At 40.0% G+C, this 144,179-nt stretch overlaps 2 protein-coding genes and 1 pseudogene across 5 annotated transcripts; 2 read left to right on the top strand and 1 right to left on the bottom strand.

Moving 5' to 3' along the window:
* The first annotated feature begins 27,950 nt into the window (after positions 1-27,950).
* On the top strand, positions 27,951-37,668 carry LOC103988837 (calcium uptake protein, mitochondrial). Of its 2 annotated transcripts, none has more exons than XM_009407489.3 (8): positions 27,951-28,416; positions 30,618-30,685; positions 31,040-31,263; positions 31,430-31,513; positions 33,440-33,653; positions 36,321-36,497; positions 36,581-36,700; positions 37,300-37,668. In XM_009407489.3, the coding sequence occupies exons 1-8, from the start codon at positions 28,110-28,112 to the stop codon at positions 37,519-37,521; spliced, it is 1,416 nt and encodes a 471-aa protein (XP_009405764.1). In that variant the 5' UTR covers positions 27,951-28,109; the 3' UTR covers positions 37,522-37,668. The 2 variants fall into 2 exon arrangements, with proteins under 2 accessions (XP_009405764.1, XP_009405765.1); XM_009407490.3 differs by having other exon boundaries at positions 27,955-28,416; positions 36,357-36,497.
* Positions 37,669-38,361: 693 nt separating this feature from the next.
* Positions 38,362-61,715, top strand: LOC135676655 (protein TPR3-like). Of its 3 annotated transcripts, XM_065188069.1 has the most exons (27): positions 38,362-38,577; positions 39,017-39,124; positions 39,244-39,423; positions 39,511-39,624; positions 39,715-39,873; positions 46,578-46,755; positions 46,831-46,939; positions 47,023-47,132; positions 47,205-47,367; positions 47,489-47,598; positions 47,704-47,773; positions 47,891-47,964; positions 48,049-48,144; positions 48,225-48,320; positions 48,446-48,573; positions 48,669-48,903; positions 48,986-49,150; positions 49,229-49,321; positions 49,491-49,637; positions 59,203-59,313; positions 59,419-59,598; positions 59,675-59,803; positions 59,881-59,976; positions 60,135-60,323; positions 60,398-60,564; positions 61,107-61,386; positions 61,470-61,715. In XM_065188069.1, the coding sequence occupies exons 2-26, from the start codon at positions 39,045-39,047 to the stop codon at positions 61,318-61,320; spliced, it is 3,393 nt and encodes a 1,130-aa protein (XP_065044141.1). In that variant the 5' UTR covers positions 38,362-38,577; positions 39,017-39,044; the 3' UTR covers positions 61,321-61,386; positions 61,470-61,715. The 3 variants fall into 3 exon arrangements, with proteins under 3 accessions (XP_065044141.1, XP_065044139.1, XP_065044140.1); XM_065188067.1 differs by having other exon boundaries at positions 47,704-47,964; XM_065188068.1 differs by lacking the exon at positions 38,362-38,577 and having other exon boundaries at positions 39,254-39,423; positions 47,704-47,964.
* Positions 61,716-66,592: 4,877 nt separating this feature from the next.
* Positions 66,593-104,154, bottom strand: LOC103974997 (pyrophosphate-energized vacuolar membrane proton pump-like; annotated as a pseudogene).
* Between the last annotated feature and the right edge of the window lie 40,025 nt (positions 104,155-144,179).

The raw sequence follows: 144,179 nt of genomic DNA, 5'->3' as shown, positions 1-144,179 counted from the left end.
TCACAAAAGGCAAGGTTGATACTACATTATTTATCAAGAATTTTGAAAATAATTTTCTTATTGTTCAGATTTATGTTGATGATATTATCTTTGGCTCTACAAATGAATCTCTTTGTGAATCTTTTGCTAAAACTATGAGTCTTGAATTCGAAATGAGCTTAATGGGAGAATTAACATTCTTCTTAGGTTTACAAATCAAACAACTAAGCAATGGCATCTTTATTAGTCAAACTAAATATGCCATGAGTGTATTAAAAAGGTTCAGTATGAACAACTCAAAGGCTAGTAACACTCCTATGAGCACCTCCACTAAGTTAGAAATTGATGAAAGTGGAGAAAGCTTTGATCAAAAAACTTATAGGGGTATGATAGGAAGTTTACTTTACCTCACTGCAACCAGACCAGACATCATGTTCAGTGTAGGACTTTGTGCTAGATTTCAATCAAACCCTAAGATATCTCATCTCAAAGCAGTTAAAAGAATATTTAGATATCTTAATGGTACCACAAATCTAGGATTATGGTACCCAAAATCAGAGAATTTTGAGTTAATTGCTTATGCTGATGCAGACTTTGCTGGTTGTAGATTAGATAGAAAAAGCACATCAGGATCATGTCAATTCTTAGGACATGCCCTTGTTTCCTGGTCATCAAAGAAACAAAACTCGGTTGCACTATCAACAACCGAAGCTGAATATATTGCAGCAAGTGCATGCTGTGCACAAGTTGTATGGATGAAAAACATTTTAGAAGATTACAAAGTTAATCTTAAAGATATTCCCATTAAATGTGATAACACGAGTGCAATTTGCTTAACCAAGAATCCTATACAACATTCAAGAACAAAACATATTGATATTAGACATCACTTTATACGAGATCATGTCACTAATCATGACGTAACCTGTAACATCCCCCATTTTTAAAAATTTAGTAAAAGGTTTGTTTGTAAAAATAAGGATTATTTAATAATTATTTTATATTAAATGATATTATATTAAAGGTTTATGGCTAGGGACCTAAGAGTAAATATTAGAAGTTTGATATAATTTATGAAAGATTCAGATTTAAGTTAAAAAAAAAAAATATATATATATAGTGGACATGTGTCACTAACTAACAAAAGGTTGGTGCCACTTATCTTTGCTCTAAAAATGACACCTAGCCCCTTTCATGCATGCATGACACCTTGCAACTTTTGTATTAGCCAAAACCTAAATAATTAGATGAAAGGTTAAAGAAAACAAACCTGAAGAGTTGCAGCCAACGTGAGTTTGAGAGAAGAAGAAGAAGAAGAAGAAGAAGAAGAAGAGGAGCTTGAGGTTTTTCATCAATTTTCTCACATTTGGGATTCAAATAATTTTAAGGCAAGTGTTCTAACCCAATCCCACAGTAACCTTAATCTCTGTTTTCATTTTTATTCTGTAAAATTTGAAAGATTTCAACTGGGAACCAGACCTTCTTTCGTTTTGATATAAAGTTATGAATCTGTAATTTTTCGGTAATCTGACCTCTATGAAATGTTTCAGTCATAACATTTTGTAATAAACTCTGATTTAGACAAATCCTGTTCTATTTGAAAGTAGACAAGAAAATCTTTATTTTGATATAAAGATCGAATGATTTGGAGTTTAAATGCCTACTAAGACTTCTGTTTAAATTAACCCTACAGATTCTGCAAAACAGGGACCGAAATTTCTGACCTCTTGTTGCTTAACTAGTTATAACTTTCTGTTGTGAACTCAGATTCATACAAAGTATGTTTTATTCGAAGCTAGACTCAAAATTCTTTCTGTATATACCTGATTTGAAATTTTTGGAGTACAATTGCTAACTGAAACATCTGCTTTCATCGACCCTATGGATTCAGTAAAACAGAGCTAATATTTTCAGACCTTTCGCTGCGAAATTATCTGTAACTCCCGGTTGTAAATTCTAAATCTTGTAAAACTTGATTTGCATAAAACTAGATTGACAAAGCTTTCTAATGACACTTATTTTGTATAAATTGGAGCATAATTGGTTATCCAAATAGTTCATACAATGTTCCTATCAAATTCTGCCAGAATCGAGCTTTGGTCGATTTCGGCTTTCCTTGTTACTTTCCTTTGGAAATCGATTTTGGCAAAAACTCTTACTTCAGTTAAGCTTTACATTATTATCTTAAATTCCTGTATACTTTAGTCCTTTATTTATTTGTATATCTGCAGCTATCATCTAAAGTTCATGTTGCATCGTAATTCGGCACATGCATCCCATTGTTCCGCATTTGCTTTTGAAATGTGCCTCTTCCAGTTTCATTTCGTTGGCCATTGTATTCACCTAACTTTCTTATTTCAATTGAGCTATATGTGATTTCTTGAAATCCTTGTATGCTCTTGCTTTTGCTTCCTTTCAAATCTGAATATACTTGTGAAAGATTATTGCTTACTTCGGATTGACTCGTAAAGGCACATGTACGCTTTGTTGTTCCGCGTGTGCTTCCGATATATGCTGCTTATTGTTAAAACTGCCCTCTTGTACTCTGGTGTGTGGGATTGTCTGGACCCTTGCCAGAAATGGTAAAGGATATGCGCTTGTTGCCCGCTATGTGGGATCCCGCTATGTGGGATATGCGCTTGTTGCCCGCTATGTGGGTATGTGCTTAGAGCCTGCGATGCTTTGCCGGCCCCCTATGACTTCACTCAAACGTGGGTGGATGGAGCTCCCAGATGTGGGAGACTTATGTTTGTTGGTCATTCAGAAATGGATGGACCATATTATGTTATGATCCCACTTCACCTTCTATGTGTTTGATATGATATCCAAAGCTTTGGCTATGTTTCTATGCATGCTTTGGATAAGAATGAAATGAATGCATCGTTATGTGACATTTGAGCTTCTATTCATGTTTTGTTCTTTGATATATTTCCGAAATGTTATAAGACTTTGTTATACCTTGAAAGCTACCATATGTCATCGTATGCTCCTTATGCCAATGATATGCTCCAATTATCTTTCCTCGATTGTATAAACAAAACGTGCTTCGAACGAAATGACATCGTAATTCTGCATTCATGGTATCCAAAATGCTCCTTACGTCTTTGTTATGCCTTGAAATTACCATATGTCATCGATATGCTCCTTATGCCAATGATATGCTCCAATTACCTTTCCTTGATTATATGAATAAAACGTGCTTCGAACGATATGATATTGTAATTCTGCATTCAAACAAAACATGCTACTGTTTCATCTTGTATCTCTGCTTTGTATTTTGATACCTCATTTGTTTGAAAACTGTTCTCTTTGCTATGGATATGTTAGTCATTTGCTGAGCTTTATATGCTCACCCCGTTGCTATATAAATTTTTCAGGATAGCTTATCGCTCACTAAAATGTGTAAATTGGGTTGAGGCAGTGGAAGACTAGAAGATTTTGGGGCAAATATTTTGTACTTGATAGGTTGATGTTGTATAAGTTCTTTTTGGGTGTAATGAAATATCAATGACAAATCTAGATTGATGTATCTTGTAAATATTTGAAATGTATCTCTTACGTCAGGATTTTGGAAATGTTAAGTCTAAACTGTGTACTGATATAAACATGTAGTACATGTTGGCTTTGTGAGTGCATTAATTGCTGCGCTTATGGATTTATGATATAGTTATGGTTTAGTTAAGTTGAGTTTTGGATTTTAAGAATCATCTAGTGACATGATGTATGATTATAAACTGCACAGGTTTTGTGAATTGTGGATTGTAGAGGTGAATGACTTGAATGTTTTTCTTAGTGACCTCAAATGTGTGATTGGATCCTGGATTGTTTGTTGAATTAAATATTATCAATCTTGAATTAGGTTCATACCTCCTAAATGAGAATTAAATTCGGGAGGGGCGTGACATAACCATAGAATTCATTGACACTAAACATCAACTAGCTGACATTTTTACAAAACCTCTAAGTGAAGAACAATTTGATTTCATAAGAAGAGAATTAGGAATATTGATATGTCCGAATAGATAAACTTGCTAAAATTATTTTTCGGACTATATTGCATCACTTGATTGCCATGTTTCTATGTGAAAATCTGCAACAAAATCTTATCCGAATGCATCTTATTTATTCGAATGCTATAAAACAGATTTTCTCGTACACTTTAATGAATAAATTTGATGAAGTGATATGTATGTACTCCAAAATTCCTCTATAAGCTTTTAAAGCAATCTTTATAAAGGGGGAAGAAGTTTTTAAAGCAATCTACGTAAAATTCCTCTATAAGCTTGCTAATATTTATTTTCCTGGTATCATAATTACTATGCTTTTTGTTGATGACAAAGGGGGAGAAATATATGAATTGATAAACACTGCTATGATTATGCCATCCTTGCATCATCAAGAAATATATGAACATATGAACATGTGCTAAGTTTGCATTATGCCCTAAATTGATCATGTGAAGAAAATGCAAAACTTGCTAGAATACTTCAAATGTGTGCATCATGTAATAGTGTTTCACAGCTTTATATGATAATGTTTAAACTACATGATGAATAGTTACAAACACAATCATACAAACTTGTTGATGTATGTCAAGCCTTGACATCATCTTTGAAGAGATACATCATGATGAGTATCATGATGGGAGTATTGATAAGTTTAACTGATCTAACTTATCAATACGTCACTTGAATTCTTAGGTCTTGAATTCAAGATTGACTTATCTCAACTACGGCATATAGACAGGGGGAGTTAAGGATAACTCAATTATCAATTGATTGTCATCATCAAAAAGGGGGAGATTGTTGAATCTCGGATTTTGATGATGAAGTCAATTGTCATTTGTTGTCTAATCTATGTGTTGAGATAAGTGTGCAGGATTATCTACGATGAAAGTTAGACAAGCAGCAGGAGTTGCGCCAGAGTCAAGTTCATGATCACATTGGAAGTTCGAGAGTTCGACGGAAGTTCGGACGGTCGTCGGAGGTTCTGCGAGAACAGATCCGAGAAGTCCAGAAGCTTGCCAAGCGAAGCTCGTCGGAACTTGCCAAGTGGATCGTCGCAAAGTCCAGGAGTTTGCCGGAAGTCCGCAGGAGCATCACCGAGGGTTCATCGGATGATCGACGGAAGTTCGCCGGAAACTCGCCGGAAGAAGCGATTGACGCACCGAAGCAAAGCTGCAGAAATTGTCTTAGATTTAATCGTAATTAGCACGTTGATTAAGTTGGAAAACGGGAGGAGATCCCTTTGGCTTAATCTTGGGGCAATTGGGCCCCTGAAAGACTGAAATTGGGCCGAATGGAACTAACCATTCGGACCCTGATTGCACCAGGAGGTGCAACCGCCTAGGCCAGGAGGTGGCACCGCCTGGGCTAAGCCTCCCAGCGAGACTGGGCGGTGCAACCTCCCCAGCCGGGAGGTGGCACCGCCTGAGCTCAGTCTTCGAGCAAGACTGGGCGGTGCAACCTCCCTAACAGAGAGGTGGCACCGCCTGAGCTCAGTCTTCGAGCAAGACTGGGCGGTACAACCTCCCTGACAGAGAGGTGGCACCGCCTGAGCTCAGTCTTCGAGCAAGACTGGGCGGTGCAACCTCCCTGACAGAGAGGTGGCACCGCCTGAGCTCGGTCTTCGAGCTCTGCCAAGCGGTGCAACCTCTCCAGTCAAGAGGTGCAACCGCCTGATCCCGGAATTCCGGGATTTGATCGTTTTGAGCTCGAAATTTGAATTGGGTTGGGGCCTATAAATACCCCACCCATTCAGCACTGAAAAGATATAGACCTACACCGAAATCTTGATCTTTTCTGTGATTCTAAGAGCTCAAAAGTGTTGTAAAGCCTTTAAGTCTCCTCCTTCTGTTCTTCAAGTTCTTGAGTTGTAAAGTGAGGAGAGAAAGGTCTGTAAAGGTTGTCTCCTGAGCCTGTCAAAAGGAGAGAAACTGTAAAAGGGCAGTTGGCCTTCGCCTATTGAAGGAAGGCCTCTAGTTGACGTCGGTGACCTCGTCGGTGGAGGAAGCCAAAAGTGGAGTAGGTCAAGACTGACCGAACCACTCTAAATCTCTGGTTTGCGTTTATTTTGAGCACTTTATCATTACTGCAAACCTCCTTCATAACTACTGCTTTTTGCGCTTTTACGAACAAGTTCTAAGTGCTGTTCTTTCAGAATCTGCATTCAGACGTAAATCGGTGTTTTCATACATTACAGTTTACGTTTACGTTTTGATTCTGCAAAACTGTCTTCTGCGTCTTCACGAACAAGTTTCTAAGTGCTGATCTTTCCAAATCTGTTTTCAGACGTAAACCAGTGTTTTCGTGCGATATTTACATTGCAGTTTACGTTTACGCCTTGATTCTGCAAAACTGTCTTCTGCGCTTTTACGAACGAGTTTCTAAGTTCAGATCCCTTTGAAACTGCGTCTAGACGTAAAACTGTCCAAACTGTGTTTAGACGTTTTAGACGTAAACTGAGTTTAGACGTAAATCTGAGTTTAGACGTAAATCTGCGTTTAGACGTAAATCTGCGTTTAGACGTAAATCTGCGTTTAGACGTAAAACTGCGTTTTAGACGTAAACTGAGTTTGGATGTAAATCTGCGTTTAGACGTAAATCTGCGTTTAGACGTAAATTTGCGTTTAGACGTAAAACTGCGTTTAGACGCAAACTGCATTTAAACGTAAATTGTGTTTAGACGTAAACTACGTTTAGATGTAAACTTCACTTCATCATAAGTTATCTTAGAGTCGGCTTTTGCTTCAAAACTGATTTTTATCGAACGAACGCAGCTTTTGTTTTTAATCGCAAAAAGATTTCCGCTGCACTAATTCACCCCCCCCCCCCTCTTAGTGCTCTCGATCCTAACACGGATCTCCGGCTTCAAGCCCTCAATGAAGGTCCTCAATAGTTGTTTTTGAGACCAATCACGAGTTTGATTAGATAACCTTTCAAACCTGGTTTGGTACTCCTGAATGGTGGAGGTTTGTCATATCTTTGCTAGTTGCTCGTCAATATTCTCGTAATTGGTTGGTCTGAAGCGGATCAGCAGTCCTTCTTTGAATTGTCGCCATGAAAGGACTCCATAAGTATGTTCAAACCAGTCAAACCACTGTATAGCATCCCCTTCAAGATGTATAGCTGTAATTTTCACCATAGATGCATCCGCGATTTTATGGTACCGAAAATATCGCTCCGCGTGCAAGATCCAACCAATCGGGTCTCCTTCTTCCCATCTAGGGAAGTCCACTCTCATGCACGGATAGTTGGGGTCGGTCATAGAGCTTCCCCTCTCTTGGAAGTCATATCTTCAGGCTTGGTGCGATTGGGCAATGCTCTATCCTTGATGTGATTTCTTCGGGCTTAGTGGTCGGCCCAATCTAAGTTCGGTAAAGAGCGTCCGAATCTTATTCTCCATTCGCGCCTCGAAGGCTTCGAATTTAGCATTGATTACCTCCTCATATGCTATAGTATTTGCCACCAAATCTGTGATATTAAGATCTCTCTTTTGTTGTCGGGTTAAAGGCATGTATTGGTTGAGAGAGGTGATGGTCGAAAGGGTTGGGAGATTGGTGGATGTAGGTTGCGGTTTAGGCTTGTTTTGTGGCTATTTTGGGTGCAGTTTGAGGGTGTGGTTTGGTAGAGTTTTAGGGCTGTAGATGAAAGTTTTGGATCTATGGTAGATTGTAGCAAAGGTTTGATAGAAATAAGTGGAAGTTGCAGCAAGTATGTGCTGTCTTGTAAGAGTAGAATTATCGTCGAAAAAACAATGGTTTCTCGACATAATTTTCACCAAAAACTTCAGAGAATTGAGGAGGGAATTGATAACCAAATCACAGTTTATATGACAGCAAGGATATCTAATTTAATCAAAAAAATTTCGGCAGTATAATAGCAAGGAAATTGGTGCAAGTTGCGATTGCAGAATTCTCGTCGAAAAATTTCAGCGGTTTATGATGAAAATTTGCAACAACACAAAATCGTTTTTAGATATCAATTTCTTAATAGATCAATCTTAGATGGAACCCAAGATGATCTATGAAGTGTATAAGAAATTTCATTCAAAAAAGATTGCAAATAGATGGGTTAAGGCAACAATATGCGGCTGAAATTTTCTACAATACAGATTTTTAAGTATAACAGATTGGATGTAAAAGATTAGTATTTTATATTGAGAATGTTTTGATGAAACCAAAGGGAAATCTACTGTTAGGAAGTGTCAAAGCTATCATAAAAATTTTGTAGAGATTTGGATAGAAACAATGTAGTATCAAGATCAAACAAACAGTGCTATGCGGCTGAAATTTTACAGTGCAGATTTTCAAGTATAGTAGATTAGACGTAAAATTTTAATGGTTTATATTTAGAATTTTTTGACAAAACCAAAGGAAATCTGCTGTTAGAAAAAACACAGTAGCAAGATCAAACAGACGGTGCTATACGGTTGGAATTCTGCAATGTATCTTTCGTTGTAGAGATGAAAACTTTATGACGAAAAGTTTATGCAGCAATATAGGAATAATTTTTTTTGGATTTTCAAATAAGGATAACTAAATTGCAGCAGCAGTAAGGTAGAAAAGCAGAACCTGTTGCAATTCATGGGGAGATCAAAGGATGATCCGTGGTGGTGGAGATGACGGCGGAATTTGACAACGATCTCTTAAGCAATTGTGGGAATTGCTTTGGGTAGTTGTGGAGGGTTGATGGATGGCTGTGGAAGGGCAGCGAGATGCCAAGAATGCTGCTCTGATACTGTTGAATCTCGTATTTTGATGATGAAACTACTTGATATATGTTTATGATTTAATCTGCGTTTTGAGTGACGTAGGATGCTTCGATCAGGATGAGACAATTAAAGCAGGAAAATCATGTTGTGCCGGAGGAACATGTCAAAAAATTGGACGTCGGGCCGGTGGATCGGTCGATGTATCGACAGAAGGCTTCGGGCCAAGAAGAGCGGGTATTGTGCCAAGGATATCGGAGTTGCGGAGTCAACTGGCCGATTGGGCAAAAGGCTGCAGGAGAGGACGATGCGCCGAAGAATCGGACGAAGTGTCGAGGGACCAATGACATGTCGGACAACTTGGTTAATTGCTTAGGATTAATTGTCTCGATCGAAGTTTTGTTTTAAGTGTGCAAGATTAACTATGATGGAAGAAAGACATGCAACAGGAGTTGCGCCGGAGTCAAGACAATGATCACGTTGGGAGTTCGAGAGTTCCACGGAAGTTCGAACTGTCGTCAGAGGTTCTGAGGGAACAAATCCGAGAAGTCCATGAGCTTGCCAAAGAAGCTCATCGGAACTCGCCAAGTGGATCATCGTAAGTCCAGGAGTTTGCTGGAAGTCTGCAGGAGCATCACCGAGGGTTCATCGGATGATCGACGGAAGTTCACCGGAAGCTCGCTGGAAGAAGCGATTGACGCACCGGAGCAAGTTACAGTAAATGTCTTAGGAAAAATCGTAGTTAGCACAATGATTAAGTTGGAAATGGGAGGTGATCCCATTAACTTAATCTTGGGGCAATTGGGCCGAATGGATCAACCCATTCGGACCCTGATTGCTGTGGGAGGTGCAACCACCCAAGCCAGGAGGTAGCACCGCCTAGGCTAAGTCTTCGAGCGAGACTGGGTGGTGCAACCGCCCCAGTCAGGAGGTGCAACCGCCTGAGCTCAGTCTTCGAGCTCTGCTAGGCAGTGCAACCGCCCTAGTCAGGAGGTGCAATCGCCTAATCCCGGAATTCCGGGAATTGACAGTTTTGAGCTCCAAATTTGAACTGGGTTGGGGCCTATAAATACCCCACCCATTCAGCACTGAAAGAACAGACATGCACTCGAAATCTTGATCTTTTTCTGTGATTCTTAGAGCTCAAAATTGTTGTAAAGGCCAAAAGTTCTCCTCCCTCTGTTCTTCAAAGTTTTGAGTTGTAAAGAGAGGAGAGAAAATTTCTGTAAGGGTTGTCTCCTAAGCCCGTCAAAAGGAGTGAAACTGTAAATGGGTGGTTGGCCTTCGCCTATTGAAGGAAGGCCTCTAGTTGACATCGGTGACCTCGTCGGTGGAGGAAGCCAAAAGTGGAGTAGGTCAAGATTGACCGAATCACTCTAAATCTCGGTTTGCATTTACTTTGATCATTTTATCTTTACTACAAACCTCCTAAATAGCTACTGCCTTCTGCGCTTTTACGAACGAGTTTCTAAGTTCAGAGCTTTTCGAATCTGCGTTTAGACGTAAATCGACTTTTTCGTACGATCATTACATTTCAGTTTACGTTTACGTTTTGATTTCAATGATAACTGCAAACTGCCTTCTGCGCATTTATAAAACGTATCTCAAAGTTCAGTATCTTCAAAATCGGCATTTAGACGTAAACCGGTTTTATCGTACGAACATCGCATTTCAGTTTGCGCTTGCATTCTGATTTTCATCATAAACTACAAATTGCCTTCGTAGATTTACTTTAACGTCATCTCGCTTAATCTTAAGTTAAAGTAATCTTAGAATCGGCTTTTACATCGAAATCGTTTTTATCAAACGAACGCAGCTTTCGATTTTAATAGTAAAAGATTTCCGCTGCACTAATTCACCCCCCCCCCCCCTCTTAGTGCTCTTGATCCTAACAATTGGTATCAGAGCCCGGTCTTTCTCATTTCGGATTTACACCGGAGAGAAATGGCTCTTCATGGCTTTCAAGAGGGCTTATCGGTCTTTCGTCCACCGTTGTTTAACGAATTGGACTACACTTATTGGAAAACTTGAATGAGAGTTTTCTTGATTTCTATGAATTTGGATTTATGGAATATCATTGAAAATGGTTTTCAACTTCCCTCTAAACCGATGAACGGTCGGATTTGGAGAAGAAGTATTTTTCTTTAAACGCAAAGGCTATGAATGCCTTATTTTGCGCTTTGGACAAAAATGAGTTCAATCGGATTTCTACGTGCGAAACGGCTTTTAACATTTGGCGAACACTTGAAATCACGCACGAGGGAACTAGTAGAGTCAAAGACTCGAAAGTTAACATTTTATTGCATGATTTTGAGCTTTTTCAAATGCAACCAAGCGAGACTATAGGCGACATGTACACCCATTTCACGGATGTCATCAATAGTTTAAGAGCTCTTGGAAAATGTTTTTCGGATTTTGAACTCGTAAACAAGATTTTGTGTTCTCTTTCTAAGAAGTGGGATTCAAAAGTAACTGCAATACAAGAAGCTAAAAACCTAAGCAACTTACCACTTGAAGAACTAATTGGTTCATTGATGACATATGAAATGGTGCATAATGCACATGATGAACATGATGAACAAAATCACCTTCCAAAGAACAGGAAGGATTTGAAACTCCGGACAAATGAATACCACTTGAGCGATGACTCAAGTGATGAGGACAATGATGAACTTGAACTTCGAACACTAAATCTTAATAAGTTTATTAAACAAAAATCTAAAATAAACAATAAACTTGAACGAAGGAAGAGGCCAAAGAAGAAGAACACAAAGTGGGATGAATCGAGCTCCTCCGAAGACGAGGAGAAAATCAAGAAAGGCGAGGTGGCAAACTACGCCTTAATCGCTTTCAATGATGAGGTAATCGAAATCCCCCTAATTTATTTTGAAATTACTTGATGCTTTCATGATGTATTTTCTCTTTTAGTTTAGAATTAATTTTCTTAAAAATTACATGTTTAAAAAAAAAATTATGATCATGCTAAGTAATTTCGAAAATGATAATATTGCATATCTTATGATAAACAAATAAAATGATCTTGATTGAAAATATGAAATCATGGTTAAGAAGTAATAATGTGTATTACGTTGATTTCTATTGTTATTTCTCGATTTTGATTAAAAATCATGTTTGATTTGAAGAAATGCATAATGATGAAATTAAATATTTTGATTAACAATTTTATGCATGAGATTTTAAGCTGATGATAAGCATGTGTTATTTTCATGAGTGTATTTGAAAAACTATGGCAAAAATATGCTCGAATGCATGAACTTGTTAAGAATATTTTTCGGACTTTCTTGATTCAATGTTCAAATCACTTAATTGCCATGATGATTTTACACTATTACATGCCTTAATAACATGTTGGAAATTATATGTTTTGGATACATAAATTTTTATAATCATGAGCATGTTTTATCTTCATGATTGAACTTGAAAATCTATAGCAAAATCTTGTCCGAATGCATTAAAGTGTTAATTTCATTTTCGGATTCGCTTAACAATTGGTATCCTAACAATCGGATTTTCTCATACACTTATTATATGAAAAATATTTTTCTGAAATGGATTTGATAAAATGATTCCTGCTTATAAATTTCATCTTGAAATATGAATGATAGTGTTTTTGCTTGCAAAGATTTGTTTCACATACTTATCTCCTGTGATTCATGTGTAGAGAAAGAATTTATAAATCATAATATAATGATATTTCTTATGCAAAAATAAAATGCTTTTGTGATTCTTTGCTAAAGAAAATAATTATTAAAATCATGATCTTTATAATTATAACATGAAGCTCTTTATAAATCAAGATCGTTCATTATGTTCCCTACATTTATCAAAAAGGAATTCTTCAAATGAAATGTAACTTGTCTTTTGATTTCTCAGAATTCAATGAAGTGTCATATTGATATCTTAATACTTGGAATATTTTAAAATGTGATCTTGATAAGAATGTTTCAAGTTGCTCTTTGTACTATACCTTTTCAAAAGAATCATGAGCCTTGATATCATATATTTCATAATATAGAAATAACAAGATTTCTTTGCCTTGTATGTCTTGTGTGATGATTGTACATCAATTTGCTTTATTAAGAATTATATGAATCTTGATCGTGAACTTGTTAAGAAGAATTTTAATGAACCATGAATATCATATCTTTGGTATTCACGAATTGATCCTCATTGATATCTTTCATTGATATGATAAATTATCATCTCATGATATATCGCATAATTATATCATGCTTTGCGATTGAATCATGTGATCTTTGCTGAATTTTCACATTGATATTCTTCATGACATGATTTCTTTGCATTGTTGTCTTGTATGCTTCATGTGATAATATGAATACATGAAACACTTATGATATGATTTTTATGCAATTCCATGTATTCATGAAATGTTTATCTCATCACCTAATAATTCTTCTTGATATTCCTTATGTAATGAGAAGAATACATGATATATTCATTAATTTGTTTTGATGTATACAAATAAGAAGTTTCGATCATGTATGGTAGGATATAATTTGACAAATTTGGTACCATCATGTTACAAAATAAATGATGATTAGGAATCATGCATTAATGATGATTGTATATTTTATGATTTGGCAAGATGCATGCAATGATGAAATATTCATGAATTTGAAATGATGCATGCAATACTTATGACAATGATGTACATGATGTATTGCATATGATATGTATCATGAATGCTTTAAATGATGAATGTTTGGTATCATGATCAACATGTTGATAAATGCCTAAAAATTTTTAATGTTTGAGCATCATGTATGATATACCCATTAATGATGATTGATTTATTTTTCGGTATTGTGCATGAAAAATAAGACTTTTGAAATTGTGTATGTTTTAATTTGAATATATAATGATGCACAAATAAAATAGATACTTACCTTTGTCATAATCTGAAAATTGAAAAAAAAAGGGTCTTCCCTTCTTTTTGACAATGACAAAGGGGGAGCAAGAATTTCTAGTGTGGACATCATGAAAAGAGGCAAACTAGCTAGCTTACACAATTCAAGATGAAAGCAAAAATTACACTCCTCTAAAGAGAAGATGCAAATGTAACACTCGTCAAATTGTTTGATTGCCTCATGTAAAACATTATCTCTTGCTAGTTTGGCATTTTGCTAGCTTGCACTTTGCAAAGAAAGCAAAAATGACACTTCTCAAAAGAGAAGAAAGAGATTGTTATCTTGAACATCACAAGCTTGCCAAACAAAAATTGCAAAAGTGCTATCTTGCCTATCTCAAGAAGCAAAACTTGCATATCGAAAAAATTTGCTAGCTTGCAACTTGCATATTTCAAGAAGCAAGAGTTGCCTTCTTGAACATCTCTAAATTGCTAGCTTGCAAGTTCTAAAATGTTGTAACATTGCTAACTTGCATGTTCTAAAAGTGCTATCTTGTATGTTGTAAAACTTGCATATCTAAAACTTGATAGCTTGAATGTTCTAAGCATGATGTAACATTTGCTAAATTTTCTGGCTTCAAAACTGCATGATGATAAAACTTGATATTATGTTTTTCATGCAATGAGTTGAACCAATATCACAAACACTTGATTGTGGTACTTCTCTTTTTTGTTGATGACAAAGGGGGAGAAGTATGTTGATGACATGACATGTTATGCATAAGTTCATGATGACGTGTTGCAAGTATTCATGATGAATATTGCAATGACTTGAATTCAGTTTGAATTCAAGATTCTATCAATATGGCATATTGATAGGGGGAGTTTGTTTAAACTCCGGGAGTTAAGGTTAACTCCGTCATCAAGTAGTTGTCATCATCAAAAAGGGGGAGATTGTTGAATCTCGTATTTTGATGATGAAACTACTTGATATATGTTTATAATTTAATCTGCGTTTTGAGTGACGCAGGATGCTTCAATCAGGATGAGACAATTAAAGCAGGAAAATCATGTTGTGCCGGAGGAACATGTCAGAAGATTGGACGTCGGGCCGGTGGATCGGTCGATGTATCGACAGAAGGCTTCGAGCCAAGAAGAGCGGGTATTGTGCCAAGGATATCGGAGTTGCGGAGACAACTGGCCGATTGGGCAATAGGCTGCAGGAGAGGACGATGCGCCGAAGAATCGGACGAAGCGTCGAGGGACCAATGACATGTCGGACAACTTGGTTAATTGCTTAGGATTAATTGTCTCGATCGAAGTTTTGTTTTAAGTGTGCAAGATTAACTACGATGGAAGAAAGACATGCAACAGGAGTTGCGCCGGAGTCAAGACAATGATCACGTTGGGAGTTCGAGAGTTCGACGGAAGTTCGGACTGTCGTCGGAGGTTCTGAGGGAACAAATCCGAGAAGTCCATGAGCTTGCCAAAGAAGCTCGTCGGAACTCGCCAAGTGGATCATCGCAAGTCCAGGAGTTTGCCGGAAGTCTGCAGGAGCATCACCGAGGGTTCATCGGATGATCGACGGAAGTTCGCCGGAAGCTCGCTAGAAGAAGTGATTGACGCACCGGAGCAAGTTGCAGTAAATGTCTTAGGAAAAATTGTAGTTAGCACAATGATTAAGTTGGAAATGGGAGGTGATCCCATTAACTTAATCTTGGGGCAATTGGGCCCCTGAAAGACCCAAAATTGGGCCGAATGGATCAACCCATTCGGACCCTGATTGCTGTGGGAGGTGCAACCGCCCAAGCCAGGAGGTAGCACCGCCTAGGCTAAGTCTCTGAGCGAGACTGGGCGGTGCAACTGCCCCAGTCAGGAGGTGCAACCGCCTGAGCTCAGTCTTCGAGCTCTGGCAGAGAGGTGCAACCGCCCCTGACAGGAGGTGGCACCGCCCAGAGGCTCAGTCTTCGAGCTCTGCCAGGCGGTGCAACCACCCCAGTCAGGAAGTGCAACCGCCTGATCCCGGAATTCCGGGAATTGACAGTTTTGAGCTCCAAATTTGAACTGGGTTGGGGCCTATAAATACCCCACCCATTCAGCACTGAAAGAACAGACATACACTCGAAATCTTGATCTTTTTCTATGATTCTTAGAGCTCAAAATTGTTGTAAATGCCAAAAGTTCTCCTCCCTCTGTTCTTCAAAGTTTTGAGTTGTAAAGAGAGGAGAGAAAATTTCTGTAAGGGTTGTCTCCTACGCCCGTCAAAAGGAGTGAAACTGTAAAAGGGTGGTTGGCCTTCGCCTATTGAAGGAAGGCCTCTAGTTGACGTCGGTGACCTCGTCGGTGGAGGAAGCCAAAAGTGGAGTAGGTCAAGATTGACCGAACCACTCTAAATCTCGGTTTGCATTTACTTTGATCATTTTATCTTTACTGTAAACCTCCTAAATAGCTACTGCCTTCTGCGCTTTTACGAACGAGTTTCTAAGTTCAGAGCTTTCCGAATCTGCGTTTAGACGTAAATCGACTTTTTCGTACGATCATTACATTTCAGTTTACGTTTACGTTTTGATTTCAATGATAACTGCAAACTGCCTTCTGCGCATTTATAAAACGTATCTCAAAGTTCAGTATCTTCAAAATCGGCATTTAGACATAAACTGATTTTATCGTACGAACATCGCATTTCAGTTTGCGCTTGCATTCTGATTTTCATCATAAACTATAAACTGCCTTCATAGATTTACTTTAACATCATCTCGCTTAATCTTAAGTTAAAGTAATCTTAGAATCGGCTTTTACATCGAAATCGTTTTTATCAAACGAACGCAGCTTTCAATTTTAATAGTAAAAGATTTCCGCTGCACTAATTCACCCCCCCCCCCCCCCCCCTCTTAGTGCTCTTGATCCTAACAGATACTAGGTATTAGAACCCTTGCAGATTCTAAACTTGGGGTTGATCTCTTTAGGGGATCGGCCTCCTTAGAACTCTATAGGGGTTCCTCCCTCCAAGTTGCTGCTCAAAGGCTGCAGAAAAGATTCATCTATTGCTTATCAAAAGAAGAGGAATATATGACTATTTATAGGGTTTTTAAACCCTAACTCCTAATAGGACTCCTACTCAAGACTCCTACTTCTAACCAACTCCTAATAGGACTTCTACTCAAGACTCTTATTCCTTTACAACTCCTAATTCATCTCTAAGAAACAACCTCCTAACCCTAGACGGCCTCTTCACCTCTTTAATAGGGGTCAGCTTAGGTAGGTTTTACATGAATGTCTCTCTCAATTAGGACTCTCCTAGCTAGAGTCCTAACATCCAACTTCTTTATTGAAGATGTGTTATTGGTTGATAGCTTAAAGCATAATCTCTTAAGCATTAGTCAATTGTGTGATAAAGGATACATCATTAGATTTGAATCCAACACTTGCATTATTGAAAAACCACACAAAAATGCATCAATGATTGCCTTAAAATAAAATAATATATACACTATCGACATTAATGATCTATGTAATAAAATGTGATTTTTGGTTTTGAATGACGATGCTTGGCTTTGGTATAGGAGATTAGGTCATGCTAGCATAAAACTAATCTCTCAAATCTCATCTAAAGAACTTGTAAGAGGAATTTCGCACATTAAGTTTATTAAAGACAATGTGTGTGATGCATGTTAACTAGGAAAGTAAATAAAAAGTAGTTTCAAACCAAAGAACCAAATAAGCACCTCTAGGTCATTGCAATTAATTCATATGGACTTATTCATACCAATTACTACATCAAGCCAAGGAGGTAGCAAATACGCGTTTGACATCGTGGATGATTATAGTAGATACACATGGACTTACTTTTTGGCATACAAAAGTGATTGCTTTAGGCATTTCTCTAAGTTTTGTAAACTTGTTCAAAATGAAAAGGGTTTTATGATTTCATCAATTTGAAGTAATCACCGTGGTGAATTTCAAAACTGTGATTTTCAAGAATTTTATGAATCCAATGGATACAGCCATAATTTCTCTACTCCAAGAAATCCTCAACAAAATGGAGTAGTAGAAAGAAAAAATAGAAACTTACAATAAATAGCTAGAACAATGTTAAACGAACATAGCCTACCCAAATATTTTTAGGCCAAAGCTATAAATATGGCATGATATGTCATGAATAGAATTCTAGTAAGACCATTACTCGCCAAAACTCCTTATGAGTTATGGAACAACAAAAAACCCAAATGTTTCATATTTTAAAATTTTTTGGTGTAAGTGTTTTATCTTGAATGAAAAAGATGCCTTAGAAAAATTTGATGCAAAATCCGATGAAGGAATTTTTCTTAACTATTCTTCTATTTCTAAAGTATTTCAGATATTTAACAAAAGAACTTTGATTATAGAAGAGTTTATTCATATTGTTTTCAATGAAGTTTTCGAAGTCAAGAAAAATGATTTTGATGATGATGTTAATTTTGATGCTTTGAATTTAAATGAAACCCCTTCTCCATCTAGCAACTTAGATGCATCTTCTTCCGAAACATCCTTACCCAAGGAATGGAAGTATATAGATGCTCATCCTAATGAGCTAATCATAGGAGATACATCAAAAGGGGTTCAAACTCGTTCTTCTCTTAAGAATTTTTGTACCAACACTGCTTTTCTCTCCCAAATTGAACATAAATGCATTGATGAGGCCTTGAAAAATGATTCATGGGTCATCACAATGCAAGAAGAGTTGAATCAATTTGAGAGAAATGAGGTGTGGAAGCTTATTCCTAGACCAAATGATTATTTAGTTATTGGTACTAAATGGGTCTTTAGAAACAAGCAAGATGAATTTGGTATCATGGTTCAAAACAAGGCTAGATTAGTGGCCAAGGGTTTCGACTAAGAAGAAGGTATCGATTATGAAGAAACTTTCGCTCCTTTAGCACGATTAGAAGCCATAAGAATGCTCCTTACCTATGCTAGTAGTAACAATTTTAAGTTATTTCAAATGGATGTTAAAAGTACTTTTCTTAATGGCTTTATTTTCGAATAAGTTTATTGAACAACCTCCCAGATTTGAGAATGAGAATTTTTCTAATCATATGTTTAAATTGACTAAAGCTCTCTATGGATTGAAACAAGCCTCAATGGCTTAGTATGAGAAACTTAGCTTATTTCTTATCGAAAATAATTTCTTTAAAGGTAAGGTCGATACTATATTGTTTATCAAAAATTTAGAAAATAATTTTCTTATTATTCAAATTTATGTTGATGATATTATTTTTAGTTCTACGAATGAATCTCTATGTGAATCATTTGCTAAAAGTATGAGTCTTGAATTTGAAATGAGTTTGATGGGAGAATTAACTTTCCTTTTAGGCTTACAAATCAAACAACTAAGTAATGGTATTTTTTCTAGTCAAATAAAATATACTTTAGATTTGCTAAAAAGGTTTAATATTGATAGCTCCAAGGCTATCAATACTCCCATGAGTACCTCCACTAAGTTAGACATTGATGAAAGTGGAGAAAGCTTTGATCAAAAAGCTTATAGGGGTATGATAGGAAGTTTACTATACCTCACCGCAACTATACGGGATATCATATTTAGTGTAGGACTTTGCGCTAGGTTTCAATCTAATCCTAAGATATCTCATCTTAAAGCAGTTAAGAGAATTCTTAGATATCTTAAAGGTACCACTAATCTAGGATTATGGTATTTAAAATCCGAGAACTTTGAACTAATTGCTAATGCGAATTTTGCTAGATTTAGATTAGATAGAAAAAGCACATCCAGAACATGTCAATTTTTAGAACACACACTTATTTTTTGGTCTTCCAAGAAACAAAACTCGGTTGCACTATCTACAACTGAAGCTGAGTACATTGCAACTAGTGCATGTTGTGCACAAGTTGTGTGGATGAAAAATACTTTAGAGGATTATAAGATTCATCTTAAAAATATTCCCATAAAATATGACAACACAAGTGCAATATGTTTAATAAAAAATCTCATTCAACACTCTAGAACTAAATATATTGATATTAGGCATCACTTTATACGAGATCATATTAATAATCATGATGTAATCTTATAGTTTATTGATACGAAACATCAATTAGCCGATTTTTTTATAAAGCCTTTAAGTGAAGAACAATTTGATTTTATTAGAAGAGAATTAGGAATGTTAATTTGTCTAAATGCATGAATTTAATATATATCTTTTCTGGACTATCTTTCTCTTAATGTATTCCATGGGGGCTTTCATGACTCTTTCGTTTGTATCTTCCTTGGTATCAAGTTTACTTCATACTCTTACTCCATCACTTAATGATTTTTGATACACTTAATCACTTCATGGATTTCATTGATAAATACATCTTTCACGGATTTCACTCTTATGAATCTTTAATGAGAAATGGATGTGATGTAATGCTCCTCTCATTATAAAGATTTATTCATGGAATTTCTTTTATCTTTCATATGATGACTCTTTTACATGAATTCTTCCTTACTCTTCCCATGAAGGAAGAATTTTTATGAATTTTTAGTATAAGATGATAACTTGCAAGAGTGGGGATTTGATTTCACATGAATATCTTGATTCTTGAAAGATAAATTTCAGTACACGATAATCACTTGCAAGAATGGAGATTTGATTTCGTATGGATATCTTGATCCTTATTCATGAATCCCTTCTCTTTGTCAAAATGAAAGCATGTTTTAACGAAAACTTATTTATCATTTTTGACTTGATTCAAATCATTTCATAAATTTAATTCTTAATGGATTCCCTTCTTACCTTCCTTCATCTTCTTCATGCAAAGTTGTGATGACAAAGGGGGAGAAGTTGATGGAATCTGTTGCTTTAATGTTAATAACATTTAATGATGAGAACTTTTGAGTGTGAAACTTGCTTGAATTTTTTTTTACCACACTTGCATTGTTGAATTGTTCTCCTTTTTGTTGATGATAAAGGGGGAGAAATAATACCAAAATATGGTAAATTGATGACAAATATATGCAATGTATTTCATCATATATACTTGAAATGTTTGCTTGATCAATTTCTTTCATTATGATAAGATATCTAGAGCTTAACTTACTATTTTATAATTAATATCTTGCCATAGAATGATGAATTGCTATCTTTATCATCTTTCATATTTGAAATATTATACTTAAAAATAGATGTCATGCCTTGACATCATTTTGATAAATACTTTGCATCATATTTTGAGAATGTTAGATCATGATAGGAATCATGATGTGCATGTTAATAAGCTTAATGTACTTAACTTATCGGTTTAATTCTTGAATTCAAAGGCATTGAATTCAAGAATGTCTTTTCTCAAGTAAGGCATACAGATAGGGGGAGTTAAGGTTAACTCCGTCATCAATTGATTGTCATCATAAAAAATGGAAAGATTATTGAATCTCGGATTTTAATGATGAAGTCAATTATAAATTGTTTGATCTAATCTATATGTTGAGAAAAGTATGCAGGATTAACTACAATAGTAGTAAGACATAAAGCAAGTGTTGTGTTGGAGTTGAGATAGAGAACTCGTTAGGAGTTCAAGAGTTCGTCGGAAGTCTGAACGTTCGTCGGAAGTTTTGCTGAAACCAAGCGAGAAGTCTAGGAGCTTGCCAAAGAAGCTCATCGGAACTTGCCAAGAAGATTGTCGTAAAGTCTAGGAGCTTGCCGGGAGTCCGCCGGAACATTGCCGAGAGTTCGTCGGATGTTTGTCGGAAGTTCGTTGGAAGCTCGCCGGAAGAGCAATTGACGCACCGAAACAAGAAGTGCTATGATTATGTCTTAATTATTATACTTAGATCGTAAATTAAGTGAAGATTGGGAGATAATCTCACTAACTTAATTATGGGCCAATTGGGCCCTTAACAAGGTTGAATTGGGCCGAATTGAGCAACTCATTCAACACTTAAAATCTTGGCTAGCAGTGGCACCACCCGAGAGACCCATTCTCCTAGGTGGTCTGGGCGGTGGTATCGCCCAGACTGAGTGGTGGTACCGCCTAGTGTCAGACTACAGGTGGTAGCACTGTCCAGTAATTGCGGTGATACCACTAGTACCCTAGAAATCCGAGATGAGACACTTTTTGGCTCCATTTTTGAAGTCATTGGGGCCTATAAAAACCCCACCCTTTCCTGTATGAAAGGGCACGAAAGTGTTAAATCATTCTTGAATTGTTGGGGTGTTAAAGTATTGTAAAAGTGAGAAAAAGTCCTCCACTCCCTCTCTTAGCTTTGTAAACCTCCAAGAAAGAGGGGTGAGGCTTGTAAGGGTTATCTCCTAAACCCGGTAAAAGGAGAAAAAGCTGTAAAATGTGGTTGATTTTTGCCTATTGAAGGAAGGCCATTAGTGGACGCCGGTGACCTCGACGGAGAAGGAATCTGTAAGTCGATGTAGGTCACAAAGACCGAACCACTCTAAATTCTGATTTGCTTTTCAATTTGTGCAAATTACATTACTGCAAGCTACATTACCTTCTTATTGCCTTCTCTACACTCCCATATGCTTTTAAGTTGAATTCCTTACGAAACAATTTTCATCAGAATCGGTTTTAATCGAAACAAAGACTTTTGAAAGTTATAATTTTTCTACTACACTAATTCATCCCCCTCTTAGTGCCGCTCTTGATCCTAACAAAGTTATCATCATCATCATTACTTGAGTTTTATCTCAAGTGGTCTTCTTGAGTTCTAAGTGTCAAATCCTTCCTATTCTTTGGAAAGTTGTTCTTAAGTTCTTCATGTGCATTGCATGTCATTTTGCAGGTGATCAAAGACCCAATAAGTTTTTTGAGCAGAAAGTTGTTCAAGTCCTTAGCTTCTTGAATTACAGTTACTTTAAGATTACCTTATTAATAAGTTTAAAATTAGGATAACTTTTACCAAGTACTTTTAGACTATTAACGACATTTGTAAATCTGGTGTATATGTCTCCAATGGTCTCGCTTGGTTTTATGCGAAACATTTCATAACTATGAACCAAAATATTGATTTTTAACTCCTTAACCCTACTCTTGCCTTCGTATATGATTTCAAGTGTTTGCCAAATGTCATAAGTCACTTTGCAAATAGAAATTTGATTTAATTCATTTTTATCCAAAGCACAAAATAAAGTATTTATAGCTTTGGCATTTAAAGAGAAAGTCTTCTTCTCCAAATCATTACCATCGTTCGAGAAGACTTTTGAAATATGTTTTCAATGATATTCCATAACTTGAAATCCATAGAAATCAAGAAAATCTTCATTCTAGTTTTTCAATATGTGTAATTCATTCTATTAAACATGGGAGGACATGTGATAGAATGACCCTCATGATTATCGGCAAAAATCATCTCTCTTGGGTTTTAAACCAAATTGAGAGTAACATTACTCTGATACTAATTGTCAGTATCAATATGACACTAAGAGGGGGGGTGAATTAGTGCAGCTATAAAAATTACGGGTGCAATTCCAAATCTCTCCGAATTGATAAAAACATAATGAAGAAATCATATCGAGAAGATGTCAACTTGAAGTAAATGAACAATGCATAGTGCAGCTAAGTAATGAAAGTAAGTAGTAAGAAAAGAACACACCAGATTTATAATAGTTCGGTCGTTGTGACCTACATCTACTTTTGATTCCTCCTTCGTCGAGGTCACCGGTGTCTACTAATGGTCTTCCTTTAGTAGGCGAAGACCAACCACCTTACAACACTTTCTCCTTTTTCAAGTTTAGGAGGCAACCCTTACAAACCTCTCACACCTTACTTGAATGATCACAAGACTTAGAAAGGGAGGAGAAGGACACTTAGCACTTTCACAACACCCCAACACTTCAAGATTTTTTCATACTTTGTTGCTTTCTCATATAGAAAAGAGTGAGGTATTTATAGGTCCCAATGACTTCAAAATTAGAGTTAAAAAGTGTCTCATCTAGGGTTCCAAAGTACTAATGGTACCACTATTAGTACTGGGCGATACCACCGCCTGACACTTTGACACTAGGTGGTACCACCACCTAGTTCCAGGGTACTACTGCCTGACAGAGCCTCAGAGATTGGGCTTTGACGATACCACTACCTAATAGGGCAGTACTATCACTTGGTAGCATTAACTATCGACGGTACCACTGCCTAGACCACTTGGGAGGTTGAGTCTCAAGCGGTTCCATCACCAGCTCCAACGATGCCACCGCCTGACTGGGCTCCAGGTCATTGTTTGGGCCATCAATCCGGCCTAAACTAGCCTTGAATCAGGCCCAATTGACCCCTAACTAAGTTAGTGAGATTATCTCCTAATCCTAACTCAATCTAAGTTCTAACTACGATGATTAAGGCATTAACAAAGCAATCTTTGTCCGGTATGTCAATTGTTCTTCCGACGAAATCTCGACGAACTTCCGGTGAACTCTTAGTAAGCTTTTGGTGAACTCCCGATGAATTCTTGGTGAACTTCCGATGAACTCTCAGCGAACTCCCGACGAACTCTCGGCGAACTCTCAACAAACTCTCGGCGAACTCCCGACGAACTCTTGGCAAGCTTCCGGCACATCGTTCGAATCTTCGACGTATCATCCGATCTTTGACTCCAGCCTAATATCTATTTTATGTCTTATTTATTATCGTAGTTAATCCTTCAACACTCTTCTCATGGATTAGATCAATAATTTATCAATTGATTTCATCGAGATTCAACAATAGAATGATATAAAATTAAAAGACTTTATTGTATCTTTTAAGTGAAATATATTAAAATAAAATTTATACTCATGATTTACTATTTGTTCATGTAGATTTTGGTAACTTAAACAAATATTTCTTATGGCCTCAAAAATCTCATATAATGAACAAATGATCGTAAGCCTTAAATTATAATAATAATAAGAACTTCTGAGAATAAATACATGCTTTTTTTTTTGTTACAATCTAAATATACACCGGACCAATTTCTAATCATTTAAGTTTTAAGTTTTAGGAATATATATATAAATAAATATAAATGATGAGTATGATATTTGATCTATATTTTTTTAAAGAATAAACAGTGAAAGTGACATTAAGTTGAAGACAGAATTCGAGTGGTTTAGGAACTTGCAATAAATTATGGCAGTCTTCAGTAAACTTTTGAGATTAGTTAACTTAAAACTCGGAGGGAGTTATCGATCATCATATTGGCCAAACAATTATATGAGTATGATATTTCATTACACCTGCAACATCTGTTTTCTTCTTTAAATAAGAGAAAGAAAGTAAGAGAGCCACAGTACACTTGGTGGATTCATTCAACTTGGTCTCGAGTCTTGAAACATGGAGTCCTAGCTTATACCTTCAGCAACTCTATCCGAAGAGCTACACGACACAGTGCCATTACCATCAACCTCCCTCGCCTCGACTACACCAGCTCGCTCTTCCTCGTCGACGAGCTCCTTCTCCAACCCCCATCGCCACCACGCTGGGGCCTCGGGTGGCGACGACGGCTGAGCCATCGTGGCAGCCGGGGAAGGAGCTGCAGATCCTTTGCGGCGATGAACCCGGCCACGGGACGTGGGGCGCTCTTATCCTTGTTCCTGATGGCCTCCTTGAGTATCTCGAGCCTGTGCTTAAGCTACGGATACGCCCATGCTTCGGAGAAACTCGTGGTTGAAGCGGGTGATGTTGTCTACCCCGAGCTCGTTATCGGAGAAGAGGATGTTGGAAACTAGAGGAGACAAAAACCAATCACAAATGCAAGAATCAGATTAACTCAAAACATAAAAACTTCAGTAATGAAACTTTGATTATACTTTCCAACCCATCCATCTATTGCTCCCCCTTGATCTGACTTGTAAGTATCATGAATTAATTAAGCTCATGACACTTGAAAGAGATTTGGTTGGACTCATCATAAACTTATCTAAAATAAGTATCATAAATTAATTAAGCTCTTACCTTATATCTCCTAAACAAATAAAACTTATGTTAGCATTATCTTAACACTCCTCCCATAATGTTAATATATCTAATCACAAGATTATCCCTTCAAAATAATAAATTCTTTGATGGCCTAAAAATATTTATAGAGCGATCTCTTTTGTTATATCATCCGAGCTTGTCATATTTTGAACATCTATAGTGGATCGAGTTCTTAAGAGTAATAATTATAGGTTTACGAGAAAACTTTCTTTGCCTAAATTTGTTGCTTCAGTGTTAATTGGATTTATCAATACATCTCTTTGAAAACTTTGATATCTCTGAATCAATTTTGCGTCTTACCTTTTTTTAAAAAATATATAGGTATTATAACTTCAGCAAACTTACATCTTTCAAAAAGTTTCAAATAAATATTGCACCTTTCTTATTGTATATCTCTCTGAAAATCTAATTGAAATTTGAGACATCGATGAGCTACTATTCCCAATGCTACATATTGTCCATATTTAAATCTTACTCAACACTAGCATTAGATTTCAATTGAACATTAATTGTAAGAGGATTCAAGCATTGATTAATGATTACATCATACAACTCATTATCATCATCTAGTGCTATAATATCATCATTTTATCAATATAAGTTAGACTAATATCAACTAATTATCATCATCCAGTGAAAAAAAATAAGAAACTTATTTCTCAGTCTACTCGTATCTTGATCTTTGTATGCGTCTAAAGTATTAAAATAAAGTTTATCACCATATTTCACCTTGATCATAAAATAACATTTATTTGGTGCATCATTAATAGATTGGCAAGCAAAAAATAAATTTTCAGATTTATCATTTCTCCCTACAAAATCAGCTTGCTAATGTTGCCTTTTTTAAATAACAAAAATTTACACTATGACCCTACTTTTTTTAAATAGTATCACTGAATATTCCTTTTATAATAATCTTGATTGTTACCATCGATGTTTGTTTGATTGATCATCAGGTTTATTGTATGATTTATTTCTTGTACCATTATTTTTTTCTTTCTGAGAAATATTTAATTTACTTTGTAAGATATGCTCAATATTAGTATTTTAATATCTATTTAATCTATACTTATGTGATTGTAAAGAACCAAATAATTCACCAATATATAATTTATATAATTTTTTTGATTCTTTAGTAGTAGCAACTACATGATCATATATACATATATCTAAGAGACTTTTTAAAACTTTTTCAATAATTTTTTATCAGAAATTAATTCGGCACATCTTTTCATCTAATTTATTATCTCCATAACACTTTCATCCAGAAATAAATTCTTAAAATTTCTTTGAAAAATTTGGAGTTTAATGGTTAATACCTTAAGAGTTACCACGATACTACTGCTCCCAAATCTCCTAAGCCTCCTTAAAATTTGTTACAGTTGGAATCAACTGCTTATTGAAGGAAACAAAGAGTATGTAAATTTTTTCTTTGATCTTCCTTAGTGTCTCTGGCTACCCCATACTCTTTTTCGATAATCTCCCACACTATTAAGATTAACATTTTATCTCCTCTAAAAATTGGGACCGGCAATGATAAAAATAAATTTTTTTACTTCGTGTCAAATAATTATCTTCTCTAAAAATTAGTTAGGACCGACAATGATAAGAATCACATGGTAGCAACCATGTAACATTATTATTTATCATCTTAAATAAAAAATATTATGGCTATGATATTACTTGTTGAGAACCAAAAAACAGAGGAGATAAAAACTAAACACCAATTGAAGAATCAAAATAGCTCAAAACATAAAAAAACTTCATTAATGAAATCTGATTACAGCATCTTAACCAATAGTTTGCAGCTCATGTGCTGCTCCCCTCGAATCTAACTTGGTGCCCTATAAAAAAAAAAATTGTACTCCTATTTATTGTCTAGACTCATGACACTTAAATGTATTAGGACTCATAATAAATTTATCTAAGATAGATATTCTAAATCAATTAAATTCTTATCTTGATATATCTTAAACAAATATAATTTATATAAACATTAACTTAACAAAAGAGGGAGAAGTCCACGAACAATTATTATTTTATAATTTTAATTAAAAATTATAATTTAATTTTTTAATTATAAAATTGACTATTCGAACTAGAATTGTTTATTTCATTTTTCAAACCTAGAATCGGACGGTCGTCGTCGTGAACCATTGCAATCGGCAATAAGCAGTTTATAACGATTGCAATAGACGGTCGTGGTTGGTGTCGTGGCATAACACGCCATCCACATCTGGGATTTAATCATTCAAACAGTGCAGGGAACAATATACCATGCCATTGATAATATGCCACCACACCGATAATAAAGAAACGATACCAAGTGGGACGGACTATTTGCACCTCCACACGTCTTTGGAGAGCTCAAAATAAATCATGTGGGGCCATAAAACAAACACCTCGACTTATATATTATATATTATTTTTATGTAAATATATTCTAATAATAACTCGGTCTTCTCCGAATGAACCGTCCTTCTCGCTTGCGACTCCCTCTCCGTGTCTGTCGTCTCTCCCCCTCCGTTCCTCCGAGCCCTCGCCATCTCCGTTTCCATCTCCGTCTCCATCTCGTCCTCCATCAAGAGCTTCAATGTCTCTCTTCCTTGCATCTGCCCTCCGTAAGTCAGCAATCAGAAGCCGTGGGGGCGTCTCCGCGTGGTTCGGCAGCTTCGCGGCAGCCGAGAAGGAGCGTGACCTCGGCGCTCTCGGGAGAGCGGTCGCGGGGGTACTCGCCATCGGGGGATCGGCTATCGGCCTGTGGATGCTTACTTCGGTCTCGTCGTTCCCCGATTCCTCCCTCTCCTTCGCCGACTCCAACCTGGAGCGGAGCGAGCCCGAGCACCCGATAGCAACGGATGATGCGAAGATGGAAAAGAAGTCCAAATTTCTGTTCGCGGGTGCATTCTCGATCGTTTTTTCCTTTTATTCGTTTGGGTCATTTGAATTTTATTCTTTTCTTTTCATGTTGGAAATATGTCCTTTTTTCGTCACGTCGTCGCGAGACGTTTTTTACTGGAACCGATTGATCTTTTAGCCAAAATTAAAAATTTAGAGGGGAATTTTATAATTGGGATGTTAATTTGTGTTTCGGATTGTAAAAGGTGGCTTTAAATTGATGTTCGCTTTGATCATTTTCAAGATTTGAGAAGTAGTTGGTACAGTTACTTCGAGGATGTAGACAAGACAGATATAGCGAGATGTTGTTGGCTTTTGATTATTCAACATCTAATGCAGTGGTTAGACGTTACAACTTCTTGTTCCTTGAGTGAGAATATTAAATACTTATATCAGAGGAATAAATGGAGTTTGGCCATGTGAGTGCATGTGAATACTTTAGCTGGTCAATTTCCAATTGATTTCTTGTCTTTTTAATTGCTACTACAAGGAAAGGGCCTCCTTTTCTCATGGATGTCGCGAATGGCTTACCCTTACTCATATTTGAGATGATAAAATAAAGCTGTGGTTGTTGTTCTGAACAAGTACATTTTAGCTAGTCTGATTTGAATTTGTACAGTACAGTTAACAGATGTTGCATAAACTAGCTTAGGGCCAATGGACCTGTTATATTTGAATGTATTTTGCAAATATGGCTCAGATCATTAAAGGGCTGTATTTTGTGACATGATTGCCAAAAAAAAAAGTAAATACATTGCCATGGTATATGATAATGCTTCACACATGGACTTTATGTAAACGAAGTTTTCCTTGTCTAGAAGGGTGTAACAGCCTGAATTATGAATGATATAAGCTGTGTCTGGGTTGAAGCAGCTATGGGAAGTACAAAGTGATTTCTGTAACGATCAAAGAAGTCAGTTTTGTAAGAAGTGCCTGGTAGGCCTATTAATAGAGAACATGTTGCACAGATAAATGTGATCTAAAACAATTTGCTTGGCTTTTAATTTGTAGTAATTCATACCTAATCCTGACAAAACATTGTAAGCTTCTGCATAGAACTATCTTCCAATATGCATGTTAGCATGAAGATAGCTTGGTTGATGGGTCTTAGAAGCACTTGCAAAACAGTAGTAGTTCAGAAAATAAATTCAAGAAGCTATTACTTTAGGAAAGTGTGTCTGCTTGCATATCTAACCTTATTATTACAATGCACCTTTTCTTTTAATTTGACATTGCAAAATCTAGATAGAAATTAAATTTAAGCATGATGAGGTTCTAAAAATTTAGTTCATAATGGTTTCTTACAAAAAAAAAAGAAGATATTTGTGGACAAGAGATGGGAGATGTCTGGTTGAAGTGATCTTTATATCTCTTATATATTGACTGCCAAAAATGTACAGATAACTGTAGGAATGATATAGTAAAAAAGGACTTATAAAGTACAAAGTTGAACTTCATCATCATCATTATGAATGTCACATTTTGAAGTTAATGGATGGTTGGTGAAACAGATGTGAATAAGAAATTACAGATACTTTCTGGAATAGATTTAGTCCAATCAGAGAAGAGAGATCAGAAGTAAATAGTGGCTTTGTTCATTCAAACTAGATTTCTTCGCTTTAAGATTAAAGCTTGTATCTCTTGGTCCTGAGGATGGATGTACTTTCATTACAAGGACACATGCAAAGTTTTCATGGGCAAATGATTGACCAAGTTTGTTGGTGAAATTCCATATATGTGGGATATTGTTTTTATTAATACTCCAGTTCTACTTGGTGAAGAGTTAGACATCCAGTTCATGCATAGTATAGTTGCTAAAATCATATTTAGTACAAAGTACAGACAATTTTCTCTTGATGAGTACTGCATGGTAACTTCCACTCTAAATTGTTTGGGTTAACCTTAACTGACAGAGTCAAACAAATATAGTTGCAGAAAATGTCTTAGTTTTGAAGGAACTCATACATTCTGAATGCTATTTTATTGTTTGGGATCTTCATTTGCCTTGTTATTTTCAAGTGCTGCATGGATCAATATATGCAATTGCAACAACATGAATAAAAATGAATTAGCAGCAGTTCGATAACTTGTGTTGCTGCCTGGCACACACATACACACACAAAAAGGAGATAGGAAGCTGTTTGTGCATGATTTTTTTCAATATTTGATGGTAGACTGAGCACTTGTCAGTTAATTTGTGCAGATTCATACCGGAGAAGGGTGTTTTTTAAATATGAGAAACGGATAAGGTTGCGAAGTTCTCCTGAAAAGGTATTCTTTTTAAATGTATTCACAGTTGTACTAACTGGAACATATGTATACGTGTTTGCATGTGATGTTGGTCTCCATATACATACATGTACAAGTACATTTAAAATATCTACACTGTCTTTCATATAGGTATATGTGCTAAATATTTGGTGCTTGTTGATATGTTGATTTACTTAAATTATCCATGTCTAAATTTCTTCCTTCATATTTTGTTTTCTTCTGTTCTGAATTTATGGTATGGGTTTGTCTTTGTTGCTGTGTCCATGCCACATACTATTTTTCTGATATTTTGATCTAATACAATCCACTAGTATGGGATTAGCTGTTTAATTGTTACCTTTTTTTTTGTTGCAGATTTTTGAGTATTTTGCATCATCTAAGAACCCAGAAGGAGAAGTATGCATGACACCTGCAGATTTGATGAGAGCAGTTGTTCCTGTTTTTCCTCCATCAGATTCCGATATTGTTAGAGACGGATATTTGAGAGGGGAACATGATCCTGGAGAATTGCGTTGTGCTCCATCTACGTTCTTTATGCTTTTTGACACTAACAACGATGGACTCATATCCTTCCCAGAGTAAGTAAAAAATATTTGGTTCTTTAAAACAGCATTCTGGATTATTCCATCTTAAAACAACAATGGTGGACTCATATCCTATTATTCCATCTAAGACTTCCAACTTGTTTATAGCACAATAAAACAACATTTTGGATTCTCACCCTTCATTTTATCTTCTTGCCAGATATATATTCTTTGTGACCTTGCTTAGCATTCCTGAATCAAGCTTCAGTGTGGCCTTTAAAATGTTTGATCTTGACAACAACGGGTAGGTTTTATTCATCTTATATTATTTATTGTGCCTTTCTTTTGCACCAATATTTTTTGCCCTTTCTTTATACCATTTTATTTTTGTCATTAACCAACCTTTTCTCTGTGTTTTCAAGAAAGATAAAAGAAACAACCCTTTTTTGTTATTTCAAATGTAGTTGGTGTATCAAATGCCTCTTTTCATTGGTATAACATGCTTATACTCTTAGAGCAGCTTTTGAACAGCATGGCCACTCTGATGCATGCTACCTTGATTGCATCATACTGGCAGGATGGCATGACCATGTTTTGTGCTGTATTTTGGGGCTAAAATTGTGATGTCAGCAGACCTTGCTGTCCTAGGGCAAGCACATGGCAGAAATGTTGCATACCAATCCTTTTCTATAATGATTTCTTTTATTAAAAGGATGGATTCTCACAAAAAATATAGTTGTAACCAAGGTTCGCCGTACCGTACCGTACCGGCGTTTCGACTCGTGCTCGGTACGGTATGGTACGGGTGTACCGACCGGTACACCGAGGTGTACCGAGCACTATAGCACTACTACAGTGCGCTACAGTGTTACTGTAGCACTGCTACAGTGCGGACCGGTACAGGGCGGTCCGCGTACCGACAACTTGTCGGACCGGTACGTACCGCCCGTACCGGGCGGTACGGCTCGGTACGGCAAACCCTGGTTGTAACCAAGGTATGCAATTTCGAATAATACCGTCCGGTACGGGTGGTATGTACTGGTCCGTCAGCTGACTGGTACACGGACCGCCCGTTACCGGACGGAACGAAATATATATATATATATATATATATATATATATTAATATATATATTTATATATAAATATATATAATCTTATATATATATATAAACGAGGCAACGTCGCCCCGCGTGGGAGAAGGAAAAGGCGGCGTAGCCGAGGCGACGCGATGTCGCCTTTTATAAAATTATATATATATATATATCTACCGAGCGGTATACCGCTCGGTATATAATATCGTACCATACCGAGCGAACGTCGAAACTCCGGTACGGTACAATATTGCATACCTTGGTTGTAACTTTGTTTGTGTGTTTGTTTAACTAGTCGAAACTAAAAATTTCCTAACAGATTTTATCACGAAAAGATATTTCTGTTATTACATGGTAGCAAGAATGGGCTCATCTTGGAATTGGTTGTCTAATTCCTCTAAATAGAGTCTTCATAAAATTTAATTTAATCTATTGGTCTAAGCCTTCAAACAATTTCAGTCTGCTTCATATTGAGGCATCCTTGTTCTGAATCACTCAAAACTGTGCTGTACAATTTAGACTCTTTATTACAATATTCTCAATGCAAAATTTGCATTCCTAAGTGGTTAAATTTCATTCAGTAATTACTAATCTAACAAAGTTAATTTTAATGAACTGAGATTGATCTGAATTCTTAAATTATTTGGTAATTAATAACATATTTTACCTGACAAATTTCTTTGGTTCGTAAATCTAGTCAAAGGTCCATGGGAATTGATAGATCATTGTTTTAATAACTGTGACCTTTTTCATGTCATTCTACAAAGAGAGAAGGAAAATTTTTTTTTCTCTCTCTAGATAAATAGCTTGCAAACAGATCTAGTTTACTAAAATGCTATCATCTCTGCCTCAAAATTTATTTTTTTTGCTTAAGAAGTCATATTTTATAGCAGAAAATTCCATTTGCATTTTTTATACTGTGTCATGTATATAATCCCCCTAATCTGAACTTCATACTATGTTTAAATTTGGATCATTTACATGCAGTTAAATCTACTTGTTCCTCTAGATAGAGCCCCTTTTTATGAGCTATACAATCCTCACTAATAATTAGTTGATGAAGGGTATGGAAAAACTTAACCAAAAATCATGGTACTATTATCTAGAGTTCTAGACACTAATTGCATCTTTTTTCAGAGAGATAGAAAGAGAAGAGTTCAAGAAAGTGATGGGATTAATGCGTTCTTATAACAGACAAGGGGCTTCTCATAATAATGGACTACGCATTGGTCTAAAAGTTGGTGGCTCTATTGAGAATGGAGGTCTGGTTGAGTACTTTTTTGGCAAAGATGGGAAAGGATGTCTCCAACTTGATAAGTTTGTTCAATTTCTTAGGGACTTGCATGATGAGGTACCCCAATTTTTCTCTCATTGATTTAAAAATACAATAATTGACACTTTTGTGGTTATCTTTCCTGTTGAAAGTTCTTATACATTTAGTTATCAGAAATTAATATGTTCATTCCTGAATTTTTTCTGTCAATTGTTTATTGTTTTGTTGAGAAATCATTTAATTAACTACTTTTCAATGCATAACATCTGAATGATACAGTTTCTTAAACTAATGAGTGTGGTGGAATAATATTTCTGCCTGTGGTTAATATTTTGTTGCTCATATTTGTATTGCTATAAGTTGGAAATAAACATCAAAATGGTTGTATTGACTTTTCTTTCAGAAAATTAATTCGTTTTGTCTCTATCACATCTATAGTTGTAGGTCTAGTTCCCAAAGCTGATACATAGTATCATTTCATGGCATCACCTGATTGAAGTATAATTTTCTTTGTTACAGTTTAAGCAATATTTGCGTCTGTTGCCTGCAAAGCTTTTTGTGCAACTGCCATTATGCGCAAAAGGCTTTTGATTTGATATGTCTTCTTTTTTATATAACCTGCATTATGATTTGATCCAATTTCATGGTGTTTGCTTTGACATCACATCCCACAACCTACATAAAGCACCCAAAAGTTGAGCAATGGAGGTGGCAAAGAATTATAAAATGCCAATATTTTATAGTTAGCCTTTAGCAATTGTCCATGTTAATCTTTAACTTTTGAGTCTTTCATGATATGGAAAATAACTTCCATATGCCAAGCACTTACCACTATTAATGAGCTGCAAATAAAAATGTGCATAATTCATGCTAAACAGTTGAGAGTTGGGATCTGATTTAAGATAGCTACACCAGGGTCGTCTTAATTTAAACATTCTTCGAATCGACTTCTACAACAGATTATAGAGACACCATTAACTTAGTTTTATCTAGCTGAAGTTGGAGCGAAGTCTAGCTAATCATTGTTTGAAACATTTTGGTCTTGCTGAAGCCTTGTGTTGATCCCTGCCATCATAAATGTGTGTGTAACTGTAGATTAATGTGTGTCATTGTAATTATCTACTTGAATTTGCATAGCCAACACCTAGTCCTGGAACAATTACTTCTATGAATTTGGCACCCTTGTTTTTGTTGTAAGGTCCTGTACAATCATGGTTCAAGGGAAGCAGAACAGGGTTTGGTTTGGCACAAGAAATTGGGTTGGAACTAGGTTAAATGGCTGGATCAAGTATTGGCAAGATTGCTGTTCTGTTTCAGCATAACCTAGTTGGTCCCTGCCCCTGGCTTGTTCCAGCAAATTTTACCTGTTTTTTTTATTTCTCAAAGTTTCGGTTTCAGGATGTACTAGGTCCAAACTGAAGTCCTGATATGTTGAGTCATTGACATGCGTCTGAATTGGCTGAATGCTAAATCCATGATTCCAGAATGATTAACAATGTATTGAAATTTTACTCTTTTTTAAAGTCTGAATCTACATCACTTGAAGATAACAAAGAAATTTTTGGAGATGGTAATGGTTGTGCTGTATGTCACAGCAGGAAGTTGTGATTAATAGATGGAGCCTCAGGAGTTCTCTTTAGTTAATTCTCCTGCATCAATTATAATAGGCTACTTAAATCCAGTAGCTGAAACTGGGATTAAGTATGGTTTCCAGTTTGTTCCTTTTTTACCTTAAAGGTGTTAATGATTGTTGTTGCACTGACCATCGCACACTAAGGCTGGGAGTGATACCAGCATTTCTTTAATAGAAAACTCAGTATCCGCATCTTCTGTGAAGTGTTTCCATTTATATGATTGAAAATATTGCCAAATTTTATAAAGTAAGTTTAGTCAGTACTTTTGCAATATTTTCTTAGCTTATCTATGTTTTTCCCTCACTAGTTATTGTTAGAAGGCAAATACATCCATGCACATGGATAACAACAAAATGACTAGTTTCTGAAGGTTTCTCAGTCCAAAGCCTTCTAGTCTCCATTAAATGATGAACTGGTCTTCCAAAATGTTTCTTGAGAAATAATTATAGAGCATTTGATATTGTTAATAAAACAAATGTGGTAACTCTATTTGCAATGCCAATGAAAGTGGTGGGATGGTTGGAAATTTGAATGTCTAACATCTTGGAGGATTTTGATTCTGGAAATTTTTTTGGCTACCATTGATTAAGAGCTATGTGTGCAGATTGGCTTGAACTTGTTCGAACAGTTATATTAATTTAAAAATTGAGAATCTAATCTTCAGAGAAATAATTTATTTGACTTCATAACTACTAAAACCAGTAAAATTTGATTTCAGGTATTAACTGAAATAAATTAATTTTGTCTAGTATTTACTGTTTATGGCAAATCTGCTTGCAAGACTGCTTTGCACTATCAGTTCTTCTAATCCTTGGTCTATTATTCTAGTTTTTTAGCTTAAATAATCATTGCAATTCTAGGTACATTGTAGCATGATTTTGTTTATTCAGTAGGAAGGATGCATTTAGATGACTTGTGAAATGCTTTAAAATTATCTTGACATTTTTCCTTCTTTTTTATACATTATAACCTTTACCTTCAGGTACTATGCATATTTTTGTTGCTAACATATATGTTTAACTGATACTATTTCTTGATCAATGTTTTTTCTTCTTACAATTTGTTGTAGCAGTTAACTTCCATTGCTGTCTGTATCCTTTTGCTTAAATAGATTGTGCGCTTAGAGTTCTCTCATTATGATTTAAAGTCAAGAGGAACAATTTCTGCCAAGGATTTTGCTCTGTCAATGGTTGCTTCAGCAGACATGAATCATGTAGACAAGTTACTAGATCGAGTGGATGAATTGGACGATAGCCCTTCGCTTAGAGATTTGCACTTCACCTTTGAAGTAAGAGTCTTTTCTTCTACTTCTTTAGATAACGAACCTTTTTATCCTTAATTTAGATAACGAGTCTTTTCTGTAACTTCCAGGAATTCAAAGCTTTTGCAGAATTGCGTAGAAGATTGAGACCGTTGACTCTAGCTATCTTTAGTTATGGGAAAATGAATGGCTTGTTGACAAAGCAGGACTTTATACGAGCTGCATCTCATGTAAGATCAACTATTCTCTTTGTGTGCTTCGAAAATTTTTTGGCTGTTTAGGATTATGAGCAGGTCTGTCAACTAGTATGGACAAATTATGGATCTTTCTTCTCATCCCTCTTAAGTAACAACAATAATTTCCAGACTTAGGTACACAAGGTTATATATTCTGGTAGTTTTGGAAACATTCATATGACTGCTTGTATTAACAGTTTTTTGTTTTTTTAGCTTTTGTATTTCTTCTTATTAGAAATTCTAAAAAAGTTACACAAAAATATGTGTACTACTAGTATTAAAAATGTCTCCTGTAGCTAAACAAATTCTAATGCAACTGAAACATAAAATGTATTGTTCAGAGTTCAGACCAACCCTTGCTAGTAATAGATAGTGTCAGGACTGACTCAACCATTTGTCTTTTGTTGCCTCGATCATCTAAAGGTTTTCTTACAATCATTGCATATGGTCCGATCACTCTATTGACTTGTTTCCAAAAGATCAACAACTGCATAAGCATTGTTGCTGTCATATGATGCGCACCAATCTAATGTTTTATTTCCTTTTTTGTGCCGGACGAAAGTTGTCTAAATATGGATTTTACATCGACATAGGTCTGCGGCATATCTTTGACTGAAAACATGGTGGATGTCATCTTCCACGTCTTCGACACAAACCGCGATGGGAACTTGAGCTCAGAGGAGTTCCTGAGGGCCTTGCAACGACGAGAGAGCGATGCTTGCCAGCCCAGCGCGCCAGGCGGAGGCATCATGGGACTCTTGTCGTGCTGGTTGCAGTGCACAAAGAACTGCGCCAAGCCGCAGGTGTTCAGCTAGAGTGCCTGCAGGCGAGTGGATGTGGTGTTCGAAGTCGCCATGTTTTTTGTTGTCATTGGAAGTTTGCAATCTCTTGGACGATTCCTTGCTGTATTTTCAGCTGCATATCGTTGCATGATAAATTTCTTGATCCCCATTTGATGCTCATGTTGTAAAGTGTCTTTCTGAGATACTTCTTGTGAAAGATTCAGGAGCTCATGGAGAGGAGTCTTGACACTGGCAGCGGAAGGAGATGAACCGCCAGCGTCGCCCCAGAGCACGCAGCGCCGGAGAGCTCAGGGGGCGCGTGCGACCTCGGCCTGTCGTGGCGCGCTTCTGACGTTGAGCTCTCCGAGCGCCGCGAGAACCACCTAAGGGTGCCGCCCCCAACGCCGGATGGGATGGGCGGCGGGGGAGGGGGAGCAGCCGCTGAGGGGAGCTAGAAAACGGTGAGGCGGCGAAGTCCCGAGCACCGCGAGAACCGCATCGAGGGGGCCGTCCCCAACGCCGGAGGGGACGGGTGGCGGGGGGAGGAGGAGCAGCCGTTGGGCTGAGATAGAAAGCCGTGAGGCGGCAGAAGCGGTGCAGGGACCGGCCGGGTTGCTCGACGCCGCCACGGGTCTTCTCGTGACGATCACCGAGCTGGGCACCTCGTCGTGGTCGAAACGCGTCATTCTCTCATGTCTCGAAGAAATATTCTATTTGAAATATATTATCTGATCGGCTGATTGATCACAACCTCGCGAATTCCGCTGCGTTCAATATCGTCAGACTCGTCGTCGCCTCGAAGTGTGGGACCCTCTATGCATGGCCTATTTAGCCATATGCGTGTGAAACAGGTTCTCATTGATACGCCCACTTACTTATCCTAGAGAAGCCGTTCAACCTCTCCGATTTGTCTACGTTTGCCTATAAGTCGACCCATCCGTGTCGCAAACTGGGCCAATATTCTTCTTCTGTTTCTGTTCCGCTTTCCTTTTCGATTTCTGCAGGTTTCTACCTAAATTATTGGTCTCTGGTCTCGCTTCCTCCCTCCGATCGCTCGTCGTCGTCATCTCCCCCGTCTTCTTCTTGGAGGTGAGCTCGGACCGTTGCCCAGATCTCTCCCCTTTTCGTTGGAGGAGCCGTGCAAAAGACTTAGTTTTGGCCCTTTTCCCCCCTCGTCCGCCTTATTTTTCCCGTTGCTTCTCCTTTCTTTTCGATTTACGCTCTTTGGTGCTGTTCTTGCCTCGACGATCTGTCGAACCCTAAGCTTGTGGTTCTTTATTCCGTTGTTTCATCTAGATATCTTGTTCGAATCCATAGAAGGGATTTTGGCGGCTTTCATGCAGGCGTCTCGGGTTTTCTTTGCGTTTGGGAAAACTTTGGTTTCATCGATGGGCTCCATTTTGGATCCTTTTTTGTTTTTGTTTGTGAGATGTGCTCCAAGATTGGATCTTTTATTCAATTTCGTGATATCCACGGGAATATCTATTATTTTATTTGCTATCTGTTTCCCTTTTCTTTAATGATTTAGGGTTTCGAGGTGGAGACGGCGCAAGACGATGTCATCTCTCAGCAGAGAGCTGGTGTTTCTGATACTGCAGTTCCTCGATGAGGAGAAGTTTAAAGAAACAGTTCACAAGTTGGTTTCCTTGTTAAAACTTAATTTTTGGTTGATCACTGGCTTATTCTCTTATTTATCTTTTTCTCTTATCTATCTTGCGACTCTTTTGCACTTCTTTTTATGGGCTTTAAACTCAGGCTTGAGCAGGACTCTGGCTTCTATTTCAATATGAAGTATTTTGAGGATGAGGTGCATAATGGAAATTGGGATAACGTTGAGCGTTACCTCTCTGGCTTTACCAAGGTTGATGACAACCGGTACTCCATGAAGATATTTTTTGAAATCCGGAAGCAGAAGTATCTTGAAGCATTGGACAAGTAGGCTTCTGGTTTCTTTTTAATTTTTTTGCTTTGTTTGTTTTGGAGTGTAGGCTTTGAAAGCTGTTCCTTGTTTTTGGTTGCTAGACATGACCGAGCAAAAGCAGTTGAAATCCTTGTGAAGGATTTGAAGGTCTTTGCCTCGTTCAACGAGGAATTATTTAAGGAAATCACACAACTTTTAACTTTGGAGAATTTCAGGTTTGAGGTTTTAGCAATTTATATTCAGCTAGTGTTGCTCTTTTGTCATAGTTTGTTGCTTTTTCCATGCCTAATGTGCTTGATTTTCAGGGAAAATGAGCAACTTTCGAAGTATGGGGATACAAAATCAGCTCGGACAATAATGCTTGTTGAGCTTAAGAAGCTGATTGAAGCAAACCCACTATTCCGAGATAAACTGCAGTTGCCGAACCTAAAAAGTTCTAGATTGCGCACTTTAATTAACCAGAGGTATGATTATAAGAAGTTACTAATTTTTCTGTGCTGTTGATTGCACCGATTTCTATTGTTGGTGCTTATATTTTACTGAAGAGGGGGACGAAGGATCTGTTTATTGAAGCATCATTTAGTGAAGTTCAAAATTGTTTCAGCTAAATAAATCAAACAATCTATTCAGAAAAAAAGTAGGTTCATCATTTAATATCTAGAAAGAAATCTTTGTTTCTGTTCAGGAATCTCTCTTGACTAATTTGAGCAAAGAATACCATTTGTTTTTTTTCACACTTTATGTTGGATGACAGTTGTGTCTGCATATTCATTTTTACCACAGTTATGTCTGCAAGTTTTTTATCTGTCATATGTCATTTTTCATTTTGCATCTAGAACGAGCAAAATAAGCTTCGCCCTTGTAATTTTTGATTGTTGCTGTATCCAGAATAAAGAACAAGCACACTATAGACAGACTTGCTACTATAAATTGGTTAAGTTATGAATTGTCTCTGAGGTGACTCACGTACCTTGGGTCTAAATAAACTAGTGAAAGAAGGTCTGATGTATATGGCATGAAATACTAGGCAACAGATTAGTGCATGGAGAATAGGCTTGCTCGAGTAAATGTTACCTAAATTATCTTGTTGATTTGATAAAGTTGCTATAAACTTTGACACGAGAGTGTGTAATTTACTACAATCTGATCATATGAACCTTGATTATGATATGATATTTTTTTCAGCTAACAATGATGTATCATAATCTTTAACTCAGCCCACTCAAATATGACAGCTCATTAGCATATTCCCTGCACAAAGTTAAAGCTGTTTCAAGGTGCTTTTCTTCATGACAAAGGAATGCTTTAAAAGAGTTGGTTAGTAGCTGTGAATATGTCTTCATGACCAAGGAATGCATTAAATGAGTTGGTTAGCAGATGTAAACACTTAATTTCAAAATTCCCTATGTATGAAGGGTTGTTTCATGCACTAGTATTTATTTTAGTGTTTAGGACTTAGAAAGAATTTTAGAAACTGATAATATCTTGGCAGAAGCTCTCTTGGAGAACTCCCTTAAACTCTGTATCTCTTGGATGCGTCCTTGAGTGGTGAGTCTTTTGATTTCTATTCTGTATCCTCGTTTATAATCCTTGGGGTGGTGAATTTCTGTATCCCTTTGTGATTTTAACTTGGTGGTGAACTATTTTTCGATCTTCTTTAAGTTTTATCGTGAGTTAGTGTCTTTTCTATTCAAAACACTCATTCCAGCAAATACAATTGTACTGTGACTTTTCTTCAAGAGTTCGTTCTTTGTCTACTGTGACATTTTCTATCTGAGAAACTGTTGCATCGGCTTCCTTTCGAAATCCATTCTGCATTTTACCCTCCCCGGTATCAGTTTGGTATCAGAGCTAAAGGCTAGAGATCATGGCAAGGTGGAATGGAAAAGATATAGTTGATGAAGGTAGTGACCATGAAGATGATGCCGAGTCGTTGAGGCTGCAGCTACGAAGATTGTTGCGTAGTCTACAAGAAAAGAATGAAATAATCGAAGAACTTCAAAGTACACAAAACCAGCATGAAAATGATGTCCATGAATATACTTCTGATGAAGATACACCTCCTCTCCCAAAGGAGTCGCGAAGATGTCGGACAAAAAATAGAGTCCAAGACGAGTGGCAGAATAAATATAACCCCAGATTGGAGATTCCAGAGTTTGAAGGTAAAATAAATGTTGATGACTTTATCGATTGGCTTAATATAGTAGAAAGAATTTTCGATTTTCATGAACCACCAGAACAAAAGAAGGTCAAACTTATGGAACTAAAACTTAGACGGAATGCATCTTTTTGGTGAGAAAATATGAAGAAACAAAGAGAACGTGAGGGGAAGAGTAAGATCGGCAATTATCGGCAAGAGATCTTTCTCAAAATCCATGATTTTAAACAAAAAGATCTTAGTGTGGAAGAGTACATTGCAAAATTCGTAACCTAATGTTAAAAGGAAAGTTTGTGGAACCAGAAGAGCAAACCATTGCAAGATTCTTAGGAGGTCTGAAGTATGAGATTGCTAAAATTATTCAACTGTAGCCATATTGGTTTTTAAATGATATGAGCAAGCTAGCATTAAAAGTTGAAAAGCAACATAAGTTTGAAAAGAGTTCTCGGTACGACTCAAAAGAAGGCTATACAAAAGGAGGAAGTTCCAAGCCTGCTGTCCAAAGCAAGGTGATATCGAAGGTGCAAGAAAAGGGAAGAATCTGCTGGTAGTAAAAAAAATGCCTAATTCTTTTACCCTAAGTGGCCGAAAATGCTTTAAATGTCATGGTTTTGGGCATATTGCTTCAGTTTGTCCAAATAAGAGGATTGTAACTTTGGTTAAAGATCATAGTGATGCAGGAGAAGACAAAGCTGACGACGAACCAAAATATGATGAAGATGAGGAAGATGTTACTTATGCAGATCATGGTTTGTCTATTGTATTGCAACGTAGCTTGCAAGTGTCTTATGTAGGCGATGATAAAAGTTGGGTGCGAAAAAACGTGTTTCACACAAAATGCACTTCTCTTGGCAAGGTGTGCTTGGTGATCATCGACAGCGGTAGTTTTGAGAATGTGGTTTCTTTGGAGATGGTGCAGAAGCTGAAGTTGGACACAATCTCTCATCCACATCCATACCAATTATGTTGGTTGCAAAAAGGAAATGACATCAAGGTAACAAAAAGATGTTTAGTTTCATTTTCTATTGGCAAGTATTATAAAGACGAAGTGTGGTGTGATGTTGCTCCTATGGATGTTTGTCATTTGTTGTTGGGAAGACCTTGGCATTATGATAGAAGGGTGTTGTATGATGGTTATAAACATACTTATTGTTTTAAGGTGAATGAAAAAAAGATTATCTTAGCTCCATTACAACTTTCCGAAATCAGTGCACCAAAGAAGGAAGTTAGTGCTTTTATGTCTTATGGTGAATGCAAATGTGAATTAGATAAGGGTGGTCATGTTTTGGCCCTAATGGTAGTAGAGGAGAACGAACAACATAAGGAGACACCGGAAATCATGCAACCAATCCTAGAGGAATTTCAAGATGTTATACCGGAAGAGATTCCACGTGGCCTTCCACCTTTGAGAGACATTCAACATTACATTGATCTTATTCCGGGGGTTGTTCTACCTAATAAGGCAGTGTACAGAATGAGTCCTAAGGAGCATGAAGAACTTCAAAGGCAAGTTGATGAATTGGTGAAAAGGGGATTAATTCGGGAGAGCATGAGTCCTTGTGCAGTTCCCGCCTTGTTAGTGCCTAAGAAGGATGGTTCTTGGAGAATGTGCGTTGACAGCCGCACTATCAATAAAATCACAGTGGATTATCGTTTTCCTATTTCAAGGCTAGATGATTTACTTGATCAATTATGTGGTGCTTCTATTTTCTCTAAATTTGATTTGAGGAGTGGTTATCACCAAATAAGAATGAGGCCAGGAGATAAGTGGAAAACAACATTTAAAACTAGAGAAGACTTATATGAATGGTTGGTTATGCCATTTGGGCTATCTAATGCTCCTAACACTTTTATGAGATTTATGAATCACATACTTAAGCCATACATTGGAATATTTGTTGTAGTTTACTATGATGATATATTGGTGTATAACAAGAGCGAAGAGGAGCATATGAATCATTTGAAAGAAATCTTTCTTATTTTGAGGCAGCAAAAGCTTTATGCTAATCTAACGAAGTGTGATTTCTTTAAATCTAGTGTTGTGTTTTTGGGGTATGTTGTTTCAAAAGATGGAATCATGATGGATCAAAGTAAGGTAGAAGCTATTCTCAGTTGGCTAACACCCGCTTCATTGCATGATGTGAGGAGTTTCCATGGCTTAACTTCTTTTTACAGAAGATTCATCAAGAATTTCAGCTCTATTGTCGCGCCAATCATCGAATGTTTGAAATATGATAAATTCAAATGGACTAATAAGGCCAATGATGCTTTTGAGCTTTTAAAAAGAAAGGTGACCGAAGCTCCTATCTTAGTTCTACCAAATTTTGACAATGTGTTTGAGATTGAATGTGATGCATTTAATGTGGGAATTGGTGTTGTTTTGAGTCAAGACGGAAAGCCGATTGCATTTTTTAGTGAGAAGCTGAATGATACAAGAAGGAAATATTCTACCTATGATAAGGAGTTCTATGCCATATATCGAGTTTTATCTCATTGGAGTCAGTACTTTCTTGCCAAGCAATTTGTGCTATATTCAGATCATGAAGCATTAAAGTTCATAAATCACCAACACAAGCTAAATAAGAGGCATGCAGCTTGGGTAGAGTTTTTGCAATCTTATAACTTTACAATTAAGCACAAATCTGATGTTCAAAATGTGGTCGCTGACGCATTGAGCAGAAAACATTCTTTATTATCCGCAATGGAAGTCAAAGTTGTTGGATTTGAGACGTTCAAAGATCTCTATGAGAATGATGTAGATTTCGACTCAATATGGCAGAATTGCAAATCAGGTTCCTTTAAACAATTTTTTATCCTTGATGGTTTTCTTTTTCGAGCTAATGCTTTATGTGTTCCATCTTGTTCTTTGAGACAAGTAATTCTAGCTGAAGCTCATGATGGTGTTTTGGGTGGATATTTCGGTAGAGATAAGACTTTAGCTCTTATTCAATCAAACTTCTATTGGCCTAAGATGTTTAGAGATGTGGAAAGACATGTAAAGCAATGTCGAGTGTGTCATTTGGAAAAAACAAGAAGTTAAAATTTTGGATTGTACACTCCATTGCCTATGCCAAATGCTCTATGGGAGGAAGTGAGTCTTGATTTCGTTTTGGGATTGCCAAGAACTCAAAGGAACAAGGATTCTATCATGGTTGTTGTTGCTAGATTTTAAAAAATGTCTCACTTTGTTCCTTGCAATAAATCGAATGATGCATCTCATATTGCTGATTTGTATTTTAAGGAGATTGTTAAATTGCATGGTATTCCAAGAACTATGGTATCTGATCGAGATTCAAAATTTGTTAGTCATTTTTGGAGAACTCTTTGGAGGAAGCTGGGTACTTCTTTGAATTTCAGCAGCTTGCATCATCCACAAACCGATGGGCAAACTGAGGTAACGAACAGAAGCTTGAGAAATTTGCATAGAAGCTATGTTGGCAAGAATATTAAGCAATGGGATCTCATTCTTCCACAAATTGAGTTTGCCGACAATCGTTCTATCCATCATAGTATCGGTAAGAGTCCTTTTGAGGTTGTTTATGGTGCTAATCCTGCTAGTCTTTTGGATTTAATCATTCATTCTATAACAAAGCAATTTAGTGGAGATGCTGATGAAAGAGCTAAGCAGATAAAGAAGCTGCATGAGGGTGTGAAAGCAACCATTGAGAAGCAAAATGAGAGGTACATGCATGCTGCCAACAAACACAGAAAACATGTCAAGTTTAATGCAGGTGATTTGGTCTGGATTCATCTAAGGAATGAGAGGTTTCCAGCAGACAAATTTGGAAAACTAAAACCAAAGGCTGATGGTCCTTTCAAGGTGCTTAAGAGAATTGGCAAAAATGCTTATGAAATTGAGCTACCTGAAGATTACTGAGTATCCCCAACATTTAATGTGGCTGATTTAAGTCCTTTTGATAATCATGTTGATGAATCAAACAAGGACTTGAGAACAAGTCTTTTTCAACCGGGGGAGATTGACATGGGAGTGTCTAATTTACTACAATCTGATCATATGAACCTTGATTATGATATGGTATTTTTTTCAGCCAACAATGATGCCTCATAATCTTTAACTCAGCCCACTCAAATATGACAGCTCATCAATATATTTCCTGCACAAGGTTAAAGTTGTTTCAAGATGCTTTTCTTCATGACAAAGGAATGCATTAAACGAGTTGGTTAGCAGCTGTGAACATGTCTTCATAACCAAGGAATGCATTAAAGGAGTTGGTTAGCAAGTGTAAATACTTAATTTCGAAATTCCCTAAGCATGAAGGGTTGTTTTATGCACTAGTATTTATTTTTGTGTTTAGGACTTAGAAAGAACTTTAGAAACTGATAATATCTTGGCAGAAGCTCTCTTGGAGAACTCCCTTAAACTCTGTATCTCTTGGATGCATCCTTGAGTGGTGAGTCTTTTGATTTCTGTTCTGTATCCTCGTTTATAATCCTTGGGGTGGTGAATTTCTGTATCCTTTTGTGATTTTAACTTGGTGGTGAACTATTTTTCGATCTTCTTTAAGTTTTACTGTGAGTTTGTACCTTTTCTATTTAAAACACTCATTCCAGCAAATACAACTGTACTGCGACTTTTCTTCAAGAGTTCGTTCTTTGTCTACTATGACATTTTCTATCTGAGAAACTATTGCATCGGTTTCCTTTCGAAATTCATTCTGCATTTTACCCTCCCCGGTATCAAACTTTATATTCTTAATTTTTTCCATCAGCGAGAATAGGTCTTTAGCAAAGAGTAAGATGGCAGCGTTGTTTTCTCAGTATACTTAGAGGACAACAATGTTATTGAAATAGCCATAGGTGCATGTAGGAAGCTAATCCTAAAAATTTAGTGAATGACATGAACTTGGCATGATGCATATAGAAGCTTGTTTCCAATTTATATCTCAATTGATTTGTTCTTGAAAATTGGTTCAGTTGGCTTCAATTATCTTACTATATGGGGTTTGTTAATGAGTATTAAAGTTTTCTTATCATTCTATGATCTGGCAGTTTAAACTGGCAGCATCAGCTATGCAAAAACCCTAGGCCAAATCCAGACATTAAAACTTTATTTGTTGATCATTCATGTGGACAACCAAACGGTGCACTTGCACCATCACCAGCAAACAGTCCACTGCTTGGATCCATGCCGAAAGCAGGAGGTTTTCCTCCATTGGGTGCTCATGGGGTAATTTATCTAACTTTAATTTGCATGCATGTTTTTCATGAGATATCTCACGGTTGTTCAATAATTCCTCTTCAGCCTTTTCAACCTGCACCAGCACCAGTTCCTACGCCCCTTGCTGGCTGGATGTCTAATCCTCCAGCTGTTTCTGGTGGAGCTATTGGACTCAGTGCACCTACAAATCCTGGTAGTATGTGGATTATACTGGCTAGTGATAGAAGAAAATTGTGGAATGCCACTGTTTGTATAATTATTTTGCTCTGTTGATAGTTGCAATTTTGAAGCATCCGAGGACTCCTCCGACAGCCAACCCTTCTATCGAGTATGGAGATTCTGATCATGTGCCAAAACGAACAAGGCCTCTTGGAATATCTGATGAGGTCTGCTGGGCGTTTCTTCTATATCCTGCTTAATGATGCTTGGTGTTTCTCTTTAATAGTTACTTAATTCAGGTAAACCTGCCTGTGAATATGCTGCCAGTTTCCTATCCTCAAAATCATAACCAGGCTATGTACACCCTGGAGGACTTGCCAAAGATGGTTGCACGAACACTGAGTCAAGGCTCAAACCCCATGAGCATGGATTTTCATCCAATCCAGCAGACTATTCTTCTTGGTGTGCTTTTTAGGACCTTTTTTATGTTATCTTGTTCTCCTCAGGTATTAGCTTTTATTTATCTGCCATCACTTGCTGAGGCTGGTCTTTCTTGTGTTGTTGTCATGTTGTCGTTTTGTAGTTGGTACAAATGTGGGTGACATCGCATTATGGGATGTAGGCTCTAGGGAGAGGTTAATCCTTAAGAACTTTAAGGTTTGGGAAATTGGATCTTGCTCCATGTCCCTTCAGGTTTGGCTTTCCATTTACTGATGCAAAGCACTGCTATATGGTCCTCTGGTGCATTATTACTTTTGTGATGCAGAATGAATCTAAGTTTGGCTCTATGCTACTCAGGCTTCTTTGGTTAAGGATCCTGCTGTGTCAGTTAATCGCATCATATGGAGCCCAGATGGCTCCTTGTTTGGTAAGCTTGTAAAAACAAGTATTTTTTGTTTTGTATCTTATATACTAATTCCATGCACCAAGAAAATAGAAGACTATCAGGGACTTGTCACAGTAATCCTTCCTCAACATTGTGTAGGTGTTGCTTATTCAAGGCACATTGTCCAAATATTTTCTTTTCATGGTGCTGATGATATCAGACAGCACTTGGAGGTTATAAAGCAATCAATGCATCTTGAAATACACTTCTTGCTCTATTTATTTTTATTTATATTTCTTCCAACATTCATTTCACAGATTGATGCTCATACTGGCGGTGTCAATGATGTTGCATTTGCTCATCCTAATAAACAGCTTTCAATTATAACCTGTGGAGATGACAAAACAATTAAGGTTGGTATATGAAGAATTCTGACCTCTGAATTATATACACTTGTTGCTTGAAGCTTTTGTGTATTTGTGTGATACGTTAGGTGTGGGATGCAACTAGTGGCACAAAACATTACACCTTTGAGGGGCATGAATCACCTGTTTATTCTGTTTGCCCACATCACAAGGAGAACATTCAGGTAATTTACCTATTTAGGCTTTAATTTAAGTCAAATTGTCTTCACGGCATATTGATATTTTGTGGAAGTTTTTATTAATGAGTCGTTGAAAGCTTATTGATCTTTTTCTTTCTTTTATCATACAGTTCATCTTTTCAACAGCATTAGATGGAAAAATAAAAGCATGGTTGTATGACAATTTAGGATCGAGGGTGGATTATGATGCTCCTGGACATTGGTGTACCACAATGGCCTATAGTGCTGATGGTTCGAGGTATATTTCAGAGTTGGTGGCTTTTTAGCAAAATGAAGAATAAATATTTTAGGGATCTGTATTTCTCATTGAAAATTTCCTCTTGCTGTCTGTAGGCTCTTTTCATGTGGGACCAGTAAAGAAGGGGAAACGTTCATTGTGGAGTGGAATGAAAGTGAAGGAGCCGTGAAGAGGACATACCAAGGATTTCGAAAACGTTCCCTAGGTGTTGTGCAATTTGATACCACACGAAATCGGTTTTTGGCTGCTGGCGATGAATTTCTGATTAAGTTCTGGAATATGGATAATACTAGTCTATTAACAACGATTGATGCTGATGGTGGCCTACCAGTACGTTGTATTTTTGCTGGCATCATAAAGAAAACTCTCTTAGAATATGCTCTATTTATAAATCTTCAATTTCTAACCTTAGGCAAGTCCAAGGATACGGTTTAACAAGGAGGGAACACTATTGGCTGTCTCTACACATGATAATGGAATTAAAATTTTGGCAAATTCTGATGGGCTTCGTCTGTTGCGCACACTTGAAAATCATTCTTTTGATACTTCCAGAACTGTTTCAGAGACAGTAACAAAGGTAGCCCTTTCCTGTCAAACTACTTGTTCTTGACATAAAGCGCGAATGATATGATGCTATCTATGCTATCTGAAACAGCCTATAATAAGCCCATTGTCTGCTGCTGCTGTTGCAACGACTTCTGGAATAACTGATAGAACTGCTCTACCACCTATGGCGATAGCTGGAATGGTGTGTGAATTGTTCTTTAATATGCAATTTTCTTCTAAAAGCATCATTCTAATCTCATGAAGCCTTCTATGTTTTCACCCAGTTTAATCAGGAATTTATTTTATGTTATTTTTTTTAGTGAATTTATTATACATTATGACTGTGCTAACTTTGTATCTGATTTTGACAGAGCGGTGATTGCAGAAACTTGGTGGATGTAAAACCTAAAATTGCTGATGAATCGATGGACAAATCAAAGATCTGGATACTTTCTGAACTTAATGAACCAACTCAGTGTCGATCTTTAAGGCTTGTGGATAATCTTAGAACAAGCAAGGTTTTATCTCTATGTCAAAGTTTCTCTGGGAAAGTTCTTTTATATTTATTCATATTGTGACTACTGATGGAAATACTATATCTATTCAGGCAACTCTTGTGAATGGTTCAAAGTGCACTTAGTCCTTTTTGTTACCTGGCATGTTCTGCAGATTTTTGAATATTTCAATTGGTCATATATAAGGTTAAAAAATGCCTACCTGTTGGACAAATTTAAGATGACATATTTGGTAGTGTTTTTGATGGGCTATTTTGAGTATCACATGCTTTCAATAACAAGAGGATTTAATTTAAGAAGTGGATCAATCTATAATGCGCATGTTTTTAGCCTCTAAAGTTATCCTTGAAAATTGACTGCTTTGTTTGCTATGTGAGGCAATCAGTAAAATAATTTTTCATTTTATTGATGTTGCTATGTTTCCATCAATTTGTTTTTATTGATGGTGTGGATCTAGGCTTTAACTGCCACATGCTTTACTTGCATATATATGGTTGGAGTAGTCCTTTAAGATCTTATACATCTATTTAAGATGAAAACTTGTAGAAAGCAAACCATGGGCACAAGCTTTCTCCAGTCTTCATTGAAATTATAAGTAAAGCTGCCATCTCAAATTATTCTAACTGTGGTCAATGATCTTTTCAACATAAGTCCTCAGGCACTTACCATGAAATAATTCTTATGGGAAGGAAACATTTAATTCAGAGAAATTGACTATATGATACTCTTACAATCTTTTGTTCAAGGTGATCTGACAATAAATATATTACAACATACTCCTCCCACTTTATAGGTAGATTCTGCAACTTCCTTGCATTGGATACCCATTCTTCACTTTAAAAGGCAAACAAGGTAAATGCTTAGCGACATCCTTTTTATGTCATTCCATGAATCCTCCTAAAAATCTGATGTGCTAGTTTTTATTAGCTTTCAATTCCAAAATCCTTTCACAATCTATTTCTCTAGCAAAGTTCATGCTTACATTGTTCTTGATCATTCAGATCAGATAGCCAGCCATCTTGTAGAAGCCTTCAATAACTTCTAATATATCTAGGAAATCTCATGATATCTGAATTAGCAGGTCATCTAATTTACTTTGACTTCACCCTCTCCATTTTTATGTCTTCCAGGAACATGTAACAGTTACATAGTTTGAAAATATCATCTATTGTGAGCCATAATTTTTGCTTGCTTTGTGTATTATCTATTGCATGTGACTTCTCTTTTTGGCATAATTTTCAAAATGTTCCTGAGATGCTATTCATGTTGATCTGGCTCTTGTAAAACATTTTAGTATAAATAAGTTAATGACATAGTGATCAAGATGTCAACATATTCTTCTACTGTGACTGCTGTTTGTACTTTGATCAAGCTAATGACATCACTGAGAATTAATAATGGTCATACTTAATGATCCCAGCTCAGCGTGGACCGAATAATCCTATACTTTGTCCTGGCTAACTCTAGCGCAAGTTTACTCGAGTTGTCTATTATTAAATTCATGAGATTGGTAGTGCTCCTACACAGGCATTATGCAGGATTCAACATTACTCAGCTTGAAGCAACCTATATTAACTCCTGTTGGCCCATATGCACTCTAGTGCAGCCCAATATTGCTTAAAGAAGGCCGTTAGGATATGGATAACCTAGCTCTTGGGAGGATCCCTGGTTGTCTTTGTTGAATCTCGGATTTCGATGATAAAACCAATTGATAAGTGTTTATGATTTAATCTGCGTTTTGAGTAACGCAAGATGCTTCGATCAAAGAGAGACAATTAAAGCAGGAAGAATCATGTCGGGCCGGAGGAAAACGTGTCAGAAGATTGGACGTCGGGCCGAAGGATCGGTTGACGTATCGACAGAAGGCTTCGGGCCATGGATTCGGGCATCGGGCCAAGAATAGCGGATATTGCGCCAAGGATATCAGAGATGTGGAGTCAACTGACCGATTGGGCAATAGGTCGTAAGAGAGGACGATGCGCCGAAGAATCGAACGAAGCGTCGAGGGACCAATGACATGTCGGACAACATGATTAATACTTAGTATTAATTGTCTAGATCGAAGTGTATTTTTGCGTGTGCAGGATTAACTACGATAGTAAGGCATAAAGCAAAATGAAGTCCCGGAGTCAAGAATGCGATTTCGTTGGGAGTTCGAGAGTTCGTCGGAAGTCTGGACGTTCGTCGGAAGTTCTACCGGAACTAACCGAGAAGTCCAGGAGCTTGCCAAAGAAGCTCGTCGGAACTCGCCAAGAAGATCATCGTGAAGTCCAAGAGCTTGCCGGAAATCCGCCGGAACATTGCCGAGAGATCGTCGGAAGTTCGCCGGAAAGATCGCCGAAAGCTCACCGGAAGAAATCAGACTTCTCTTGCTTCGAATATGTCTTAGGAATCATAGTTAGCACATAATTAGAGTTGAGATTGGGAGGTAATCCCATCAACTCTGTTAGGGGCTAACTGGGCCCGAAGTTGGATTGGTTTAGGCCGGATTCAAGGCCCAACCAAAGTGCTGAAACCTGGGATGAGACCTTTTTAGGCTCTAAGTTTGAATCAACTTGAAGCCTATAAATACCTCTCTCATCCCTGGTTAACTTACACAAGCACAGAGAATTTAAAAGTGAGAAAACGCTACTGCAATCTCTTAAGAAATTCCCTCCTTCATTCTAAGTTTAGAATTCTATAATAGAGGAGTGAGTGCTTGTAAGGGTTGTCTCCTAAACCTGATAAAAGGAGAAGAGGGGTGTAAGAAGGAGGTTGACCTTCGCCTATTAAAGGAAGATCGATAGTGGATGCCAGTGACCTCGACGGAAGAGGAATCGGCGAAGTGGATGTAGGTCACAACGACCGAACCACTCTAAAATCTGGTTTGCATTTACTTCTTGTTATTTATCTTTATTGCAAACTGAATTCCTCCTTCACTACGTTTCCATACAATTTAAAGTTAACATCTTTACGAAACCGGTTTTAATCGTACGAAGGATTTTGAAGACGTGATTTTACCGTTGCACTAATTCACTCCCCCCTCTTAGTGCCGACTCGTTCCTAACAGTTGGTATCATAGCCTCGTTTTCTCATTTGGTTTAACACCCAAAGAGAAATGACTCTTTTCGGCTTTCAAGAGGGTCACTCTCTCATTCGTCCTCCCTTTTTGAATGGGATAGACTACACATATTGGAAAATTCGAATGAGAGTTTTTTTGCTTTCTTTGGATTTGAACTTATGGAACATTATTGAATCCGGTTTTAAAAGGTCTTCTCTTCCAATGAAAGATTGGAATGATTTGGAGAAGAAGACTTTTTCTTTAAATGTTAGAGCTATGAATGCTCTATTTTGTGCCTTAGATAAAACTAAGTTTAATCGGGTTTCTTTGTGCGAAACGACTTTCGATATTTGACACATTCTTGAAACCACACACGAAGGCACAAGTAGTGTTAAGGATTCTAAAGTTAATTTTTTGATGCATGATTTTGAATTGTTTCATATGAAATCAAGCGAAACCATTGATGACATGTACACCCGTTTTACGGATGTAGTCAATGGTTTAAAAGCACTTGGTAGAAGTTTTTCGGATTTTGAACTTGTAAACAAAATTTTACGTTCTCTTAATAAGAATTGGGATTCAAAAGTAACGACAATTCAATAATCAAAAAATTTGAACACCTTTCCGATTGAAGAACTAATAGGGTCTTTAATGACCTATGAAATGATGTGCATTAAAAAATTCAAGAACAACCTTCTAAAGGACAGGAAGGATTTCGGACTAAGAACAATCAAAGACCACTCGAGCATAAGACTTCTCATGAAATTTAAAAAATTCATGAAACAAAAATCAAAGAACAAAAAAAATGTAATTACTTGCTATGAACGCAAGAAGAAGGAAGCTCCGTGGGACGAATCGGGCTCCTCTGAAGACGAGGAGAAAATCAACAAAGGCAAGGTGGCAAACTACGTCTTAACGTCTTTTGACGACGAGGTAAACGAAACTCCCTTAATTTATTTCGAAATTACATGATACTTTCAATGAGTTATTTTTACTTTAGTTTAATTGTTTTTCTTGAAATTTGCATGTTTAATGATGTAATGAAAAATACACAAATAAAATAGGAATCATGCTTATCCTTCTAGTAATGATCATGAAAATTGTATATGTTATGACAAAGGAACAAAATGCTAGACTTAAATTCTGCTAGATGTTTTAAAGAAATAATGTGTATCTTGATGATTTTCGATTTTGATTGAAACCATGCTTGCTGTCTCAATGAAAATGTTAAGAGGTTTGATATCATGCTTAATATGAAATTGTGCATACCTTGAAAACTTAAAACCATGTTTCGATGTCATGCCCAAAGTAGTGATACATAATGATCATGCTTAATAAATTTATATTTCGAAATTATGCATGATGATTTTAGTGATTTATGGACTATCAATTTTTACCATAATGAAAGTGGCTTTTTCGATTTTAAAAATGATGCATGTTTTGATTTAGCATAAATGAAGAAAGGCATGCTTATATGAAATAATGTAAGTATCATGCTTGATGATTTTATATTTAAATTATGCATGATGATTTGAAGTAATGATGATTTTTGGGTAATTTATGGTTTATTGGTCTTGATGATTTCTATTATGAGATTTACTCTTTCGATTTTAAACCATGATGTATTGTTTTCATACGAAAAACTTGAGCATGCTTATATGAAACAAATCACATGAATTGAAACAACTAAAAAAAGAAAAGCATTTTTCTTGAAAATTTCTTTTTCTCTATCTTATCGATTTTTCACTAAGAGATTAATAAAGTTGGTTATGTCATTTTGAATCTCTTGAAAGTAATTTTGATGATTTGAATTTGAATGAGCTTTATCTTGATTTTTCAAAATTTATAACTTGAGATTTCTTATGCATGAATCAAGATATTATATCATTTGATCTCCTAAGAATTCTTTTCGTTATTTATGTAAGAGGAGATTTGTTAAAATGAATCATGGTGTCTCTTGATATTCATAATTTGTCTTCATTATTTATCACCAAAATTCTCTTGATATTTTTCATGTGATGATATGAAATTATGCATGAAAACACTCTTGATATTATTTTGATACAAACAAATGAGAAGTTATGATCATGCATGATAGGATGTAATATAATTTGACATTTAGATATCATCGTGATTTGAAATGCTATGATTTGTTGCCAAAATGATGTATTATGAATGCATGAATATCATGTATGATATGCCCATGGTGATTGATTTATTTATGTCATGCATGAAGTAAGGATACCATATGCAAAGTTTTGAAATTGTGCATGTCGTAAATTGAAACCATAATGATGCACAAACATATTGAAATAATGATTGAAACATTAATGTAATTATGAATGATGATTCGATATTATGCATGCAATACTTCAACTTATGATGATGATGCATGCAATGATAAAATATTCATGATGAAAAATTGTTTTGACATTCATAACTTGATTTTTTGATTATTCATCCTTTGTCATGATTTGAAAATTATTGTAAAGGGAAAAAGATATACAAAACTGTATTTTTCCCTTCTTTTTGACAATGACAAAGGGGGAGAAAAATTGCTAGCTCAAGATGTAAAATTTGGAAACTTGCACATTGCAAAAGAAGCAAACTTGCTAGCTTGCTCATATCAAAAGAGAAGCAAGAAGTGCTATCTTGCAAATCTCAAGACGCACAAATGCGAACTTGCAAAATTTATAATTTTGCACATCATTAAAATTTATGATGATTTGGTGATTATGCATGTTCTAAAATATTGTAAGATTCACTAGCTTGCATGATGTAGAACTTGCTATCTTGAATATCACCAAGAAGTGTTATCTTGCCTATCTCAAGAAGCAAAAAAAAAGTGAACTTGCACATCAAGCAAAACTTATATTTCAAGAAGCAAGAGTTGTTTTCTTGAACATCTCAAACTTGATAGCTAGCATGATGTAACACTTGCTAAATTTTCTAGTTTACAAATTGTATGATGATAAAACTTGATATTATGTTTTTCATGCAATGATTTGAACTTACATCTCAAACACTTGATAGTTGGAACTTCTCCTTTTTGTTGACGACAAAGGGGGAGAAGTATGATCATGCTATGCATGATGACGTGTAACAAATATTCATGATGAAATTTACAACGACTTGAATTCAAGGTTCTATCAATATGACATATTGATAGGGAGAGTTTGTTTAAACTCCGGGAGTTAAGGTTAACTCTGTCATCAATTGGTTGTCATCATCAAAAAGGGGGAGATTGTTGAATCTCGGATTTTGATTATGAAACCAATTGATAAGTGTTTATGATTTAATATCGTTTTGAGTGACGCAGGATGCTTCGATCAAGGAGAGACAATTAAAGCAGGAAGAATCATGTTGGGCCAGAGGAAACGTGTCAGAAGATTGGACGTTGGGTCGAAGGATCGGTCGACATATCGATAGAAGGCTTTGGGCCATGGATTCAGGCATCGGGCCAAAAATAGCGGATATTGCGCCAAAGATATCGGAGTTGCAGAGTCAACTGATTGATTGGGCAATAGGCCGCAAGAGAGGATGATGTGTCGAAGAATCGGACGAAGCGTCGAGGGACCAATGACATGCCAGACAATATGATTAATGCTTAGTATTAATTGTCTAGATTGAAGTGTATTTTTGTATGTGCAGGATTAACTACGATAGCAAGGCATAAAGCAAAATGAAGTCCCGGAGTCAAGAACACGATTTTATTGGGAGTTCGAGAGTTTGTCGGAAGTTCTGCCGGAACCAACCGAGAAGTTCAGGAGCTTGCCAAAGATGCTATCGGAACTCGCCAAGAAGCTTGTCGGAAGTCAGGGGCTTGCCGAGAGATCGTCGGAAGTTCGCTGGAAAGATCGTCGAAAGCTCGTCGGAAGAAATCGGACTTATCTTGCTTAAAATATGTCTTAGGAATCGTAGTTAGCATATAATTAGAGTTGAGATTGGGAGGTAATCCCAGAAACTCTATTAGGGGCTAACTGGGCCCGAAGTTGGACTGGTTTGGGCCGGATTCAAGGCCCAACAAGGGTGCTGAAACCCTGGCTGGTGGTGGCACCGCCTGGGGAACAGCACCCCAGGATTCCTAGGCGGTGGTACCACCCCTGTTCGATGGTGGTATCGCCCAGTACCAGATCCTGCGGCGGTAGTACCACCCAGGAACGACGGTGGTACCACCAATACCTAGGTAACCTGGGATGAGACCTTTTTATGCTCCAAGTTTGAATCAACTTGAAGCCTATAAATACCCCTCTCATCCCTGGTTAACTTACACAAGCACAGAGAATTTAAAAGTGAGAAAACGCTGCTGTAATCTCTTGAGAAATTCCCTCCTCCATTCTAAGTTTAGAATTCTGTAAGAGAGGAGTGAGTGCTTGTAAGGGTTGTCTCCTAAACCCGGTAAAAGGAGAAGAGGGGTGTAAGAAGGAGGTTGAACTTCGCCTATTAAAGGAAGATCGATAGTGGATGCCGGTGACCTCGACGGAAGAGGAATCGACGAAGTGGATGTAGGTCACGACGACCGAACCACTCTAAAATCTAGTTTGTATTTACTTTTTGCTATTTATCTTTATTGCAAATTAAATTCCTCCTTCAGTACGTTTCCGTACAATTTAAAGTTAACATCTTTACGAAACCGGTTTTAACCGTATGAAGGATTTTGAAGATGTGATTTTACCGCTGCACTAATTCACCCCCCCCTCTTAGTGCCGACTCATTCCTAACAGTCTTAGGAGGAGATGAAAGCTCTGTAGCTCAAGAAAGACAAACTCAGCACAATCCTGGTTGGAATAGGAATAAAAGCCCCATCTATGCCACTTCTAATCGAGATATAAGAGGGTGGAAATGTGAATTTCCTTATAGCAGGAACGGATACCAAAATCGGGGTTATTCTGCCCTTTCCAAGTCAAGTTTGGGTCTAGATAGCTCCTAAGTTGAGTCCTGTAGGGCTTATATCAGGATTCTCTATTTTTTTAATGTTTTTATGATGATTTTAATCCTTATTTTTAATTGTTATGGTAGAGATCTTTAGGTTGCTATTTTAGTCATATTGGTATCAGTGAGTTCTGTTATGAATACCATATGATTTAAGAGTGTTCTTCAGTGTTTATAGCTCATGTAGTAGAGTCCTATGTATCTCAAGGATTATTATACCAGTTGGACTAGTAAGATCTAAGAAGTACCCTCAAGGTCTAAAATCTTGGTCTAGCACTGATAGTGGTCGTCTTTGAATACTGCTGCAACTGTAGGATATTATGTTCTGTTTCAACTTTGTCTGGACTACCTTTGCTAGTTTTGAATTATCAACTGCCACAAATCTCATGGTTGTCACATCAAATGGAAGCTCTCTTTCAGTGAAATATACATAGTTCTAGGTGATCCTCAGAGATGTGACATTCTGGTTTGTTTAATGGTCTTATTAAAACTTTGATTATCTGTTGCTATAATGTGTTTATTCAGGTTATGCTGGGTGCTTTGTAGGTTTAGGTTTTATGACTTTTGTAAATGGAAACACATGTTTTCTCTTTTCAGATTTCCAATTCTTTTTGCTTTATCGATTAAGTCTATCTTTGCTTGGAGAATGTTGCTAAAGCTTTGTGGACTTTTCTGAACTTATGTGTTGTTAGTTACTTTTCAAGATCTGTCTTTTGTGTACTATTTTTTCTCCTTGAGGATCATGCCCATAGTCATAGCAAAGACTAATTCTAGAACCTATAATCAAGGACAAATCTACACCTATAATGAATGAGTTATATTTCTAGCATGGTTCGATGTTTTGGGTATTAGACCAATTGCAATTCCATTAATTCGGACCAGTATGGGTCCATTACATGCCAGCGTACCAACACATGCAGCAGATTTTTTTTAATATTTGGGCATTCATGCTATTGGGAGGCATGTGCCATGGTCCGTGCCTAACATGTCATCGAACTGGTACATACAGCCAAGGTTGTACTAGTCCAGTCAAAACATAGATCCATGATTTTTAGAAAACATTATTAAGAAGAGAACAGCCAAGTCATTTCAAATGTCTTTATGGTTTTCAGAGCATCATTTTTTATTTTTAGGAAGTGAAATATAAAAATACCTATCTCATAGAGTAGTTTCTGTAATTAGATCTATAAGCATCATATTTGTGGTGCCACATGGGAAATAAATCTGGGTAAGAAAGAGACTGGATGGTTATAGAAGAAGTGTCTTGGTAAACAAGTATTAAACAACAAATTGGTTGGCAGCCCTCTACTTTAGGGTAAAGGAAAATTCTTTCAACATCCACGTGCCCTCATGTCTGGAATTTCAGTGTCTGGTGAAAGAGGTGCTGACTTGATGTTGCATGTATTGAATAAGAATATAAGATTATATGGTAAAGAGGTTATGCAGCTCTTCATTTCTCAACAATTTTCAGACCACTCAAATAAACATGTTAGACTGATGACTTCTGTTAACTTTGGAGTTCACAATCGAAGTATTCTGCTAATCATGCTAGAAAAAATATTTGTTCAAGGTCCTGAATAGAATGTTGCATTTCAGATTTCAAGACTGATTTACACCAATTCTGGCTTTGCCATCTTGGCTTTAGCATCAAATGCAATTCATCTCCTCTGGAAGTGGCCTCGAAATGAACGCAATTCAAGTGGAAAGGTACTGGAAATGACAAATGTCTCCTTAAATTATCAGAACCTTTTAAACTAGTTGAAATACAAAATTCTGGTGTTAGTTTTGCTAAATGAATGCTTCATTGTACAGGCAACTGCAAGTGTTGCCCCTCAACTGTGGCAACCACCAAGTGGTATATTGATGACTAATGATATAACTGACACAAATCCTGAAGAACCAGTCCACTGCTTTGCATTGTCGAAGAATGATTCTTACGTCATGTCAGCTTCAGGAGGGAAAATATCCCTATTCAACATGATGACATTTAAGGTTAGACGTAAAGATTACATGATGTATAATAGCTTAGCTCACATTTTAAATTGACCAATATTGTTGTACAATGCAGACTATGACGACATTCATGCCCCCCCCACCTGCAGCAACTTTTCTTGCATTTCATCCTCAAGACAATAATATAATTGCTATAGGAATGGATGATTCTACAATTCAAACCTACAATGTCCGTGTTGATGAGGTACTTTGCTACTAAGGCAACATGTGATGCTGTCTGATGGAGAAAGCATGTTATTCATATAATTCATGCATTTGCAGGTTAAGAGTAAACTTAGAGGCCACTCAAAGAGAATTACTGGCCTTGCCTTCTCAAATGTTCTAAATGTGCTGGTTTCATCTGGAGCTGATGCTCAGGTTATTGGCTGATCCTTTCTTCATGATGCAGATAATTTGATGTCTAGTTTGTCAATTTTTAACTTGTCTTTGATGGGCTCTATTTATGGAGGTATGAGTTCACCTATGATTTTTCTATCACAGCCTAACCTCTTCAAATGTACCTTTTTATGTTGCAGCTTTGTGTGTGGGGAACTGACGGATGGGAGAAACAGAGAAGCAGATTTTTGCAAATTCCCTCTGGGTATACTCCATCAACGATCTCAGACACACGTGTGCAGTTCCATCAAGATCAAAAACACTTCCTAGTTGTGCATGAGACCCAGATTGCTATATTTGAGACAACTAAACTAGAATGCATGAAGCAGGTATTTATGTCAGGTTGTGAATATGGGAGAAAGTTTATGCTAACCTCCATAACAATTTTTGGTTTATCTTTCAGTGGGCTCCTCGTGATGGTTCTGCGCCCATATCTCATGCAACATTGTCTTGTGACAGTCAGTTGATATATGCTAGTTTCTTGGATGCCACTGTATGTATATTCAATGCCATGAACCTGAGGCTCAGATGTCGGATCCTTCCTGCTGCTTATCTCCCTCCCAGTGTCAGGTATGTGAAAAACTATTTTTTGTTAAAATTATTTTTTTCATTTGCTATAAGTTGATGTTTGGTGGATATGAATCTCTGCAGAAAAGCCACAAAGTGCACAATCTTAGGTATTCATCATTTGTAAATGTAGCCTGTTTATTGACTTGGTTATTTTCTCCTTAACAAGAATCACCACACACACATTTATGTATAAAGTGTGCTCCATGTTATATTTTGTTTGCCTTTGGCCATTTTTCCATCTATCTATTTCTGTAGTTTTTTTTTCTAAGGCTGTGTTCTCTCGGAAAGGCTTAAAAAAGATAAACTAATAAAGATGATCGAAAAAGTTGGTCCAGGTGTTGATGATTCTGACTTTGGATTCATTTTGAACTGCTAGCGATGATGAAGCATGCTCTGTTAACATGTGGCGAAGAAGTGTGATGCCTGCTCTTTTAAGCCATCTGCAGTTTTACCTGCATATGATTCTGCATCAGATTGAGGCTGAACTGTGTTGTGTTCCACATGATCCACTATTTCTGATAACTTCCTACTTGCTTTGACAGCACAACTGTGTACCCAGTCGTGATTGCCGCACATCCTTCAGAGCCAAACCAATTTGCCTTGGGTCTGACAGATGGCGGTGTACATGTATTAGAGCCACTGGAATCTGAAGGGAAATGGGGTGTCAGTCCACCTGCTGAGAATGGATCAGCGAGCAACATGTCGACACCGCCCCCTGCAGGAGCTGCCTCTAGTTCAGATCAACCACAGAGGTGATCGATAGTGTTGCAACCACAGTATCTAACCCCTTTGCTCCCTCTGTCATAATTCTTAATGGCCGAGGTATGCATCTGAATCATCATCTTTGTGAATTTTTTAATCATCCTTTCACATAAGGCTAACCAATTTTTTGCCTTCATTTGCAGTCAGGGCATGCAGTCTCAGATAGGTTTTGAAAGCTAGAACCTAAAAAATTAGCCAAGGGTTTTCTCCATTAGGGTTTATGTTGTTCTGCATGTTGGAATAGAATTACACCATGACAGCATTAGATTATATTCCTTGCTTGTTCGGAGAAGGCTGTCTTTTTCGTGGATCAATCAGAATGCAGAAATGTGAAGTTTGTTTGAACTGCAATTTATCAACATGAAATATTTGCCACTCTTGTTTTATTACAGATTTTTCTTTTACTTTATCTATGATTAGAACAAAATAGAATTCTGATGTACATTTTGCAGTGGTCTTCTTGCCTCATTGTAAGAACTGATGTTGTATACGGTGTTCTTCCATTGGTGTATGTTGTACAACAAAGATGAAACCATAGTCTTCCCAACTATTTGTGCTCTTTAAGATTTTTTTCTTTCCTTCCTCGCCACTCTGTTTAGGTCAAATTGGTTACCATCCATCCATCATCTCACAGTATGTTGCTAATAGTTTTCCTGTGGACAAACAATACTTTAAAAGCACTAAGTGTTCGCAGTACAGCATTTTGTCCTCCAAACTAAGGGCAACGAGTTCTAGATTGAAGCAAACAAAGCTGCAGATTCGACGTGCGACTTAAAAGGATGACCCCAAAGACTGAAGATGATTAAAGTACAAAGTTTATAGAGAAACTGATTTGTAATCTCAAATCCTGATCTCGCAGATAGCAGATAAAAATATGTTGTAGGTTACTCCAACTGCATCAACATGAGATCAATGCATTATGAATGTTACAAGACAAAATTCTCCAGCCAGCAGAAATATGTGGGTATTGTCGTCAACATCACTAATATCATCATCATCATCAACTACAATGACAACATCTTGCTTGGCCCTAATCCACAATGGGAAATATACCAATGCCAGACTACATGTTCCTGCAGCATCTTGCTTGGCCCTGATCTACAATAGGAAATACCAGTGCCAGACTACATGTTCCTGCAGCATCTTGCTTGGCCCTGATCCACAATAGGAAATACCAGTGCCAGACTACATGTTCCTGCAGCCTGAACTAAAAGTCAGAAAACCAGAGAAGTATCATCCAAAAAGACAAAACCACAAGCAAACTTGGGGAACAGAAATATGGAGCTTGTGGTGTGTTGTATTTCGGAAAAGCCAAAAGTTACACTACACTTGTTCTCCAACCCACCTTAGAAGATCTTGAAGAGCAAGCCATTATGATATCACAGACAAAATTGTAAATGTAGTGTTCGACGTAATGAAAATTGTAAATGTAGTGTTCGACGTAATGTTTATGTATGTCTGTGCCTTTTGAGTTGTTCATGCTTTGCACAACGTGTAAAGGGCTGGTAGTAGGCTTAGCAGTCATATTTTCTTTTGATCTGTAGTGGATCATTTTGGACCCTTTGTTGTGCAATCGTTCAGAGCTTGTACAGTCTGTTTGTAATTTGCATTGGCTATGAAGTGTTTTATGAAATGATTGCTTATGGATCCCGAGTGAGGTGTTTTCTCTAGCCCGTTTTTTTCTTTTGTAGGTCCTAAGGGACCATAGGAGGTTTCGGGGAGGCTGACCTTTATGGACGGACGTGCAAGGGTACCGCACGACTTAGGCAAAACCAGCTAAGTCTATGACAGATGGTATCAGAGTCTTACAATCACTCATATAAACACTTAGCATTCAAATGTGGGGGACCTAGCGGGGCTACATTGAGGGCAGCTAGCATGCGCGACCGTTTAGGGGAAAACGAGCATGGAGATGTAAGGAAAAGAAGTCGCTTAGAGGAGCAGGCATCTGAGATTGACATTAAGAGGAATGACCAATCCTTCGCGTAAGAGGCACCATGAGGACAAGCAAGCTTGGAAGAATACGTAACGCACAAAGGTTGAGATGGCTAAGTTCGAGCTACGACTCGACGTTGACAACCATATATGATGGTGCTCAAGACAAGCGAGGTGCTTGGTAAAGGATGAGACCATACAAGGTGGAATGGGCTGCTCAACGACCGAAAGAGTTGTGCAAAACTCACAGAGGTGAGGGGAATTGCTAACTCAAATAATTCGGTACTCATGCAAGGGCTTATATGCAGACGATAGAGTGTTCGTGGCCATCCCAAGGCGACTGAAACTTGGCGTTATGGAGCATTGAAACTTTCTCTTTGGCATGAGAAGGATACGTCCGTGGGAGATTGAAATGTGCAGCGAGTTCATCATGTTGCTAGGCCTTGAGTGGTGCAGCGAGGACTGTATTGACGTGGAGTCGCAATCTAGCAAGTGCGTTTGCGAGAGACAGAATAATGCACAATTTGTTCAACAAGGCGGAATAGTCCAAGGGGATGGTGGTCTCCGAAACTTTCAGAGAGAAGGAAGTGAAGAGAGAAGTTGCTCCAACGGGACAGATATCTAGGAGGGAAAAGTCCTGACTCTCTAGAGGGAGAACTATGTGTAACAGACCGCACATGTTGAGGAGGAGTACCTCAAAATAACTCTACAAAGCTCAACGGACCAAGCGAACGGTGAGGAGTCGTTGCATGATCTCGCTTGAGATAATGCATTGGGGGAATGCATTGCGAGATCAAGTGGGGGAGCGACCCAATACAACACAAATAAAGGCACACTTGGAGTCGATATGGAAATCAAACTCAATGGAGGGTTGACCCGTGGAATGGTGGGCGTGAGGGCCACCATCAACTCAATGCAAAATGAGGAGCGGAGCAACTTGGGTGTAACTTGGCGAAGTACCCAAGCCGCATGAAGGGAGTTGGCATAGAAGATGAAACATGGAGCGGAGGCACAGAGCTTTCCTTGGACACATATCAAGGATATGAACTCTTGTAGAGGCAAGAGCGGGATCGTGTCATTCCAACGGGTCCTTCATTCCGATGGAGCAGACTTAGCTTACATGGTGCCAAAGACGAAGGGAGCTTCTAGGCACATGCACCTTATCTCGGAGAAGCATTTGATGAAGTAACTAAGGCGACTCAACTTACGGAGGCAAAGTTGGGTTCAGAAGGCCTTGACACGGGGTAAGAGGACGAGGAGGCGGGTACTCTTGAAGAATATGTCATAGTGCTGCCATTCAAGTTACCATGAAGGAAGCGGTGCGCAGCAAAGATTGTGCTGGTAGGGCAAAGGCCTAGGATTCAGACAATGGTGCACTAATTTCAGCGAAGTCGATGGACTTAGGGAGCTACTAGGCGACGGAGTGTCGTAGAGTGGTGTTTCATCTAGGTGAGACCCGAGAGCGAGTGGACGAAGGTCGATTGCCGAAGGAGCGAACACAATCGAAGGTGGAAGAGGCCTTACGATGTGTTGGCAGAGGCTACATATGGATGGATCACAATCCGAGTTCATCCCACAAGGATCAGAATGCAATAGAGATGTCACCAAGAGGCGATAAGGTGCAGCGAATCGTGGTGGAACAGTTTGTGGCAATGCGATACACACGAATCTAGTCCCGTGAGGGATTATATCATATAGAGATATAATCGGGAGCTATTGGAAGCTCCACTTCAATGAATAATACGACAGCAAGAAGGGCTATGGATTCAAGGAGTGAAAGCCATGATACCGTAGAGGCGAGTCTTATGTGCGTGCATCGAATTTTACATCGGATGAAAGCCTTAGTCATAAGCATATGGGGGGTTGTGTACCACCGAGGGAAAAGTTCGAATGCAAGTATCAATGAGTCTTATGGGAGGACTTGATCATGCAGAGGTATGATCAAAGCAGTTGGAGAGTTGGACTACTTCAGAACTCATATTCTCTTAAGGGAGCTAAGCAAGTCAGAGGATAAGGTCAAATACGCGAACGTTGCTACCAAGGAAGTTAAGGAGAACATAATCGGTGTAAACCCTACAACATGATGGCAGAGGCCATACATGAGAGTTGTAGTCTGTCTTTTCATCGACCAAGGGGAACTACTAGGAGAACACAAAGGTGTTGAAGCAGGGGGTCGAAAGGGGCGAGGAAGCGATGACGAGTCCAGAGGGACTTAGCTACCCAAAACAAAGCATCAGTTAAAATGGAGGTGGACTCAAAAGAGTGCCATAGAGACATCTACCGATCGTGAAGAAGGGGATGCAAATATAAGACGACAGATAGTAGGGCCATGGGCATGGCAACGCCATGGTACCGCAGAGGCAGGACTTCCGTGAAGTCATTGATTCCTTGCTCTCATGGAGGGAGAGCGCTTGGTCATGAAAGGGGCTAAGAAGGTGGAGCATACGGAGACAAACTCCAAGTACCAAGACAAGGCTGAAAGGCAGAGGCCAAGGAATTTCGTAAGATCGGTGTCAACGAGCTTCTCATCAAGATAGTTGAAAGTGAAGGACTTCGGGTCGTACAATAGTGCATGACCAAAGAACGAAACAGGTAGTACGCGGTACTATACCTTTGCTACTCTATGGAGTAAACGACAAAGTTGATGGAGAAGACGGTACAATCCCAAAGGCAACCAAAACTATTAAAGACTTACTCTAAGTTGAGGTGAAAACTTCCTACATTCCAAAAGTTTGATGGCATTGAGAAGGTGAATCACAGTAGCTAACTCAACGCAAGGAGTGCAAACACTTCGAGTGCTTCAGAAGTGTAAGCAATGAGCAGACGAAGACTAGTAACTAGCTCGATGTATAGAGTACAACCCTCGAGGAGACGGACGAAGTCAAGTAACATTTGCCTTCTCAACTCTTAAAAGAATGAGCGAAACTGAGTACCACAATTCTCTTATCTATCTAGTAGAGGAGCTTTGCACATGTTCAAAAACCCTTCGAAGAAACTAAATAGAAGACAATAGTTATCAAATACTCACCAATGGTGATTAGTGCTATTGAGAGTAGATTATCCGCTTCATTTCCCAACAGAATGCCAATCGAAAGCGGAAGTGATGCGAATCTACTTGAAAGTGACAACTAAGTGAAAGAAAAGTCGATGGACAAATTTTGTGGAGGAAGAACCCAAAAACTTCAAAAGTATGCGAGGCGATGCTCGTTAAAACTCCAACAAGCATCCGCCCAATTCAAGCAGCATAAGACATTTGAGAGACTAACACATAGTAAGGATGGTCTTTTCTTTCATCTGAAGGATCTGCAGGAACCAACAGGGATCAACACAACTCAGCCAACCCCACACAAGAGTCAAAGTCATTAGCGAGTTGAAACAACATGACGGATCAAAAGTTCGACTACTCAATAACAACAACGGAGAGCAGTTGGGAACCAAGAGGCGCATTACAACTGGAACAAAAAATTGAAGACTCAACAAAGACGAAAAGTTGCAATGTCGACAAAGGCTTCGACGAGGACGTCGAAGGAATAAGTGGGGAAGAATGTTACGGACAAAATTGTAAATGAGATATTCGACGCAATACTTATGTATGTCCGTGTATTTGGTTTATTCAAACTTTGCACAACATGTAAAGGGCTGACAGTAGGCTTAGCAACCATATTTTCTTTCGATCTGTAGTGGACCATTTTAGATCATTTGTTGTGCAATCGTTTAGAGCTTATAAAGCCTATTTGTAATTTGCATTTGCTATGAAGTGTTTTCTAAAATGATTGCTTGTGGATCCCGAGTGAGACGTTTTCTTAAACCCGTTTTCACTTTTGTAGGTCCTAAGGGACTATAGGAGGTTTCGGGGAGGCTGACCTTTGTGGACGGACACATAAGGGTACCGCACGACTTAGGCAAAACCAACTAAGTCCGTAACAATGAGCCACAAAGAATAGCGACTCTACTGCCATCGGCTTGATGAGGATGTTGAGTGATGGCCTAGAGGTGTCCTTAAAAGGATCTCCGATGGTGTCGTCGATGAAAGCAGCCTTGTAGGCAGTTGATCCTTTGGGCCCAAGAGTCCTAGCATGCTCCAACGTACCAGCCTGAACAATACAACTTGACATTAGATACGGATGCTCAGGTCAGCAACAAGTTTAAACTCCACAACTTAAGCAACTTTTATCATTACTGAAAAATGGCTAAGTATATCCAATGTCATGCATCCATGTATCCTCCTACATACCACTATGAGCAAGGGATTCTAAGTATGATAGTGGACATCGATGCACAAAGATTAGACCTTAATGGCAGTATACTTACCTCAATATACTTCTTTGCTAATCCATGCAACACCAGTGTTTGATGCAGAGAGCAATCTGTTTGGCAAAAGGGAACGAACATACCTGAACTCCAGAAACAATATGAGATGCACAATATTCTCTAGGAAAGATAAGCTTGGCTACTTTTCACATACCTGAACTCCAGAAACAAGGGCACCTGCGAGAACGCAAGCTAGGGTTTCCACACCAAAGAAGGTTCCAACAATTAGAGGCGTGAGCAACACCAGGGCACCGGGAGGAATCATATCTTTGATTGAAGCATCTGTGGAAATCTTAACACAGGTGGCATAATTGGGCATTGCATTGCCCTCCATGAACCCAGGAATGCTGTTGAACTGTCTACAGACTTCCTCAACCATCTCCAAAGTTGCACTACCAACACTCTTCATGGTCATGGCTGAGAACCTGTAAGGCAGCATTGCACCAACAATCAACCCAATGAAGACTTTTGGTGTGCGAACATCCACAGTAGAGATTGCTGCTCTACTCACAAAAGCACCAAAGAGCGCAAGGGACACCAGGGCAGCAGAACCAAAGTCAAATCCCTAAAAAAGGCAAGTATTGTAAATGTAAATTCCATACTCATAAACTAGATGTTAGAAGAGTAATAAACATGTAAGAGCCATGATAAGTGTTCAAACTTTAAACCAAAGCAAAAAATGGAGAGATCAATAAAGGCATAAGAAAGTGGAAGGATCTAAAATTCCAGATGTTAGGTAAAACTCCACTAAACGCCTAAGAAATGATCGGATTTGGTTCTCAAAGAAGCCTCTTAATGCAACAATCCACAAAACTTCATCTGGAGATTGAAACCACCATGTTCAGTGTCCAACATTATCTAATGTAGAAGTCCACTGCTGAATGCATGGAAATTTCCTCATATAACACCATAAAATAAGTTTTTCATGCCACTGTTTAATAGATTAGTACATAGTAGACCTGCAGAAGATTTTGCATAAAGCTAATGGTACCTTTCCAATAGCTGCAGTAGTATTGCCGGCAGCATCCAGTGCATCAGTTCTCTCACGAATTCTATGGCTCATGCTGGCCATCTCAGCAATGCCTCCAGCATTATCACTGATGGGACCATAGGCATCAATAGCCAGCCCAGTTGCTATAGTGCTCAACATGCCAAGGGCAGCAACTGCATTGCCATACATGGCAGCAAAACTAAAACTAACAAAAATGCTGACAGCAGTAGCAAAAATTGGTATGATGACAGATTTATATCCCAAAGCAAGCCCAAAAATGACACTAGTGGCAGCACCAGTTTGACATGAGTCAGCAACATCTTGCACGGGGCTGCAAAAGGGGTACTGTAAGAAGAGAAGTGACACAATTCATGGAAGGAACAATTAAAGTTCTCTAATCTGTAAGCATTGCTTGTATAATACTCTGTGACAAACCCAATAACCAGACCAGCCCATAATCCTATTGCAACACAGAAGAACAGCTCAGTAGCAATAAAATCAGAGGAGGTCAGTTTTTTCTTAAGATCCTACTCTTTTAAGCAAGTGATAGTTTACTTTACCAGTTCTTCACTTGCTTATGCTCACCAAAATTAAAGATGGTAAAGGAAGATGGGAGAGCTATCCAACTAATAATTCCAATGCCAACAGTCATAAGAGTAGTGGAGACTGTGAGCTGTCTCTTAAGTGGAGGCTCAGTCAGTAGCAAAAAAGTGTAGTTATCAAGCAAATGATGATACCCATGGAGCTAACAAGTAGGGGGTAGCACATTGCAGTGAAATTATGGTTAATCCCGAAGGAAGAAATAGAGCCTACAACCAGGGTGGCACATAAGGACTCAACACGAGCCAAACAGATCAGATCCCATCCCAGCAATATCTCCAACATTGTCAAATATCACCTGTAAAATGTATCTAGAATATTAATTGCGACAAGAAAATGTTTCATGCCATATAAGTACTAGCATGAACCTGAATATGATGATATTCTAGACATCTTCTTATGATTCTGATATGACATTCTAGATATCAGTTAGATAATTTTGAGGGTCACGTAGAAACAAAGAAAGGCACAAAGTTAACATAGATCTAAAAGAAATAAATACTTTGCATGCTTCAGCAAATGACTGAACACTAGCAATGTAACATCGACAGAAATCTTTCCACCTAAGACACACAACTTACAGCTGGGTTCCGAAGGTCATCTTCAGGAATGTTCCTCTCAACCTTACCAACCAGATCAGCACCAACATCAGCTGTTTTAGTGTAGATACCTCCACCTACTCTTCCAAAGAGTGCCATGGAGGAACCACCAAGACCATAACCAGTAATCGCTTCAAAAAGGCCTTCCCAGTCATCACCGTAATACAATTTGAACAGGTTTATCGCAATGTAAAGCACCAAAAGGCCATTTGAAGCCAGCAAAAAACCCGTAACTGCACCAGATCTGAATGCAGTAATAAATGCTTTTCCAACACCCTTCCTTGCTTCTAGAGTTGTTCTTGCATTGGCATATGTTGCAATTTTCATCCCAAGAAAACCAGACACCACAGAGGTGACAGCACCGAGCAAGAACGATACCAGTACTAAAGACAGCATTTGCAAGTGCTGGTTTACAGTACTTGTCCTTGCTATAGATAGGTACATGGCTGGCTTTGTGTGCTAAAGCATTCAACAGAGCCAAGAAAGAGGAAGATTAGGGCTTGCAAAAACAGCCATGAAGACTCCAACATACTGGTATTCGGTGACGAGGAAAGAAGTTGCTCCTGTTGAATTAAACAAAGTTACCGAATATCTTTGCTTACTCTTAGCTTTTAAATTGAACAATATGGGCAAAAAAGGAATGATAAAATTAATAGAAAAATGAGGAATGTTAATCTTAGGTGGATTCGATATTTAAACACAATGGCCAAAGTCTTATGTTGAGGTCGTCATATTGATAAAGTCAAAGTTTACACAACTCCGCATCATTGACCAATTTAATCTATCTCTTATTTAAATAAATTTGATTAGTTTAGAGATATTTTGCATAAGTAATAAGTTGTCACATGACAACATCTACTCAATGAAAAGAAAAATGAAGCAAATGCAGAAAAAAATAAAACAAATCATGTTCATTCTTGATTGAAGATTTTCAATTGTGACTGAAGATTCATCTCTACAAAAATGAAAGTTTATCATCAAGAGGTAAAGATTATTTTTCATATTAAGTTGTTAGGATTCCTTAATTTTAGAAGTTCTTAATTTTAGGGATTTGATATTAATCATTATTTTCCTATTTAGTTTTCCTTAGTTATGGTAGGAGTTTTTGAGTTTTTCCTTGGCGTTCCCTCAATCTCCTCTTCAACACCGTCACAGGCCCCGATACCCGTGCTGCCAACGACGACTTCACCTTCAACACCAAGTAAGCAGTGCTCATGCCCTTGACTCGAAATCAAAAACAAAACTTAGGAATTGTAGATCTACACTCACACGTAATGACTACTAATAATTTTATGAAATCTCAATTTGAAGCCTTGTAAGCAAAAATTGAGAGCAGATTATAAGAAACTCTTAATGATTTAAAACAGAGTTTGCTTGAGAGTTTTAGCAAAAATCAACAAGATGGAAGTTCAGCTTCTACCAGTAAACAACTAAACTGATCTGACGTCACAGGGAGAGATTACCAAGAGCATGATACTGGCTACCCTCGTATAAAAGTCGAATTTCCTAGATGGGAATATGGAGATCTGATCGATTGAATTTCTAGAGCAAAGAAATTAAGCTGCTTTCATAGAACTCCAAATGATTCTAAAGTGGAAATAGCTTCAATCCAACTAGATGGGGATGCTATTCAATAGTATGATTGATATGAAACTTGTTGTGGAGTTCTCTCGAGCAATTTAAGAAAGGGCTTCTTGTTTATTTTGGACCATCCGAATATAAGAATGTTAACAGGCAACTTACCAAGATTCACTAAACTTCTACTATGTTATAGTATTAAAGTCGATTTGAACGACTATCAAATCGGGCTAAAGATTGATCTGAAAGGTAATTGGTGGGAACATTCATTAAAGGTCTTAATTCAGACATTCGTTGTGAAGTTAAGGCTCGCCAATCTCGCACTATGACAGTTGTGATTTCTTTTGCACGATTGCATGAAGAAAAACTGAATATGAAAAATCATTGAACCAAGAGCGTTAATAAATAGGTGACTAGCAAGTCAACTACTTCAACCATTCCTAATCGGAATTATAATACAAGAAGACTAACTCAAGAGGAACTCAAAAAACGATCAACAAAGGGTTTGTGCTGGCATTATGATGAAAAGTGGAGTAGGGAGCATCGATCCAAGTAAGGAAAACTTTTGATGATTAAACCAATTGAGGAGGAACTAGAGATTGAGGCTGTAGACTCTGATCATGAAGGTACTGATAATGATGAGATCATTAAACCTGTCATACATATTGTTCATGTATTGGCTGGCTATTCTAATCCTCAAACTATGAAAGTTGAAGGGCTTTTGAAACGTCAATTTGTTACTGTTTTGATTGATATGGTTAGTACCAACAATTTTATGGATAGTAAGGTTGTTGTGCGATTGACCTATCGTATTGAACGTTGTGATAAGTTCGAGGTAAAGGTTGCTGATGTGCGAATTTTAACTAATGATAGTAAGTGTTCCAAAGTGAAGCTTGTTATGAAGGGCCAAGAATTACTCGTGGATTTTTTCTTACTACCATTGGAGGACTATGAGGTTGTGCTTGGAATTTAGTGGCTATTAACTACTAGTCATAGGTGCCCAGCAAGCCAATCACGTGAGTGATGGCACGTGTGACTTGATACAGAATCTTTTTGCTTATTATATTTTGGCATATATCACTTTATAACTATTGCGTATATGCACATATATATTGTGATATCCTTGGATTTGTGCAATGAGAATCGGATCGTGATGAGATCACGAAAATGAGATCGATTCACCTTTAAACACATATCCTAAATAATCTCGGTTATAGGTTACTCGAGAGAGACATCGTGATAACCGGATAGACTGGTGTGCCGTATACCCGTCCATATGATGAATGCAGCTGGTCTCATAGCTGCTCGTGTAGGGACACTAGGGATATAGTACAGGTGCTCATTGGAGAATGAGTTCACTGATTGATCGGCTTACGGAATGCTGGATGGTTGATGATGCCTTATTGTCAGACAACGATTCTGTAGTCTTAGTGGTATATCTGGTCCTTAGACTTGAGACACTAAGGATGTACTATATGAGTGCTCCACTCTTTGATACCAGACTTATAGGTTTGGCTGTCCCAGATCTAGTACAGCCAGGTCATTAGGAGTGGTAGTCGACCTTACGAGAGCTATTGAGTATCGATAGAAGATCATCCACTCTCGGCGTCATGAGAGGAATATCCCATGTGTTCTTGCTCAGACAAATCCCTAGCCAGGGTCATTCGGGTTGAGAGAGAAAGAGTTCTCCGGGAGAATCCAATTAGAGCGAGACTCGAGTAGAAACCGTATGGGTCTGACAGCACCATGCTCGATATACGGTCTCTGGGATATTAGATGGATGAGGGACTATAGGTACACGGTAACTGAGGACAGACAGGTCTAATGGATTGGATTCCCCTATATCGTCTAGGGACTACGGCATAGTGGCCTAGTACGTCCGTAGTCGATGAGTCGAGTGAATTATTACAGAGATAATAATCTACTGAGTTAGAAGGAGTTCTGACAGGTATGACTCACGGCCAGCTCGATATTGGGCCTAGAGGGTCACACACATATGGTAGGCATTGCGATGAGTAGAGGTTCGGATATGAGATATCCGATGGAGCCATTGTCTTACTGGATATCCAGTAAACCCCTGAATTATTGGATCCCATGGACGAGATCCAATAAGAGCCTATGAGAGATTATTGGATAGAGATCCAGTAATCTAAAAGGCTTGGGTTATTGGATGCAGATCCGATACCCACTAGGGGAGGATCCATTAGGGTTTGACAGGGGACCTCTATAAATATGAGGGATTCAGAGCCTCATAGGCTGGAGCCTTTGCTTGCCTCTCCTATTCTCCTTCCTCTCTCCACCTCAGAGCAGGCCTGGAGTTTTGAGGAGCGTCGTCGCAGCCCTGCTGTGTGGATCACCGCTAGAGAGGAGAACACTTGACCTCCTTCACCCTCTCCTAAGGATCTGCAAGGAAATAGGGATATACGATCTCCCTAGGTAACACAATCTATTCTATAAACAGTTTTTCAGTTTCGCAGATTTTGCGCACCAATCTTCGCACGACGACGAACATCTCTTTGGGAATCAGGGATTTTGTTTTATTGTTCTTCCGCTGCGCATCTGATGTCGCCCCCAAGATTTCCCAACATTAACTTTGAGCGATGTCTCTTAAAATTTTTCTAAATTAATTATGAAATTTTTTATCAATGGAAAGCGAGTGATCCTAAAGGGAAAGCGTGGTAGTAAGGTCACAACTATTATTAGCCATAGAATGGAGAGGGTTCTTGAAGGCACACCATGGATTTTTGGTACAATTACGAAGCAATAAAGAGGAAGCTACAATACTTGAACAAGATGAAAATGTTCATTGATTACTCGGATAACTTATGGATGTATTTGCAGAACCACAATGACTTACACCTCTTCGATCATATGATCACTGAATTCCTCTACTGTTTGGGAGTGCACCAACTAATATTCGGCATAATCGATATCCACACTTTTAAAAGACAGAGATAGAGAAAATCGTTAAGGAGATGGTTAAGTAGGGGTCATAAGGGCTAGTGTTAGTCTATACTCCTCTCCAATCTTATTAGTAAGGAAAAAAGATAGTTCTTGGAGGATGTGTAGATTATCGAGCACTTAATAATATTACAGTGAAAGACAAGTATCTAATTCTAATAGTGGATGAGTTACTTAACGAAATTGGAGATGCACAAGTTTTCACTAAACTGTATTCACGGTCATGCTATCACCAAATTCGTGTACATGAAGATGACATTCAAAAAACTGCTTTTAGAATGCATTATGAATTTTTGGTAATGCCTTTTGGGCTAACCAATGTGCCATCTACTTTTTAGAGTTCAATGAATGATATCTTTCGAGTTCATCTTCATAAGTTTATTCTAATTTTCTTTGATGATATTATGATATATAAGCCCATCCTTAGAAAGTCATTTATTACATTTGTGGGTTATTTTTACCCTTCTTTGTGAATATTGTCCTTTTGTCAAGAAATCAAAATGCAGCTTTACGTAATTTGAGGTGGAATATCTTGGCCATGTTGTTTCCCGAGAGGGTGTTGCAGTTGATCCTTCCAAAATCCAAGCAATGAAAGATTGGCCAATTCCAAAATCAATTAAGGCTCTAAGGGGATTTTTAGGACTCGCTAGTTATCATCGGAAGTTTGTGAAGAATTATGGCAAAATCAATGCTCCTTTAACATAACTTTAGAAGAAAGATGCATTTAAGTGGACAGAAGAAGCTATTCAAACTTTTATTTATCTAAAGTATGCAATGACGACTACGCTAGTTCTCACTTTACCAGATTTAAACAAGTTATTTGTGATTGAATCTGATGCTTCAAGAGTGGGCATTGGAGTTGTACTAATGCAAGAAGGTCGTCCAATTGTTTATACTAGTAAGGCACTTTCCCCATCTCATTTGAGTTTATATGTTTAACAAGGAGATGTTAGCCATTGTTCATGTAGTCACTAAGTGGAGGCCTTACTTAATTGGTCAACGGTTTCAAATATGCACCGATCACAAAAACCTAAAATATTTTCTTGAGTAAAAGGTTTCTTCTTTAGAGCAGCAAAAATGAGTCACTAAGCCATTGGATATTGACAATGAGATTATTTATAAGAAGGGAGTTGAAAATTTAGTTGCAAATGCACTTTCTCGCCTTCCAGAGCAAGCTGAACTAGTGGCTATTTCTATTTCTACTTATAAAAAGCTAGAAAAAGATCTAACTTCTATTCCTAATTACAGTTGGAATCTCATAGATTTGCACTATAAGGGCATAATTGTCTTTGCACCAAATTCTTCTTGCTAAAATATAATTTTGAAGGAGTTTCACTCATCACCAACTACGAGTCATTCTGGATTGCTTCATACATACAAATGCATCTGTTAACTTTTTTATTGGAAGGGTACGAAGAAAACCATCAAGAAGTTTATTGCAAAATGTGATGTTTGCTAGCGCCATAAAGGTGAGATACCCCTAACTTGCTTTAGTCTCTTCCTATTCCTGATAATGCTTGGACTGACAAACTATGCTCATTTTTGTGCTATACGACATCTTTACACTGCTGTAAGTGTTGCTTGCCCTTTTGTTGAGAATATAGTGAAGTTGTATAGAATTTCACGTTCCATTGCTAGTGATCGAGATAAAGTTTTTTCTAGCACCTTCTGGAAGGATATGAATGCTACTTATCACTCGCAAATAGATGGCAGACTAAAGTGTATTGTCACGAACTTAGCCGGAATTGTCTAAGTCATGAGGCACCCTTGCGGCCAAGACGCGAACTTAGCTTAAGTTGCGTTAACTTCTCGGACTTAGTTGGGATTGCCTAAGTCTTGAGGCGTCCTTGCGACATATGCGTCCGCAAAGGTTCAGCCTAGTTGCAACCTCGTACAGGTCCCGAAGGACCTGTAAAACAGAAAGTTGATTAGATTGAAAACGAGCGACGAACAAATCCCGACGTCTCGCAAAGTGGGAAGCTTTACAAGCAATTTAGCAAGCACCTTGTGTGCACAGGAGAAAAGAGAGAGGAGGAGGAAAATAAGGACTTTAGAAGGTAGAACGAACAGTTGCAAGTCCACAAACAACTGCTCACTGGGTGCCGGGCGCGAAGGTAAGTTCTCGTTAAGAAAACGTGCGAACTTCTGAAGATTGTTCAACGCCCGACAATATATCGAAGCCCCATCCAGCCTTATGCCACCCGGGGGGGTTCTAGGGTGTTGAGATGGCTGACATTTCGCGCGCTGCAGAAAACAGCCCATGACACACGAAAATGGAGCCATTTTTGGGCTTTTTGGCCCGACGCGGTGAGCGGTCGCACTGTGCATTGTAACCCGTTCGAACATGTATTTTTACAAGAAAAAACACACAAAACTAAGGCAAAACAGGCTATCATGTCTCTGTTCAAGCATGCAAAAGCGATGAACGGTTCGTTGAACGAAGTTGTTGCGAGTGCACGACGACCGTTCGTGACATTCTCCCCCACTTAAACTGTCGACGCCCTCGTCGACGCTTGTTGGTAGTTGTTGATGATTGCTTCTTCATGTCGTAGGGCATCTTCGGGCTCCCAACTGGCTTCAGTTCGAGGAAGCTTTCGGCACTTCACCAAGTACTCGGTCTGCTCAGCTCCATTGGGTAGCTTTATCTTGCGATTGGCCAGAATGGTTTCAACTTGCCTCTCGTAGGAGACTTTGGTGGGGGGTAGCCGAGTTGGAACACTTCAGGAAGCATCTTATAGATCTGAGTGGTAGGCTTTCAAGTTGCTGGCGTGAAAAACATTGTGAATTTTGAGCCACGTCGGTAGCTGCAACCTGTAGGAGACGTTGCCCACCCTACTGATAATTGGGAAGGGCCCTTCATACTTGCACACCAATCCTTTGTGTACTTTGTTCCTAAAGAATTGGAGTGATGCTGGTTGGAGCTTCACCAACACCAAATCGTCGATTTTGAACTCTTGCGGTCGCCTTTCCAAGTCGGCCCACTTCTTCATATTTTTGGCCGCCTTTTCCAAGTAAGCCCGCGTAATATCTACATTTCGGTATCATTCTTTGGCAAAGTGATATGCTGACGGACTACTCCCAATGTATCCGATAGCCAGGGTGTGAGGAGTCGACGGTTGTTGCCCTGTAATGATCTCGAAGGCGCTCTTGTTGGACGCAGAGCTCCGCTGCAAGTTGTAGGAGAATTGGGCTATGTCCAACAGTTTCACACAATCTCGCTGGTTGGCCATATGTCTGTGGGTGGAGGCTTATGGAGAAGTATAACTTAGACCTCAATAATTTAAATAGCTCGGTCAAGAATCATCCCAGGAACCGAGCGTCTCGATCACTGATAATATTGTGCGGGACTCCCCAATACTTCACCACATTCTTCATCATCAACTTGGCCGCCTCCTTTGCTGAATAGTGTAGGGGCGCAAGAATGAAAGTTGCAAACTTTGAAAATCGATCGACCACTACGAGTATCGATCCCAGTCTCCATACTGTCGGCAAGCTTGATATGAAGTCCAAGGAAATGCTCTCCCATGGCCTTTCTGGTACGGGCAACGGCTCTAAAAGCCCCACCGGCTTCCGCTGCTCCACCTTGTCTTGTTGGCAAGTGAGGCACGTTCGAACATACTCCTCCACATCAGTCCCCATCTTCAGCCAAAAGAAGGCCCTTTCCACGAGAGCCAAGGTTCTATGAATGCTCGGATGTCCAGCCCAAAGGGAATCGTGACACTCTATCAAGAGTTCACGTTTCAAATTGTCCACTCGAGGAACATAAACCCTATTCCCTTTTGTATAAACGAGTCCCTCCTGGACCCAAAATCGTTGTGCCTTGCCTTCTTTGATGAGCTGTATTAGGGTTACTGCTTGGGGTTCACTATAAAGTCCATCCTTGATCCTAGAAAGGAAGTTGGAGTGTAACTGACTTGCTTGGGCTCTGCCCTCCAACTGTATGGCGTTCACTCGCTCCACCTTCCGACTCAATGCAACGGCCACGACGTTTGCTTTTCCGGGCTTGTACTCCATTGACATATCAAACTCAGCTAGGAAGTCCTACTGTCGTGCTTGCTTTGGGGAGAGTTTCTTCTGAGTTCAGAAATAGCTCAAAGCAATGTTATCTGTCCTCAGCACAAATCGTGATCCAAGAAGGTAGTGCCGCCAAACTCGTAGACAGTGGACCACCGCTGTCATCTCCTTCTTGTGCACCGGATACCGCCGCTCGGTCTCGTTGAGCTTGCGGTTCTCGTAGGCCACCGGATGACCCTCCTGCATAAGTACTCCCCCAATAGCAAAGTCTGAAGCATCTGTATGGATTTCGAAGGGCTCCTCATAGTCCGGCAATTTGAGAACCGGTTCTTCTAACACGGCAGCTTTCAGATCTAGGAATGCAGCTTCACATTTGTCAGACCACCTCCAAGGCTGCTCCTTCTTCAGTAACTCCGTCAATGGAGTTGCACGCTTCGAATACCCCGTTATGAAGCGTCAATAGTAGTTGACGAAACCAAGGAAGGATCTCAACTCTGGCACCTTCTTTGGAGTTCGTCATTCCGCAATAGCTTGCACCTTCGATTTGTCCAACCGAATGGAGCCATCACCGATTCGATGCTTCAAGAATAAGATCTCTGTTTGAGCAAAGTAGCACTTCTCCCTTTTACGAACAAAGTATTCTCCCTGAGAACCTTGAAAATTGTCCGAAGATGCTCGACATGCTCCTCGAGTGTTTGGCTGTAGACGACGATATCGTCCAAGTAGACGACCACGAACTTATCCAAATACTCTTTGAATAGTTGGTTCATAAGAGTGCAAAACGTGGTCGGAGCATTGGTTAAACCGAAAGGCATCACCAAGAACTCAAACGCTCCATACTTGGTCACGTAGGTAGTCTTCGCTGTTAGGATTGGAGCGACACTAAGAGGGGGGGGGGTGAATTAGTGCAGAGGATTAAAACCCGTAAATTTGAAATCGATTTCGTAAATGTGTAGAGATTTCGATTCGACGAAGGATGGCTTAGCTAAAATAGCTCGAGTAAAGGTAGTCAAGAGTAGGGAGATGAAAACCAAACGATTTGTAGCTAAATAGAGAAATGGTTCAGAATATTAAACACTCACACATTCAAGGAACACCACGATGTATAATGGTTCGGTCAAATGACCTACATCCACTTTCGAAGCCTTCTTCGATGAGGCTCCCAACTTCCACTAGCAAATCACTTTGAAGGGGAAGGACCAAATACCCCTCTTACAACCATCTTACAAGTGGTTCACACTCTTATAGATTTTTCAAAGAGAAAGAGGGAGGTGAACACTTAAGCTATTGAAAACAAGACTTTGCTAGAGCTTTAACTTGTCAAAAAGGTGTTGTCTCTGCTGAGAATTGAGGGATATTTATAGGCCCCAAGAGGATTTAAATTTGGGCTCCAAATTTGAATTACTTTTAGGTTCTCGGTGCTGGCGATGCCACCGCCTGTCAGTGGCGGTGCCATCGTGGCGATGCCACCGCCTGTCAGTGTTTGATACTGATAGTGTACTGGCGGTGCCACCGCCGGAACTCTCGAGTTTTGGGCGATGCCACCGCCCAGTTCGTCGGTACCACCGCTCGACCTTTCGGGTTCTGGGCGGTGCCACCACCCGACCTTACGGGTCACTGGTTGGGCTCCTAATTTGGCCCAAACTAGTCTATATTAGGGCCCAGTTGGCCCCTAACTAGGTTATAGGATTAACCCTTAATCCTAACCCTAATTACATGTAAACTATGAAATTAAGACATAGTCCTAAGCAAGTTTTTAACCAGCAACGTCGAGTTTCCTTCCGGCGAGCTTTCCGACGAACTTCCGGCGGACTTCTGATACACCCTCGGATTTCTTCCGACGGACTCCCAACAGGCTTCCGGTCTTGTGGCGAGTTCAGCGAGTCTTTAGCAAGTAGCCGAACCTTCTCGGTGATCTCCGCGAACCTCCGACAATCTCTTCGGCGGACTTCCAAAAACTTCGGCAAGTCCCTGATTCCTTCTCGGTTGGTTCCGGCATCACTTCCGACAATTCTTCGGACTTTCGGCGGACTCTCGAACACCCATTGAACTTGACTCCGGTAGACTTGCTTTATATCTTCAAGCTATCGTAGTTAATCCTACACATGTAAAACACACTTCGATCTAGACAATTAATCTTAAGCATCTAATCAAGTTGTCTGGCATGTTATTGGTCTCTTAACGCTTCGTCCGATTCTTCGGTGCATCGTCCTGTCCTGTGGCCTATTGCCCAATCGGCCAATTGACTCCGCAACTCCGATATCCTTAGTGTAATGTCCGCTCTTCTTAGCCTGATGCACGAATCCACAGCTCGAAGCCTTCTGTCGATACGTCGACCGATCCACCGGCCCGACGTCCAATCTTCTGACATGTTCCTCCGGCCCAACATGATTTTTCTGCTTTAATTGTCTCATCCTGATCGAAGCATCCTACGTCACTCAAAACGTAAATTAAAACATAAACACATATTGATTGGTTTCATCATCAAAATCTGAGATTCAACAATCTCCCCCTTTTTTATGATGACAACCAATCGACGACGGAGTTAACCCTAACTCCCGGAGTTTAAACAAACTCCCCCTATCAATATACCATATTGATAGAAACTCTTGGATTCAAAAATCTAAGCAACATGTCATGATAAAATCATGACATATAATCAACATACTTCTCCCCCCCATTTTTTTTTTTGGTAAGTTAAAAATTTTTGGTAAGTTACTTACCAATACGCAACTGCGTGGTGGGCACAGAGTGAACTATTCTTTCGCCTTTTACTTCTCCCCCTTTGTCATCAATAGAAAGAAGAAGTACCACAATCAAGTGTTTGTGATATACAAGTTCAACTCATTGCATGAAAAACATAATATCCATTTTTATCATCATGCAAGTTTGCTATCATCATAGATATGCATGGTAGTACGATAACAAGTTTACAATATACAAGCTAGCAAAAATTTTTCAACATTTTAAGACACGCAAGCTAGCAATTTTGAGATGTTCAAGAAAGCAACTCTTGCTTCTTGAAATATAAGTTTTGCTAGATGTGCAAGTTAACTTTTTGCTTCTTGAGATGGGCAAGATAGCACTCCTTGGTAATGTTCAAGATAGCAATTTCTTCTCTTTTGAGAAGTGTAATTTTTGTTTTTTTTCTTGAATTGTGCGAGCTAGCAAATTAGTTTTCTAGCATGTTTTGCTCCTCTTTTGTCATTGTCAAAAAGAAGGGAAGACCCTTTACGTTAATTTCTAAATTATGACAAAGGTAAATAGCATAGATGAAAATTCAAGTCTTGAATGTCAAAACAATTATTTTATCATGAATATTTCATCATTACGTGCATCATTATCATACGTTAAAGTATTGCATGCATAATACCAAATCATCATATATATTTTTAAAACATATAAACTCATCATTATATGCATGATTCTAAATCATCATTCATATTATTTCAATCATTGTTTCAATCATCACTATAACTCATCATGCACAAAATGTAAAATCATCTAACATGATACAAATATTTATTTTCAAAATATTTATCACTATTTTCATGTATGATAATAAAGTATTCATGATACCGAACATTAAATCAACATTTTTAAGTATTTATCACTTCATGATTGTTGGTACCAAACATTTATCATTTAAAGTATTCATGATACACATCATATGCAATACATCACATACAACATCATAATAAACAGCATATGCATCATTCCAAATCATAAATATTTCAAATCATCATAGTATTAATCTGTCAAATTGTATCCTGCCATGCATGATCATAACTTTTCCCATTTTATTATTATAAACAAGAAAGAATAAGGGAAGAACAAAATAGTATAAAATATTTCAATTATTTCAAGACATACAAGCCATAAATCCAACGGCATCATGTTATGAAATATAAGACCTCTTGAATTACAAAAGACATGATTCATTTTATCAAATCTCTTCTTTTTATAAATAACAAAAATTATAGGTGTATAAAGAAGAGATCGTGATTAAAAAAAGTCTCAAGTAGTAAAATCGTCAAATTCATCAAAATCTCAACATTACTTTCAAGAGATTCAAAATGGTATACATAGATTTATCATAATAATCATCAAGATCAATAAGATAGAGAAAAATAATTTTCAAAAAAAAAATTCCTCTTTTTAGTTGTTTCAATTCATATGATTTTATTTCATTTATGCCAAATAAAAACATGTATCATATTTAAAACCGAAAGTGTAAGATTTATTATGACAAAGATCAATAAGGCACTTTCATTATGGTAAAAATCAATAATCCGTAAATCGCAAGATTCATCATGTATAATTTCGAATTATAAAACCATTAAACATGATTTCAAATCAATATGCTCAAGTTTTTTTTGTATGAAAACATACATCATACTTAAATCCGAAAATGTAACATTTCATCATGATAAAAATCGATAATCCATAAATTTCTTAAAAATCACCATGCATAATTTTAAATTTTATTAAGCATGATTATTATGCATGATATTAAAACATAGTTTCAAAATGTTTAATATTTTCATTATATAATTTCATCATCATATTTTCAAATTCGAACATGCACAATTTCAAAACCATACATTTAATTTTTCATGTATGATACAAATAAATCAATTATTATTATGAGCATATCATACATGATATTTAAGCATTCTTGATACATCATTTTGGCAACATGATCATAGCTTTTTAATTGATGGTATCTAAATGTCAAAGTTCATTACATCCTATCATGCATGATCATTAACTTCTCATTTATATTTCATGCATAATTTCATTTCATCACATTAGGAACATCAAGAAGAATTAATTGGGTGATGAGATAAATATTTCATTAATACACGGAATTGTATAAAAATTATATCATGAGTGTTTTATGCATTCATATCATCACATGAAAAAAATCAAAAAGAATTTTGGTGATAAGATGCATAAATAGTGAACATAAATTTTGAATATCAAGAGACATATTATGATTCTTTTTTAATAACTCAAATAGTGAAAAGAAAGAATCATAATAGACAATCTTGATTTATAAAATAAATTTTCAAGGTATAATTTTCAGAAATCAAGATAAAAATTGTGGTTAGATGAAACTCATTCAAATCATCAAAATCACTTTTAAGATGATCAAATAGATTCATTAAAGTCAATAAGATAGAGAAAAAGAATTTTTAAGAAAAATACTTTTTAGTTGTTTCAATTTATGTTGTTGATTTTATATTAGCTTTTTAGTTGTTTTCATTAAAGATGATCAAATAGCTTTTTACTTGTTGATTTCATTAAAGTCAATAAAATCTTTTTAGTTGTTTCAATTTATGTGATTGATTTTATATTAGCATGCTCAAATATTTGTTCTTATGTTAAAACTATGCATCAACATTTAGGATCGAAAAATAAATTTCATCATGAAAACCACCAAGATCAATAAACCACAAAAGTCATCATGTATAACTTTAAAATCTCATGCATAAAATCATCAAATCATGGTATCAAAATTTTAATATTTTCATTACAACTTTATGCATCATTAAGTATACAATCGTCAAGCATGACACTTACACTATTTCATATAAGCATACCTATTTCATTTATGTCAAATCAAAACATGCATCATTTTTTAAACCGAAAAAGCCACTTTTATTGTCGTGAAAATCGATAATCCATAAATCACAAAAATCATTATGTATTATTTCGAAAGAAAACTCATTAAGCATGATCATTATGCATTACTTCAAATCAAACATGATTTTATTTAATCAAAATCGAGAAATAATATTGGAAATCAACATGATACACATTATTACTTCTTAGCCACATAGCATGATTTCATAAGGCATTTTTAATCAAAATCATTTTGTTTATCATAAACATGCAATTTTCATGATTATGTTCAAATTACTAGAATGATAAGCATGATTCCTAATTTTTGCATTTTCAATTCTTTAAACATGCAATTTTCAAAAATAATTATTTTAAGAAAAAAAAATGCATCATAGAAAACATCAAGTAATTTCAAAATAAATTAAGGGGGTTTCGATTACCTCATCGTTCCGTTGAGGCGTAGTTTGCCACCTCGCCTTTTTTGATTTTCTCGTCTTCGGAGGAGCTTGATTCATCTCAATTTTTGTTCTTCTTGCGTTCAAAGCAAGTAGTTTCGTTCTTTTTGTTCTTTAATTTTTGTTTCATTTATAGTTTAAGTTCACCATCACTTGAGCTTATGCTCGAGTGGTCTTCAAATGTTCTATGTCCCAAATCCTTCCTGTTCTTTGGAAGGTTATTCTCGAGTTCCCTTTTTGCCACATTGTTCACTTCGTAGGTCATTAGAGACCCAATAAGTTCTTCGAGAGAAAATGTTTTAAGGTCATTGGCCTCTTGAATGGCTATAACTTTTGGATCCCAACTCTTTGGAAGCGATCTTAAAATTTTAGTTACTGGTTCAAAGTTAGAAAACCTTTACCAAAAGCTTTGAGTCCATTGATGACATCCGTGAAACGGATGTTTCACGGATGTACATGTCTCCGATGGACTCACTTGATTTCATCCGGAAAAGTTCGTAAGAATGCACAAGAATGTTGATTTTGGACTTTTTCACTCGGCTAGTACCTTCATGAGTGACCTCAAGAGTTTTCCAAATATCAAAAGCCGAATCACAAATCAAAACGCGATTAAATTCATTTTTGTTTAGTGCACAAAACAAGGCATTCGTAGCCTTTGCGTTTAAAGCAAAAACCTTCTTCTCCGATTCATCCCATTTGCTCATCAGACAAGAAGATTTTTGAAATCCATTTTCGACAATATTCCAAAGCTCAAAATCCATGAAAAGAAGGAAGATCCTCATACGAGTCTTCCAATATGAGTAACCCTCTTGCATGCCGGAGTAAGCCATCTCTCTTGGGTATTAAACCAAATATGAGAGTGAGCCTTGCTCTGATATCGATTGTTATGATCGGAGCGGCACTAAGAGGGGGGGTGAATTAGTACAGCGGATTAAAACTCGTAAGTTTGAAATCAATTTCGTAAATTTGTACAGATTTTGATTCGATGAAGGATGACTTAGCTAAAATAGCTCGAGTAAAGGTAGTCAAGAGTAAGGAGATGAAAATTGAACGATTTGCAACTAAGTAGAGAAATGGTTCAGAACATTAAACACTCACACATTCAAGGAACACCACGATGTATAGTGGTTCGTTCAAGTGACCTACATCCACTTTCGAAGCCTTCTTCGATGAGGCTCCCAACTTCCACTAGCAAATCACTTTGAAGGGAAATGACCAAATACCCCTCTTACAACCTTCTTACAAGTGGTTCACACTCTTACATATTTTTCAAAGAGAAAGAGAGAGGTGAACACTTAAGCTATTGAAAACAAGACTTTGCTAGAGCTTTATCTCACTTTCTAACTTGTCAAAAAGGTATTGTCTCTACTGAGAATTGAGGGGTATTTATAGGCCCCAAGAGGATTCAAATTTGGGCTCCAAATTTGAATTACTTTTGGGTTCCCGGTGCTGGCGGTGCCACCGCTTGTAAGTGTCTGACACTGACAGTGTACTGGCGATGCCAACGCCGGATCTCTCGGGTTCTGGGCAGTGCCACCGCCCGACCTTACGGGTCATTGGTTGGGCTCCTAATTTGGCCCAAACCAGTCTATATTAGGGCCCAATTGGCCCCTAACCAGGTTATAGGATTAACCCTTAATCCTAACCCTAATTACATACAAACTATGAAATTAAGACATAGTCCTAAGCAGGTTTTTAACCGGCAACGTCGAGTTTCCTTCCGGCGAGCTTTCCGGCGGACTTCCGATACACCCTCGGATTTCTTCCGGCGGACTCCCAGCAGGCTCCAGGTCTTGTGGCAAGTTCAGCGAGTCTTTGGCAAGTAGCCGAACCTTCTCGGTGATCTCCGCGAACCTCCGACGATCTCTTCGGCGGACTTCCGAAAACTTCGGCAAGTCCCTGATTCCTTCTCGGTTGGTTCCGGTAGCACTTCCGACGATTCTTCGGACTTTCGGCGGACTCTCGAACACCCATCGAACTTGACTCCGGTAGACTTGCTTTACGTCTTCAAGCTATCATAGTTAATCCTGCATATGTAAAACACACTTCGATCTAGACAATTAATCCTATGCATCTAATCAAGTTGTCCGGCATGTCATTGGTGTTAGGACTCTAGCTTGGAGAGTCCTAATTGAGAGGGACATTCATGTAAAACTGTTAGGACTCTAGCTAGGAGAGTCCTAATTAAGAGGGATATTCTATTAGGACTCTAGCTAGGAGAGTCCTAATTAAGAGGGGCATTCATGTAGGAGGTGTTTTCTTAGAGAAGAATTAGGAGTTGTAAGGGAATAGGAGTCTTGACTAGGAGTCCTATTAGGAGTTGGTTAGAAGTAAGAGTCTTAAGTAGGAGTCCTATTAGGAGTTAGGGTTTAGAAGCCCTATAAATAGTCATGTATTCCTTCTCTTTTCTTAAGCAATAGATGAATCTTTTCTGCAGCCTTTGAGCAGCAACTTAGAGGGAGGAACCCCTATAGAGTTCCAAGGAGGCCGATCCCCTAAAGAGATCAACCCCAAGTTTAGAATCTGCAAGGGTTCTAACACTTAGTATCATAGTAGCGTTCTTGGCATCTCGCTGCCCTTCCACTGCCATCCATCAGCCCTCCACAACCGCCCAAAGCAATTCCCACAATTGCTTAAAAGATCGTCGCCGAATTCCGCCATCATCTCCACCACCGCGGATAATCCTTTGATCTCCCCGTGAATTGCAACAGGTTCTGGTTTCCTACCTTACTGCTGCTGCAATTTAGTTATCCTTATTCAAAAATCCAAAAAAAAAACTGTTCCTATATTGCTGCATAAATCTTTCTTCACAAAGTTTTCATCTCTACGACGAAAGATACATTGTAGAATTCCATCCACATAGTACCATCTGTTTGATCTTGCTACTATGCTTTTTCTATCCAAATTTCTATGAAATTTTTATGACATCTTTGACACTTCCTAACAGCAGATTTCCCTTTGGTTTTTTCAAAAAATTCTTAATATAAACCATTGATCTTTTACGTCAAATCTGCTATACTTGAAAATCTGCACCGTAAAATTTCAGCCGCATAGCACTGTTTGTTTGATCTTGATACTACATTGTTTCTATCCAAATCTCTACGAAATTTTTATGATAGCTTTGACACTTCCTAACAGTGGATTTCCCTTTGGTTTCATCAAAAAATTCTCAATATAAACCACTGATCTTTTACCTCTAATATGCTATACCTAAAAATCTGTGCTGCTGAAAATTTCAGCCGCATATTGTTGCCTTAACCCATCTATTTGCAATCTTTTTTGAATGAAATTTCTTATACACTTCATAGATCATCTTGGCTTCCATCTAAGATTGATCTATTAAGAAATTCATCTCTAAAAACGATTTTATGTTGCTGCAAATTTTCGTCGTAACCCGCTGAAATTTTTCGACGAGAATTCTGCAATCGCAACTTGCACCAATTTCCTTGCTGTTATACTGCCGAAATTTTCTTGATTAAATTAGATATCCTTGCTGTCATATAAACTGTGATTTTGCTATCAATTCCCTCCTCAATTCTCTCAAGTTTTTGGTGGAAATTACGTCGAGAAACCGTTGTTTCTTTGACGACAATTCTACTCTTACAAGACAGCATATACTTGCTGCAACTTCCACTGATTTCTATCAAACCTTTACTACCATCTACCACAGATCCAAAACATTCATCCATAGCCCTAAAACTCCACTAAACCACACCCTCAAACTGTACCCAAAACAGCCACAAAACAAGCCTAAATCATAGCCTACATCCATCGATCCACCAATCCTTTCGACCATCACTTCTCACAACTATACATGCCTTTAACCTGACAACAAAAGAGAGATCTTAACATCATAGATTTGGAGGCATATACTATGGCATCTAAGGAGGCAATCAATGCTAAATTCGAAGCCTTGGAGGCGCGAATGGAGGATAAGATTCGGACGCTCTTTACCGAACTCAGATTGGGCCGACCACTAAGCCCGAAAAAATCATATCACGGAGAGAGCTTTGCCCAATCGCACCAGGCTCGAAGAGATGAGTTCCAAGGGAGGGGAGGCTCTATTATTGAACCCAACTATCCATGCATGAGAGTGGACTTCCCTAGATGGGAAGAAGGAGACCCGATTGGTTGGATCTCGCGCGCAGAGCGATATTTTCAGTACCACAAAACCGCGGATGCATCTATGGTGAAAATTGCAGCTATACATCTTGAAGGGGATGCTATACAGTGGTTTGACTGGTTTGAACATACTTATGGAGTCCTTTCATGGCAACAATTCAAAGAAGGACTGCTGATCCGCTTCAGACCAACCGATTACGAGAATATTGATGGACAACTAGCAAAGATCTGACAAACTTCCACCATTCAGGAGTACCAAACCAGGTTTGTTAGGTTATCTAATCAAACTCATGATTGGTCTCAAAAATAGCTATTGAGGAGCTTCATTGAGGGCTTGAAGCCGGAGATCCGAGGAGAAGTTAAAGCGCGACAACCGTACACGCTTATGGCAGCCATCTCTTTCGCACGATATCAAGAGGAGCAATTGAACCATGAAGCTCGGAGGACTAGGGTCGCTCCTCAACCAGTAATATTGAAGCCCTCAGCCCCCCCTACTGTCGACCAAGTCCCTGCACCAAAGAGGTTAACAAGAGAAGAGCTTCGGGAGCGATATGCAAAGGGGTTATGTTGGCATTGTGACGAGCCGTGGAGCCGTGAGCATCGCTGTAGTAAAGGAGGACTTCTTATGATTGAACCGATAGAAGAAGAGGTCATTGAACATTCAGAAGAGAGCCTTGAACGTGAAGAAAAAGATGCAGAAGAAGCGCCACAATCGACCAAAGTTACAGTACATACATTAGCTGGCTACTCAAACCCGCAAACGATGAAAGTTGGAGACCTTCTCAAACAACAACCGATCACTGTTCTCATCGACATGGTGTCACGGACTTAGTTGGTTTTACCTAAGTCGTGCGGCACCCTTGCATGTCCGTTCGCAAAGGTCAGCCTACCCGAAGTCTCCCATTGTCCCCTAGGACCAACAAAAGAGAGAACGGGCTAGAGAGAACGCCTCAATCGGGATCCACAAGCAAACATCTCCGAAAAACACTTCATAGACAATGCAAATTACAAACAGACTTTACAAGCTCTGAACAGTGGCACAACAAAGGGTAAAATGGTCCATTACAGACAGAGAATCTCTCGCACGTGTCCACATGACACAACCTTTATTTACAAGCCTAAAGAGGCCACCAACCCAACTAAAATGGGACTATTAAGCCTTCGGCCGCCCCTCTATATGTTGTACAAGGCATGAACATGCCAAAAGACACGGACATACATAAGCAATTACATCAAACATCCTGTTTCGAAGTTTGTCCGTGACATTCTCCCCCACTTATTCCTTCGACGTCCTCGTTGAAGCCTTTGTCGACACTGCAACTCCTCGCCTTTGCCAAGTCTTCAATCTTCTGCTCCAGCTACAATGCGCCTCTTGGCTCCTTGCTGCTCTCCGCTGCTGTTTTTGAGTAGTCGAACCTTTGATCCGCTATGTTGCTTCAACTCACCAATGACTCTGACTCTGGTGTGGGGTTGGCTGAGTTGTGTTGATCCTTGTTGATTCCTACGGATCCCCCAAATGAAGGAAAAGACCATCCTTACTGCGCCAGTCTCTCAAATTCCTCATGCTGCTTGAACTGGGTGGATGCTTGTTGGAGCTTTAACGAGCATCGTCTCGCAAACTTCTGAAGTTTTGGGTCCTTCCTCCACAAAATTTGCTCATTGACTCTTCTTTCACTTAGTTGTCACATCCAAGTAGGTTCGCATCACTTCCGCTTTCGATTGACATTTCGTTAGGAAATGAAGCGGACAATCTACTCTCAGTAGCACTGATCACCGTTGGTGAGGATTTGACAACTATTGTCTTCCATTATCTTCGAAGGGTCTTTGAACTTGTGTAGAGCTCCTCTACTGGATAGATAAGAGAATTGGGGTACTCGGTTTCGCCCATTCTCTTAAGAGTTGAGAAGGCAAAGGTTACTTGACTTCGCCCGCCTCCTCGAGGTTGTACTTCATGCATCGAGCTGGTTACTGGCCTTCGCCTGCTCTTTGCTCACACTTCTGAAGCACTTGAAGTGTTTGCACTCCTTGCGTTGAGTTAGTTACTGTGATTCACCTTCTCAATGTCATTGAACTTCTGGAATGCAGGAAGTTTTCATCCCGACTTGGAGTAATTCTCTCATAGGTTTGGTCGTCTCTGGGATTATACCGTCTTCTCCATCAACCCTGCCGCCTACTCCACTGAGTAGCAAAGGTACAGTACTGCGTACTGCCTGCTTCGTTCCTTGGTTATGCACTCTTGCATGACCCGAAGTCCTTCACTTTCGGCTATCTTGATGAGAAGCACATTGACACCGGTCTTACGAAGTTCTTCGGCCTCTGCCCTTCAGCCTTGTCTCGGTACTTGGAGATTGCCTCTGCATTCTCCACCTCCTCGGCCCCTTTCACGACCAAGCGCTCTCTCTCCATGAGAGCAAGGGATCAATGACTTTCATGGAAGTCCCGCCTCTGCGGTACCATGGCGCTGCCATGCCCATGGCCCTACTATCCGTCGCCTCGCATCTGCATCCCTTTTCTTCACGATCAGTAGATATGTCTCCGTGGCACTCCTCTGAGTCCACCTCCATTCTAACTGATGCTTGATTTTGGGTAGCTAAGTCCCTCTAGACTCATCGTCGCTTCCTCACCCCTTTCGACCCCCTGCTTCAACACCTCTGTGTTCTCTAAGCAGTTCGTTTGGTCGATGGAAAGACAGACTGCAACTCCCATGCATGGCCTCTACCATCACGTTGTAGGGTTTGCACCGATTCTGTTCTCCTTAGCTTCCTTGGTAGCAACGTTCGCTTACTCGGCCTTGTCCTCTGACTTGCTGGGCTCCCTTAAGCGAATATGAGCTCTGGAGCAGTCCAACTCTCCAGCTGCTTCGATCATACCTCTGCATGATCAAGTTCCTCCCATGGAACTCACTGGTACTTGCATTCGAACTTTTCCCTTGGTGGAACCTAGCCCCCATATACTGATGACCAAGGTTTTCATCCGATGCAAAATTCGATACACGCACGGAAGACCCGTCTCTGCGGTACCATGGCCTTCACTCCTTGAATCCATAGCCCTTCTTACCGTCGTGTTGTTCACCGAAGTGGAACTCCCAGTAGCTCCCGATCATACCTCCATATGATCTAGTCCCTCCCGGGACTATGTCGTGTGTATCGCATTGCCATGAACTGTTCCACCATGATCCGCTGCACCATGTCGCCTCCTGGTGACATCTCCATTGCATTCTGATCCTTGTGGAATAAACTCGAATTGTGAACCCTCCATGTGTGGCCTCTGCCAATACATCGTAGGGTCTCCTCCACCTTCAATTACGTTCGCTCCTTTAGCAATCGACCTTCATCCACCCACTCTTGGGTCACACCTAGATGAAGCACCGCTCTAGGACAGTCCGTCGCCTAGTAGCTCCCGAAGTCCACCGACTTCACTGTAATTTGTGCACCATTGTCTGGATCCTGGGCCTCTGCCCCTACCAGCACAATCTCCGCTATGCACCGCTTCCTTCATAGCAACTCGAATGGCAACATTGTGGCATATTCTTCAAGAGTACCCGCCTCTGCATCCTCTTGCCCCGTGCTAAGGCCTTCTGTACCCAACTTCGCCTCCGCAAATTGAGTCGCCTTAGTTCCTCCATCAAATGCTTCTCCGAGATAAGGTGCATGTGCCCCGAAGCTCCCTTCGTCTTTGGCACCATGCAAGATGAGTCCGCTCCATCAGAATGAAGGACCCATGGAACAACATGATCCTACTCTTGCCTCTACAAGAGTTCATGTCCTTGACCTCTGTCTAAGGAAAGCACTGTGCCTCTGCTCCACGTTCCAACTTCTATGCTGGCTCCCTTCATGCGGCTTGAGTACTTCGCTAAGTTACACCCAAGTTGCTCCGCTCCTCGTTTTCACATTGAGTTGATGGTGGCCCTCGCGCCCACCATTCCATGGGTCAGCCCTCCCTTGAGTCCGATCTCCACATCGACTCCAAGTGTGCCTTCATTTAAGTTGCTTTGGGTCGCTCCCCCACTTGATCTCGCAATGCATCCACCAATGCATTCTCTCAAGTGAGATCATGCGACGACTCCTCGCCGCTTGCTCAGTCCATCGAGCTTCGTGGAGTTGTTGTTTGTTGAGGCACTCCTCCTCAACATGTGAGGTCCATCCCACATGATTCTCCCTCTGGAGAGCCGGGACTTATCCCTCCTGGATAACTATCCCGTTGGAGCAACTGTGTATTGTTCTGCCTCCTACAAACGCACTTGCTAGATTGCGACTCCCCGTCAATATAGTCCCCGCTGCACCCCTCAAGGCCTAGCAACATGCTGAACTCGTTGCACACTTCAGCCTCCTACGGACGTATCCTTCACATGCCGAAGAGAAAGTTTCAATGCTCCATGGCGCCGAGTTTCGGTCGCCTTGGGATGGCCACGAACATTCCATCGTCCGCATACAAGCCCATGCATGAGTACCAAATTCTTCGAGTTAGCAATTCCCCTCACCTCTGTGAACTTTGCAGAACTCTTTTGGTCGTTGAGCAACTCATTCCACCTTGAATGGTCTCATCCTTTACCAAGCGCCTCGCTTGCCTTGAGCACCATCAAGTATGGTTGTCAACGTTGAGCCGTAGCTCAAACTCAGCCATCCCATCCCAACCTTTGTGCGCTCCAAATTCTTCCAAGCTTGTCTATTCTCATGGTGCCTCTTGCGCGAAGGGTTGGCCATTCCTCTGAATGCCAATGTCAGATGCCCGCTCCTCCGAGCGACTCCTTTTCCCTACATCTCCATGCCCGTTTTCCCTCAAACGGTCGCGCGTGTGCTGATTGCCCTCAACGCAGTCCCGCTAGGTCCCCCACGTTTGCATGCTAAGTGTTTCTATGAGTGCTTGTCCCGCTCTGATACCATCTGTCACGGACTTAGCTGGTTTTGCCTAAGTCGTGCGGCACCCTTGCATGTCCGTCTGCAAAGGTCAGCCTCCCCGAAGTCTCCCATTGTCCCTTAGGACCAACAAAAGAGAGAACGGGCTAGAGAGAATGCCTCAATCGGGATCCACAAGCAAACATCTCCGAAAAACACTTCATAGACAATGCAAATTACAAACAGACTTTACAAGCTCTGAATAGTGGCACAACAAAGGGTAAAATGGTCCATTACAGACCGAGAATCTCTCGCACGTGTCCACATGACACAACCTTTATTTACAAGCCTAAAGAGGCCACCAACCCAACTAAAATGGGACTATTAAGCCTTCGGCCGCCCCTCTATATGTTGTACAAGGCATGAACATGCCAAAAGACACGGACATACATAAGCATTACATCAAACATCCTGTTTCGAAGTTTGTCCGTGACAATGGGCAGCACTAATAACTTCCTAAACAGTAAGGTTGCTGTCCATATGAACTTACCTATTGAGAATTGCAGCAGGTTAGTCGTTAAGGTCGCCAACGGACGGATTTTGAAGTGTGATCATAGGTGCCCGCAGGTGAAACTGTTGCTGCAGGACCAAGAGATAATTGCAGATTTCTTCCTCCTCCCTCTTGATGATCATGACGCCATACTCAGAATTAAATGGTTGATGACATTAGGTGATATTTCTTGGAATTTTATGCAACTATTTATAAAATTTTACAGTAAGGAGAAACAGGTGATACTGCATGGGAAACGTGAGGGCGACGTAACGATGATTTGCACACAACAAATGGAGAAGGTTTTGCATAAAGCATGTAGGGGCTTTTTGGTACAACTTGAGCAACAAATTAAAGGAGAGCCAAAAGAATTTGAAGTTCCAAACCTATTTCCTTTGCTTGCTGAATTTTCAGATATATTTGACGAGCCGCACAACCAACCTCTTACTTGTCGACATGATCATTGTATAATGATTTTTCTAGTCAAATCTCCAGCAAATACTCAGCCATATCGGTATCCACATCTCCAGAATGATGAAATAGAAAGGATTTTAAAAGAGATACTTGAAACAGGAGTTATTCGGCCAAGTTGCAACCTCTACTTTTCACCGGTGCTACTTGTACACAAGAAGGACGGAACATGGCGAATATGCGTTGATTACCGAGCTCTCAATGGCATAACCATCAAGAACAAATACCTTATTCCAATAGCAGATGAATTGCTAGATGAAAGGGAGCACAAATCTTCACAAAGCTGGACCTTCGATCGGGGTATTATCAAATACGAGGGTATGAAGAAGTCATACCGAAAACCACCTTTCGAACACACAACAGCCACTATGAATTTTTACTTACTTCAACAAAATGTGAAATATCTTAGGCATATCATATCAGAGGAAGGTGTGACGGTGGACCCCTTCAAAATTGAAGCAATGCAAAACTGGCCTACCCCGAGGAACATAAAATTGCTACATGGCTTTCTAGGTTTAACAGGCTACTACTATAAGTTCGTGAAAAACTATGGAGATATCAGTGCACCACTTACTTCCTTACTGAAAAAAGATGTCTTCCAATGGTCGGACAGAGCCTCCGCTGCCTTCGACAAACTTAAGGCAGCCATGACGACGACACCGGTGCTAACACTACTAGATTTCAACCGACCCTTCATTATTGAGGCCGACGCATCTGGAGTCAGAATTAGAGTCATTCTCATGCAAGATGGTCGACCACTCACATACACTAGCAAGGCATTATCTCCCTCCCATCAAAATAAGTCAACATATAATAAGGAGATGCTCGCCATTGTGCGCGCATCAACGAGGTGGAGACGCTACTTGATTGGCCGACGATTTCAAACTAAAACCGATCATAAAAGCCTCAAGTACTTTTTGGAGCGAAAGATATCATCCCCTGAGCAGCAAAAATGGGTAACAAAACTTCTTGGATTTGATTATGATATAACTTACAAAAAGAGGAAAGAGAATGTTCTTGCAGATGCGCTTTCGCAACTACCCGAGCAAGTTGAAGTTTCGGTCGTTTCACTTCCGACCAGCGACTTCCTTGTGGATATTAAGATAGAATGGCAGGAAGATTCAGAGACTAGTAAGATTATAAAAAAATTGGAGGAAGCACCAAGCTCCGTGGCTCATTACAATCGGGACTAAAAAGAATTATACTATAAGGGACACATTGTGTTTGTGACAAATTCTACTTGCATCTTTAAGAGCAGATTTTGGACAAAGTTATTCTATATGCAGGGTACTAAATTGAAAAGGAGTACGACATATCACCCACAAACCAACAGCTAGACGGAAGTTTTAAATAGGTGCTTGGAGACAGCCCAAAGCCACCCACCAAATATGACTACCCAAAGAGAACTCCAGACCCAGCCAAGTGCCATTATTGATCGACGGATCGTGACTCAACGACGACAACCCACTAATGAAGTGCTAATACAGTGGGCGAACCTACCAATAGAAGATGCCACTTGGGAGAACTATGACGACTTGAAGATCAATTTCCCAGAATTCACGAATCATCAGCCTCGAGGACAAGGCTGATTTGAAGAGGGCGGGTCTGTTAGGACTAGCTTGGAGAGTCCTAATTGAGAGGGACATTCATGTAAAACTGTTAGGACTCTAGCTAGGAGAGTCCTAATTGAGAGGGACATTCTATTAGGACTCTAGCTAGGAGAGTCCTAATTGAGTGGAGCATTCATATAGGAGGTGTTTTCTTAGAGAAGAATTAGGAGTTGTAAGAGAATAGGAGTCTTGACTAGGAGTCCTATTAGGAGTTGGTTAGAAGTAAGAGTCTTAAGTAGGAGTCCTATTAGGAGTTAGGGTTTAGAAGCCCTATAAATAGCCATGTATTCCTTCTCTTTTCTTAAGCAATAGATGAATCTTTTCTGCAGCCTTTGAGCAGCAACTTGGAGGGAGGAACCCCTATAGAGTTCCAAGGAGGCCGATCCCCTAAAGAGATCAACCCCAAGTTTAGAATCTACAAGGGTTCTAACAATTTGTCCCTCGACGCTTCGTTCAATTCTTCGGCGCATCGTCCTCTCCTGCGGCCTATTGCCCAATCGGCCAGTTGACTCCGCAACTCCGATATCCTTGCCGCAATATCCACTCTTCTTGGCCCAATGCCTGAATCCATAGTTCGAAGCCTTCTGTCGATACGTCGACCGATCCACCGGCCCAATGTCCAAACTTCTGACATGTTCCTCCGACCCAACATGATTTTCCTGCTTTAATTGTCTTATCCTGATCGAAGCATCCTACATCACTCAAAACGTAAATTAAAACATAAACACATATTGATTAGTTTCATCATCAAAATCTGAGATTCAACATTCACTTCGTCACTTTCAGTAATGCGCACCTGCCAATACCCCGACCGAAGGTCAAATTTAAAGAAATACTTGGCTTTGCTCAATTAATCGAACAAGTCCGCAATGAGTGGGATGAGATACTTGTTCTTCACTGTCACTTTATTGAGGGCTCGATAATTGACGCATAGTCGAAGGCTCCCATCTTGTTTCTTTTGAAAGAGAACTGAAGCTTCGAATGGTGCTTTAGAACTGCAGATGAGACCACCGCTTAATAGTTCACCCAACTGTTTTCTGAGCTCTGCCAACTCTGGAGGGGGCATGCGGTAGGGTGGTCTCGCTGGAGGCTTCACTCCTGGCTCTAGCTCAATGTGATGATCCACGCCTCTACATAGCGGTAGAGTCTTTGGCGACTCGGGTGGCATAACATCTGTGAACTCCTTCAAGATGTTCGCCACCACAGTAGGTTCATGAATGGCCTTCTCGTCGAGTGGCTCTAGCTTCATAGCAACCACGAATGTTAATTCACCTTTTCGTGCCCTATTCATCAATTGTAATGCCGATATCTGTTGGGGTTCCCTGGTTCTTCTCTAAGAGACGGGAACCACACAGGGGTCATTACCTCCCATCATACATAGGGAGTTTAGGAACGACATTGGCACCAACTTCGCCGCGTTCATGAATTCCATTCCAAGAATCACTTGAAAGTCGTCCAGTGGCACCGCTATCATGTTTGTGCTTCCGCTCCATGTTCCGATCTTGATGGGAACTCCCTTTGCCAACCCAGAGATTCACTTGGCCTCCAAGTTCACCGCCTTCATTCGACTTGGGTTTTTCTCCAAGATCAGCCCAAGTCGCTTTGCTTCTCGATCGGCAATAAAGTTGTGAGTAGTGCACGTGTCCAACATTGCATAGGTCGTTTGGCAATTGAGCTTAATGTCTACGTACATCAGCTCGCTACTTCCTGCTTTTTGTCGCCTTGTTTTCATGTTCTCCCCCACTTGACCCCGCATAACGATCAACAAACGCATTGCCCCCATTCGGGGTCCTTGTGACTCCTCATCGTCGCTGCTGGATTCTGAACTACTCGAACTAAGAGCGACAGCCTTGCCCTTGTCCGATTTAGGGGGATGGATAGAAGCTGTTAAGGCCTTGAGTGCTTGTTTTTGTGGGCACTCCCTCACCATGTGCGGCCCTCCGCACAAGAATCATCCGCTAGGTTTCGGGGCCTTACCTTTTGAGCTTGGCCCTTTGTGGGAACCTTCTTCCTCTGTTCGCCTCCGGGCTCCTTCCCTCGAGAATATTTTGGAGGGCAGTTTCCTGAATATTGCCTTCTTTTTCCCGGGTCCTCAGAGGAAACAAAGTCGGTGAGCCTTTCTGCGGCAGCAATTGCCCCGATCACATCGGAGACATTCCTTCGATGCAGTTCTTGTTGAGCCCATGGCTTCAAACTATCGAGGAAGCTGAATAGCTTATCCTTCTCGGACATGTCCTATATGTCCAGCATTAGCGCAGAAAATTGCTTCACGTAGTCTCAGATGGAAGTACTTTGGCGGAGTTGTCTCAACTTCCTCCTTGCGACGAACTCTATATTCTCGGGTAGAAACTGAGTTCTCAACTCTCGCTTTAAGTCCTCCCACGTGTCCATCCGACACCGACCTTGTTGGATCTCCTCCCAATGGGTTCGCCACCAAAGTTTTGCATCCTCATTCAAATACATGGCTGCTATCGAAACTTTGGCATCCTCATTCATAGCTCGAAAGTATTGTTCCATGTCGAACAAAAAATTCTTGAGCTCTTTGGCCATCTGGAGCACCTCCATAACAATGTGGCTCGGGTGACCTCAAGTTTTTGTGGCGGCGCAATGCGAGTGTTGCTTCCTCCCGCATTCAGTGCCCTTGTGAACATGGTCACCCTGGAAGTGAGTTCTGCCACGACTTCTTGCAGATGTTGCACAGAGTCTTTGGTGTCGCCCGATAGTCGATCGACTAGGGCCTCGACCTTGTCGATTTGGGATTCAGCTTCTTCTTGCGAGCTCTCTACCCCAAGAAGCCTTCGCTGGCCTTGGTAGAGTTCCTCCAAGCTCGCTTCAAGAACATTCAAGCGGGTTTTCGCCGCTGTGAGTCTCTCTTTATGGCTCCTCTTCCCGGTTAGCGCTCCAGATTATGCCTCCTCCGCTCGTAGAGAGTAGCCAATTTCTCGCTCATCATGTTCGCTGCCACGATCCTCCAAAGCGGCTCTAACGACATGAGAGCGAGTTTGCACTTGCAGCCCACCTGCGGTTGCTTGGGGCAAAGGTCCGGCTTGCCCCGCCTTGCTTGATTCGCCACGATGCTTTACCATGGCGAAATTGTGAAGTTCCTTCGCTGCTTGCTCGAATTGCTTGCCCACTCTGATAGCACAATGTCACAGACTTAGCTGGAATTGTCTAAGTCGTGAGGCACCCTTATGGCCAAGACGCGAACTTAGCTTGAGTTGCCTAAGTCGCGACGCACCCTTGCGCCAACTTCTCAGACTTAGCTGGGATTGCCTAAGTCTTGAGGCGTCCTTGCGACATATGCGTCGGCAAAGGTTCAGCCTAGTTGCAACCTTGTACAGGTCCCGAAGGACCTATAAAACAGAAAGTTGATTAGATTGAAAATGAGCGACAGACAAGTCTCGACGTCTCGCAAAGAGGGAAGCTTTACAAGCAATTCAGCAAGCACCTTATGCTAGTCATAGGTCCCCAACAAGCCAATCACATGAGTGATGACACGTATGACTTGACACACAATTTTTTTGTTTATTATATTTTGATATTTATCACTTTATATTGACTACTGCATATATGCATGTATATATTGTGATGTCTTTGGATCTGTGCAATGGAAATCGGATCGTGATGAGATCACGATAATAAGACCGATTCAACTTTAAACATAGATCCTAAATAATCTCGGTCATAGATTATACTTGAGAGAGACATCGAGATAACCGAACGGACTGGTGTGCTGTATACCCGTCTATATGATGGATGCAGCTGGTCTCATAGCTGTTCGTGTGAGGACACTAGGGATACAGTACAGGTGCTCATTGGAGAATGAGTTCACTGATTGATCCGTTTATAGAATGCTGGATGGTTGATGATACCTTATTGTCAAACAGTGATTTCGTAGTCCAGTGGTGTATCTGGTCCTTAAACATGAGACACTAAGGATGTCCTGTATGAGTGCTCAATTCTTTGATACCGGACTTATAGGTTTGGATATCCCAGATCTAGTACAGTCGGTTATCGGGAGTGGCAGTCAACCTTACGAGGGCTATTGAGTGTCGATAGAGGATCATCCACTCTCGGTGTCATGAGAGGAATATCTCATGTGTTCTTGCTCAGACAAATCCCTGGCCAGGGTCATTCAGATTGAGAGAGAAAGAGTTCTCCGGGAGAATTCGATTAGAGCAAGACTCGAGTAGAAACCATATGGGTTTGATAGCACCACGCCCGGTATACGGTCTCTGGGATATTAGATGGATGATGTACTATATGTACACGGTAACTGAGGACAGACAGGTCCGATGGATTGGATTCCCCTGTATCGTCTAGGGACTGCGGCGTAGTGGCCTAGTACGTCCGCAGTCGATAAGTTGAGTGAATTATTATGGAGATAATAATTCACTGAGCCAGAAGGAGTTCTGACAGGTATGACTCACGGCCAGCTCGATATTGGGCCTAGAGGGTCACACGCATATGGTAGGCGTTACGATGAGTAGAGATTCAGATATAAGATATCCGCTGGAGCTCCTATCTTATTAGATATCCAATAAGCCCCTAAATTATTGGATCCCATGGACGAGATCCAATAAAAGCCCATAAGATATTATTGGATAGAGATCCACTAATCTAAGAGGCTTGGGTAGTTGGATGAAGATCCAATACCCAATAGGGGAGGATCCATTAGGGTTAAGTTGACAGGGGACCTTTATAAATAAAAGGGATTCAGTGGTTCATATGCTAGAGCTTTTGCTTATCTCTCCTATTCTCATACACCCCTCCACCTCAAAGCAAGCCTGAAGTTTTGAGGAGCGTCGTCGCAGCCTTGCTGTGTGGAGCACCATTAGAGAGGAGGGCGCTTGACCTCCTTCACCCTCTCCTAGAGATCTACAAGGATTCATGGATATACGATCTCCCTAGGTAACATAATTTGTTCTATATGCAGTTTTAAGTTTCACGGATTTTGGCGCACCAATCTTCGCACGACGACAAACACATATTTGGGAATTTGGGGATTTTATTTTTTTTATTATTCTACTGCACATGTGATGTCGCCCCCAAGATTACCCAACACCTTGTGTGGAGAAAAGAGAGAGAGGAGGAAAATAAGGACTTTAGAAGGTAGAACGAACAGTTGCAAGTCTATAAACAACTTTTCACCATGTGCCGGGCGTGAAGGCAAGTTACCATCAAGAAAACATACAAACTTCTGAAGATTGTTCAACGCTTGACAATATACCGAAGCCCCATCAGCCCTATGCCACCCGAGGGGGTTCTAGGGTGCTGAGATGACTGACATTTCACGCATTGCAGTGGGTTGCAGAAAACAGCCCGCGACACGCGAAAACAAAGCTATTTTGGGGCTTTTGGCCTGGCGCAGTGAGTAGTCGCACTGTGCACTGCAACCTGTTCAAACATGTATTTTTACAAGCAAAAACATACAAAACCAAGGCAAAACAAGCTGCCATGTCTCTGTCCAAGCATGCAAAAGCGACGAACGGTTCGTTGAACGAAGTTGTTGTGAGTGCACGACGACCATTCGTGACAATATGTCTACAAAACTATTTTAGATGTTTTACCAGTGATAAACCAAAGGAGTGGATGAAATGGCTTCTTTGGACAGAATAGTCGTATAATACCACTTATCACTCTTCTACTAAAATAACTCCTTTGAAGTAGCTTATAGTCGACGTCCTCTCATGATTACAAAATACATGCCTGGTTCTTCTAAGGTTGATCAAGTAGACAAGGAATTGCTTGATAGGGACAAGATTATTCAACTACTAAGAGATAATCTCATAGTCTCACAAGCTAGAATGAAGCAACGAGCTGATAAGCATGGTAGTGAGCAAGAGTTTATAATGGGCGATTGGGTTTTCCTTTAACTTCAGCCTTACAAGCAAACTTCTATAAATGTTCGGTCTTCTATGAAGCTATCTCTTCGATTCTTTGGGCCCCTTATAAGGTATTGGAACGTATTGGCCCAGTCTCTTATCGCTTGGACTTACCAATAAGCTCTAAGATGTATCTAGTTTTTCATATTTCTTGCCTTAAAAAGAAGTTAGGTGAGAATGATGTGATGCAACACCATTTGTCAGATATTTCTTCTATTGGTAAGGTTCAAATCCTACCTTAAGCCATACTTGATCGACATGTTATGATACGTCATAGATATCCTATCATTGAGGTGCTTGTTTAATTGATAAGGAGTTTGGAAGTTTTACAAAGCATTAGATAAGGAGTTTCGAGAATTTGTTGTTGCTCAACCTTGAGGACAAGACTGTTTTAAAGAGGCGAGAAACGTTAGGATTTCTTAATTTTAGGAGTGCTTAATTTAGGGATTTAATATTAATATTTATTTTCCTATTTAGTTTTTTCTAGTTATGGTAGGAGTTTTTGAGTTTTTTCTAATTATGTTAGGAATCCTTTGATGTAGCAAATTAGGAATTGCTATTTTTATTTTTATTAAAAATCTTAGTCCTAGTAAAAAAGGATTAAATAACTCTATATATATAATGTCTTTGACTTTTTTTTTCAAGCAATCAAATACAACTCAAAGCCTTTAGCCAACTTGGAGGTTGATCCCTTCCAAGAAATCAAAAGAAGGTTGATCCTTTTTTACTAGGACTAGGCTCTAGGGTTTTATCACAAGTTAGAATTATTACCTTCTTCAAAGGGAAGGTATTATAAATTTGATTTGATGCGATTATAATATTTTTTATTTCTGTATTTTCCCTTTTATTTTTGTACTTGGGCATATAAAAAGATATTAAAATATTATAATATATTAATCAGAAGATGAGTCAATGAACTGAATTTTTTTCCGCCTTGTATAGATAGTTATTTTTTAGATGAAATGATTTCATCGTTCACATGTGAGATGTGTGGAGGTACAAAACTTTCATCCGGTTTGCTCCTTAATCAGAGGAAGTCTAATAATTATCCAAGTTTTTTTCTTCTATCTTTTAGTTATTATCTTTCTCTTCTTTCTTTTTATTCTCCACTGTTACTCATCCTACATCAATAAACTTTTTCATAATAATATTATTAGGAGTCCATCGCCAAATGACAAAAGTAGTTACATGAAACACTAAAACCTAGATAATGACCAGCAATTTTGTGAAATTAGAAGCTGACATATCTGACGTGCTAATGAAGTTGATATATCAAGATTTGATATACTAGGAACCTACAAAAGATTTGTTATTAATGATTAGTCACAAGCAAACAAACTAGAACAGAAGTCACGCTACAAACACAGAGACCAGTTCTACGGTCCAATCGAAAGAGAGAGATCTGCATCTCATTCACAACGAGGCAGCATATTGTTGTTCACAATACAGAAAGCAAGACCAATTCCAAGTCTCAAAAGGTTCCCTTTTTATACTCCAAAAAGGAAATAACTGGTCGAGAAAAGAAAAAGACGCAAATTCGGCATAAAAGAGAACAAAACAGGATATAGATACCAAGTCAATTAGAAAAAACACTAAACAATTTGTTTAGCTGACTCTAACAAGAACAACTTGCACTAATTGGCAAAATAGAAGAGAAGTCGAATAAAAACTCCTAAATTTATCACTTTTGGTTCTCCGAGAAGTCATTTTTTCTAGAAAATCGCTTCTTCATCATTATCTGTTGTCACAAGATACACAAGATATTAACGAAAGAAATTAATGAGACGCGTCACATCCGGAAAGACTGGTATGAAATAGAGCGACCAGACCTTCGGAGATGGCGCTCTGGATCTCGGAGCACTTTACCGCGACGTTGTGATTATTAAGCCCTTCCTCCTCCTCGATGAGGCTGTCCGCGTGCCCGTTCTTCTTGTCTCTCACGACCGGCGGCCGCTCCTCCGGCGAGAGCTTCACCGTCGACACCAGCAGCCATTGGACGAGCGCGAAAGCGATCCCGACGACGGCGGCCACCGGGATCAAGATCTCTGTCATCATGTCCATCAGTATCGCCGCCCCTATTGGCGGTTTCTGTCGTGGAAAATCCGGCGAATGCGGCAGCGACGGAGGTGGCGGAGGGCGAGCGAGGGTTTTGAGGGTAGACGGTACCCTTTCAATGGAGGAAGAAAGAAGAGCCACTGAAGTATGAACTTTTACACGTAATATGTTGCAGTTTAGGGGGTTATTAATAAAAATACAAAGTAGGATATTTTTTTTTTTTTGCATTGTGCTACACATTTGTAACATATACCGTTACATCAGACACAAGTGAAGCCATCGGAATCGTTATATCGTTGTTTGTTTCCATCAATCATAAATATACCGATTGTTACTAAGACTCCGTTAAGAAGCGCGTGGAAAGAGTTCAAAGTATATAAATACTTAATCGAGCGGGGGTTTATCTGCAAACGTAGAATTTTGTGTTGCCTGGCCGTTGGATCCGTTGGAGAAGGATGCAGTCGAGACGCGGGGAAATAAGCAAAGAGGTGGGCGGGGCGTTCCAGGAGAGTCCATTTTTCATCGGCGGCGAGCGCTCGCCTTTGCCTTTCCCTTTCCCTTTCCCGGACGGATAGCATTTCTACCCTTTGACTACCCACGAGGCAGTGGTGGTCGCGTAGGCCACCGGCCAGGTGGACTGGAGCGGCTAAAGGAATTAGTGGGTACCCGAAAATAACGATCCAACTAGCACCTCACATGACGTGGCTCTCCTGATCTGTGGAGCCCACAGGCAAGGCAAGAGCTAACTTGTGTCGCAAAAAGATAACATGTCATGTTCTTTTTCCTAATAATATCAAAATATTGATTTTATTTTTATTAATAATATTATCTCCCTCCCGAATTGGATTAATTTGGTCTTTACTCCATTAAATTCTACCATGTCATGGGCTGTTCTGCATAAATTGCCAAATGTGGCAGACATGCGGTCAAAGACGAGACTGATGACTAATCGTCACGGAGGAAAGTGATATGACAAGAGGTTGCCGAAGACTTTGTGTTGAGCGAGTAACTACTCTCTATCTTGAAGGAGGTTGTTCGTGGATGATGATTGATAGATAGATAGCACGACTAGATCATCCATGAAACCTTTCAAGGGTGATGTGTCCTCTAAGTGTAATGTGGGACCTTTGAAGCTTTTCAGGTGTGAATCAGATAGACCACCTCTAGCTGAGTTGCTTTGTTCTTGCAGATTGGATAAATATCGTTCATACCAACCATGCACCATGTTGGCGATTAGTTCTTGAGATTTCATCAACAGACAAGATTAGCTTCATGAATAATAGATGAAGAACAAAGAACGGGACAAAGTCAAACTTGAGATTGGTTTTTGTTCTGTTTTCCAATTCTAGTAATCTGAATATTTAACATGAGATGATGATACTCTTAATAATGTGGACTTGGTTTCCTGATATAACTGGACAAATATAAGTTTAACAGCAAATTATCAGATGCAGGACGCAGATCACATGAAGGCACTCGTGGCTTAGTCAGGGTTGTTTAGAACCTGAAGCAGCTCTTTCTCCATGGATGGAGATGCTCAGCCTACTGTTCGTCGGGAAAGTGACAAATTACGTTGTCTTCATCTGCCCAACCTCGAAAACTGAATCATAGTTTACCGACAAACTTGGCTAAAAGGAACCTTTTTCTCCGTTTAGGAGATGCACATCCTACTGTCCCTTCAGAATGACACATAGGCCTTGTCTTCATCAGCTCAGCCTTGGCATCGGAATCATAGTTTGGAAGATAAAGTTGCCTGGGCAAGCAAAGGTCGGTGGGGAATGGATGCGCAACCAAACAAAGATCCCATGGCACGTGGTGGGATGCTTCCAAAATGAATGAGATCCCCCTTTCAGCTGCTTTTGTTTATTCTGCTACCTATAAAAGTTCATTCTTCTTCTGCTGAACTTCCACATGCAGAGCTTCAACATGAGACAAAAGGCAATTGTTTTGTGCAGTGTGTTCATGCAGAGATGACAAGCAGTAAATACTTTTGTTTTCAGCATGTAAACACTAAGGTACTATTGTAGAGCAAGCAGGAGAATCTACTGTGCATTACATGTTCCCCTTTTCTTTCTGGAGAAGCTTTATCACTGTATACAATAATGAGCTTCTGTTCATTGCTTTTTATTGAGCATCATGGAAGCTGCTTTCTGTTTAGTCAAAACTGAACTCGACCATTTAAAAACTCAATACCTACTTTCATAATATATGAAGCAAAACTCAATTGCATTTACTCTCCTTGTATAAATCCCAGTGCAACCCATCTCTGATAAACAAAATGGAGCATGGAGCATAATATCAAAATGGAGCACTTTACACGAAGAGAAAGAGATATTTTTATCAAATTCAATTTTACTATTAGCTAAAGATCTTGGCAACGATGTTAAATGCTGTAACCAATGGTAGTCTTGGCACATCTTAACATGCTCGTTACAGTTAGGAGTTAAAGTCTACAACATGTGTAGTCATAACTACCACATGTGTACTCAATGAGTTACCTGACTTTGTCTATGACTTGTATAGACAAAGCTATTTGTAGAAACGTTACACATAATCAATTTACTTTTACTTACCAAAAAAAAAAAAAAAAAATGGAGCAGTTTTGTCCTCCAATATTTTCTTTTTTTTCTGATCCAATTATTAGACTTCTGCTTCGTAATAACATTACCAACCACAAATGTAGCACCTGGGAACAATGATGCATGGGTGAAGTATTCTGAAGTGCAATTTCCAACTTTTCATAATAAAAACCCAAAATAAGCTGGATTAAACACGAAGGTGACTGCTTCACAACCATAATGCAGAGAACAATAGTAATCTTACACAACACTCTACATCTTTGATGTTGAGTTTGTCCTCAGCAGACTGCAAGAATGACCCAGAAGGCAATGCTGAGTCAACTGCAAAAGAAGCAAAAAAATGGTAATATGAGCTTTCAGACGACCAATAACAGTTGACTCCTGCTGAGTCATTAATTTCTCCCTAAGTATTAATTAATTATTATATATAATGTATTACTTTATTTAGATTATTAACTTCCTTGTTTGTATAGTATGATTAAGAAAATTAATTTCCTTAATCATATAGATAAGAATTTTACTAATTAATTAAATTATTAATTAATTTATTTCCTAATGAGTGATGCGATTTTTAAGAAGTAAATAGTATATATATTATATTTTTATCTTTGTGGGTAAAAATAAAATAAAATAAAATTTAAAAATTAAATATTTAATTATATTTTGGAGAGATCTCATCTTCTTATATATAAAGGGGCTCCTACTCCTATTAGGATTGAGTCGGCACTAAGAGGGGGGGTGAATTAGTGCAGCAAATAAAAATATCGATTTTAAAATATCTTCGTTTCGATAAAACCGTTATTGGAAATGTATTTAACTTGAAAGTATTCGTAAGAGTGTAATAAGAAAGAATGCAAGTAAGACAATTTGCAGTAAAGGTAAATTGCATAAATAGAAATACAAACCAAGTTTTATAGTGGTTCGGTCGTCGTGACATACATCCACTCCCGATTCCTCTTCCGTCGAGGCTACCGACATCCACTAACGATCTTCCTTCAATGGGCGAAGATCAACTACCCTTTTACACCCTTCTTCTCATTTTCTCAGATTTAAGAGACAACCTTTTACAAGCACTCACTCCTCGATAAATAGAATTTTAAACTTTAGAACTAGATGAGAGGATCTCTCAAGTGATTGCTACAACATTTTTCCACTTTTAAGTTCTTTATGCTTGTATATGTTAACAATGCTTGTATATGTTAACAAGGGATGAGAAGGGTATTTATAAGCTCCAGATGAATTCAAACTTGGAGCCAAAACTAGTCTCATCCCGGGTCTTCCGGGTACTAGCAGTACCACCGTCTGTTAGGATCAAGAGCGCACTAAGAGGGGGGTGAATTAGTGCAGCGGTAAAATTTACGTAGGTTTAAAAACTTTCGTATGATAAAAACTGATTTCGATGAAAACGAATTTCAGAAGCTTAATAACTTGGAAGCGTATGGAAGCATAGTGACCAAGTAAAGTAGTATGCAGTATGTAAATGGCAAGAATAAAATGCAAATCAGAGAACACAGTAGTTTTAGAGTGGTTCGGTCAACGTGACCTACATCCACTTTCAGCTTCCTCCTCCGACGAGGTCACCGGCGTCTACTAGAGGCCTTCCTTTAATAGGTGAAGGCCAATCACCTTTTGCACCTCTCTTCTCCTTTTACCGGGTTTAGGAGATAATCCTTACAAGCACTCACACTCCTCTCTAAACAGAAATCTAAGTTTAAGCTAGAGGAGAGAATACACTTATGATCATAGCAACGTTTTCTCTCTTTTAATCTTTCTGTACTTGTGTGCTTTAACTAGGGATGAGAGGGGTATTTATAGGCTTCAAGTTGATCCAAACTTGGAGCCTAAAACTTTCCCATCCCGGGTTCCCCGGGCACGGGCGGTACTACCGCCTGCGTTGGGTAGTACCACCACCTAGTGACAGTTTGACACAACACTATCTTGGGCGGTACCATCGCCCAGGTCTGGCGGTACCACCGCCTAGGGGGCAGTGCTAGGCGGTACCACCGCCCAGACTGGCGGTACCACTGCTTGACATAGTCTCGAAGACTATGCCACGACGGTGAGACTTCTTGGGGCACTGTTTGGGCCTCTTATTGGGCCCAACATAGTTCTTACATGGGCCTACTAGCCCCTAATTGGGTTGGCCCAAATCTAAGCCCAATTACATGCTAACTACGAAATCCTAAGACATTTGCTAAGCTAAACAAGTCCCTATGTCTATTCTTCCGGCGAGCTTCCGACGAACTTCCGACGATCTCTCGGCAATGTTCCGGCGGACTCCCAGAAAGCTCCTGGACTTCACAATGATCTTCTTGGCGAGTTCTAATGAGCTTCTCTGGCAAGCTCCGAGACTTCTCGGCTGGTTCTGACAAAACTTCCGACGAACGTTTAGACTTCCGACAAACTCTCGAACTCCCAACATGATCTCGATCTTGACTTTGGGACTTCATTTTGCTATATGCCTTGCTATTGTAGTGAATCCTGCACATGTAAAACATACTTCGATCTAGATAATTAATACTAAGCAATAATCAAGTTGTCCGGCATGTTATTAGTTCTCGACGCTTCGTTTGATTCTTTGGCGCATCGTCCTCTCTTACGGATTGCCCAATCGGCCAGTTGACTCCGTAACTCCGATATTCTTGGCACAATATTCGCTCTTCTTAGCCCGATGCTTGAATCCATGACCCGAAGCCTTTTGTCGATACGTCGACCGTTCCTCCAGCTCGACGTCCAATCTTTTGACATGTTTTCCCCCTGCACAACATGATTTTACCTGCTTTAATTGTCTCATCCTGATCGAAGCATCCTGAGTCACTCAAAATGTAGATTAAAACATAAACACATATCAATTGGTTTCATCATCAAAATACAAGATTCAACAATCTTTCAACAATCTCTTCCTTTTTTATGATGACAACCAATTGATGATGGAGTTAACCTTAACTCTTGGAGTTTAAATAAACACCCCCTATCAATATGCCTTATTGATAGAAACTCTTGGATTCAAAAATCCTGTTGAATCTCGGATTTTGATGATAAAATCAATTGATGGGTTAATTGATCTAATCCATATTATTGAGTTAAGTGTGTAGGATTAACATTATTTGGCATCATTCCCAAGATCTTTAGCTAATAGCAAAATTAAATTTGATAAAAATATCTTTTTCTCTTCGGGTGAAGTGCTCGGTTTTGAGATCATGCTCCATACAGGATCTTGAGTCTCTAATAATCTCTTTCAAGAGCTGAGCATTGTTTGTGTGTTGACATTCAAAGATTCTATTACATCTCTCCTTCCACATCCACCAAATAGCGCATCTGAAAGTAACCTTTGCCAGTTGTGTAAGAGGCCCTTTTCTTGAGAAACATTGCATAAGGTCGCGAGGTGGTCAACAGTTTCTTCTTGTTGCAAACAAAGGGAGCATCGGTTAACATGATAGATACCTCTTCTTTTCATATTGTCTATTGTAGGTAGTTTATTGAGAAGGGCCTGCCATGTACATAAGGAGTGTCTTTGTGATCCCGGTCGATCCCATGTCCAACTGCTTGGGACCCACTTGTTATTTCTTTGCCTAATTTGATTCCATGCGGATGTGGCACTAAATTTGCCATTGTCATGAGGCCAAATAAGTGTATCTGAAGAGTTGTTCCTGATTGGAATAGCTATGATAGTCGGCCAAAGTGATAACATTTCGGGAGAAATAGGATTAGGGAGACACCAAGTACCGTTAGCAATGAACTCGGAAACCTTCCAATCTTTGGGAGCCCCAAGATCTTTTCGTATTCTGTCGCCATATAATTGAAATATACTCTTCCCATTCACCCAAGGATCGTACCACATATTAGTACTAGTTCCAGAAGAGATTGCATACGAAATGTGTTTGATTAGCCAATTCCTTACCTTTAAAATTCCTTTCCAAGCTGCAGAGTGGTATGTTCTTGTTGAAATTTCCCAGATTGATTCCTTTGAAAGATGCTAGTCATAGGTGCCCAGCAAGCCAATCACGTGAGTGATGGCACGTGTGACTTGATACAGAATCTTTTTGCTTATTATATTTTGGCGTATATCACTTTATAACTATTGCATAAATGCATATATATTGTGATGTCCTTGGATTTGTGCAATGGGAATCGGATCGTGATGAGATCACGATAATGAGATCGATTCACCTTTAAATACATATCCTAAATAATCCCGGTCATAGGTTACTCGAGAGGGACATCGTAATAACCGGATAGACTGGTGTGCTGTATACCCGTCCATATGATGGATGCAGCTGGTCTCATAGCTGCTCGTGTAGGGACACTAGGGATACAGTACAGGTGCTCATTGGAGAATGAGTTCACTGATTGATCCGCTTACGGAATGCTGGATGGTTGATGATGCCTTATTGTCAGACAGCGATTCCATAGTCCTAGTGGTGTATCTGGTCCTTAGACTTGAGACACCAAGGATGTCCTGTATGAGTGCTCCACTCTTTGATACCAGACTTATAGGTTTGACTGTTCTCAGATCTAGTACAGCTGGTCATTGCGAGTGGTAGTCGACCTTACGAGGGCTATTGAGTGTCGACAGAGGATCATCCACTCTCGGCGTCATGAGAGGAATATCCTATGTGTTCTTGCTCAGACAAATCCCTGGCCAGGGTCATTCGGGTTGAGAGAGAAAGAGTTCTCCGGGAGAATCCGATTAGAGCGAGACTCGAGTAGAAACCATATGGGTCTGACAGCACCATGCTCGATATACGGTCTCTGGGATATTAGATGGATGAGGGACTATAGGTACATGGTAACTGAGGACAGACAGGTCCAATGGATTGGATTCCCCTGTATCGTCTGGGGACTACGGCGTAGTGGCCTAGTACTTCCGTAGTCGATGAGTCGAGTGAATTATTACAGAGATAATAATTCACTAAGTTAGAAGGAGTTCTGACAGGTATGACTCACGGCCAGCTCGATATTGGGCCTAGAGGGTCACACACATATGGTAGGCATTGCGATGAGTAGAGGTTCGGATATGAGATATCCGACGGAGCCCTTGTCTTATTGGATGCAGATCCAATACCCACTAGGGAAAGGACCCATTAGGGTTTTGACACGGGATCTCTATAAATAGGAGGGATTCACAGCCTCATAGGCTAGAGTCTTTGCTTGCCTTTCCTATTCTCCTCTCCCTCTCCACCTCAGAGTAGGCCTGGAGTTTTGAGGAGCGTCGTCGCAACCCTGCTGTGTGGATCACCGCTAGAGAGGAGGACGCTTGACCTCCTTCACCCTCTCCTAAGGATCTGCAAGGAAACAGGGATATACGATCTCCCTAGGTAACACAATCTCTATACGCAGTTTTGTGTTTTTGCGGATTTTTGCGCACCAATCTTCGCACGACGACGAACATCTTTTTGGGAATCGGGGATTTTTGTTTTCTTGTTCTTCCGCTGCGCATATGATGTCGCCCCCCATGATTTCCCAACAGTGGTATCAGAGCCAGGTTGTTCGTGCGAATGATTGGTTTTGAACTGCGTGTATTGTGTTTAGGAAGAAAATTGACGTCAAAATCGTTGACGCAAAAGCGAGGAAGGGCAGCAACAGTTGCTACCCTCGATCTGCATGCCTGCAGCCACCTGCAGCGGCAGCCGCAGTCGCAGCCAGGCAGCACAGCGCCGGCGCATGCGCAAGCGCTGTGCCTGCAGCAGCCGGCCGGTGGCCTGCTTGAAGCAGGCTTCGGCCGGCGGGGCTGGCAGCGTGGGCTGAGGCACCGCAGGGCAGAGCCGCGGGCAGAGGCGCCGCGGGGCAGCAGCGCGGGCTGAGGCACCGCAGGGCAGCGGCGCCTGTGGCCGCTGCTCCCACGGGCAAAAACCCCGCAGGGGCGGCCGCCAGCGAGGCAGCACCGCCTGCGGGCGCTGCCTCGCCGGCAGAACTGCCCGCGGAGGTGGCGACGCCCGCAGGCGAGGGCAGCGCCCCGCCCCTCGCCGCACAGGCCGCCGCCGGCAGGGTGGCGGCGGCGGCAGCAGCGAAAAGGGGAAAGGGCATTAGGGTTTTCTGGGAAAAAGACAGTTTTGCCCCTCGGAATTTGAGAAATTCCAGTTTCTGTCTTTTGTCCAAATTACGAAAATACCCTTAGGAATTGAGAAATTCCCTACATGTCCCTGATTTCAGAAAAATATTAATTAATTAAAAGGTTTAGTTGATTATTATTTTTATTATTATCTAGTAGTCCTACATGATGATGATTATTTATACATGTGATGTATGATGTGTGGACGGATGATCATGGACCGTGTGATGTGTGTACTTGTGATTATTATTATTGAGGTCTGCGAACCTCCATTATATTTCTCGTTTATTGTCGGGCCTACGTGCCTATGATTAAGTTGTAATCACATGAGGAGGCGCAGCGGGAGCGTGGATGCGACAGCAGGACCCACGAGACGGACGATCGTGATGCATGGAGATGCATCAAGATGTCGACGAAACCGACGAGGACGAGATGGACGATCACAGGGCATGGAGATGCACCGTTGCACACATAGATCTTGATGTGAGTGATTAGGCCTACTGGCTCGGGCCTAATCATATTAGGTTGTGGTCCATGATCATCTGATGTGATTGATTATACACATACTAGATATGTATATATATTTGCATGCGATGTAGATATATATTAAATATGTATATGTGTGACATGTCATATTAGGAGACCAAATTATAGAAACATCTCTCGATAATATTAAGTCGGTAAACGTGAGGCAATTAGATTGACCCACGTGGCCTTCCATCGTTATGAGTAGGAACCGAATCCCGGTGTAGGTTGAGTTGGTCGAGTCCCTCGAGACTCACCTATATCGCGATTCGCTATCTTGCTTACGACATAGAGATGTCACCGGTGACCTGAGGACATGGTATGCTTGGTCGAGTCCCTCGAGGGTATATCATCAAATCAGACTCATCTTGTAACGAAGGTGTTGACTTAACCGAGCATCATGGTTGGTCGAGTCCCTCGAGGCCATGGTGATTCGGAGGCTGAACAGGACGGGAATCACAAGGAGTTGTGATCGGTAAGAGTTGCCTACCTTTTAGGCTTAGTGTGATTGGTCGAGTCCCTCGAGGTTACACTAAGACGCTGATTGGATCCTGATCCCCACTAGAAGTCTGCCGGAGACTTCCGTTTCACGTGCTGAGGGTGTCGCGTGACTCGTTAGTAAAATAGTGGGAGCATATTAAGATAGAAGTCCATATCTTGATAGTTTATCTCTTGCAAAATCTGCATGTTATTCATTTTTGCTACATCTTTATTTTCAGAAAATGTCGCTTTCAAATCCCTTACGTGGCATACTTGATGTCAACCGCCTCACTGGTCCAAATTATACGGATTGGCTCCGTAACTTGAGAATTGTTCTCACAGCGGAGAAAATCGTGTACGTCCTTGATACAGTGATGCCTACGCCCGAAGAAGGGGCAAGCGAGGATGAGATCGCTCGCTACGTGAAGTACATTGATGACTCCACTCTTGCTCAGTGCTATATGTTGGGCTCTATGACTCCAGAGTTACAGAGACAACATGAAAAGATGGATGCCAGATCCATTCTCCTACATGTCCGTAAATTGTTTGAGGAACAGGGAAGGACTCAACGATATGAGATATCCAAGAGCCTTTTCCGCGCTAGGATGACTGAGGGGACACCGGTTCAGAACCATGTCCTAAAGATGATTGAGTGGATAGAGAAACTCACAGGTCTAGGAATGGTCCTAGAGGATAACTTGTGTGTGGACATTGTGCTTCAGTCCCTACCAGATTCCTTTTCACAGTTCATAATGAATTTTAATATGAACAAGCTTGAGGTGACTCTCCCAGAGCTCCTCAATATGTTGAGGGAGGCAGAGAGTACTATTAAGAAAGAGAAGCCAGTTCTCTACACTGGTGAGACCAGAAAGAAAAGGAAAGCAGAAAGGTCCCTTAAGAAGGGAAAGGGCAAGGGCAAACAAGGTAAAGCAAAGGTTGCTAAGAAAGACCCAACAAAGGACAAAGGCCAGTGCTTCCACTGTGGTAAAGATGGGCACTGGAAGAGAAACTGCAAAGAGTACCTTGCAGAAAGGGCGAAACAAAAGCTTGATGAAGCTTCAGGTACATTCATGATCAGTCTCCATTTGTCAGACTCTTATGATAACACATGGGTATTAGATACCGGTAGTGCTTATCATATATGCAATTCGTTGCAGGTTCTGGCAAGGCCTAGGAGACTAGAGAGAGGCGAGATGGACCTAAAGATGGGTAATGGAGCAAAAGTTGCTGTATTAGCTGTTGGCGAGGTCGCTCTACATCTGCCTAGTGGAGCTTTTATTGCATTAGATGCATGTTATTTTGTTCCTTCTATTATCAAAAACATTATTTCCATTTCATGTTTAACAGTTAGTGGATATAAATTTGTTTTTGAGAACAATGGTTGTTCGATATTATTAGATGATAAGATCATCACGAAAGGAACATTGCATAATGGTTTATTTATGTTAGACACCACTCCACATATCATGAATGTAAATGTGTCTAAGAGGAAACGAGATGAGGTGAACAATGCATACCTGTGGCATTGCAGGCTAGGTCACATCCATGGAAGAAGGATTCAAAAGTTGCTAAATGATGGATATTTAGATCCATTCGACTATGTGTCATATGCAACTTGTGAGCCTTGCATTCGTGGAAAACTGACCAACTCTCCATTTAGTGGAACTGGAGAGAGAGCCACTGAGTTGTTGGAACTCATACATAGTGATGTATGTGGACCCATGTCAACTCATGCCATTGGAGGTTACTCCTACTTCATTACATTTACTGATGATTTCTCAAGGTATGGATATGTGTACTTAATGAAGTACAAGTCCGAGGCCTTTGAGAAATTCAGAGAGTATAAGAATGAGGTGGAGAACCAGACTGGAAAGAATATCAAAACTCTTCGATCAGATCGAGGAGGTAAGTACTTAAGTACAGAATTTACTCAATTCCTCAAGGACCATGGGATATTATCCCAATGGGCACCTCCTTATACACCTCAGCTCAATGGTGTCTCTGAAAGGAGAAATCGTACATTATTAGATATGGTACGGTCCATGATAAGTTTCGCTGAACTACCCATCTCATTCTGGGGATATGCCCTAGAAATTGCAACTTACCTTCTGAACAGAGTTCCAACTAAGTCGGTAGTGTCTACACCATATGAGATATGGAAAGGAAAGAAGCCTGATCTTAAGGTTGTTAAGATTTGGGGCTGCCCTGCCCACGTTAAAAGACACAACCCCGATAAGTTAGAATCAAGGACAGAGCGATGCATATTTGTGGGATACCCCAAGGAAACTTGTGGGTATTATTTCTATCATCTCGAGGACCAAAAGGTCTTTGTAGCTAAGAGAGCAATGTTCCTTGAGAAGGAACACATTCTTGGCGGAGATAGTGGGAGAATGATAGAGTTGAGCGAAGTTAGGGAACCAAGCTCAAGCACCACTCTACAGCCCGAGTCTGTTCAGGTACCTAATACACAAGTATCAACTTTACGCAGGTCTGATAGAGTATCCCATCCTCCTGAGAGATATGTGGGACATATTAGAGCAGAGGATGTAGAGGATATTGATCCTCAGACCTACGAGGAGGCTATTATGAGTATAGACTCCGGGAAGTGGAAAGAAGCCATGAATTCTGAGATGGATTCTATGTACTCCAATAAGGTTTGGAACCTAGTTGATGCACCCGAAGGTATTGTACCCATCGGTTGCAAGTGGATCTTTAAGAAAAAGATCGGAGTAGATGGAAAGGTAGAGACCTATAAAGCAAGGCTAGTGGCTAAGGGGTATCGTCAAAGGCAAGGTGTTGACTACGACGAAACTTTCTCACCCGTAGCAATGCTAAAATCCATCAGAATTCTATTGGCTATTGCAGCACACTATGATTATGAGATCTGGCAGATGGATGTGAAAACCGCATTCCTCAACGGGAACCTGGAGGAGGAGGTGTATATGATGCAACCTGAGGGATTCGTGTCCAAGAACTGCCCAGATAAGGTGTGTAGGTTGCTTAGATCCATTTATGGACTAAAGCAAGCTTCCCGAAGTTGGAACATAAGATTTGATGAGGCAATCAGATCTTATGACTTCGTTAAGAACGAAGATGAGCCTTGTGTATACAGAAAGGTAAGAGGGAGCGCTATTAGCTTTTTGGTGTTATATGTGGATGACATCCTCATCATTGGGAATGACATAGGAATGCTATCCACAGTAAAGGCTTGGTTATCTAGACACTTCTCCATGAAGGACTTAGGAGAAGCATCTTATATCTTGGGGATTAGAATCTATAGAGATAGATCCAAAAGGATGCTTGGCTTGTCCCAGTCCAGGTACATAGAAACTATTGTCAAAAGGTTTGGCATGGAAAATTCCAAGAGAGGTCTCATACCGATGAGACATGGGATATCGCTTTCTACGAGTATGTCCCCAAAGACTCTAGAAGAAAGGGCGAACATGGATATGATACCTTATGCCTCAGCAATAGGGTCTATCATGTATGCCATGCTATGTACTAGGCCTGATATAGCGCATGCTCTGAGTGTCACGAGCAGGTATCAGGCGGATCCAGGCTTGGAGCACTGGAAAGCAGTAAAGTGTATCCTTAAGTACTTGAGAAGGACTAAGGATCTTTTACTAGTATATGGAGGTAATAGCCTTAAGGTTGAAGGCTACACAGACTCAAGTTTTCAGTCTGATGTCGATGATAGCAAGTCGAATTCAGGGTATGTGTACACCTTGAATGGAGGAGCAGTGTGCTGGAAGAGTTCCAAGCAAGATACTACTGCTGACTCGACCACAGAGGCGGAGTATATTGCTGCATCAGATGCAGCAAAGGAGGGAGTCTGGGTGAAGAAGTTCATCACAGATTTGGGAGTCGATACAGATAGCGACAAGTCGACTTCCTTATATTGCGACAACTATGGGGTAATTACTCAAATAAGGGAACCCAGGTCTCATCAGAAGTGTTCTGAGGAGGTTCCAGCTTATAAGAGAGATCGTAACCCGAGGAGATGTAGCAGTGGAAAGAGTTCCATCCGAAGATAACATTGCAGATCCACTGACAAAGCCGTTGTCTCAGATTGTCTTTGAGCGTCACAGGGGTCTGATGGGGATCAGACACATAGGTGATTGGCTTTATAGGTCAAGTGGGAGATTGCTAGTCATAGGTGCCCAGCAAGCCAATCACGTGAGTGATGGCACGTGTGACTTGATACAGAATCTTTTTGCTTATTATATTTTGGCGTATATCACTTTATAACTATTGCATAAATGCATATATATATTGTGATGTCCTTGGATTTGTGCAATGGGAATCGGATCGTGATGAGATCACGATAATGAGATCGATTCACCTTTAAACACATATCCTAAATAATCCCGGTCATAGGTTACTCGAGAGGGACATCGTGATAACCGGATAGACTGGTGTGCTGTATACTCGTCCATATGATGGATGCAGTTGGTCTCATAGCTGCTCGTGTAGGGACACTAGGGATACAGTACAAGTGCTCATTGGAGAATGAGTTCACTGATTGATCCGCTTACGGAATGCTGGATGGTTGATGATGCCTTATTGTCAGACAGCGATTCCGTAGTCCTAGTGGTGTATCTGGTCCTTAGACTTGAGACACCAAGGATGTCCTGTATGAGTGCTCCACTCTTTGATACCAGACTTATAGGTTTGGCTGTCCCCAGATCTAGTACAGCTGGTCATTGGGAGTGGTAGTCGACCTTACGAGGACTATTGAGTGTCAATAGAGGATCATCCACTCTCGGCGTCATGAGAGGAATATCCTATGTGTTCTTGCTCAGACAAATCCCTGGCCAGGGTCATTCGGGTTGAGAGAGAAAGAGTTCTCCGGGAGAATCCGATTAGAGCGAGACTCGAGTAAAAACCGTATGGGTCTGACAACACCATGCTCGATATACGGTCTTTAGGATATTAGATGGATGAGGGACTATAGGTACATGGTAACTGAGGACAAACAGGTCCAATGGATTGGATTCCCCTGTATCGTCTGGGGACTACGGCGTAGTGGCCTAGTACGTCCGTAGTCGATGAGTCAAGTGAATTATTACAGAGATAATAATTCACTCAGTCAGAAGGCTACACTGACTCAAGTTTTCAGTCTGATGTCGATGATAGCAAGTCGAATTCAGGGTATGTGTACACCTTGAATGGAGGAGCAGTGTGCTGGAAGAGTTCCAAGCAAGATACCACTGCTGACTCGACCACAGAGGCGGAGTACATTGCTGCATCAGATGCAGCAAAGGAGGGAGTCTGGTTGAAGAAGTTCATCACAGATTTGGGAGTCGTGCCGGATAGTAAGGAGCCGATCTCCCTATATTGCGACAACTATGGGGTGATTACTCAAATAAGGGAACCCGGGTCTCATCAGAAGTGTTCTGAGGAGGTTCCAGCTTATAAGAGAGATCGTAACCCGAGGAGATGTAGCAGTGGAAAAAGTTCCATCCGAAGATAACATTGCAGATCCACTGACAAAGCCGTTGTCTCAGATTGTCTTTGAGCATCACAGGGGTCTGATGGGGATCAGACACATAGGTGATTGGCTTTAGGTCAAGTGGGAGATTGCTAGTCATAGGTGCCCAGCAAGCCAATCACGTGAGTGATGGCACGTGTGACTTGATACAGAATCTTTTTGCTTATTATATTTTGGCGTATATCACTTTATAACTATTGCATAAATGCATATATATTGTGATGTCCTTGGATTTGTGCAATGGGAATCGGATCGTGATGAGATCACGATAATGAGATCGATTCACCTTTAAATACATATCCTAAATAATCCCGGTCATAGGTTACTCGAGAGGGACATCGTGATAACCGGATAGACTGGTGTGCTGTATACCCGTCCATATGATGGATGCAGCTGGTCTCATAGCTGCTCGTGTAGGGACACTAGGGATACAGTACAGGTGCTCATTGGAGAATGAGTTCACTGATTGATCCGCTTACGGAATGCTGGATGGTTGATGATGCCTTATTGTCAGACAGCGATTCCATAGTCCTAGTGGTGTATCTGGTCCTTAGACTTGAGACACCAAGGATGTCCTGTATGAGTGCTCCACTCTTTGATACCAGACTTATAGGTTTGACTGTTCTCAGATCTAGTACAGCTGGTCATTGGGAGTGGTAGTCGACCTTACGAGGGCTATTGAGTGTCGACAGAGGATCATCCACTCTCGGCGTCATGAGAGGAATATCCTATGTGTTCTTGCTCAGACAAATCCCTGGCCAGGGTCATTCGGGTTGAGAGAGAAAGAGTTCTCCGGGAGAATCCGATTAGAGCGAGACTCGAGTAGAAACCGTATGGGTCTGACAGCACCATGCTCGATATACGGTCTCTGGGATATTAGATGGATGAGGGACTATAGGTACATGGTAACTGAGGACAGACAGGTCCAATGGATTGGATTCCCCTGTATCGTCTGGGGACTACGGCGTAGTGGCCTAGTACTTCCGTAGTCGATGAGTCGAGTGAATTATTACAGAGATAATAATTCACTAAGTTAGAAGGAGTTCTGACAGGTATGACTCACGGCCAGCTCGATATTGGGCCTAGAGGGTCACACACATATGGTAGGCATTGCGATGAGTAGAGGTTCGGATATGAGATATCCGACGGAGCCCTTGTCTTATTGGATGCAGATCCAATACCCACTAGGGAAAGGACCCATTAGGGTTTTGACACGGGATCTCTATAAATAGGAGGGATTCACAGCCTCATAGGCTAGAGTCTTTGCTTGCCTTTCCTATTCTCCTCTCCCTCTCCACCTCAGAGTAGGCCTGGAGTTTTGAGGAGCGTCGTCGCAACCCTGCTGTGTGGATCACCGCTAGAGAGGAGGACGCTTGACCTCCTTCACCCTCTCCTAAGGATCTGCAAGGAAACAGGGATATACGATCTCCCTAGGTAACACAATCTCTATACGCAGTTTTGTGTTTTTGCGGATTTTTGCGCACCAATCTTCGCACGACGACGAACATCTTTTTGGGAATCGGGGATTTTTGTTTTCTTGTTCTTCCGCTGCGCATATGATGTCGCCCCCCATGATTTCCCAACAAAAGATACCTAGCAGAAACCCATTGTGACCATAAGGAACATTTGTTTTGCAAAAGATCCCACAATTGTTGTACCAGGCATGCTTGATTCCAATCTCTAGTATTTCTCAAGTTTAGCCCCCCTTCATCTTTCGGTTTGCAAATGCTATCCCAATTTACCATATGCATTGCTTTATCATTTGTGCCATTCCAGAAGAAGTTCATTAATAACCGTTCAATATCTTGGAGAAGTCCAGCAGGCAAAAGAAATGCATTACACCAATATATAGAGTAGGAGTGCAATACAGAACGGATGAGTTCGAGTCGTCCTGCTTTTGATAGAAGCCTATTTTTCCAAGAAGAAATTCGATTCTTTATTCTTTGCAGGATAAGCTGACAGTGGGTTTTGTGAATGCCTATGGATATGAGCGGGAGACCCAAATAAGGAACTGGCAGACTTCCTTCACTAACCCCCAAAGTTTGTGCAATAAAGACCTTATCCTCAACGTAAGGGCTCATATATACTTTACTTTTCGCATGATTTAACTGAAGTCCAGAAACCATACCAAAGTCATTCATAATAGTAGCTAAGTTTTTTACTGAAGTTGGATCATTTAGGAGAAAGATAAGTAAATCATCTGCAAATGTTATATGTGATATATGAATAGAGCCAGCATTGGGTACCTTAATGCTGCCATTTAAGACTGCATGTTCCAACATACAGCTAAGTCCTTCCATCGCAATAGTAAAGAGATACGAAGAGAGTGGATCACCTTGTCGGATGCCATTCGTGCTCCCAAAAAAACCAATAGGTGAGCCATTAAAGAGTATCGAAAACTTTGGAGTTTCCAAGCAAGATTGAATCCAATTAACCCATTGCTGTGGGAAGTTCATATCGAGGAGCATCTTATAGATAAATTTCCTATTAACTGAATCAAAGGCTTTCCGTAAATCAGCTTTAAAACATATTTTTGTCCCTCTTGCTTTTGAATGCAAATCTTTGACAAGTCATTAGCAAGCAAAATGTTATGATGTATACTTCTCCCTTTGATGAAAGCAGCTTGATTTGGGCTAATGATCTTGTGTATTACCTTTTGCATTCTATTTGCCAATACTTTGGAGATGATCTTGTAAATAAAGTTGCATAATGATATGGGTCGATAGTTCTCTAGTGAATCTGCCCCTGCATTCTTCGGGATTAAAGAAATAAAAGTACAATTCATCTCTCTAAGAATTTGACCTGAAGAGAAAAAATGTTGGCAAGCCTTGATCACATCATTTCCAATAATAGACCAAGAAGTTTGGTAAAATTCAGTTGGAAATCCATCTGGACCTGGGCTTTTGTGCTTTAGTGACTTAAAGACAACACATACAATTTCGTCGTCTGTAATTGGGGCATTGAGGATTGAAATAGCTTCCGAATCAAGTTTTCTAGTCGGCTCCACATGAATGTTATTAGTTTTCCCAGCTTGATTGAGTAAGGAATAAAAAAATTGCTCTGTGTGTGCTTTAACCTCATCTAAATTCTCAATAAGATTATCATCTTTGTCTCTGCATTTGCTGATACGGTTAACAGCCCTTCGAGTAGCAATTGAAGCATAGAAAAATTTAGTATTGGAATCTCCTAGTGTAAGCCAATGCTGTCGAGACTTCTGCTTTGCAAAACTTTCCTCCTGTTTTAAGGCTTGCATGAAGTTATTTCTAGCTTCTGTCTCTTTGTAGATAATATTCTCATCATTTGGCTGAAGTTGCAGCTCATGTTGCAATGACATTAGTTCCTTCCTGCAAAATTGAACTGTGGTGGTAATATTGCCAAAGGTATTTGTATTCCACTCATTTAGTGCTGCTTTACAGGCTTTGAGCTTTTGACATAAGATGTAAGGGGGGGATCCATGCACGTTAACATTCCAAGCAGATCTGATAACATCAAGAAATTGAGGATGAGTACTCCACATGTTAAAGAATCTAAACGGTTTCTTGCCTCTTGGTGTCACTTTGTCTGCGTGTATATACATTAAAGAATGGTCAGAAAACAAAGGAGCACCATACTCAAGAAGTGAATCTGGGTAAACTGTTAACCATTCATGATTAATCAAACACCTATCAAGTCGAGCCATTATTTTTCTGTTAGCTGCACCTTGATTACTCCAGGAGAGCCAATTACCCACAGATTTCATATCAAACAAAGCTGCAGTGTCAATGTAATCATTAAAACTTTGAAGCTGACTTTCTGAAAGTTGTCTACCCCCCTCTTTTTCATTTGTGTACCGAACAGTATTAAAGTCTCCAAGAACAATCCAAGGTACATTGAGACAGCCATTTGCAATATTAGTCAGGTCAAACCAAAGAGTATTTCTTTCTTGCATACTATTTGAAGCATATATACCAGTGAAATTGAATTGACAGCCATTCTTTTTGTCCTCTACCTTAAGATGAATGAATTGATCAGTAGCAGAAATAAACCAAGCATTAATAGAGTTAGGATGCCATAAGACCCATATTCTACCAAAAGTTTCATTTGAGTCATTGGTAAACAGTTCTGCGTCCGGCCATATTAAATTCTTTTGAGCTTGAATGCGCGATTGTTTAATTTTCGTTTCTACTAGAATAACAATATCACATGCGGCAGACTTGATTATTCTGTTGAGCTCCCGACATTTCTCCGGCTTATTAAGTCCGTGAACATTCCAACATGTTATCTTCATCAGTAATAAAGAAATGAAAAGGTGGTAAGGTATTCATCTTACGACTTTGGATGGGCTGTACCATCCTTTTTCTTACCTTTTATGGCTTTATTCCTATATTTATCCACTTCATCTACAGCTTGCAGATTTTTAAACTTTAAAATACCTTGAATCATGTGGTCTTGATTGGCAGGGTTTGTTGAAGCACGATAAGATTGTTGCAGCATAATATCCTGGATAGTACTTGTTGGAGTAGCCTGGCTAGAGAGGTTTGTTGGGGCATGAGTTTGTTGAGACAGAATATCCTTGTTGACGATGTTTGTTGTGGCTTGAGTTTGTTGACGAAGAATATCCTTGCTGGCGAGATTTGTTTGGGCCTGAGTTTGTTGAGTTATTGTGGACGGATCCAATGATATTGGAAGAGATGAAATTCCTGACTTATGTTTCTCCTGTCCACTAGTACCAAGGGAAACCTCTGTTGTGGAAGGCTCCGACATTATCGGAAGAGATATAGTTTTGGATTTGTTTTTCTGTCCGCGGTGCTGTCCTTGCGAGTCGGAATGCTCAATAGTCTTCGCCACCATCGGTGCTACTGCCATTAGAGAAGACTCACTTTGTTGCTGAGGTGCTTGACGTGGTCGATAGACCTTACAGCATGTGTAGTCATAACTATCGCATTCGCACTCTATGAGTTACTTGGCTTTGTCTATGACTTGTATAGATAAAGCTAGTTGTAGAAACTTTACACATAATCAATTTACTTTTACTTACCAAAAAAAGTGTGTAGGATTAACTACGATAACCAGAAAACATAAAGCAAGAATACCGGAGTCAAGTTCGATGGACGTTTAAGAGTCCGAAGAATCGTCGGAGATGCTGTCGGAACCAACCGAGAAGAAATCGGGAACCTGTCGGAATTTTCGGAAGTTCGCCGAAGAGATCGTTGGAGGTTCACGGAGATCACCGAGAAGGCTCGGCTACTCGTTAAAGTCATCACAAGTTCGGGAGCTTGCTGGGAGTCCGTCGGAAGAAGTTCGTCGGAACAAGACTCGACGTTCGCGGTTGAAAACTTGCTTTGGATGTTTTTAGTTATGTAGTTCACTTGTAATTAGGATTAGGATTAAGAGATAATCCTATATCCTGGTTAGGGGTCAACTGGGCCAAAATTAGATGTGGTTTGGGCTAAATTTTAAGCCCAACCAGTGAACCGAAGGGTTTGGCGGTGGCACCGCCCAGCACTATCAGTGTCAGACACTGACAGGCGGTGGCACCGCCAGCATCAGGAACCCAAAGAGAATTCAAATTTTGGAGCCCAAATTTGAATCCTCTTGAGACCTATAAATACTCCTAAAATCTTAGCTGAGATTACAACTTTTTGAGAAGCAATTGTTTGAGAGAAAGGCCTTAGAAAAGTCTCAGCTAGTCTTGTTTCAATTTGCTAGTGTTCACCTCCTTCTTTCTTGCTGAAAATCTGTAAGAGAGTGAACCGCTTGTAAAAAGTTGTAAGAGGGGTATTTACCCTTCCCCTTCAAGAGATTTGCTAGTGGAAGGTGGGATCCTCGTCGAAGAGGGGCCTCGCAAGTGGATGTAGGTCATTTGACCGAACCACTGTAAAATCGGCGTGATCTCTGGTTTGCATTTACTTATTGTCATTTATATTACTGCAAACCATTTGCACTTTAATGCTCTACTTATTTGTCTCCGTCTTACTTATCCCTTCAAGTTAAAACGCAATCGAAACGGTTTCAAACGAAAACGTTGCTTGTATCGTACGAAGTTTCCGAAAGTGTTTAAATCGTCAAAAGTTTATCGCACTTTACCACTGCACTAATTCACCCCCCCTCTTAGTGCCACTCCGATCCTAACAATTGGTATCAGAGCTAGGCTCACTCTCATATTTGGTTTGATACCCAAGAGAGATGGCTTACTCCGGCATACATGAGGGTCACTCTATCACACGTCCACCCTTATTTAATGGGTCGGATTATACTTATTGGAAGACTCGTATGAGGATCTTCCTCATTTCCATGGATTTCGAGCTTTGGACTATTGTTGAAAACGGATTTAAAAAATCTTCTCTTCTGATGAGCGAATGGAATGAATCGGAGAAGAAGGTTTTTGCTTTAAACGCAAAAGCTATGAATGCCTTGTTTTGTGCACTAGATAAAATTGAATTTAATCGTGTGTCAATTTGTGATTCGGCTTTTGATATTTGGAGAACTCTTGAGGTCACTCATGAAGGCACTAGCCGAGTGAAAGAGTCCAAAATCAACATCCTTGTGCACTCTTACGAACTTTTCCGAATGAAACTAAGTGAGTCCATCGGAGACATATACACCCGGTTTACGGATGTCATCAATGGACTCAAAGCTCTTGGTAAAGATTTTACTAACTTTGAACTAGTAACTAAAATCTTAAGATCCCTCCCTAAAAGTTGGGATCCAAAAGTTACGGCAATTCAAGAGGCTAAAGACCTTAAAACATTCCCTATTGAAGAACTTATTGGGTCTCTAATGACCTACGAAATGACATGTCAAGCTCATGACGAGCTCGAGAACCCCCTTCCAAAGAACAGGAAGGATATGGCACTCACATCACAAGAAGACCACTTGAAAGGAACATCAAGTGATGAGGACAGTGACAATGACATTGCACTTTTGACTCAAAAATTTAAAAAATATTTAAGAAAGAACAAATTTAAAAATAATACAAAAAATAAATTTGAACACAAGAAGGACCAAGTAATTTGCTATGAGTGCAAAAAACCAGGACACTATAAGAACGATTGTCCTCAAGCCAAAAAGAGAACATCAAAGAAGAAGGCGCTCAAGGCAACGTGGGATGATTCAAGCACGTCCGAAGAAGAGGAGTCCAACACCGAGCAAGTTGCTCATTACGCCCTAATGGCCATCGGAGAAGAGGTAACGGATTTAATTGATGCAGATTTACCTTATCATGAATTATTAAATGCTTTCCATGAGTTATTCGATGAATGTAAGACAATTAGTAGAAAATACAAATTGCTAAAAAAAGGAGCATGATAGTCTCACTTGTGATATCGATAAATTAAAAACTGAATATCATGATAGTTTAGCTCCATGTATAAAATGCCATGATCTAGAATCTCTCCAAAAGGAGAACTTGCTACTTAATGACACCTTGAAGAAATTCGAGGTTGGTAGCAAATCTTTGAACATGATCCTTACAAATAAGGGTCACGTTCCTAAAAGAAGTGGAATCGGATTTGTGAGAAGTCCTCACCAAAATCCAACCACCTTCATTAAAGGCCCCGTCTTACATGTTCGGCACCAAAGCAATTGCAACTTTTGTTGCAAATATGGACATAAAACTTATAAATGTCCATTCAAGAAAATTAGTCCGAACAAACTAATTTGGGTTCCTAAAAGAACCATGATCAATTCTATGCAATATGATGAATAAGTTAAATCAGTTTTTAAGGCACCCAAAAGAAAATGTGTACCTAAAAATAATCCCTTCTTGTAGAAACATACACCATCACAAGCTAGGAGCAAGAGATGGTATCTAGATAGTGGATGCTCAAGACATATGACTGGAGATCCAACTCCATCATCAATTGATTGTCATCATCAAAAAGGGGGAGATTGTTGAATCTCGTATTTTGATGATGAAGTCAATTGTCATTTGGTTATCTAATCCATATATTGAGATAAGTGTACAGGATTAACTACAATGGCAGTAAGACATGCAGTAGGTGTTGCGCTGGAGTCAAGACCAAGATCATGTTGGGGGTTCGAGAGTTCGATAGAAGTCTGGACGGTCGTCGAAGGTTCTACAAAAACAAATCTGAGAAGTCTAGGAGCTTGCCAAAGAAGCTCGTTGGAACTCGCCAAGAGGATCATCACAAGTCTAGGAGTTTGTTGGAAGTCCGTCGGAGCATCGCCGAGGGTTTGTCAGATGTTCGCCGGAAGTTCGCCGGAAGAAGCGATTGACCCACCGAAACATGAGTTGCAGTATTAATGTCTTAAATATCGTAGTTAGCATGAAGATTAAGTTAGGAATGGGAGGTGATCCTATTAACTTAATCTGGGACCAATTGGGCCCTTGACAGACCCAAATTAGGCCGAATGGATCAGCCCATTCGGACCCAGATTTCCTAGCTGGCGGTGGCACCGCCCAGAAGCTCGATCTCCGAGCGAAGTCAGCTGGTGGTACCTGTTGAATCTCGGATTTTGATGATGAAGTCAATTATCATTTATTATCTAATCTATATGTTGAGATAAGAGTGCAGGATTAACTACGATGAAAGTGAGACATGCAGTAGGAGTTACGCCAGAGTCAAGACAATGATCACGTTGGGAGTTCGAGAGTTCGACGGAAGTTCGGACAGTCGTCGAAAGTTCTACGGGAACAAATCCGAGAAGTCCATAAGCTTGCCAAAGAAGCTCGTCGGAACTCGCCAAGTGAATCGTCGCAAGTCCAGGAGTTTGCCGGAAGTCCGCAGGAGCATCACCGAGGGTTCATCGGATGATCGACGGAAGTTCGCCGGAAGCTCGCCGGAAGAAGCGATTGATGCACCGAGCAAGTTGCAGTAAATGTCTTAGGAAAAATCGTAATTAGCACATTGATTAAGTTGAAAATGGTAGGTGATCTCATTAACTTAATCTTGGGTCAATTGGGCCCCTGAAAACCTAAATTGGGCTGAATGGATCAACCCATTCGGACCCTGATTTTTGCCAGGCAATTGAACCGCCCAAGGTAGGAGGTTGCACCGCCTGGGCTCAGTCTCCGAGTGAGACTGGGAGGTGCAACTGCTCTAGCCAGGCGGTGGCACCGCCTGGGTTCAATCTCCGAGCGAGACTGGGCGGTGCAACCTCCCCTGATAGGAGGTGGCACTGCTGGGCTCGGTCTCCAAGCACTGGCTGAGCGGTACAACCGCCTCAGTTAGGAGGTTGCACCGCCTAAGCTCGGTCTTCGAGCTCTGGTAGGAGGTGCAACCGCCCCTGACAGGAGGTGGCACCGCCTAGAGGCTCAGTCTTCGAGCTCTGCCAAGCAGTGCAACCGCTCCAGTCAGGAGGTGCAATCGCCTGATCCTGAAATTCCAGGAATTAACAGTTTTGAGCTCCAAATTTGAACTGGGTTGGGGCCTATAAATACCCCACCCATTCAGCACTGAAAGAGAAAGAACTAACACCGAAATCCTGATCTTGTTCTGTGATTTTTAGAGCTCAAAATTGTTGTAAAGGCCAAAAGTTCTTCTCCGTCTTTTCTTCCAAGTTCTGAGCTGTAAAGAGAGGAGAGAAAATTCTATAAGGGTTGTCTCCTAAACCCGTCAAAAGGAGTGAAACTGTAAAAGGGTGGTTGGCCTTCGCCTATTGAAGGAAGGCCTCTAGTTGACATCGGTGACCTCGTCAGTGGAGGAAGCCAAAAGTGGAGTAGGTCAAGATTGACCGAACCACTCTAAATCTTGGTTTGCATTTACTTTGAGCATCTTATCTTTACTGCAAACCTCCTCAATAGCTTACTGCCTTCTGTGTTTTTACGAACGTGTTTCAAAGTTCAGTGCTTTTCGAATCGAGGTTTAAGACGCAAATCAGTTTTATCGTATGAACGTCGTATTTCAGTTTGCGCTTACGTTCTGTTTCCCATTATAATTGCAAACTGACTTTATATCTTTGCTTTAACTGCATCTCGCCTTATCTCAAGTTAAAGTGGTTTACGAATCAGCTTTTATACCGAAATCACTTTTATCGTACGAACGTCGTATTTCAGTTTGCGCTTATATTCTGATTTCCATCATAACTGCAAACTACATTTATATCTTTGCTGCATCTCTCCTAGTCAAAAGTTGAAGTGATTTATGAATCAGCTTTCTTACCAAAATCACTTCTATCGAACAAAAGCAGTTTTCGATTTTAATCGCAGAAGGTTTTCCGCTGCACTAATTCACCCCCCCCCCCCTCTTAGTGCTCTTGATCCTAACAATTGGTATCAGAGCGGGGTTAACTCTCTAACGGATTAAAACCTAAGAGAGATGACATACGCCGGAAACCAAGAGGGCCATTCTATTACACGTCCACCCATGTTCAGTGGGACGGACTACACCTATTGGAAGATCCGAATGAGGATCTTTCTTATTTCTATGGATTTTGAACTTTGGAATCTTGTCGAAAACGGATTTTCGAAGCCTTCTCTTCCAGTGATCGATTGGAGAAGAAGGCTTTTCGCTCTTAATGCAAAGGCTATGAATGCCTTATTTTGTGCACTTGATAAAAACGAGTTTAACCGTGTTTCGACTTGTGAAACCACATTTGATATTTGTCACACACTCGAAGTGACTCACGAAGGCACAAGTAGAGTGAAAGAGTCAAAAATCAATCTTCTATTACATTCTTTCGAACTTTTCCGGATGAAACCGAGTGAAACCATTGGCGACATGTTTACCCGTTTCACGGATGTTGTCAACGGTCTAAAAGGACTCGGAAAAAGTTTTTCGGATTTTGAGCTCGTAAATAAGATTCTAAGATCCCTTCCTAAGAGTTGGGATCCTAAAGTCACTGCTATTCAAGAGACGAAAGATCTAAGCAACTTCCCTCTTGAAGAACTAATCGGGTCATTAATGACCTACGAGATGACTTGCAAAGCTCATGAAGAGCAAGAAGACATCCTTCCAAAGAACAGGAAGGATATGACACTTAAAACTTCAGAAGGCCACTTGAGAGAAAACTCAAGTGATGAGGACTGTGACGATGACTTGGCACTTCTAACAAGAAAATTTAAAAAATTCATTAAAAGAAACAAGTTTAAGAATGAAACAAAAAATAAATTTGAACCCAAGAAGGACCAAGTTATTTGTTATGAGTGCAAGAAGCCGGGACACTACAAGAGTGATTGTCCCCAAGTCAAGAAGAGAACATCAAAGAAGAAGGCGCTCAAAGCAACATGGGATGACTCGAGCACATCCGAAGAAGAGGAGTCCAACACCGAGCAAGTTGCTCACTATGCCTTAATGGCCATCAGAGAGGAGGTAACAAATTTAATAGATGTAGATTTATCATTTGATGAATTATTAAATGCCTTCCATGACTTATTTGATGAATGCAAGATTATTAGTAGAAAATACAAATTGCTAAAAAAGGAGCATGATAGTCTTACTTGTAATTTTGATAAGTTAAAAACTGAATATCATGATAGTTTAAGTTCATGCATAAAATGCCATGATCTAGAAACTCTCCAAAAGGAAAACTTGCTACTTAAGGACACCTTGAAGAAATTCGAGGTTGGTAGCAAGTCATTGAACATGATCCTTGCAAACAAGAGTCACGTTCCCAAAAGAAGTGGAATTGGATTTGTGAGAAGTCCTCACCAAAATCCAACCACCTTCATAAAAGGCCCCATCTTACATGTTCGACACCAACGCAAATGCAACTTTTGTTGCAAATTTGGACACAAAACATTTTATTGTCCATTCAAGAAAATTAGTCCAAACAAATTAATTTGGGTTCCTAAAGGAACCATAATAAATTCTATGCAACATGATAAACAATGTAGATCTATTTTTGAGGCACCCAAAAGCAAATGGGTTCCTAAAAATTATCCTTTCTTGTAGAAACCTATACCATCACAAGCTAGGAGCAAGAGATGGTACCTTGATAGTGGATGCTCAAGGCATATGACCGGAGATCCATCTCAATTCTCTAAGCTCACTAGCATAGACGAAGGCTATGTCACCTTCGGAGACAACAACAAGGGTAAAATCATTGGCAAAGGAACCATAGGTAACAAATCCAACTTCTTTATTGAAGATATTTTGTTAGTTAATGGTTTAAAACATAACCTCTTGAGCATTAGTCAACTATGTGATAAAGGATACATTGTCAGATTCGAATCTAATGCTTGCATCATTGAAAAACCACACAAAAACATGTCTATGATTGTATTAAAACAAAATAACGTATACACTATTGACATCAATGATTTGTGTAATGAAATGTGTTTTTCGGTTTTGAATGAGGATGCTTGGCTATGGCATAGAAGATTAGGTCATGCTAGCATAAAACTAATCACTCAAATATCATCTAAAGAACTTGTAAGAGGAATTCCTCATATCAAGTTCATCAAAGATAATGTATGTGATGCTTGCCAATTAGGTAAACAAATTAAGGGTAGTTTCAAATCTAAGAATTAAATAAGCACCTCTAGGCCCTTACAATTGATCCATATGGACTTGTTCGGACCAATCTCTACATCAAGCCTAGGAGGTAGCAAATACGCCTTCGTCATTGTGGATGACTATAGCAGATATACATGGACTTACTTCTTAAAATAGAAAAATGAATGCTTTAGATATTTTACTAAGTTTTGTAAACTTGTTCAAAATGAGAAGGGGTCTATGATTTCGTCAATTAGAAGTGATCACGGTGGAGAATTTCAAAACCATGATTTCTAAGAGTTTTGTGAACTCAATGGATACAACCATAATTTCTCCACTCCAAGAAATCCTCAACAAAATGGAGTAGTAGAAAGAAAAAATCGAAATTTATAAGAAATGGGAAGAACCATGTTGAATGAACATAGCCTACCCAAATATTTTTGGGCCGAAGCCGTAAACACCGCATGCTATATTTTGAATAGAGTTCTGGTAAGACCCTTACTCACCAAAACTCCTTATGAGTTATGGAACAACAAAAAACCCAATATTTCATATTTTAAAGTCTTTGGGTGCAAGTGTTTTATCTTGAATGAAAAGGATAACTTAGGAAAATTTGATGCTAAATCCGATGAAGGAATCTTTCTTGGTTATTCTTCGGTTTCTAAAGCTTTTCGTATCTTCAATAAAAGAACATTAATTATTGAAGAATCCATTCATGTTGTTTTCAATGAGATTTCCGAAATCAGAAAAAACGATTTTGATGATGATGTTAATTTTGATTCCTTAAATTTAAATGAAACCCCATCTCCAACTAGCAACTTGGATACATCCACTTCCGAAACATCCTTACCCAAGGATTGGAAGTATGTAGATGCTCATCCTAAGGAGCTAATCTTAGGAGACACATCAAAGGGGGTTCAAACACGATCTTCTCTTAAAACTTTTTGTGTGAACGTCGCTTTTCTCTCCCAAATTGAACCCAAATGTGTTGACGAAGCCATGAAAGATGATTCATGGATTATCGCAATGCAAGATGAATTGAATCAATTTGAGAGAAATAAGGTGTGGAAGCTTGTTCCTAGGCCAAATGACCATTTAGTTATTGGTACTAAATGGGTCTTTAGAAACAAGCAAGATGAAAATGGTATCGTGGTTAGAAACAAGGCTAGATTAGTGGCCAAAGGTTTCAACCAAGAAGAAGGTATCGATTACGAAGAAACCTTCGCTCCTGTGGCTCGATTGGAAGCCATAAGGATGCTCCTTGCCTACGCTAGTAGTAATAATTTTAAGTTGTTTCAAATGGATGTTAAAAGCACTTTTCTTAATGGCTTTATTTCCGAAGAAGTCTATGTTGAACAACCTCCTGGATTTGAAAATAATAGCCTCCCTAATCATGTGTTTAGATTAATTAAAGCTCTCTATGGTTTAAAACAAGCCCCAAAGGCTTGGTATGAGAGACTTAGTTCTTTTCTTATTGAAAATAATTTCACAAAAGGCAAGGTTAATACTACATTATTCATCAAGAATTTTAAAAATAATTTTCTCATTGTTCAGATTTATGTTGATGATATTATCTTTGGTTCCACGAATGAATCTCTTTGTGAATCGTTTGCTAAAACTATGAGTCTTGAATTCGAAATGAGTTTAATGGGAGAATTAACATTCTTCCTAGGCTTACTAATCAAACAACTAAGCAATGGCATCTTTATTAGTCAAACTAAATATGAATAACTCAAAGGCTAAATATGCTATGAATTTATTAAAAAAGTTTAATATGAATAACTCAAAGGCTATTAACACTCCTATGAGCACCTCCACTAAGTTAGAAATTGATGAAAGTGGAGAAAGCTTCGATCAAAAAACTTATAGGGGTATGATAGGAAGTTTACTTTACCTCACTGCAACCAGACCAAACATCATGTTCAGTGTAGGACTTTGTACTAGATTTCAATCAAACCCTAAGATATATCATCTCAAAGCAGTTAAAAGAATACTTAGATATCTTAATGGTACCACAAATCTAGGATTATGGTACCCAAAATCAAAGAATCTTGAGTTAATTGCTTATAAAGTCTCACTATCCATAAAATTGTTAGTGCTACCAGTATCAATCAAAACTATAATAGGCTGATGCTTTAGAGTTCCGGCAACTTTCATAGTTTGCGGGTTAGAGTAGTCGGCTAATATATGCATTATATGTACGGTAGGTTCAACGTCTTCATTAGAATTTATACCTTCATGATCGGAGTCCACATTCTTAGCTTTCGGCTTCTCTCCATTTGGTTCAATCATCAGAATTTGCCCTTGTTTACATCGGTGCTCCATACTCCATCTTTCATCATAGTACAAACCCCTTGCTGATCTTTCCTTGCTAATTTTTTTCTCATGTAGATTTGCAAATGAGATCGCAGCTATCATAGTGCGGGGTTGACGAGCCTTAACTTTACACCGAATCTCTGGAATAAGCCCTTCAATAAATGTATCCAGAAGTTGTCGGTCCGACCAATCTTTAGCTTGATTTGATAATCTTTCAAACCTACTCTAATATTCTAACACTGTATAAGTCTGACAAATTTTGGCGAGCTGGCAATCAACATTCTCATATTTGGATGGGCCAAAGCGAACAAGAAGCCCTCTTTTGAACTACTCCCACGAAGGAACTCCGTGGAAAGTTTCATACCAATCGTACTACTGGAGTGCATCTCCCTCGAGCTGGATTGAGGCCACTTCTACCTTGGATTCTTCTGGGATTCTGTGAAAACGGAAAAAATTTTCTGGCTTAGAGATCTAATTGATCGGATCTCCATCTTTCCATCACGGAAATTCTATCTTAATGTGTGAGTAATTTGTGTCACAATCTTGGGGCCCTTTTCCTATATTTTCATATCTGTGCAACGTAGAACTTGAGCCCCCATTTTTGTTGAAATTTGTTGAGGCTCTCCAGTAGGCTCTTTTTGAAATCATTAAGTGTTTCTTGCAGTCGGTTCTCAATTCTGATTTCCAATACTTTCATTTGTGCTTTCACCGAGTTATCAGTGGCCATTGCATAAGACTGCAAATCTGTAATCTCAACTCCTATTTTTGGTGTCGGTCAAGGGCATCAACACTGTCGATGCGAAGTTGTCGAGGAGGTGGACGCCAAGGGCAGTGTTGCGGTCGCTGCGTTGGAGGAAGAGTAGCTGCCCTGTTTCTATCGCTGCGTAGGGTGAGAGCGCCGGGGTTGGAAGGCGACTGCGTTGATGTGGCTGCAGTTGCTGTGACCCAAGGAGCGATGGCCGAGCAACGGGATTGAGGCTGCGGTGATGGCAACCTATGGTTATGGCAAAATATTCTAAGCAAGGGGGAGGCGGCGTTGATGCGGCCGAGGTTGAGAAGAGGAATCGGTGTTGCTTGCGCTGCAAGGGTTGAGGCAAGGCAGCGTACTTGCTACGGTTGCTGCGTTTGCTGTTGGAGGGCGGCTGCTGCAGAACGAGAGGTTGGTCATTGGCCGGGAGCGATGACGGTGGTTACAATCGGCGGCTGCGGCAGCAGAGGGTGCCACTGTTTTTGTTGCTGCGTGGTGGTTGCTGCGTACTCTGTTTTTGTTGCACCACCGAAGGAGTTGGCCGGAAGGATCATGAGCGGTTGAGGAGAAGGCTGCGGTGGCTGGCAGCAGCGGTGGTCGTTGGCCAGAGCGCAGCGTTGGCGGTGTAGAAAAAGGCAGCGAGTGTCATCGCTGGCCGGGAAGTTACGATGCTGGAGATGGGAAACAGGGTGCTCTGTTTCTATCACACCACAGCCGGAGCCGCTGGCGATTCTGGCAACGGCGGTGCGGCGGTGATCGTGCAGCCGAGAAGCAGCGGTAGTAGTGGAGAAGGAGGAGTCAGCGGTGTCACCGTTGGGAACAAGGGCAACCGGTGAGTTGCCCTGTTTCTGGCACTACGGATGCAGAGCAAGGAAGATCGGTTGCTGGGAGGCATGCGGCGGTCATCGCACGGTGGCTGGCAGCGGTGGTGGCTCGACAATGAAAGAGAGGGGTGGCGTTGAAGTGGCCAAGAAACAGCGGCGGCGGTAGAGGCAACTGGCGCCTACGGCAGTAGAGGGACCGGCGGCTGCTCTGTTTCTATCGCACCACAGAAACAGCGACGCCGACAGATCGCACGGCCAAAGCTGCAACCAAGGGAAGGCAGCGATGGCGGTGCGGCTAGGGCAGCGTCGCCGACGGTAGAAGCGGCGATGGGTGGTCCGCTGGCTGGGAAACGACGACCGTGGCCCTTCTCGCTCGAGCGAGATGCGGACAGCAAGGAGGCGAGGTGAGAAGGTTGCTAGCCGGGGCACAGCGGTAGCGGTGGGCGCCGACCGGGGAGCAATGGCGACGGTGGTCGCCGGCCGGAAAGCGAGCGATGGTGGTCGCTGGCTGGAGAGCAGCAGCGGTGGGTGGGCTGGTTGGAAGCAGGGGATGCGGGGGTGCGTGGCTACGACTTCTTCCTCCTCTCTTCATTTCCTTTTTTTTTTTTTTTTAATATAACTATGACAACATTATAGTGAGAACGCGAAGGATCACTGCTCTGATGCCGACTTCACCTCTGGAAGCAGGGGATGCGGGGGAAGAAGAGAAGCGATCAAGGAGGGCTGATCCCCTCGAAGCGATCAAGGAGGCCGATCCCCTCGAAGTGATCATCCCCTTTCTCTTCTTCTTTTTACGATAAGACTTTAGGGTCTTATCATTTGGTATCAGAGCAGCAATCCTCAGTGTTCTCACTGTAGTTCATCATTTCAAAAAAAAAAAGAAGGAAAGAAAGAAAGAAAGAAAGAGAGAAGAAGAAGCAGCAACCGCAGCCACGCACCCCTGCTTCCGGCCAGCCCACCCTCCGCTTGTCGCTGCTCTCCGGCCAACAACCGACTCTGCCCCACTTTCGGCCAGAGTCCACCGTCGCCTCCCACCCGAGCCACCACCGCTCCCAACGTCCCACTCTGCCGTAGCCCTGCTCCTCTTCTCCACCGCCGCTGTAGGGCAACTCCTTCTCCACCGCCGCCGCTGCTTCCCGGCCGATCGATTACCGCCGCCCGCCTCCCAGTCGCAACCCTAGCCGTGCCCCCCCCTTGGGTCACAACCGCAGCCATCGGTTGCCGCAGCCCCTACTTCCCTTCTTCCCCAATGCCGCTGCAAGACAACTCCTTCTCCACCGTTGCCGCTGCTTCCCAGTCGCTCGATCACCGCCGCCCGCCTCCCAACCGTAACCCTAGCCGTACCACCCCCCCTTGGGTCGCAGCCGCAACCGCCGGTTGCTGCAGCCCCTCGTTGCAACAGTTGCAGAAACAGAGCCACGACCCTCACTGCCTCCTTCTCCACCATCGCCGCTGCGCTTCGGCCAGCAATGACCACTGCTACCATTGCTGCAGCCCCCTTGCTCTGCATCGTTGCCACAGCCGCCGGTTGCCACCATGGTAGCCTCAACCCCGGCCGCTTCAATGCCACCTCCCTCTTGTTCTGCCTCCGCTGCTGCAGTTGTCGGTTGCCATCACCGCAGCCTCAACCCGGCTGCTCGGCGATTGCTTCCTTGGGTCAAAGCAGTCGCAACCGTCGCCTTTCAGCCTTGGCGCTTGTTAGGACTCTAGCTTGGAGAGTCCTAATTGAGAGGGACATTCATGTAAAATTGTTAGGACTCTAGCTAGGAGAGTCCTAATTGAGAGGGATATTTTGTTAGGACTCTAGCTAGGAGAGTCCTAATTGAGAGGGGCATTCATATAGGAGGTTTTTTCTTAGAGAAGAATTAGGAGTTGTAAGGGAATAGGAGTCTTGAGTAGGAGTCCTATTAGGAGTTGGTTAGAAGTAAGAGTCTTAAGTAGGAGTCCTATTAGGAGTTAGGGTTTCGAAGCCCTATAAATAGCCATGTATTCCTTCTCTTTTCTTAAGCAATAGATAAATCTTTTCTACAACCTTTGAGCAGCAACTTGGAGGGAGGAACCCCTATAGAGTTCCAAGGAGGTCGATCCCCTAAAGATATCAACCCCAAGTTTAGAATCTGCAAGGGTTCTAACACCTGGTATCAGAGCAGCGTTCTTGGCGTCTCGCTGTCCTTTCATAGCTATCCATCAACCCTCCACAACCGCTCAAAGCAATTCCCACAATTGCTTAAAAGATTGTCACCAAATTCTGTCGTCATCTCCACCACCGTAGATCATCCTTTCATCTTCCCGTGAATTGCAACAGGTTCTGGTTTCCTACCTTACTGCTACTGTAATTTAGTTATCTTTATTCGAAAATCTAAAAAAAAAAAAATGTTCCTATATTGCTGCATAAACCTTTCGTCACAGAGTTTTCATCTCTACGACGAAAGATACATTGCAGAATTCCAGCCGTATATCACCATTTGTTTAATCTTGCTACTGTGCTTTTTCTATCCAAATTTCTATGAAATTTTTATGACATCTTTGACACTTCCTAACAGCAGATTTTCCTTTGGTTTTTTAAAAAAATTCTCAATATAAACCATTGATCTTTTACGTCTAATCTGCTATACTTAAAAATCTGCACTGTAAAATTTTAGCCGCATAGCACTGTTTGTTTGATCTTGATACTATATTGTTTCTATCCAAATCTCTACGAAATTTTTATGATAGCTTTGACACTTCCTAATAGTGGATTTCCCTTTAGTTTCATCAAAAAATTCTCAATATAAACCACTGATCTTTTATGTCCAATCTGCTATATCTAAAAATCTGTGCTGCAGAAAATTTCAGCCGTATATTATTGCCTTAACCCATCTATTTGTAATCTTTTTTGAATGAAATTTCTTATACACTTCATAGATCATCTTGGCTTCTATCTAAGATTGATCTATTAAGAAAATTCATCTCTAAAAATGATTTTATGTTGCTGCAAATTTTCGTCGTAGCCCGCTGAAATTTTTCGACGAGAATTCTGCAATTGCAACTTGCACCAATTTCCTTGCTGTTATACTGCCGAAATTTTCTTGATTAAATTAGATATCCGTGCTATCATATAAACTGTGATTTTGCTATCAATTCCCTCCTCAATTCTCTCAAGTTTTTGGTGGAAATTACGTCGAGAAACCGTTGTTTCTTCGACGACAATTCTACTCTTACAAGACAGCACATACTTGCTGCAACTTCATGGATTTCTGTCAAACCTTTGGTACCATCTATCACAGATCCAAAACTTTCATCCATAACCCTAAAACTCTGCCAAACCACACCCTCAAACAGCACCCAAAACAGCCACAAAACAAGCCTAAACCGTAGCCTACATCCACCAATCCACCAACCCTTTCAACCATCACTTCTCTCAACCTATACATGCCTTTAACCCAACAACAAAAGAGAGATCTTTACATCATAGATTTGGGGGCATATACTATGGCATCTAAGGAGGTAGTCAATGCTAAATTCGAAGACTTGGAGGCACGAATGGAGGATAACATTCAGATGCTCTTTACCGAACTCAGATTGGGCCGACCACTAAGCCCGAAGAAATCATATCAAGGAGAGAGCTTTGCCCAATCACACCAAGCCCGAAGAGATGACTTCCAAGGGAGGGGAGGCTATATGACTGACCCCAACTATCCATGCATGAGAGTGGACTTCCCTAGATGGGAAGAAGGAGACCTGATTGGTTGGATCTCGCGTGCGGAGTGATATTTTCGGTACCACAAAACCGCGGATGTATCTATGGTGAAAATTGCAACTATACATCTTGAAGGGGATGCTATACAGTGGTTTGACTGGTTTGAACATACTTATGGAGTCCTTTCATAGCAACAATTCAAAGAAGGACTACTGATTCGCTTCAGACCAACCGATTACAAGAATATTGACGAACAACTAGCAAAGATCCGACAAACCTCCACCATTCAGGAGTACCAAACCAGGTTTGAAAGGTTATCTAATCAAACTCGTGATTGGTCTCAAAAACAGCTATTGAGGACCTTCATTAAGGGCTTGAAGCCGGAGATCCGAGGAGAAGTTAAAGCGCGACAACCGTATACGCTTATGGCAGCCATCTCTTTCGCACGACATCAAGAGGAGCAATTAAACCATGAAGCTCAAAGGACTAGGATCGCTCCTCAACCAGTAATATTGAAGCCCTCAGCCCCCCCTACTATCGACCAAGTCCCTACACCAAAGAGGTTAACAAGAGAAGAGTTTCGGGAGCGATATGCGAAGGGGTTATGTTGGCATTGTGAGGAGCCGTGGAGCCGTGAGCATCGCTGTAGTAAAGGGGGACTTCTTATGATTGAACCGATAGAAGAAGAGGTCATTGAACATCCAGAAAAGAGCCTTAAACATGAAGAAGAAGATGCAGAAGAAGAGCCACAACCGATCGAAGTTACAGTACATACACTAGCTGGCTACTCAAACCCGCAAACGATGAAAGTTGGAGGCCTTCTCAAACAACAACTGATCAATGTTCTCATCGACACGGGCAGCACTAATAACTTCCTAAACAGTAAGGTTGCTATCCATATGTACTTACCTATTGAGAATTGCAGCAGGTTTGTCGCTAAGGTCGCCAACGGACGGATTTTGAAGTGTGATCATAAGTGCCCGCAGGTGAAACTGTTGCTGCAGGACCAAGAGATAATTGCATATTTCTTCCTCCCTCTTGATGATCATGAGGCCATACTCAGAATTAAATGGTTGATGACATTATGTGATATTTCTTAGAATTTTATGCAACTAATTATAAAATTTTATAGTAAGGAGAAACAGGTGATACTGCACGGGAAACGTGAGGGCGACATAACGATGATTTGCACACAACAAATGGAGAAGGTTTTGCATAAAGCATGCAGGGGCTTTTTGGTATAACTTGAGCAGCAAATTAAAGGAGAGCCAATAGAATTTTGAAGATCCAAACCTATTTCCTTTGCTTGCTAAATTTTCAGATATATTTGACGAGCCGCACAACATACCTCTTACTCGTCGGCATGATCATTGTATAATGATTTTTTCAGTCAAATCTCCAGCAAATACTCAGTCATATCGGTATCCACATCTCTAGAATGATGAAATAGAAAGGATTTTAAAAGAGATGCTTGAAATAGGAGTTATTCGGCCAAGTTGCAACCTCTACTTTTCACCGGTGCTACTTGTACACAAGAAGGACGGAACATGGCGAATATGCGTTGATTACCGAGCTCTCAATGGCATAACCATCAAGAACAAATACCTTATTCCAATAGCAGATGAATTGCTAGATGAAAGGGAGCACAAATCTTCACAAAGTTGGACCTTCGATCCGGGTATTATCAAATACGAGTGTATAAAGAAGTCATACCGAAAACCGCCTTTCGAACACACAACGGCCACTACGAATTTTTACTTTCTTCAACAAAAGGTGAAATATCTTGGGCATATCATATCAGAGGAAGGTGTGACTGTGGACCCCTTCAAAATTGAAGCAATGCAAAACTGGCCTACCCCGAGGAACATAAAATTGCTACATAGCTTTTTGGGTTTAACAGGCTACTACCGTAAGTTCATGAAAAACTATGGAAAGATCAGTGCACCACTTACTTCCTTACTGGAAAAAGATGTCTTCTAATGATGACGATGGTCGGACAGAGCCTCCACTGCCTTCGACAAACTTAAGGCAGCCATAACGACGACGCCGGTGCTAACACTACCAGATTTGAACCGACCCTTCATTATTGGGGCCGACACATCTGGAGTTAGAATTGGAGCCATTCTCATGCAAGATGGTCGATCACTTGCATACACTAGCAAGACATTATCTCCCTCCCATCAAAATAAGTCAACATATGATAAGGAGATGTTCACCATTGTGCGCACAGCAACGAGGTGGAGACCCTACTTGATTGGTCGACGATTTCAAATTAAAACCGACCATAAAAGCCTCAAGTACTTTTTGGAGCGAAAGATATCTTCCCCCGAGCAGCAAAAATGGGTAACAAAACTTCTTGGATTTGATTATGAAATAACTTACAAAAAGGGGAAATATAATGTTCTTGCAGATGCGCTTTCGTAACTACCCGAGCAAGTTGAAGTTTCGACCGTTTCACTTCCGACCAGCAACTTCCTTGAGGATATTAAGATGGAATGGCAGGAAGATTCAGAGACTAGTAAGATTATAAAAAAATTGAAGGAAGCACCAAGCCCCGTGGCTCATTACAATTGGGACTCAAAAGAATTACACTATAAGGGACGCATTGTGCTTATGATAAATTCTAATTGCATCTTCACGAGTAGATTTTGGACTAAGTTATTCTATATACATGGTACTAAATTAAAAAGGAGTATGGCATATCACCCACAAATCGACGGCGAGACAGTTGTAAAAGGTGCTTGGAGACAGCCAAAAGCCACCCGCCAAATATGACAATCCAAGGAGAACTCCAAACCTAGCCAAGTAACTTTATTGATCGACGGATCGTGACTCGACGACGACGACCCACTAATGAAGTGCTAATACAATGGGCGAACCTACCAATAGAAGATGCCACTTGGGAGAACTATTACGACTTAAAAATTAAATTCCTAGAATTTACGAATCATAAGCGTTGAGGACAAGGCTGATTTGAAGAGGGCGGGTCTGTTAGGACTCTAGCTTGGAGAGTCCTAATTGAGAGGGACATTCATGTAAAATTGTTAGGACTCTAGCTAGGAGAGTCCTAATTGAGAGGGACATTTTGTTAGGACTCTAGCTAGGAGAGTCCTAATTGAGAGGAACATTTTGTTAGGACTCTAGCTAGGAGAGTCCTAATTGAGAGGGACATTTTGTTAGGACTCTAGCTAGGAGAGTCCTAATTGAGAGGGGCATTCATATAGGAGGTTTTTTCTTAGAGAATAATTAGGAGTTGTAAGGGAATAGGAGTCTTGAGTAGGAGTCCTATTAGGAGTTGGTTTGAAGTAAGAGTCTTAAGTAGGAGTCCTATTAGGAGTTAGGGTTTCGAAGCCCTATAAATAGCCATGTATTCCTTCTCTTTTCTTAAGCAATAGATAAATCTTTTCTGCAGCCTTTGAGCAGCAACTTGGAGGGAGGAACCCCTATAGAGTTCCAAGGAGGCCGATCCCCTAAAGAGATCAACCCCAAGTTTAGAATCTGCAAGGGTTCTAACCGCGCTCTCATCTCATGCAGTGACAGAAACATAGGGTAGCAACTCTTCCTCTGTCGCAGCCACCGCATCGGCGAGCCCTTAGCGGTGCTGCCCCAGCCGCACCACCATCGTTGCCTTCCAGCCCTCAACAGTAGCGATCCCTCCACGCAGCGACCACAACAAGCATCGTTGCCTCCCACGCAGCGAACACAGATACATCCCCACATCCTCGCAGCAACCCTTCATTCCAATAGTGCTACCACCGATTGCATCACAACAACAACACCGAGTAGGGCAGTAATTTATGCCCTAGTCTTGACACCAGAAATAGGAGTTGAGATTACAGATTTGCAGTCTTACAAAATGGCCACTAATAACTCAATGAAAGCACAAATGGAAGAATTGGAAATCAGAATTGAGAACCGGCTGCAAGAAACACTTAATGATTTCAAAAAAAGCTTACTGGAGAGCCTCAGCAAATTTCAACAAGATGGGAGCTCAAGTTCTACGTTGCACATATCTGGAAATACTGGAAAAGGGCACCAAGATTGTGACACAATCTGCTCATACATGAAGGTGGATGGACAGCTCACCAAAATTTGTCAGACTTCTACAGTGTTGGAATATCAGAGTAGGTTTGAAAGATTATCAAATCAAGCTAGAGATTGGTCGGAACGACAAATTCTAGATACATTTATTGAAGGGCTTATTCCAGAGATCCGATGTGAAGTTAAGGCTCGTCAACCCTACACCGCACTATGATAGCTGCGATCTCATTCGCACATCTATATGAGAAAAAAATCAATAAGGAAAATCATGGAAACAGAAGTGACAACCACCAGATGATCAGTAAGCCACCTACCATATCTATTCCCAACCAAAGCCTTGACACCCGAGGACTAACCCAAGAAGATCTCAAGAAAAATTCAACAAAGGGTTTGTACTATGATGAAAAGTGGAGTAGGGAGCACCAATGTAAACAAGGGCAACATATGATGATTGAGCCAATTAGAGAGGAACCGAAAGCAGAAGAGTTGGACTCCGATCATGAAGGTATAAATTCTAACGAAGACGTTGAACCTACCATACATACAATGCATACATTAGCCGACTACTCTAACCCGCAAACTATGAAAGTTGTCGGAACTCTAAAGCATCAACCTATTATAGTTTTGATTGATACTAGTAGCACTAACAATTTTATGGGCAGTGAGATTGTTGATCGATTGGCCCACCACATTGAAGACTATGACATATTCAAAGTAAAGATCACTGATGGACGGATTTTCACTTGTGATAGCAAAGGTTCAAAGATAAAATTGATTATACAAGGTCAGAAGTTTAATGCAATGATTACTACACTGAAAGACTAACCTATTTCTTACACTATAAAAAAGTGGAGACCATACTTACTTGATCAACGGGTTGTGATGCGTTAAAGATAGTCTATGGCTAAAGTGTTGAAAGAGAAGCTCCCCGAGATTGATGCTGCTCAGCCTTGAGGACAAGGCTGATTCGAAGAGGGAAGAACTGTTAGGATCCTTTTTCTGAGCATTTGAATAATGTTTATTGAGTCTATTTAGTCCAGTTGTTTATTGAGTCAGTTTGGTTCAGTTAGAGTCAAGTAGAGGTTTATTTAATATTTATTTATTATTAGAGTTCAAGTCCTGTTGGACTCTGGGTGGAACT

This window comes from Musa acuminata, chromosome BXJ1-6 (genome assembly GCF_036884655.1).
Source record: "Musa acuminata AAA Group cultivar baxijiao chromosome BXJ1-6, Cavendish_Baxijiao_AAA, whole genome shotgun sequence".
Classification (NCBI taxonomy): Eukaryota; Viridiplantae; Streptophyta; class Magnoliopsida; order Zingiberales; family Musaceae; genus Musa; species Musa acuminata.
This window is presented reverse-complemented; position numbering and strand designations above follow the sequence as displayed.

Bases quoted from the DNA above. Each gene is read 5' to 3' on its own strand.
- LOC103988837 (XM_009407489.3), top strand. From the start codon at position 28,110: ATGTCTCTCTTCCTTGCATCTGCCCTCCGTAAGTCAGCAATCAGAAGC. The intron at 31,514-33,439 runs GTAGGTTTTATT...ATCTTTTTTCAG, and splicing joins TTTGATCTTGACAACAACGG to AGAGATAGAAAGAGAAGAGT. The intron at 36,701-37,299 runs GTAAGATCAACT...ACATCGACATAG, and splicing joins TTATACGAGCTGCATCTCAT to GTCTGCGGCATATCTTTGAC.
- LOC135676655 (XM_065188067.1), top strand. From the start codon at position 39,045: ATGTCATCTCTCAGCAGAGAGCTGGTGTTTCTGATACTGCAGTTCCTC. The intron at 39,424-39,510 runs GTAGGCTTCTGG...TTTGGTTGCTAG, and splicing joins TATCTTGAAGCATTGGACAA to ACATGACCGAGCAAAAGCAG. The intron at 48,574-48,668 runs GTATATTTCAGA...TGCTGTCTGTAG, and splicing joins TATAGTGCTGATGGTTCGAG to GCTCTTTTCATGTGGGACCA.